The following is a 144,179-nucleotide window of genomic DNA, read 5'->3' on the forward strand; positions in this document are numbered from 1 at the left end:
GGCAAGGAGGTTCCGATTCTACTTGTTCACTGTCCCCGGCCGCTTCGCGGTGACTTTTTGCAAAAGTGTCCCCCCCCCCCCCCCCCTCCCCCGCCTTTCCTGCGTTTGTTTGGAACAGGTTTTTACTTCTCTCCTGCGGCTGGGTTGAGTGTCAAGCGATGAAGGTAGCTGGGAAAACACGCTGGCACTCGCTCGTTGGCGTTGAATTTGTGTTATACAATTTTTTGCGACTTTCTTCGTGTTGCCTTGATCAATCCATGATCAAAGATGACATCGCCTTTCATGCGTACGTCCAGTGCAAATATGGTGGAACCCTATCATCCTTGTCTCAGTGATGAATGACTTCGCTCCGAAAGACGTGAGTGGTGAACATTTGACCGGTGCAGGCCGGTGGTGAACATTTGACCGGTGGAAGGCGGATTTTATGACGGCGACGTCTTGCTGCTAGGACGTAAGTACGCATTTTAAATCACTCTGTTCTTTAAGTACTGCCTCCGTCTCGGTTATATGCTCGGCGTCGACAGAAACGTTCTAACTGTTCAGTGTCTTTTTAACTAAAACTTTGTAGACTGCACAGCGTAGAGGGACGAAATAGCGCAAAATTTTCTTTCAGTTACTTACCAAAATTGCTTGTCCTTCATGATAGCACGACTAAAATTAGTTTTATAGTTTGTATTATTTCTTTACAGAGGCACATGGTGTATACGTGCGAGAGCAATCATTGATAAGCGTCCTGAGGGGGAGCGGCTCAAGACCTTGAACAAACATCACGCATCGCATCAATGCTGCGGTATGTGCCGTAAATAATGGAGGATGACCACGCAAGCATCGCAATCGTCTGAGCAACCTGTTTACACACCAACAATGTTACGACGCAGATTTGCAATACATTATTGATTCAAATATGGAAGGCGGTAGGTGCATTCACGATACTGAGCATTGCCAATGCTCAGGGCCTGGCGTCTTGAGACGCCTGGCTTGTCTGTGGCTTGTCTGGGCCCACGGGGGCCCGCAATTCAGAGCCCCGTTTGTGCTACTGGGGTATGCATTTGTTATTGCATACAGGTCCACCTCGGGAATGGAATTTTTATTCCTTCGGCAACGTGCGCAGCAGTTATGGTGGCACCCAAGATTCGCGTTTCTGTAAAGACGCAGCCTTTGGACGACTCCACAACTCCTGGAAAGGGGCGTTACAGGGCAAGCTTGCCATCGGAACCTGAAGTCAGAAGCCTCCACAGTGGGCAGAAAGCCAATGACCCCTGAAAAGCTACAAGCCATTGGCCGTAAGTTGCATGTCACAGTGCTCAATGCATTATGTTGTGTGTCAGTGCGCAATTAAATGATAAGCTGGGGGCATTATGTACTACCAATCATATTTTCTTTTCTGCAGGTGCTTTTGACTACTTCATTGGCCAGCACCCTGTAGAGACCCCAGCGCCAGTAGATCGTCGCAAAGAGTTAAATTATTACCTTAGAGAGCTGGTTCAAGACATGCGGAAAAAATAAACATCTTTTGGAGTTTTTGATGCATTATAATACTCACCAAGCTACCAATACTTTGGTAAAAGGTGGGAGCAAATAACACAATGGCACATCGACTGCAATGCGAGTTGCTGATAATCGCAGATTACCAGTTTCTGAGGCTCTGTATATTTCAGCATTTGGCATGTACACTTATGGCCCCAGTTTTTGGGCAGATTTAGTCCAAGTGGGATATATTTGAAGCATTTTATTCTGCCTTTGTCCTGTGATACAGGGCCCTCCTGTATAATACGGGCCTAGCCTGTTTAATACAGGACTGTCCTGTATTCCGGTATGAATTTTAAACCGGAACCGCATACCGGGTTATTGTACAGGATTTGCGATACCGGAGTATCCTGTACAAAACAGGAGAGTCCTGTATTATACAGGACTGTCCTGTTTTATACAGGATATTCCAGTAATCCGGTATCGCAAATCCTGTACAATAACCCGGTATGCGGTTCCGGTTTAAAATTCATACCGGATTTTTCAGTAGGGTAGTACCGTCATCTGACCAAGACAGCTGCGTTTCCTTGGACATACCGGTTCTTCTCGACGGCCACAGAGTCAGTGCATTAGTGGACACCGGGGCCGACTATTCAATTATCAGTGATAAATTGGCGACTCTTCTAAAAAAAGTCCTTACGCCTTGTTCTGTAGTGCATCTCCGTACTGCCGGTGGTCATCTCGTTACTCCAAAGGGTATTTGCACGGCTCGCGTTCAGATTCAGGGATCTACGTTCGTCGTCAGTTGTGTAGTTCTATGCAATTGCTCCCGCGATCTCATTATCGGCATTGACTTTCTGCGGGAGTATGGTGCTGTCATCGACCTCCGCCGACGAATCATCACCTTTTCGACCGGTAAAGCGACCCACCTCGCCGAATCTTGCCATCGCAGTGCCGCCCTTCGTGTTTCTGCAGACAGTGTCACGTTGCCGCCACGGAGCAGTGTTCTGGTTGAAGTCACTTGCAACGACTTGCATGACGCAGAAGCAGTCGCCGAGGCTAACCGTTTACTCCTGCTTACTCAAGGCATCTGCGCCGCTCGCAGTCTACTGACGCTTCGTGGTGGCCGGTCTGCGGTCCTGGTCACTAATTTTTCTAATGAGTACCGGCATCTTTTTGCAGGAACGGCTATCGCTTCTGCCGAACCTGTTACCGATATTCCCGTTTGTTTTGCGTCCGCGGCAGCCGGCACAGACGAACCTTCCCTTGAAAACGTCGACATAAACTGCCACCTGTCTCGGGAGCAACGCCTGGCTTTGGAACAGCTGCTGAAGGAATACAAGTCGTGCTTCGCTTCCTCCTCGAAGGTTCGTCAAACACCCATCACGCAGCACCGCATCATCACTTATGACGACGCTCGCCCTATACGACAGCAGCCTTATCGTGTTTCTGCTAAAGAACGGGCGGTTATCCAAACTCAGGTTCAGGAAATGCTTGACGATGGCGTTGTTCAACCTTCCCAAAGCCCGTGCTCTTCACCTGTAGTCCTTGTTAAGAAGAAGGACGGCACTCTCCGGTTTTGTGTCGACTATCGCAAACTGAACAGTGTGACCAAAAAGGACGTCTACCCGTTGCCGCGCATTGACGACTCGCTGGATAGATTACGGCGCGCTAAGTACTTCTCATCCATTGACTTAAAGAGCGGCTATTGGCAAATTGAAGTAGACGAACGGGACCGCGAAAAAACCGCCTTTGTGACTCCAGATGGCCTCTATGAATTTAAAGTGCTTCCTTTCGGTTTGTGCTCCGCCCCGGCTACGTTCCAACGGATGATGGACACCGTCCTCACAGGCCTCAAGTGGCAAAGCTGTCTTGTTTACTTGGACGACGTCGTAGTTTTTTCGGAAACGTTTGACCAACATCTCCAGCGCCTGCGGGCGGTCCTCGAAGCCCTCCGCTCGGCAGACCTTACCCTGAAGCCCCAGAAGTGTCATTTCGGTTACGAAGAGCTGAAATTTCTGGGTCACGTTGTGAGCGCTGAGGGAGTGCGGCCGGACCCCGAAAAGACTGCCGCCGTCGCACGTTTTCCCGTTCCGACCGACAAGAAAGCTGTCCAGCGCTTCCTGGGTCTCTGTGCGTATTATCGGCGCTTTATTGCGGACTTTTCCACGATTGCTGAGCCGTTGACGCGCCTCACCAGGAATACCACCTCCTTTGTCTGGACCACTGAGCAACAGACCGCTTTCTCTACGCTCCGCCAGCGCCTTCAAACACCTCCCGTTCTTGCGCACTTCGACGAAGATGCCGATACCGAGGTCCACACCGACGCCAGTAACATCGGTCTTGGCGCGGTCCTTGTTCAACACCAAGACGGCCTTGAGAGGGTTATCGCCTATGCTAGCCGTACTCTCTCCCGCGCCGAGAGCAATTACTCCACGTCTGAAAAAGAATGTCTTGCGGTCGTGTGGGCCACCATGAAGTTTCGCCCTTATCTTTACGGCCGCCCATTCAAAGTGGTCACCGATCACCACTGCCTATGCTGGCTGGCAAATTTGCGAGACCCATCTGGACGCCTGGCACGCTGGAGCTTACGGCTCCAGGAATTTGACATTACTATTGTTTACAAGTCCGGCCGCAGACACGAAGACGCCGACACACTGTCGCGTGCACCAGTTGATCCTGCCGACGCAGCGCCCGATGACGACAGCGGCTTCCTTGGTACTCTCACCGCCTCCGACCTACTGACTCGGCAGAGGGCGGACTCGGACCTTCGCCCTCTCATTGACGCCCTTGAAGGTAGTGATACGGTTATACCTCGCCACTTCTCTCGACGTCTTGGCTCCTTCTGTTTGCGGCAAGGTCTCTTGTACAAGAAGAACTCGAGAGGCAACGATAGACCTTACCTTCTCGTCATTCCAGCCGACCTCCGATCTGACGTTCTTTTCGCCTGCCACGATGAGCCCACGTCTGGCCACTTGGGCTTTTCACGTACGCTCGCCAGAGTGCGGAACATGTATTACTGGCCTGGACTTTCTGCTGATGTCAAACGATACGTTAAAAGCTGCCGAGAATGCCAGCGCCGGAAAACGCCACCACTTAAGCCGGCGGGTTTTCTCAAGCCCGTTACTGCCCCTCGCGCTCCGTTCGGCCAGATCGGCATGGACCTCCTCGGCCCTTTCCCCTTGTCGCAGGGCGGAAATAAGTGGATCATAGTTGCTACCGACTATTTGACTCGCTACGCCGAGACCAAGGCGATCCCTCGTGGCACAGCTTCAGAAGTCGCAGAGTTTTTCATGCAAAAAATCGTCCTGCGACATGGCGCTCCTTCGCATGTGATTACAGACAGAGGGACGGCGTTTACAGCGCAACTAATCGACCACATCTTTCGGCTGAGCTGCACAACACACCGCAAGACCACGGCCTACCATCCTCAGAGCAATGGCTTGACCGAACGATTAAACAGGACCCTTGCGGACATGTTGTCCATGTACGTAGATGTTCAACACAAAACTTGGGATGAGGTCCTGCCGTATGTCACCTTTGCCTACAACACCGCCCTGCAGGAAACTACGCGCTTCTCCCCGTTTCGCCTTGTGTACGGACGCGAAGTCCAGAGCATGCTTGATGCCATGCTCCCGTGCCCAGAGGATGACCAACTCGCCCCAGACGCCCAACAGTTTGCCCAACGTGCTGAAGAAGCCCGTCAGCTGGCCCGCGTGCACATCGGGCAACAGCAGAGCTCGGATGCGCGCCGTTACAACCTTCGCCACCGACAGGTTGACTACAAACCCGGTGACCAAGTCTGGGTGTGGACTCCTGTTCGTCGCCAAGGCTTGTGTGAGAAACTGCTCTCCCGCTATTTTGGCCCTTACAGAGTGGTACGGCGTGTGAGTGAGGTTAACTATGAAGTGGTTCCGGACGGTGCTGCGCAACCGCGACGCCGACAGCCCGACTCTGACATTGTGCACGTTGTGCGGCTTAAGCCGTACTATACACGGTGACGCAAGCGTGCTGATGTTTTCGCGCGCTTCAGTTGCGGCAGTTTGCTTGTTTTTTTTTTGTTTTTTTTTGTTTCACCCTTACGTCGACAGCGACAGCGCTCTTTTTTTTTTTTTTCTTCATAAGGGAGGAATAATGCCACCTAGTATTGCCAGGTGGCGCATACGAAGTAGGGCGACGACGACGAAGTAGGGCTCGCGCCGTGTGGAGTCTGTCGCTGTTGTTGCCCCAGCTTTCCTGGCCTTCCCTTTCGTGCCTACTAATAAACCCCCCTTCGTCAGCAAGTACGTTACAATATGCTATGGGACTGCCCGGAGGATCCTCTTCCGGAAGCTCTTATAGAAGCTCCCTCACCAGACGCCTGGGAAGAAGTGCTGCGCAGCTCGGACCCCGCCGTCCAGACAGGAGCCATCGAGCGCGCCGAAGAGGTCGCCGCCAGCTATCAGCTAACGGCCACCTGGCCCTTCTGCTAAGCGCCCAGGAACCCTTCTTTTCCGACAATAAAGTTTTCTCTCTCTCTCTCTGTCTCCTCTATCTGCACGTGGCAGCGGTGGTGGCTCGGCTGGAGCCAGTTGGCAGGCCCGTGCACTTTCCTTTTCATTCTTCTTTCAGTCGCAACAACGACAACAGTCTGAAGTGGCGTTTCTCGGCCTGCTGTAGGCGTCATACGGCGGCTTGATGACGTCAATCTATTTTTCTTGCCATCGCTGGCATTTTATGCACCAACTGCGAGTCCACCGACGCACTAACACACGCCGCCGGGTTTGCTCGTAATGGGACGAGTAATGCCTTCGCATTAAAACGCCCGTGTGCTATGCGACGTGACTGCGTGTCCAAGATACAACTCCATCGATATCAATTCGATATCAATTTGATATCAGTTCACACGCTGGAACCCAATTGGTTCCAACTGGTACCAACTGTAAATTGTTCTATAAACCAGTTGGGCTGGGAAAGACTTTCGCCAGGAACCTCAAAAGGGGCTTTGGAACACCTTCCAGTGAGAGCGCATCAACTCGCCTAGTCACTACATGGCATTATCATGAAAACCTGAGCCAAATGTTACACTTACACACAGAGGACCCACAATCACACTTGAAAGTTGGCGAGCCCTTCCCGACGACTTTTTCATGATCACACCCTCCTCCGTCGCCCGCATCTGCGTATACAATTTGAGAGGTGGCTATTGGTTAGATTCTTTGTGTGGAGGAGCGCCGACCTTCCAGCGTGCAAAAATTGACGAGAGGAAAGGGAAAGGCGCGAAGATGCTGAAATTCAAATTTTGACTACAGATAACTCAGCTTCTACAAAGCGCATTAAAGAAGCTCTTGCTGGACAATACGTCCGTGAAGCGGCTTGCTTTAACAACCCAGGAATACGGCAACTTAATTAGAGCCCCTTTCAGCGCCTCTTCAGCGATTTATCTGGTGTCCTCATCTTTATGCTTACTACCGGCACGTGCATCGAAAACTTTGGAGTACAATACTGGCACCCTCTGCAGTGCGCAGCAAGGTGACCTTCTATGGCGTGCTTTTGAGATGGTGTGTTGCCTGACCGACGAACGGACATAATTGTGCGGACAGAGAGATGAAAATGTAGTTGTTAAATGAACTCCTGCATTAGACAGCCTCCTTCATAGCTTGGTTGGCACAGCAAAGCATATATGACGCACAAGCTTAGTAAAACACGTTGCGGGGCTAGTTGGTGATGCATTTTATTTTCTTCAAATTTAAACAGCGCTAACTTTTCAGACGAATACACAGATAGACATGACAGGACGGGCGCCCGTCCTGTCATGTCTATCTGTGTATTCGTCTGAAAAGTTAGCGCTGTTTAAATTTGAAGAAAAGAAGATGCACAATCCAACGTTCATTAAAACATCTTCCAGTTTGTCCGATATACTTTTTGCCGCAGGGTAAAGAAATACTGCACACAACCCCTACCTGACACGGTACGAAGGGTTCACGGTGTTTTAGGGGGCAGCGCTTAGGTGATGCCTCTTCGGAATTTACCTTCGCGCACGGTCTACCGAGCTTTACAGGTGCAGAGAACAGAACTTCCACTCCAATACTTGCTGGCAGTCTTCCTCAGTTTGTGGCTAACACCATCCATGTATGGAAGGACGATTGTCTTGTTGTTGTTGTCTCGTTGATCGGACTACAGGCCACGGCGCACAACTGTTGTTGGTATCCAGCAGCTACTAGGCGCGATACTTGATGTCAAAACTATGGGTTTGAAGGTGGTGCCATGGTTTCTGAATGGCATTCGTAAAGCACAGACTGATGATGCCCGTTTTTACCACTTCGGAATGAGCAGAATCATTGGGGAGGAGGAATTTTTTGGCTCTGGGCTCATAGCACCAGCAGACATGATGCGTTGAGAACCGAAGGGTAAGGTCTAGGAAGCGTATTCTATCATTTTCAGGAGCTTCAAATGTTAAAGCTAGAGGTTGGAGGCCCTCTTTAAACGCAGAAACAACAGCAGCAGTGGAAGCAGAACCATCATTGAGACCATCCAGCAAGACCAAGTAATCGTCAGCGTACAGGTTACTAGCGCTTTGTGCGGTAGGGGTTAATGTAGATCCTTAATGTCCAATGAGAAGCCATGAAAGCCTTTCTTAGAACTGTCATTCAAAAATGTGACCAATTGATTAGAGCTGCAAATGATGTAAGGGTCATCAGTTGATAAAAGCTGTAGCTTTGACTGTAGGACAGATGTTAACGACTTTTTCCAGCAACCATTCTCAGAAACGATGGCTATCAAGGGACACTCCGATTTGTGTTTTTGCGGAGAACATGTTCAAGCTGAGCTTTTTACAGTACTGGTGTGAGACTGCGACTGCATACCTCCGGACAGGTTGGAACGTGCAAATGCAGGTAGGAATGCATCGAAAGCAAACGATACATCGCTACGCGCGTGCTGCTTCTCATGCCTTTACAGACGACAGGCGCAACATAGCGTGATCGCTTTACGCACACGGGCAAGAGGTGAGTCACCCTTGCTTACATCATTAACTGAAAAATCAAGCCTTACTTACACATATTACATACATATTAGAAAAACTGCTACATGATACGAGGGCAGAGTTTTCCAAACTGCCGAAGTACCTTCGTCTGCGGGAACACTTGTGGAGGCGAACGCCGGGGCTCGTTTTATGGTCGCGCATTAAATGGGAACTTCTCGACAGCATTGTTAGATGGAATAGGGGCAACTCTAAAGTCATCGCCACCTGCGCTGTCTGGAAGCTGCTATGAAAGCGCTGCGTATTGACCGTGTACAACTCACCGTTCAATACTCATTTGCTAACCATGTATAACGGGTGCCTTCCGAAAACTGCTGCTTTGAAAAGATTTTTAGCACTCGTGATTCTACGAGAGCCACTTAACCTAGACACACAAGCAATCCATAAACTACGGTAGCGCGAAGTCGACGTGATGCTTCTAGCGCGTCATAAATTGTGTTGCTTGGAACGTGTCCTGGATTTATCTACAACGGTCGTGTGTGTGTGCGTGCGTGCGTGCGTGCGTGCGTGCGTGCGCTGGAACACAGGCTGCCCCCGCATCTTGACGGTTTCGCAGAAACTACTCGCAGCCTAGCTATATTAGTATAAGCAAATTTGCATGATATTTAACTGTGTCATCACCAAAGTGCTGCTTCATCATCAAGTGCTGTGTCAGTGCAAGCGTTGATGAAGGATTCAGGACGTTTTATGGAAATACGCAAGGAAACCTCAATCAGCAAATTTAATATCGCTTTCAAATATACGTATGTCCCATTTATTTCAAAACTATTGCAATATTCTTTCCACTATCGATAATCTTGCCAAATTCTTCTGCCATTTATCCTCCGGTTATTTCATAGATCTGTAAGTAGGAGTTCCTTCTCTTCCTTCGGGATGCGATGCCAGACCCTGGCCAAACCTGCGTGTCGGATATGTGTCATTTCAAAAGAAAACAAAGAAAGAGCAGTGGGGCAAAAAAGATTAGAAACCGACATTGATTCCACAGCTTCGTGGCTAGTGCGTGGACATTTTTCTTGTACACGCAAAGGTTTTTCCTCTCTAAAAAGAAAGGGGTAAAAAGGGAGTAAACTGTCCTCTATCGCACTCCCTTTTATAAAAGGCAGTGCATTGGAGGACAGGTTACTGCATTTTTACTCCCATATAGACGTATTCATGTCTAGAGTGTTGTGCACAGCCCTTGTTATTGGCTGTTTTCTGCACTTTTATCATCCCTCGCCTTGGTTCCGTACTCTGTTCACTTTTTAACATCATCGTTTTATTTCTTGAGCCTTTTCCTTATCAGCTGCTTATGCAGGTAGATGTTTTAAGCCTTCACGTAGCCGTCTTTCTTACCTCCTTAACTTCTCATTTGTTACGGCCACAAACCGTCACCTATATGCTAAGTGTTGGGCTGAAGGCAATTAACCAAGCGCGCGTGTCTAAAAATAGCTCCTTCAAGGCTTTTCTCGCTTTATCCTCCCGTTTCTTTGACATCTATTTGCGCTATCAAACGTACATGGCAAGTAGCAACAAATAACTGCTCTTATATGCTTGTTCCTCTACTGTGCTTTTCCTCCACATCTCAAAAACCGTTACTAAAAGCAAGTCGTGTTTACGGCAGACGTGATATAACAAGTGATAAATGACAGCAGAGCGACTGCATCTTTTGGAAGCGCTTGCGACAAAAAGTTGTGAAGATTGTGGACTTGACTTACACACGTTAAGCTGCACGTGGGGTATGATAGACGCCGTAGCGCGGGGTCCCGGTATAAGTTATACTATGCACATGGGGTTTGCATTGACGTCGGATTGCATGCGGGCATCCTTGTTTTTCACCATTATCGAAATGTAGCCGTCGCTGCCGGGATTCAATACAACAACCTCTTGCCCATCAGCAGAACGCCATAGCCACTGAACCATTGCGGCAGGACCGACATGATCCAGTGTTAATTCCGACAACATATCTTGCTGCAATAGAGAGCTTCAGCTTAGCAGAGACATGTTAGCTGCGACGTGCAGCGGATTACCGGATGCCTTCTGCGCATGAACAGTCCCAGATACGGTGCCAGGTGGGGCACCTGCGCGTGCGCAGCCGGCTTCCAGAATTCCGGTATAGACCAGTACCGATCTGTGACGTAAGCAAAATGTGGTGGTGCTGCTGCCCCGGGTGGGGGTAACAGCAGGAGGTGCGGCCCATAGGAATGCATGTAAACGAAAGTTTGTGGAGTAGTTTAGTTTACCAACGCACCTGAGAGGTCGCCCCTAACAAAATCCGAGTACATTCAGAAGATTGATATTGGTGTTCGGGGGTTTAACGTCCCAAAGCGACTTCGGCTACGGGGGACGCCGTATAGTGGAGGGTTCTGCATGGATACATTCGACCACCAGGGGTTCTTTAACGTGCACTGACATCGCACAGTACACGGACCTCTAGCATTTCGCCTCTCCATCGAAATGCGAGAATGTGCTATGATGGAACGTCATTTCAACGGCGACGTATTTTTAGAAGATCTTAGTGTGTACGTGTCGCAGAAAACCGAAAGAATAAAACAAAAGCTTCCAAATTATTTTCTCTTTTCACAGTCCACGTATGAAGGCGGCCATTCGTTAATAGCTGGTGAGTGCTTTTAAAAAGAGCATGCCAAAGTATGCCACACTATTTCGAAGGTTATATCTATTTAAGATAGATATACGTTGTGATTCCGGACATAGCTGACAACTTCGTGGCGCTCAATCAGCTGGGTGTTTATTTCTATCGGACAGGCTTCTCAGGTAGTCTGAGATGTGTTAGATTTGCTTGGAAATACAGTCGCTGAAACTAAGCAGCCTAAGCAGCTATACATCAGAGGCAGTTTTAAACAGCATGATAAGCAAGTCACTCAGCGCAGGAGATGACGGCGCGGACGATTCCTACAGCCGGTTCCGGCGTCCGCGAGAACCCTGTATGTTAGTATTTTCGCAGCCGACGTCCGGTAAACCGGCACACATCTCATATCTGCTATGTTAAAACTCCCAATTGTTGATAGCTGTTCCTGCTACAACGTATCATTCATATCCTTGAGTGTGTAAAACAGGGACTGCATTTTGTAACGGTTAACTCATTTCTTATTGGTCTCCTTAAACCGTGACGTAAATCGTGTCGAAAGTAAGTGCAGGTGTAGAAGGGAATGACCAGTCACACGCATGGCCCGTGTGGTTGCGGCGCCGTCGCCTTCAGCACATATACCTCACAATCAGTCCGACCGAGCCTGCTCCGCCAATTCTTCCCAGGAGTACTACAGTTCTCTCCCCGAGACGGAGGTACCGCATATAGGGCTTGCCAGGCATGCAGACCGCGTCATCATGCTTTGTCATTCGTTGACTGCGGCGCCCATCCGCCGGGTATACCTATATTGTGTGGCGCGAATACGAAAGTGACATTACGGGAGCGCTTCTCCCGCGACCAGCGTGATGTCATCCGCAGCGCCCTGTGCCACCGGAAACAGCGACCAGTGGCAGACGGCTAAATATATCGAAATCGGAATAAAACGTTACAAAATGCGGCCGCAGGCTTCCGGCACAGCAGCTATTGCGACACCTCAGCTTAAAGCTGAGACAAGGAGACACAATCTCGACAATGCTGTTCATCGCCTGTTTACAGGAGGTGTTCCGAGGCCTGGATTGGGAGCAGTTAGGGATAAAAGTTAGTGCGGAATATCTAAGTAATTCAAGATTCGCTGATGACGCTACCTTGCTAAGTCACTAGGAGATGAGCTGCAAAGCATGATCAGTGAGCACAGCAGAGCTGTTGGTGATAAAATTAACATGCAGAAGACCAAAATAATGCTGAACAGTCTCGTAGGGAACAGCAGTTCACAATTGGTAGCAAGGCGCTGGAAGTGGTAAGGGAATACGTCTACTGGGCAGGTAGTGACCGCTGATCCGAATAATGAGAGGGAAAAAACTAGAAGAATAAGAATGGAGGGGGGCGGGGGAGCGCAAGGACGGGTTCTCTCTGATCATGAATGGCAGTTTACCAATATCCCTCAGTAGAAAAGTATTCAACATTTGCATCTTATCGGTACTCACCTATGGGGCAAAAACGTGGAGGCTAACGAAGAGGGTTCAGCTTAAAGGTGCACTGAAGAGGAATGTGAACTCGTCTTTTCGCCGCAGGAACTCAATCTACACGTTCCGAGCATTCTTAGAAGCTTCGATTTATTGCCCTGTGTGGCCGATTTTCCTAATTAAATCAAATTAACGCCCGGCTCCCGCCTTTTTTTTTTTTTAATTCTCCCTCGTACGGGGGGCGGAGTCGACCAACGCGGGGAGTGCCTTTCACCCAGTCCCGTGGCGGCTTGCCGCTCTGCCATCGGCGGAGTAATACGTAGTAGTCCGTAGAAGCAAATAGTCCGCGCGTATTTTTATTTCTGCGGGCTTATTTTGCGGTTATATTATCAGCAAATGAAACTATTTATTCGCGGAAACCTAAAAAACAAAATGAAGCGAAAGCAAAGCCTCCACGGAGCTGGCTGAAAGGCACTCCCCGCGTTGGTCGACTCCGCCCACCGTACGAGGGAGACTTCAAAAAAAAAAAAAAGGCGGGAGTCGGGCGTTAATTCGATTAATTAGGGAAATCGGCCACACAGTCGCAGTTTCTAAGAATGCTATGAACGTGTAGATCGAGTTTCCGCGGCAAAAAGACGAGTTCAGATTCCTCTTCAGTGCACCTTTAAGTTAAGGACAACACAGCGAGCCATGGAAAGGAAAATGATAGGCGTAACGTTAAGATACCGGAAGCGGGCAGAGTGGGCGAAGGAACAAACGCAGGTTAATGACATCTACGAGGGGGTACCGAAAAGAAACCGGACTAAATTTTTTGGTCGGCAAAGCTTATGTGGTACCACGTTTTGCCACTAGGAGCGCATAGAACGAACATTCCAGAGTCAGTAAGCCGAGTGCCGTCGTTGAAGGAGGTCAGACTAGTTTAGGCAGAGTTTTAGAGTGACGACTGTTTTGTGTGAATGTTGTTTTTGCAATGGCTGATTTTCGGGAACAGCGTGCGCCGGTGAAATTCTGATTTTTGCTCGGAAAAAGTTGAATGGAAACTTTTGAAATATTAAGAAAGACGTACAAGGACGATGCTATGCGGACAACTCAAGTGTTCCTGAATCGAATCCTGAATCAAAGCAACAATCATTCCAATGGAAAACTTCAAATTCACCTCGCCTCTAGAAAGCTCGTCAGGTGAAACCAAACCTCAAAACAATGCTGATTTGTTTTTTCGATGTGAGAGGAGTCGTCCATTGAGAATTTGTTCCGCAGGGTCAGACAGTTAGCCAGGCTTTCTACTTGGATGTTTTGAAAAGATTAGGCAACAGTGTGCAGTGGAAGGGGCCAGATTTGTGGCGGTCGGGTGACTGGGTTTTCCATCATGGCAATGCCCCTGCTCACACAGCCCTGTCTCTACGACAATTGTGGACCAAAATGGCATGACCCCTATTCCTCAACCCTCATATTCTCCCGACCTTGCCCCGTGCTACTTTCTTTGTTTCCTAGAATGAAAAAATAGGTGAATGGAAAGCGTTTCGCTGATGTTGCTGAGGTGAAGAAAAAACCGACGGAGGCACTGTCAAGCATCACAAAAGATAAATTTAAACAATGTTTTGAAAAATGGAATGAAAGATTCGATAAGCGGATCATTGCAAGTGGGGAATACTTTGAAGGAGATTGAAGGTCTGTGCTTAAAATGTGAACAAATAAGTTCAAACAAAATTAAGTCCGGTTTCTTTTGGGTACCCCCTCGTATAGTCGAAATCAAGAGGAAGAAACATGCTAGAGCAGGGCATTTAATGCGAAGGCAGGATAACCGCTGGTCCTTAAGGGCAACGGAGTGGATTCCAAAGAAGGCAAGCATAGCAGGAGGCGGCAGAAAGTTAGGCGGGTGGAGGAGATTAAGAAGTTTGCGGGGACACGGTGGCCGCAGCTAGCAAATGACAGGGTTTGTTGGGGAGACATGGGAGACGCCTTTGCCCTGCAGTGGACGTAGTCAGGCTGATGATGAGGAAGCTTGAAGTTGGATAATGTCGACACAAAGCGTCACGGTAAAAAGACTCGAGAGACCGCTGCGCATGCCACTGTGTTGTATTTTGACCCTTGCGCTCCCGTCCATATCTGACTTCACAGAGCACCCTTAGCAAAAGGGTAGTGTCCCTGCTTGTTCACTGCGAGAGACACATCGCGTGTCCTCAGGGCGTCTGCGCAGTCTACTGTTCCTCCGTCGGCGGCGGCACCTCGGTGAGCACCATGAGCGTGTACTTCTTGCTTGGCGAGATGACGATCTCGTGGCGGCGGGTCTTCATCTTGAAGAAGGTCGGCTCGTCGGCTGGGCCGCCGTCGCTCGCAGCGCTGCGGGCCTGCTCGCAGAGGCCCGCGGCCAGCTGCGCGTAGTGCTCGGTCACCTTGTCGTCCTCGAGCGTCGACTTGATGAGCGCCCCGTCGGCCGTGGTGGCGATCACGCCCAGCACGCGGCCGTGGCCGCGCAGCGACCGGAACACCTCCTCGACCTCCTCGCTGGCGACGCCGCCGCCGCCGCTTCCGTCCCCGCTGCTGCGGGCGTTGCTCGCGGATGACGCCATCTCGGCTAAGATGAGTAACGTGCGTAACTTGCGCGCTGGACCCGGTGTGGAAATTCGGTGTTCCTACGGCCCCGCCGCGAAGAGCGCTTAGCTCGAGGCGGTAATGAAGGTAGTAATGATGATGATCACAATGGTGCACGCCGCTGGAAGAAGGCTGTTTCACAGTCTCATACCTAAGACTGCAAGAAAAACAAAAGAAAAAAAAACATCGAAACAGACTCGTGGGTGCATTGGAACACGGAGTGAACGTTGCCTGGAATTACTCGGAAGTGCTCTAAATATGGACATATTTAGTACATGCATTTATATAGCCGCGTCAGCACAGTGCTTCTGAAGCAACGGGAAGACGAAGAAAGTTAGGGATCTTGTAAGGAAAGAGGAGATCCATAAAGCTAGCAGCGTGAAAATTTGCCAGTTACAGATTTCAAAATTATTTCGTCTTCCACCTTCTTTTACATTTTTTAAACTTCATCCATAAATTCAGCTTTTCCTCTTCTTTTGTGATCGTTTCACATGCCAAAGCTACCCGTGCATTCGGTTATTTAAAACTTAGCCTTAGAGATGCGCCTACGCGGCAGCTCGTGTATCAAACATTTGTTCGCTCTCAACTTGAAACGCATCTTCAATTTGGTCACCTCATTAAGACTACTTAATTCATTTCCTAGAGCGCGTACAAAATTATGCCGCTCGCTTTATTGCTCGAAACTACAGCCGACATTCCAGCACAACTAACATCAAGGTATCACTGTCCCTCCTGTTCTTAGAATCTCGCAGAGCAATACCAGTGATTTGCCTCTTCCATAAAATTGTTTACACCCATCATTATTCCACCCTACCTATTGCATTACCGACCCGCACATCTCACCGATTGCATAATCATCTCAGTTTCAAACGCCTTTCGGGAAGAATCACAGCTTTGAACTCATCAGCCCTGCCCCGTGCAATCATTTATTGGAATAGATTTCCTGACAACTCTGCTCACATCTCGGATCCTGTAATCTTCAATGAAAAATATAAGCAGCATTTTGTTCTGAAATGTTTTCTGATTTCGTTCTATTTTCCCTTTTTGTGGGTGTGCTCTAAAAACAACAACAAAGGGCAACAGTAGCAACATACTGCAAGAGGAACAACAATAAGACAAAGAGCCTTGAGAGAAGATTGAAGATTTGCCCATACCCACTGTTCAGCATCATGTACTTGGACATCTTTCTCGTACACTAATGAGTATTACTGCGGAAATGCCTTGTTTTTCTTAATTTTTTGCTCATACTTCCCCTAAATTCCTTCCAATGTTCGCTTTTCATCTTCGCTGCTTTATATCTTGAACCTCTGCTCGATTATCTGCTTATACAGGTAAACGCCTCTAGCCTCTCCCTTATAAAAATGGTCTATAGGCAGTCTATAGACTTCTTATACACCATATTACTTTCCTATAGATATTTCTTTTTGTCTATTCATAGTCTATAGACTGTCTATAGACAAAAGTATACTAAAAGTGTGCGGCCATAAATCCATAGATTGTCTATAGACTGTCTATAGCATTTGTATTGCCTTTAAACTGTTCTCTATGATTTGTCTACAGAGAGACTGTAGTCTTTATTGACAGAAGTCTATAGACAGTCTATAGACTGTCTAAAACAATTTTGCAAGGGCGCTTTCTCGGCTTCTCTTACTCTCCCATTGGTTGTCACCCATGAAGGAAAAGGGCAGCATGGCGGGTGGTGAGCGAATACGAGCAATGAAACAAACGAGTCGAGAATAGTTTCAGGCTTGCTTCCGCCCTCTCTCTTTGTCTCTCTATGTAGGTGTAATAAAGGAGTAATTGCTCATTGGCGGATTTGCGTCTTGAAACCCAGATGAGAATGGGGTATGTACAGGCAGCAGTAACAAGCGTTGTACCAAAACACAATCGTATCTGTCTACTGTGGTTTTTTTTCCAAATCAGGAACCATCACAGGGCGGAAAACCTGCTTTCAGAAAACGTGATATGCCGTTTGCCCCGATAAGCAGGAGAGTGATGACACACATTAAGGCATATGCTAATAAAAACAATAAATAATACTCTATCAGCCAACCATATCCATACTTCATGTTTTTATACTAAATTTTGAGGCCGGGAAGGCTTGATAGATTGAGTATGCTTGCGTGTTAAAAGGAGGTACCTTGAAAGTTCAAAAGGGCATACTTCAAGGATGTACACACGAAAGCACAAGCAGATTTTACCAGGTGCAGCATAGTATAGCATAGAGCACTGGGAACTTCGGTTTGTTATTGTCCCAGAAACTATGCACGCAGTCTTGTAAACTGTCAGCCGAGAATTCGTTAAACATTAGCTCATGTATTATACGCCGGAGGCTTTGTTATCTCTTCACATTTCTTCCCTTTTAGTTCGAGCCTTCTCTTGTTTGCAACCGGAACGACAGCCGTCGCATCATACTTGGCTGTGCGCGTTTGTATTTCGTACATTCGTGTTTTTTTTTTCCAACTGGCCTTACCATCAGGTCGTCAGAGGCCAGCCGCTGTTCTGTTCTTTGCGACGAAGGCGTTCGATCGTTGAAGTACGAATTTTCTGACTGTCGCTAAAGATCATAATCAAAATGCCTACAGCAGCTGCGCTGAGCCGCTTCCTCATTTATTTCGTCACGAATACACCCCTTAAATAGCAGTCATGATAAGTTAGCATTCTTAATTAATATATTCAAATTAACTTTATTCTAATTAGCTGCCCATGGAAATTTTTAGCTCGGACACTCTTTATGACGAAGTAAACAAGCATTCGTTTTCGCTGTAGCATCACTCAAGGAACATCGATGTCCTGTTCTATTGGATCACTTTTACGAAAAGTGAGCTCATCGTCACCTGGCTATTACAGGTCTCCATCTACGCAGCTAGCAGAAAAGAGAAACGGAGACCGCTACTTACGGAGCCTGTCAGACGATGCGCTTTCAAATACCTCCATTCTCCGCATGATGAATGAAAGCGGAGTACTCTGTTCGCGGAATAGCGAACAACTTGGAGCCAGGCGACCGATGGAAGAGGGACGACTTTTTTGGTGAGGCGTCGCATTGGCGCCTTGAGGCGGGTTCCTGGCGATCGAACTTCCTATACCCTCACCTCTCGGCGGCCGCGCTCCTTTCCTACGGGGCGTGGTGTGTGTGTGTGTGTGTGTGTGTGCATTTCGGTTCTCTTCGTATTTTGACAAAGTTACATAAGCAAAAAAAGAAGAAGAGGGAGAGATGGTTGACATTGCAAGTGCGCTGCAATCATGTATGCATGACCGGGGGGAGAGGGAGAATGAGTGAGGAGGGGCTAGTCTTCAATCTACCGGTATCCGGCTGAACGCGACGACGCGTACGCCACGTACACACGTGCACGCACGTACGAGCTCACGTACACACACGTCTGGCGGTTAAAGAGAGACGCACACGCTCCTCCCACGTGCGCACAGGTACACACACAAACACACACACACACGCACACGCGGGGAGATTGAAGGTACGGGCGCGACACTTGGAGCGCTCCGAGGATGCGCGTGGGACGGTTATCCGCCGGGTATGCCAGGCGTGGGCGAGGTATGTATAGTACGGGGCTTCGTAGGCCACTCGGCTCTTGCCAGGGGAGGGGGAGGGGGGGGGGGGGGGGGGGCAGTTTTCCCGTGACAGAAGCAGCGCCGGCCTTCGTAGTGATCGAAGTGTGGCAGCTCTGGGCGCTGCTTTTGTGGGTAAAGAACACGCCTACAGTCGTACCAGGTGGCCCGCAGTTTGAGCGGGTAGACATATTGAATTTAATTTTGTTTTTGATATCTTCTTGATGAAGCTTCCAAAGACAAGGCGTTGAAGTGATGGAATATCAGCAGCTGAACTAGAGACAGTTCTGTGCGCTTGAGGTGGTCAGAAGCCTATGCATGTTTACGCGTGTTGTTTACAGCGTGTGCTCAACTGATGGTTATTTCCTTGGTGGTTATTTACTCTCCTAGAAAATCACTCCTGCTTTGAAAAAAAAAAAGAGAGGCGGTAGCTTAACACGGAATGATTGAGGTTTTCCCCCTAAACGAATAAATAACCGCATGCGTCTTTGTTGCGCTATAGTTATTTGAAACGGTTTATGCAGCGTAACTCGGCCCTAGTTGCGCGAGCTGTGACAGACGCCATAGTGAATGGCTTCAGATTAATTTCAACCATATAAGGATCCTTAAGCATGGACTTTTTGCCTTTTGCTTCCGTCGTAATAGGGAGTTGTAGAACAGGGGATCCTATCGATGAGGGGGAAGCGTGAATAGCGGTGCGCCAGTGATCATGCGCAGGACAATAACTAGAGCTGTGTTACTGTTCTGTGTGCGCGCACTGGCGCCCTGGTATTTCCCATACCCCTAATCGATAGGGTCCCCTTGTTTTAAAACTTCCTCATATGAGTGACGTGGTGGGTTTCGAACTCGCGCCCTTGGGCTCAGCTGTCGAGCGCTACTAGCCTACAGCAGCGGGTAGCTCGTTCCGGAGAGAAGCTAATGATTATTCCGGCTTTTGTAAGCAGGAAAGAGGAGTACGTGCGGCGAAAAATACTTTCACTTTTACGGGAGTAAAATAGCAAAAGGGAAGTTTCTTACTAAGGCAATGAGTTTAATTTTTCTAATGTAAATGGCTATGACGTGCAACGTGCCAAAGCTAACGTTTTCAAGTATATGCTGTTCGCATATAAACCAATTGAACTGAAGTAGACGCTTTCTTTCCTGGATAAAACGTCGCACACTTTATTCTTTTTTTTTTTCAGGCATTTACAGTTCATATTGGGTCAGGTGCCGCAAAGTCAGTCAATTTTATTGACCTACTTCAGATGTCTAAGCAACAAAATAGCTAACTTCCACTTCCTTGATTGCAATGCTTACGCCACAAATTGTCTTAGATGCAAAAAAAAAAAATAACTATATCGCGTCCTGAACTTCTCCCTGAGAGCCATCTCTGCTTTCGCCATGATCGCACGGTCATTATCAGCCATTCTAGAATTCCATATGCTGCGTTAGAATTTCCTGATTCTGAGGCCGAATCAATTTTTGCAAAATGTAGTTACCAAATTGGAGGAGATTAGTTTCTTGTCCGTTTTATCGACCTCCTTTCTCTGAAATTCAGGCACTTCTATAAATATATGAAGCTCTTGAAATTATAAGATTATACCCAGTGACCGCGTTTTACTAGAAGTTGGTTTTAATCTCCCTGATATTATTTATTTGCTCAACGACTCGAGAAGAGTACGAACAAGCATATACTCAACATATTTTAACATAATAGAGCAATTTACAGTTGAGCAGTACGTTCACGAAGCATCAGAAAATGATGTTAAAAGACCATGTACAATGCTTTATCAAACGTGGAAGTGTTACCAGTTGTCAGGGACCATAATATTTTGTAGCTGGTATCTTTAGAGAAAATTTTCTCCCCCCCCCTCCCCCCCCAAAAAAAAATATCCGACAGAATCATTATCTGTATGGTAAAGCGGATTATGAGGCAATGTACGCAGCATAAGAAGCCTACTTTATCACATATGTCACGCTGGCAGAAAAATCAAACGGTGCAAATTTTTGCACTCTGTTTAAAGAGAAACTAAGTGAACTACATGAAGCGCAAGTTTTGTCAACTAAACGTGCTCAAGGCTTACCCTAGTTTAATCCTAAGCTGTTCGCCATCGTCCACCGCCAGAAGCTAGTTCAGACCCGCCGCGGTGGCTCAGTGGTTACGGCGCTCGGCTGCTGACCAGAAAGACGCAGGTTCGATCCCAGCCGCGGCGGCCGAATTCCGATGAAGGCGAAATTCTAGAGGCCTGTGTACTGTGCGATGTCAGTGCACGTTAAAGAACCCCAGGTGGCCGAAATTTCCGGAGCCCTTCACTACGGTGTCTCTCATAGTCTGAGTCGCTTTGAGACGTTAAACCCCATAAACCAAACCAAACCAAACCAAACCAGAAGCGAGTTCATGCTAAATTCAAGAGTAATGTTTCGCCCGATAACTTTACGCTACCTATAAAGCTAAATCTATACTTTAAATTTAAGGCCGCCTTGGTAAGAATAGTTACTTTCCCAATCTCGTGGAAAAGTTGGTAGCAGATTCTGAAGAATTTTGCTGGTGCGTTCGCCGGAGTGGCAACGATGACAGCTCTGTATTTCCGCCTTGAAAAATCATACGACCATTATTCAGGATGACGAATCGAAAGCTGAGTGTTTCAGTCGTTGCTTGGCATCCGTATTCGTTGCTGCTCACTCACGAACTGTTAATGTTGTATATACATATATACAACTCAGATTGAATGGTTTGTCCAATTTCGCCGTTTCTGTAGCACGCGTCCAGTGTCTAACGAATAGCGTTAACTGATCACGGCGTATACGGCTCCCATGTTGTACCTGCACCAACAAACAAGAATTGTTCGGATACGCTCTGTTTGTATTCTGCGAGACTCTTCGAGGAGTCCCTGAACGATGCTGTTATACTTGCTCATTGGAAACTAGCGCGGGTGGCGCCGATGCATAAGAGTGAACCGTGTAACGTCGTACGGAACTAAGGTCGGCGCTTCTAAAAAGTATAGCGGGTAAAATAATAGAACACGTGCTTTACATACGCTATAATTACTCACCTAGAAAATCATAAGTTCAACATAGATTTCGTCCAGGATTTTCTTGCATCGCAAAGCTTGTAGTGTTATCCCGCGATTTAGTTTTGACCATTGGTAAACGCCTCCTCGTTGATTGTATTTTTCTAGATTTCAGCAAAGCATTTGATGTTTTTTTTTGCATGGTTCCCTTACTTCTAAACTTCCAGCATACAAACAAAATAATAATGCGATAATATGAATAACGGAACACCTTTCACTTCGGCAGAGATCGCTGGATGTAAACTATTTTCCTTCAAGTTACGCTTCTGTCGCTTCCGGAGTCTCCCAAGGCTCAGACCTTGAGTCGTTTTTGATTTTGTTTTGTATAAAGGACATTGCAGATGGCATTGCATAATGATTTCATATGTTCGCTGATGATTGTGTTTTGTTAAGGGTAATTAACAATGCCAGTGATTACATAGGCATGCAAAATGACTTACAGCTTAATACACACCGGAAAAATCTACACGCCGCCTTTACAAGAAATCGTCGCTGCCTTCTCTGTACATGTAACACTCACGATGCTGCCTTAAAGTCAGTCACGGATTTTCAGCATCTAGGTGGCTTTGTCTTCTTTATTTCCGACTTGCGTCGGACTAGGTACTTTAATTATGCCTTAAGTAAAGCAACTCCTGTTTTAGGTATTTTAGAGAAAATTTTAGTCACCTTCCAAATGACCTCTAGCAGCAATTATGTTTTAGCCATGTGTAGACACAACTTCAATATTCATGTCTCTGTAGAGGTCTATATATTGCCGAACTAATCAATAAGGTCGAAGAAATGCAAAACCGGGCATATTTTTTTCAAAAAAGAAAACCAGGAGAAGAAATTTTTTACAGAGCTTTCAAAATTTCTCGAACATTTACGTCTCTAATTACACCCCAAATTTTTTCGCTCAATTTCTGGCCCTGTTTGTAGCCATCAGAAAGCTAATGTACGCATAATGCCGTCTCATTATTTCATCTGACGCATTTTCAGTTCGTACTGCTCTGTAATCACCAAACCGGACAGATATGCATCTTCCTTTTTTTTTTTTTGGGTCTTGTGCCTTGTCATGACAGGTCAGGCTTGTGTTGGTTCCCGACCACAGCGGAAGTCACATGAACGAGATGGCGGGCTTTCTCGCATCAACTTCCTTGGGCGGGCCTGTTATGCACTTACTTCCTTGTTTTCCCTTGTGGGAATGTGCCCGTTCCAAAAACTTTTATTGCTATACCTTTCCAAGACATCATTACTTTCATCTGGCAACTTCCCGCATGTAAAGTTCAGGACGAATTCGGCTGAATGCCATTCTAGTAAATGTGAGGTGGCTCTGACCAGTTTGTGATGCTGGAATATTCCTCCCCTACATTCCTACTTCTATAGATCATAGTGTTATCCCTCAGCGTCGTGTTCTTTCTGCAATGGATCTGATGCTTTGGATCATTTACTCCTTTGTTGTCTTCGATTTGAATCCTCTCGTAAACTTTGACTTGAAGCTCCTATTGTGCGATGTCAGTGCACGTTAAATAACCCCAGGTGGTCGAAATTTCCGGAGCCCTTCACTACGGCGTCCCTCATAGCCTTACTTGCTTTGGGACGTTAAACCCCATAAACCAAACCAAACGAAACCTTTCCAAAATTTAAGGTTGTCTCTGACTCTTCCAAATTTACTTCCGTTTGGCGCTACACAGCTGTGTCATAGCCCCCGGAACAGTTCGCTCCGTTGTCCACAAGTTTATTTCTTTACCTTGAAGGAATCCGTACTAGGTGTGCCGATCACGCTGTGTTTTTTTTTTTGTAATATTCTCCCCTCATCCTTTCGCTCTGTAATTCTAAGCTCACGTTATGCTCGTTCTTTTAAAATTTATTTTGTAGTTAAATCTTTGCTCGTTTCGAACCAGTTTTTTTTTGTCTGCTTAAATTCTAAACTCCTCCCGGTAATATCATGCTTTCAATTTTTCCTTGCGTGGCCAATCCCCATCATGGGTTTTAGAGCGAAGAGCTCTACTCCTCCTATGCTAATCCTGCAGGTCATCTGGCTCTTAAATTTGACCTGAAGGCGCGCCGCATGTACAAAATCCCACGTGGCAGGTGCCTCGATCTTCTTCATCGACGCCATAGCTGCGCGCTTGGCAGTCACGTCCACAGCTGCGCTGGCTGCTGCTCGGCCGCTCCTCCTCGCCAGTTGTGGCATGTGATTTGTCACGTGATTCGATCTTGCACTTGACAGTCACGTCCGCCGCTGCGCCAACCGCTGCTCTGGACGCTCACTCTTGCACTTGTGGCACGTGATGCATCACGTGATTTGCTCTCGCTGTAGCCTTGAAACGATAAAGATGAACAAAAGCTAAACCATGCCTAACCATGCTTAACATAGCTTCGCTCTGTATATCCTGGCTCAGCTTAGTTGAGCCACAGCCACTTTTTTGTCGATCACCGACGGCGCAAAAGCAACAAATCAAGGCTTGACCGCGAAGCGCTCAGGCCTGCCGAGTGAAACGCTCTTCTTCATCTTTGTCTTTTACTTGTTGTGAAGCACTTTCTTCTGCTTGCCTATTTTTCACTGCCTCCTTGCTCTTGGCGCATCCTTCATAATGGGAAAGTGCCGTTATATATGTGAACAGCAAAAACAAAGACAGCTTGGAGTTCTGAATGCGAGTGCCGAATACTGCAAGAAAACGCTTCAAGATGAATTAGTACCAAACGGGAACAAAGCAAGACAAAGCTGTCAATCCTGAAGGGCAAATTAACTTAAAAATAAAACTAAGATAACATTTTCAAGTTTCTCAAAGTTTATTAAGAGCAAAGAGCAACCGACCACAACACAAACCCAATATGTTATGTGCTCCCTGTGGTTTCCGGATTCGTGAAATTAGCTCGTGCGATGAGGGCAGGATAGAAGCTAAGAAGAAGAGGCACGCAGTGATCATTGCAGGCATCGCTGGGCCGCCGTCCTGTCTAGCGTAGATTATGTTTTAAAAGGTGAGCGCATATTTCCTTCGGTGAGGTTGCATTGTTTTCACTCCTGTTAACTTTTCTTCTGTCGCATACAGGCCCAGGGCTTCGTAGATTTCTCTGGTTCGGCAGTGAGGGCTATGCGTTAATGCGACAGTTTGATCTTCTTGGCGCACAGGCTTCAGGGTTATGTAGAGGACAATGAGTTGATACCTGAAACAATGATTGGCTTCAGGGCTAATTTATCAACGCAGGACGTCATGTTAAAGCTGAAAAAAGACGTGGTTGATCCTGGGTACGGCACGGGCACCTAGGCTATCTTGGGGCTCAACCTCACTAAGGCCTTTGGCAATGTTACCCATGAGGCAATATTGAGGAACCTATCGGACATAGGACCGGGGGGTGGAACCTTCCGGTACATCAGATCGTTTCTGGAGGGTAGGACTGCGGAGATTGTAGTCAGAGAAATGAAATCGGATCCCTTTCCATTGGGGGGCAGGGGGACACCGCAAGGGTCGGTATTATCGCCCTTCCTATTTAATCTCGCCTTGATCAAGATACCACCCAGGCTGCAAGGGATATCGGGACTTAAACATTTTATGCGGATGACATTACTCTATGGGTAATAAGAGGCAGTGACGCACAATTGGAAGAAACTCTACAACAGGCGGTGGATATTGTGGAGGAGCTAGCAGGGGAAGCAGGAATCTCGTGCTCTCAGCCCAAGTCCGAGCTTTTTGTGCTGAGGGATAAACCAAGAGGGATACATGCGAGGCACTATATGCCGCCACTACCTTTAGAGGTGAAAGTGGGGGGAGTACCGGTCGCTGAGGCCCAAACGATCAGGATCCTGGGTATGTATCTGCAGACTAACAGGAAGACTAGCGAGTCCTTGCAAAGGCTTAAAAATACGGTCAATGCTACCGTGCGGCTAATCAGGAGAATCGCCAATCGTAAGAGAGGTGTTAAGGAAAAAGACTTGTGTAAGCTAGTGCAGGCGTTTGTGCTGTGTAACTTCAAATAAGGCGTGTATGCGACGCCTTATTTGAAGTTGGACGCGGCGGAAAAAGGAAAGGTGGAGGCTATGATTAGGCAGGCGTATAAAGCGGCCCTTGGGTTGCCTCACAATGCGTCTACCGAAAGGCTGCTGGGATTAGGGGTGCACAACACCCTAGAAGAACTACGGGAGGCGCACTTGGTGATGCAGCTCGGTAGGCTTTCAAAAACAAAAGCAGGAAGGGACATATTGGAAAGGATCGGCATTGGAGTTGACCTTCCAGCCGGTGACACGAAAATTCAGATGAGGCGGGAAATGCACAAGGGCTTGTACATAAAACCTTTGCCCAAGAAAATGTATCCAATACATCACGAGGACCGCAGGAAGGCAAGAGCCTAAGCTTTACATGCTAAGTACGGGAAGTACAACGGGGCAGTCTATGTAGATGTCGCCGAGTATAAGGACAAGGATGCATTTGCAATTGCGGTGGTGGACAGGCGGGGCCGCTTGATCGCCTCTGGATCAGTCAAAACCCGCTCCCCAGAAACTGCAGAGGAAGCGGCGATAGCACTAGCTATAACTAGTAGTATTGCTGACCTGATCTTCAGCGATTCAAAAACAGCCATCCGAAATTTGGCGAGGGGCAGAATATCTGTCACAGCGGCGCGATTGCTGAATCGGGCCACGGAGCGAAGGATTACGGAGGCGGAAATTGTCTGGGTACCTGCACACTCTGGGAACCCTGGGAACGAGACGGCTCACATGAATGCTCGAGGTTTCGTCAGCCGAGTGGGTGAGCCGGACGTCCCGGGAAGGTCCACGAGAGATGGGCTGGTATCCTTTCATGACATTACTAACCATTTCAGACTTTAGCGGAGGATTTACCCACCCCCGGACAAGCAATTGGTGAAGGCGCAGGAATGCGTCTGGCGACGATTGCAGACTAGATGTTTCTTCAACCCATACGTGTTGAGCAAAATCTACCCGGACATTCAGCCGGAGTGCAAATGGTGTCACGAATTGGCAACCTATGACCACATATTATGGAGCTGCAGCAGAGCACCGCCACCGGCGGACATTATGCGTGATCCTTCCCTCGAGCAGTGGGAGGCCGTGTTGGCCAGCTCAGACCCGGTCGTCCAGACCAGGGCCGTGGAGTGGGTCACCCAGGTCGCCGTCAGCCATGGGTTGATGGCCATCTAACACGGAATCGTCCACACATGCTCTCTGACGAAAATAAAGTTTTTCCATCCCATCCATTGGCGCAACGCATTACCGCCAGCTTGAGCTACCCTTCTTAGTTCCCTTAGAATCGTAACAAATGTAGCCACTGATCTCGACATCAAGATTCGTAGCAGCGCCAAGCAACAAAACAACACAAAGACGACACACGAAAAAAAGCGCTCAACTTCAACCTCACTTCTGAAATTGCCCAAACACTGCATGACTAAAGAAGTAAACTTACAGGTCAGAGCTTTTTTCGTGCTTCGCCCTTGTCTTGTGCTCGGGTTTCATCACGCTGCTACTAAAGTGATGTGAACTCAAATATCCTGATAGCTTGCTCTATTCGAAGTTAATGCTGAGAGATATTCTGAGCTTGTTTCGAACCAATAACAGAGAATGAAAATTTCACGATTTTTCGTCCTTTACTAGACGGAAATGTCACCAGTAATAGTGCCGCATTCTACCCCCGCCCCCGTGATTTCATCTGTTTTCCCATAAAAATTTCTTCGCTTTCGAAGTTAAGCCCCGAAGTTAGAAACTGAATGACCTTTCTTCTATAGGCTATTCCTTTTTGCGTTGCCATACGAATTGGGTTGAATTGTTTTAGACACAGAAGAAACTTTCCGGTTAAATTTTGAGGCGTACTTTTCCTCGCCCAGTGTCTAGACAACTAGGTGCGTAACATCTCCCGGCCTGCACTTACGGTTAAGCTATAAAGCTATATCCATTTATATAACGAATCATTCATTCCGTCAGACATCTCTAACTGCTTTAAGTTCGTCGACATGGCATTAACGTTGCGGCCTCTCTTGTAGTTGATACAAGTCCCTGATGTATATTGTTGTTACCCATGACTGTTTTCGGGTTTTGCGAGAGAGGGAATGCATCTGGGTTCGCTAGCCAGCTTGCTGCAAACGTAGCGGCTTCTCTTGAGAAAAGTATGCCGGGCTCTAGTTACATTCGGGCACATACCTTTGTGGATGAGAACGACATACAGACTTAAATGTGTCGTCTCCTGGCTTACTGTCGTCCTGAAGTAAACATGTCCTTGCAAGAGCTCTGCGGATGTTATTCGCTCCCTACAGGAATCTTCGCCGCCGTTGGTTGCCACAAAGGAGGACTGACTCATCCATTATGCCGCGTAGAAAGAAGAGAGACCACAGGAAGCGCAAATCCAAGACTCTGAGTTCCAGTCACTCATCGCGACCCCAGGCCGAGACCTACGAGCCACCGACGGTAGTCGAAGGGGTGCGCTTTGTAGGATCCCTGACTACTACGTCGCCCCAGGACAAGACCCAGGATCAACCGACCGGGGCATATTCCGCGACTACTCCGTCACCCCAGGACAAGACCCAGGATCAACAGACCGTGGTAGAAGAGGTGAACGTGGCATATTCCGCGACTACTCCGTCACCCCAGGACAAGACCCAGGATCAACAGACCGTGGTAGAAGAGGTGAACGTGGCATTATCCGCGACTACTCCGTCACCCCAGGACAAGACCCAGGATCAACAGACCGTGGCAGAAGAGGTGCCTGCGGCAGAGTCCGCGAGCACAGAGCAGCCGAAGGCGGTTGCCAAACCGAGGAAAGGAAGCAAGGTTTCCCGTGTGTCCTGGGGTGCCGCGACCAGCGGTACTGCTCCAGAAATCGGCTCTCCAGACCGCACCGCAGATGGGGTCTCGTCGTTACGTACGTCGGTGGGATGGGCGGCAGACGAAGAGCTCGAGATAGCGGTGCCCAGAGAGAATGTAAGCTCTTACGTGCTTTTATGATTTCATAATATTAGCAGGCATCAAACGGACCCTTTAAGTTTTTGTGAAAAAAAAAAAAAACTGCCTTTTGCGCTAACTTGTTTTGCAGCCCACTGGTATGAATCCAAAGTGGATGAGGTAGCCAACATGACATGTAACGCTTTGCGCAGATCCAGTTATTCCCGTTCCGGCCGGGTACCGACAGTTTCCGTCAAATGGGTACAAGGTTAACCCTCAGCCTTACGGTCGGCTTCCCAGGATGGTCAGCTTTGGAAAGGAACCTGCGCCTTCAAATCCCGTCGCTCTGAGCTTGAGCAGGAACTTCTGAAGAAAAAAGGGCCACAAGTGGGCTTTACCGCACGAAGGGGATTTCAGTTGTTTGACGTCCGAAGGAATCAGTGACCCGTAAACGCAACAGTTTCGTCCAAGACCCTTTTCCTAAGCATTTCGCCCCAGAAAAGCCAAGCACTAGGCCGGGGGAAATCATCTACTCACTATAAAACTGGTGGGTACCCAGTAGCACAAGGGATTGAACCTAGCATCTCCCGAATGCGATGCGGATGCTCACAAGACCACCGCAACGGTGAGACCAAGGAGCCTCCCTACCGGTGGCTGTGCTTAAAAGAGCCACCTGCTAAGGCAGTGGCACTCGTTTAACCACTTACCATTGCGCCAGTAGTGGTATTAGGACTTCCCGCTATCTATGAATCTTTGAAAGAGAAGGAATACTTGTGCTAGATGGATATTCAATCCATCTTTAATCCATTTACGGATATGTAATCTATTTATGGGTACAATGCTCTCGCATTGCACCCGTAAGGGTAGGTTGAGCGTCGTCCAATGTTATATGCGTTCCGTTCACTAGTTTTGCTTATTTAGTGGAGTAACTCGCGGAGCGTTCACCATTGCGGCGTGGGTAAGCATTATATATCCCACCTCACGTCCTGCCCTTTCTTATTTAGCCCTCCTGGTCGACTCTACTACACTCACTGGCTGCGTAGTGTTACTACTGCAGCATGTTCAGTCTCAAAGTTATGGGAAACTCAAGGAAGTTTTTAGCACCGCGACGACTTTTCGAAGAACTTCCTATCAATTAAATGCCGTTGCGATCGGCGTCCTAGTGTGTCGCAGCTGCCTGCCCCCTCCTCTACCTGTTGCTCTAAATGAATAGTGTCCCGATAGGTGTTGCAGTGAAGCCATCATTCTCGCAGCTCCCATCGGAGTGAAGCCTTGACGATGACAGCGTGGACAGACGTATAGCGACCCTTTCGTCCCCGCAGGACAAAAATGTGGAGCGGCGACTGGTGGCGATGTTCAAGCGGCAGCTGAAGTCGTTCCTGCTCCCGCCGAAGAAGCGGCGAGGCTTCGTTTTCCCCGACGAGGACGACGACATCCTCGACGGCTTGCCCTGCCGCGAGGACCAGCCCTTTTCCTGGATGATACACCCGAAGGAGGCCTTCAGGTTGCGTATGGGGAGCGCATGGCACAGGAGCATTTCCTTGACTAACGTCGTGTGACTGCGCATGATTGTGACGGTTGTCTGTAAGCTCTACCTAAGTACCTGAAAATTCAGGCAAGCCTTTTAAGGTACCAAACATGCCGCTCTCGTGATTTAGTTTCTCCGGTGCATGGCACTGGAATAGGTTATGCCGAAGTCAAGCGGCATAAATGAACCAGGCGAGCCAGAACGCGGCTCTGATTTGTTTCTCAAGTAACACATTCGCGGGATTATGCTGGGCTTGGTACAGATGCGAACAGGGCACGGAAAGATAGCCTCCAAGGCAAATACGAGCAAAGTGCATATCGCGATCGCTTTTATCCGCAGTCGCCGCGTACCCAGAATTTTTGCACCTTTAAATTTTTTTTTGTCAAAAGAAAGAAGTAGCTGTTTAGAAACATGATGCACACAACAGATTTCGGAATAAAAAGCTGTGGTGCTTTAAATAAGAATTTAAAAAATCCGAGTAGATTACAGCTTCCGTCATTACTGCGTCAGTGCTGCGGGATCACTATCCTGGATTCATATGGGAAAGCCTGCGAAGTGTCGGGAAAGATCCACGTCGCTCTGACTCGAGAGCGATGGGTGAGGCTCCAGCTCTTTGCAAATCCAGCCTGTTTTGAACAGTGCCAAGTGCGCTACGTTGAAATAAAATACTCAACGGTCAGGCATTCCCACCCTTCTTAATACTGTTATTCGTCTCACCCCCAATTCTAAGCGATGTTTTTCTCGCGGTTCTTCACTAAAACCCAATTAAAAAAATAAAAACTCTAAGGCGATCCTCGATGGAACGTTTGAATGCGTTGCCATTTTCTGTTGCTGCTGATTCTATCGATAGCACCGCCTTAATTGTATGAAGCGATGGCGTTAATGGGTTAATGGCCGTATATGCGGAATTGGTCATTCTCTACATTCATAGACAGCTGGGGTCCTCACCCTTCCTGAAGCAGTGGCGCAGCGGTTAAGGGATGCACCACTGCCCACGCAGGTGGTCGTTTCAAGCGCCTCCACCGGAGGGGCTTGCGAGACCAGGTTGCTCTCCCCGAGCACTTCGCGCAACTGGTCATTCATTTAACTGCCCCCTGCCGCAGTGGACACGCTGTGAGACGTCGCGAGGCTCGCACCGCGTCACGCGTGACCGCCCATGGTGCAGATGCCAGTTAAATTATTGATTGGTCCCGAGTTGTCTAAAGTTCGCTACATCCGGTATGGTCACGTGTGACGGCGGCCGCCATTTCCGCTTGCACAGACGTCATTAATGGCACTGTGGTGGCTCCCGCATGCAGCCTTGTGGTTCGCATCATTGTTATTACACAATAAACCGTCTTTATAGAGTATAAGAGTGCGCTCATCTGCGCCTCGTTCTTCTTTGGTCACTGTAAAGATACTGCGCGTTGTGTTAAACGCCTGACGCACTTACTCACCCCTCCCTATTCGCTTGTCGCCCGGGATTCTGGTTTCCCTAACGTGCTCTGGAATCGCATGCCCGTGTATCTCTGCCGTCAGCTCATGTAAAAGGTGGTGATGGTATGCGTCTTTGCTTTCTTGAAATTATTTATTCTAGCACACGCGAGCCATTCGTTTCCACTATAACCGGTCGTCCGGATGTTGTGCGCAGGAACGCCTGGGACGTCTGCATGGTGGTGATGAGCTTCGCCAACGTGATCCTGATGCCGCTGAACATGGCCTTCTTCGACAGCGTGCAGCATGAACACCTCGAGTGGACCATTTTTAACCTCGCCTCGGACGTGCTGTTTTTCATCGACGTCTTACTGAACTTCAGGACGGGTAACATTAACTGACCTGTCTGGCTATGCACTCGTGGCGCCTCGCAGTCCTCTGTGCATTCAGTGGGTGTTGACCAACATTGTGTTTGCAAACATAGAGGGCGCTCGCGGACGCCGGATGCGGCTATCGCATGCGCAGTCTTCTGCTACGATGCGCGGTTCGCTTTCGTTCGCTTTTCATGTCATTTCCGAACTTATCACGTGTCTAGTCTCAATGACTGCATCAGTGAGAAAATGTAGCGCACGTGGCAGCATGTCGGACTCAAGGACAAGCGGCTCTTAGAAATCGCTCAAGCTTGCTGTTCTTGGCAATAGAATTTTTTCGCATATCGTAAGATTGCACGATAGCAGCATAAATCCGTAGATCCCTCCTCGGGACGCTTGTAGTTTTATGCTAATTATTTCCAAGAACGCACCCCATTGGTTTTCCATGGCAGTCTTTTAACTGTACTCGCTGCGAGCGAAGGGTAAGCTTGAAAAGCAAGATTTTTCTACGCTTAGGAAGGTTAGCCAGTATCTTACAATATTCCATTGTTGCCTCACAGTTAAAAGTGATGTCAACGAAAACTGGACTTGCTGTCGAAGTGTTCAGGAAACGAGTACGAATGTTCGCTTCGAAACTTTTTGCCTGCTGCTGCTATCTAAGCGCTCGAGGTCAAAGACTAGCGTCTTAAAACGCGCTCAGCATAGCTCTCGCCTGTCTACGGTTTTAATACGACGCGCAGTCGCAGGCCTGCAGGCTTTACGTCCTCGTCGGGATCGCGCTGGAAAGAACAGTCAGACCCTAGATAAAGGGTCACTGACGAGGAGATTTTAGCCATTTATCGCTTTCATCTTTAGAGTTCCCAATTTAAAGTTGTTCATATACCACCCCATCAGGTTGCTGTGAGCTTATTGATGACTAAATATGGCTGACTTAAGCTAACCTTTCACGTCTAATGAAGCACCTCAACTGAAGCAAATTCTCTTGTCCGAAAGCACGAATGCAGCAGAAGCCGTACGAATTGCTCGAATGAGTTGTAAGGTGTCTTCGTTTTGGTAAAGCAGTTTCGGCGAGTTAAACTATGGCGGCGCGGGGCGACCACCAGACAGCATCTGCGATGGCGGATGTACTAAACACACCGAACTTCACCTCTCTTTTTCACCGCTTGCACAGTGGCGGTGGTCGGCACTGCTAGAAGAGTTCATGAATGATGCCTTCGGTAAAGAATCACTTAACTGACTCCTTGAATTATATCTCGAGGATGTTGGCATGTCTTGAATACGTGCTGACCACGGTTTCAAATTGAGCGTGTAGCAGACGATGACGCCAATAGGACATTAACCGGTACAGCGCGTACACTGCTTTGTGAACAGGCGTCCCCATGAAGGAGGACCACTGCCGCATCAACATGGATCCGGACTACGTGGCGGTGCAGTACCGGCGCGGCTGGTTCTACGTCGACTCGTTCTGCTGCGTGCCCCTGGACTACATCGCCCTGGTGGTGACGCACACCGGCGAGAAGCCCGTCGACCCGAGCGCCACCTCCGCGTACCCCAGCCTGCTGCGTGTCAACAAGCTGCTCGCGCTGCCCAAGATCGGTCGCCTGACCACAGTCATCAGAAACCTGGCCAACGTCGAGGAGAACTTCGTGAGTCCACTCTCTCCAACTCACCGACACTCACTGGGTCATAGTTCGCTGTGAAGCAGGAACGTGGCACTTTCATGTATCGGCGCGGTGGGCCTATAAAGATACGTGTACGAGTGTTGTGTTGAAGAAGCGCAGAAAGCCCCTGCCTCAAAAGACATGCTTTCTTTTAGTCAGCTTGCCGAATCCTTGTACAGGCATCCGGAACTACCAACTGACGAACTACCAGCACAACTTTATGTGAACGTCTGTCCGACCTAGCTTTCGCGTGTAGAAGAAAGAAAATTGGTTTATGAGGAAATGAAATGACGCAGTATCTGTCTCACATATCTCGATGGAAACCAGAACCCCGCCGTAAGTGAAGGGATAAAGGTGGGAGTGAAAGAAGAAAGCAAGAAAGAGTTGCCGTAGTGGAGGTTTCCGGATATAATTTCCACCACCTGGGGATCTTCACCGTGCACCGACATCGCACAGCACACTGGCGCCTTTTGCGTTTCGTCTCCATTGAAACGCGGCCGCCGCGGTTGGTTCCGAACCCGGGTACTCCGGCTAAGTACACGAGCGCCTTAACCGCGCTCAGCCACCGCGGCTGTAGCTTTTCCGCGCTACCACTTGCTATCGTCCCATGGAATGGCCTCCAGGGCCGTATTGATATATACTGAACCCGGCAACGTTCAGAACTGAGAGGAGCATTGTTAAAAAAATAAATTAGCATAATGACGTCCCACCTGCGTTATGCGTTTATACATGCATTTTGTTTCCTGTTTCTTCTCAGCTTTATTTCTTGGGTGCAGAAATTCAGTTCATTTTTTTTCTTGTGTTCTTTGTGCATTAATACTTGCAAACAGGGTGTATTGATTTCTCACCTGCTTTTCAACATTAGTTGTATTTTCCCGACACGCACACACGCATGCACACGAACACACACGCACGCACGCACACACACACACACACACACCCACACACACACACACCCGCAAGCACGCACGCACACATACACCCGCACGCACGCACGCACGCACACACGCACACGCACGCACGTACATGCGCACACACATACACGCACACAGACGCGCATACGCACACACTCACGCACACGCACTACGGCGTTGTTGGAGCCTGTGAAGTAATGTTAATAAATGAACTATGTTCTAAGTTCACCAGCGCGTCCAACCATGAGACCTTTAGTCTGTTTTAGGAGCCAACTTTAGGTGAGGTTCACGTGCGTTTGAGGGGCCGAATGTGACCATGTGCGATAAGGGTGTGATCTTCTTCCGCCACAACTACCGCAGACCTTCAGTTACTGATGAACAGCTTAACACGATTCCACCCTTATTTGTCTTTCGGCGAACGGATTTTACGCACGAAAACAGCCTTTGTCAAAAGTAAAGAGGCCAAGGGAATTCCTTATGCAGGTCATGCTGCGCTGCTCGTTATGCATCGCCAGCGCTCCAAATCTCGAACCTGAGAAGAACTCTCACCCCTCTGAAAGATAGGAGTTCAACGGATAGGATAAGAGCCCCGCTACATATCTGAGAAGCCAACCCTTTTCCCACTATACTTTTTGACAAAAGCTTTGCCTACGACCTGCTTTGCGGGTCGGCGGCCATGCTCACAAGCCATTCTATTAATTACCGCCCTGCTCCGCATGAATAGACGCCAGTTCTCTCAGAAAATGAATGGTAGTTTAACAATATCCCTCAAGAGAAAAGTATACAACAGCTGTATCTTACCGGTACTCACCTATGGGGCAGAAACGTGGAAGCTAACAAAGAGGGTTCAACTTAATTTAAGAACAACGCAGCGAGCAATGGAAAGGAAAATGATGGGTGTAACGTTAAGAGATCGGAAGAGGGCGGAGTTGGTGAGGGAACAAACGCAGGTTAATGAGATCCTAGTCGAAATCAAGAGGAAGAAGTGGGCTTGGGCAGGGCATGTAATGCGAAGGCAAGATAACCACTGTTCCTTAAGGGTAACGGAGTGGATTCCAAGAGAAAGCAAACGTAGCAGGGGACGGCAGAAAGTTAGGTGGGCGCATGAGATTAAGAAGTTTGCGGGGATACAGTGGCCGCAACTGGCAAAGGACGGGGTTAATTGGAGAGTCATGGGAGAGGCCTTTGCCCTGCAGTGGGTGTACTCAGGCTGATGACTATGATGATGATGATGATGACTCGTCATAGCCATGACTTTCGATCACTACGAAGATATACGAGGGGGTACCCAAAAGAAACCGGACTAAATTTTTTGGTCGGCAAAGCTTCTGTGGTAACGCGTTTTGCCACTAGGAGCGCATAGAACGAACATTCCAGAGTCAGTTAGCCGAGTGCCGTCATTGAAGGAGGTCAGACTAGTTTAGGCAGAGTTTTAGAGTGACGACTGTTTTGTGTGGATGTCGTTTTTGCAATGGCTGATTTTCGTGAACAGCGTGCGCCAGTGAAATTCTGATTTTTGCTCGAAAAAAGTTGAATGGAAACTCTTGAAATACTATGAAATACTATGAAATACCTACAAGGACGATGCTATGGGGACAACTCAAGTGTTCCTGAATCGAATCCTGAATCAAAGCAACAATGATGCCAATGGAAAACTTCAAATTCATCTCGCCTCAGGAAAGCTCGTCAGGTGAAACCAAACCTCAAAACAATGCTGATTTGTTTTTTCGACGTGAGAGGAGTCGTCCATTGAGAATTTGTTCCGCAGGGTCAGACAGTTAGCCAGGCTTTCTACTTGGTTGTTTTGAAAAGATTGGGCAACAGTGTGCGGTGGAAGCGGCCAGATTTGTGGCGGTCGGGTGACTGGTTTTTCCATCATGGCAATGCCCCTGCTCACACCGCCCTGTCTCTACGACAATTTTGGACCAAAAATGCCATGACCCCTATTCCTCAACCCTCATACTCTTCCGACCTTGCCCCGTGCTACTTTCTTTGCTTCCTAGAATGAAAAAATAGTTGAATGGAAAGCGTTTCGCTGATGTTGCTGAGGTGAAGAAAAAAACGACGGAGGCACTGTCAAGCATAACAAAAGATGAATTTAAACAATGATTTGAAAAATGAAATGAAATATTGGACAAGCGTATCATTGCAAGTGGGGAATACTTTGAATGAGATTGAAGGTCTGTGCTTAAAATGTGAACAAATAAGTTCAAACAAAAATAAGTCCGGTTTCTTTTGGGTACCTCCTCGTATGTTCCCCAACTCGGCATAGCTTCTGCCCAAGAAAAGAACTATCTCAGCGTCCGTTGTCGTGGCCGCGTCGTCTTTCCATCTTCCGGATTCTTGGCACTTCTCGCAGTTCGTGTACTCGACGGGAGTGTACGTGCGCCTGGTGTTCAACCTCGGGCTGCTGTTCCTGCTGATACACTGGCACGGCTGCCTGCAGTTCTACGTGGACCGTCTCGAGGGCTTCCCTGCCTCGTCGTGGGTGGCGAGGATGGAACTCCTGGTACGGGCGTTGCACATTGGCTGTCGGAAGGCCGAGCATCTTCGGGCACGCATTCCACGCCGCCGTTTTAGTCACAAGACTGATCAAGTTACTCTCTACAAACGGCGAAATTGTTAATCTTTGTAACTAAGGTTATTTGATGTCGTGCATGCACACCCGCAGGTTTGTCATTAGTCAAGTCCAGCTGAAGGTGTTTCAGCGAACAAATTCGAAGATTCCTGAAAATAGGGAAGTCAAAATAGTATGTATGTTTACAGGAACAAACTGTCAGTCGTGGTGACGGCAGTTGCCGTAAAAATCAACCTAATCAGGTAATTTATCAACTAAAATTCACTAATTAACTTTTGAATTAGCTCAGACTGGCGGATGTGCCAATGGTGAGTTCGAAGCCGCAGAAAAGGCCATGCTATATCAGCTTTTGAATCGAAGCCATTGTCTGAAGCCCTCCAGCGCAAGCAAACGCGTTGCTTTCTCGCGTACAATACCGAAAATGAGGCCCGCAGGAGGTTCAGTGCATATGCACCGTCCGCTGGTGACGTGTTGCTGTGCCTACGGCGCCAAATTCTAACTGCGTGGGCTATTGCACCGCGGCATGCACTTTCTTTTAGTTCGTCGATTAGTTCGTCGCTTAGTACATGGAAATCGGTAGTCATCGCCAACTAATTCGCCCATGGAGGAATCCATGAATCCGCCTTTTTCACCATGTGGCGCCCTCTGGGGAGCGGCGAAAATTCGTCTGCTACTTATTGAAAACAAACGCTGGTGGCAGACGGAAGCGCGATCTGGTTCCACGAGGACCGAGTTGCACTTGCGAAGTGCCAAGTGTGTGTGCTTGACAGCTGCCTAAATCTGTCACATGCGCCTGTCACTAACATGAACTGCGCATGTGCTGTAGTAGCAGGCGAATTCATTTTCAACCAGTGAAGCTGCATGGAGGGGAAGAGGCGCGCATGCGCGGAGCGGGCTAGCGAAAAAGGCGTATTGACCGTTATTTTCGAGAGCGACTAACAAAAGAAAGTGCGTGCCTTAGTACAATGGTGCAGACAGATCTAATTTGGAGCCGTAGTGATTGCAACACGTCACCAGAAGACGATGAATTCGCACTGCGCTTCTTGCGCACCTCATGCGCTCAATTTCTTTTTACGCGGAGAAATAACCGGATTTCCTCGCGCTGCAGGGCATTAGAGAAATATTTTTTTTTCTTCACTGCAGAAACTAGTATCGCATTGTTTTGCATGTGGCTACGAACCCACCACTGGCGCTACTCACCAAACTGTATCGGTTGAAAGGTCAGTCAGTAAATCTTTGTATTTGGTAAGCGAATTACTGACAATAAACCTACGATAGGGGCTAGTTGGTACAGCATTTTTACAATGGAAGCGTTAACTTTGGCAGAACGACACATTGGTTACTGCGATTTTTAATAAATGACCTCCGCAGCGGCTGACAGTATGTTCCGTGTTGAAGGAAACAGAACTCGCCTAGGTCACAGAGGACCTCCTCTGTGACCTCGGCGAGTTCTGTTTCCTTCAATATGCTGAATTTCCTTCGCCGGACGGGCTTCCGTCGAATGCTCAACTATATTATCCCCCTATTTTAACCGCCCTGTTTTCAGGCATTTTTTAAAGTGCTTGCTGAAACACTTGGTATACTTCTGTATTTCTTCAGAAGGGTACGCCACTTCATTATTGAAAAGCGTCCAGTTTCAAGCTGGCGCTTGAATTAAAATAATTGTCAGAATTCTGGCGAGGACCATTGTGTTGTACCGGGTCACGTCGCACTGTTACTGCTGGATATTTTCGGGAGCTCTTCTGAAATGTAATTTTTTTTGTTTTTTGGGGGGGGCAGGGGTGGTGGTTATAGGAAACACTAGCGAAAAAAAAAAAAAACACTTGCGCCGGACTTCGAAACTCGAAAGACGTTGTACATATCCTAGCCCAGGAGTTTGCTTTTCCCGCAGTGTCCATATATGTGGACAAGAATTTCGCAAACCAAGGAGCATTACTATAAGCCGCTGCTGCAAGTTTGCCACAACCCGAAGGACCGTCAACTTTTGTTCAAACACCGCAGCACCTGCGTCACCTCATGTTGTCCCTGGATAAACATCTCACTCGGGTCATTGTCACCTGTAATATAACTGTCTGAAGAATCTTGCTAAGTGTGCTTTATCACCTGTAATATAACTGTCTGAAGAAATTTGCTATGTGTGCTTAATTACTATAACACAAGCCCTCGCCGCTCGGCCTTAGTATCGTATGCTGCCAATTTGGAAGAGTAAATTAACAAGACCCGAGGTCGACTGCAAATCATTAAAAATAAGAAAAAAAATGGCTGTGGCTTAGCTTGGTTAAGCCCGGTAATTGCGAAAACAATATCCGTAGCTACGCCATGGTTCAGCTGGTAGTGTAGCTGGTGGTGGTGCTGATGCATCGGTTATACAATCCAATCCAATCCAAACCAAACCAAACCAAACCAATCCAATCCAATATGCTAATTTGGTAGCTACCGGCCTCGCTACGCGACGGGCTGAAAGTGCAACTAGTATTGCTTTCGCAATAAAAGAAAACAAGTGTACAGTACGCATTACCAGTGTTGACATGTTCGCGGGCAGAGCTCGAAAATAACTATTTTGGCTCACCTGAGAGTGAAATGTGAGGCCTACTGCCTGTCGACGAGAGGGAATGTACAGGGAAGTATGATCCACTGTCTCGAAGAGAAACACCGTTCAAAAAAGATTTTTCAGAAACACAACATTGTTCTGTTGCATCCCATCCGGAAATGCGTTTTGCTCCAAAAGCATGGAACAGTTTGTAAACACCGCTAACTGTGAAGAACCAGCGAGGCTCTCTCCATCTCTCGTCATCGCAGTAGTCGTAGTCTGTCGTAACGCAAAATTCACTGGTGCGTTTTTCCGGCATCACGTGTTCCCATTTTTACCATTGAGAATAATCATCATCATCAGCCTGACTACACCCACTGCAGGGCAAAGGTCTCTCCCATGTCTCTCCAATTAATCCTGTCCTTTGCCAGTTGCGGCCCCCGTATCCCCGTAAACTTGTTAATCTCATCCGCCCACCTAACTTTCTGCCGTCCCCTGCTGCTCTTGCCTCCTCTTGGAATACACTCCGTTACCCTTAAGGAACAGTGGTTATCTTGCCTTCGCATTACATGCCCTGCCCAAGCCCATTTCTTCCTCTTGATTTCAACTAGAATATCATTAACCATTGAGAATTAGGGGTGTGCGAATATTCGAAATTTTCGAATATAATTCGAATATTATATTTTTAGTATTCGTATTCGATTCGAAATCCAAGTATTCGTGTTGTCTCGGATATTCGACACGACGCGAATATTTGTATCTAGCCGAATATTCTATTGCGAGCACCGGCGTTCATTTCGGTCCGCAAGTCCTATCGACAGAGACATAACAACATGGGGGCGCCCAGAGCAATGCGTAACGTTGGGCCATGCAGTAGCTGATTGCGCTGGTGAGCTTCTTTGTGGCTATAGCTGCGAAGCTGGTATAGTCAGAGCTGTGCACGAAATACCTCTCAATACGTGCCAGTTCAGTGCCAATTGAGAGGGCATTTTCTGTGGATGGAGAAGTCGTTTCAGCTAGAAGGGAACTACTTCTGCCTCACCATGTGGAGCAGCCGGTTTTCCTTCACGACAACCTTTTATGTCCATCCCAGCGATGCGCTTTTGTGCTTATGGCAAGCTAGCCTTGATCAATGCTGTCTGTGTACTAGCCATCTTCTCTGATAATTCCACTCTTCTAAGAACAATGTTCGAGACTTTGATACTTTTTGTGCAGCCACACACACCTTTTGGGCTCATTTCATCACTGATAGTTGAACTGTGATGTTCTTGGGTGCTCAAATAAATGTTTTGTAGTAGTAAAATGCGTCTGTCCTTGATTATTCGATATTCGATTCGATATTCGGAACCAAGTATTCGTATTCGATTCGTATTCGAAAAATTTGATATTCGCACACCCCTATTGAGAATGGTTAATCGCTATGCTCACCTTGTATTTCCATATCCTGTACTTGTACATAGTGCATACTGCCGCCGTACCCCTATCCTTTCCTACTATCGCTCCCCCCCTTTCTTTCCCTCTACCCCTCCTCTCCCTGTCCTTTGCCTCCCGGCAGCCGCTGTTAAGGTGCATCAGGTTTAGATGGCAGATGCCGCGGCTAGCAACACCTTTGCCTACCACTGTTATTTTATTTTAATAACAGATAGCCACTAATAACATAACATGTTCACCTGGCTAGTGAGAATGTGCTGCAGCACCATGGGCGAGTGTGTGGGCCTATCGTGTTGAGGAGGGCTATAGGGTTAATCCCGGGAGTAGAAGGAAAAGTATGCGCATTATGTTGCTTCAGTACAGTGCTTTGAAGCCGCAACTTTTCGGCAGTGTTCGTTCAGCCACTGGTGAAAACTTTTATTCGGACTAGTCAATGGAGACGAACGTGAGCAAGCTTCAGCTGGTATTTCAGGGAAGCTGATCACTAATTTTTAAAAATAAGGCTTTTAATGTAAAGAGAAGCTTTTTGCGGCATAGTAATGTCAGTGTTGGCGGACCTTAAAAAACAGGCGAACCATGTTAACTAGAAGATTGATTAACTAAATTCTAATAGCTTTTTATCTATTACCGATATGCACCTGATTGGAATTAGAGACTTGTGGCCGGTCGTTAGTAATAGCCGTATCAGTTTATAGAATTCAGAAAACGCGATTACCTTCGGCAAAATTGGCTATTTCCACTAGTTACGTGCACTGTAGGGGTTGCTTCGCCTGTCCGCTTTTCGAAAGCGCATATATTTTGGCACGATGTAGTGTCACGAGCCACAGCGGCTACGATAATCACGTTTTCTAAATTTTAAAAATTGATATGGCTTATTATTCATGGCCGGCTACAAATCTCTAATTGTAATCAGGTGCCTCTCGGCCATAGTTAGAAAGCTAACTATTAGAATTTATTCGCCTGTTTTTGACGTCCGCCAACACAGTTATTACTATGCCACAAAAAGCTTCTCTTTACCTCAAAAACCATATTTAAAAAACATTAGTGATCACCTTCCCTGAAACACCTGGCCTTAGCTCGGTGTTCCGAAAGCTTGCCGCCTGCCGCTGCAGAACTCGTCGTGGGCGAGCCAGTACTCGTGGTCGGTGTACGCGTCCACGTCCATGATGATGGGCGTCGGCATGGGCGCCGTGGAGGCGGACAACGCGACGGACTCGTGGCTGCGCTGCGGCTGCATGGCCACGGGGCACATCCTGCAGGCGCTGCTGGTCGGATCCTGCATCGACATGATCACCTCCATGAACTTCACCCGGCTCAGGAACAGGCAGAAGGTGCGCCCACCTCACGTCGGCGCCTGTTTGAGCGCATGTATGGGGCGATTATAGCTCACTTTTGGGTCAAGTATATGTCGACGAAGCCGTCGCTGGGTAGATTTTTGAAAGAGGCGGAGAATGGGATGATCTTCGCACCCGCCCCCTTCGTAGAAGCGATATTGAATATGAGCGAGTGCTTCTGAGCAATGCTTTGGGAGGGAGCGGTGGTTTGTGTTGGGAAAAAATTTTCTATACTATAACGCTTTCTGAGTAATGCGTTTAACAAGCGCAGCGCCGTTTCATGTGTTGGGTCCTGGCCTCTGTTACGCCGCCCTACTCGCTTGACCTTTCCTCGTCATCCTCTTAAATATAAATCCGACGGAAACGCCGCCAAACCCACACCTGCCACGGTGGCTTAGTGGTTAGGACGCTCCTGAGCTACTGAGCCGGAATACCCGGATCCAACTCGGTCGGGGCCTGGTTCGAACCCAGACACTCCGGCTCAGTAGCCGGGCGCCCTAACCACTAAGCCACCGTGGCAGGTGTTCCTGATGCAGTCACGAGTTTTTCGCCCAGAGCGGTAGAGGTTTCGTACGAAGCTGTGACGTCTCGGTCGCGACTCATCGATTCTCTGTAGAGACTGAGGGCGACAACGCTAAGCACGGAACGCGTACATTTTCAGATACGCGACCTGGACGACTACATGAACTACAACATGCTGCCACCGAAGCTACAGCACCGGATACGTGACTACGCCGAGAACCGGTACAAAGGGCGAGTCTTCGACGAAAACCAGATCATCGACGCGCTTTCCGATCCGCTGCGGCAGGTGTGTGCATCCGTATAGACGCTTATGTGCTGGTCCTCTTGAACACAGAGTTGCCTTTTTCGAGCTCGCTAGGCGTGCGTAGCCTGAGCGAAAGTTCAGTTTTGTTTGCATAAATTAAGACGCTTATATAAAGTACGCGAGTGGATTTGCAGCTACATGTCCAATAACTTTCTTGAACATCCTTTTTTTTTTCCCCAAGCTTTACGCAATGAGCAGATGTGCCTTCAAAAAGTGGCAGCGAGATTCTATCGCGTATGAGGTTAAATGTATTTGACGCAGTGTATGTCGCACAATCAAAGGTACTGATCCTCTTGTATCAAAACGTAAAACAAAAAAAACATTGTGCTTATTTAGAAACCGTCAGTAGATCTCCTATCTTGAAAACAAAACTGCAATAAAGCGGGTGATCAGCGCGCCTGTTTTGCTGCGAAGTCCTTGAAGATGCAGTTATAGACGGCCTCAACTCTGCAATATTACGCCGAATTTAGACGGATCAATTGGCGCATTATTAAGAAATGGTGGAGAAAACGACCGTGCGTTACTTTGTGCCGAGTCTGATGAGGATATATAAGCCGTTTCATTTTATTCAAGACAATACATGGTATGCAGTTTAATTTAAAAGCTGATTACATATTATCTGATCAGTTGATGGTGACAGATATGCATCAGCAAGCCTTACGCCTGGCCAAATAACGACTTTGAAAGAAGCGCTCCGTGGCTAACATATCATTTTTATGAATTTATATATTACATTAACTAAAACACACGGTGCATAGCATACGGAAGTAGTCTCATTCTGGCGTATCCACCGTACGATATCATATGCTGATTGGTGGGAACAGAAATAACTGCTAGACTTTGTGCCGCTCTGGGAAGAGATGTGAGTGACACCGATAGCTGCAGCCCCTTACCGCACCTAAACATTTTGTCACTTGTTCAAAACATGGCATATTCCTGTTGACTAGAATCAGTGAACTGAGTCGAAAACCAGTATACAAAGGGTACGAATGCCTTGGGTTACATGCATTGACCACGGGTGGTGTCAGTGAGTTTTCGCTTATCGCATCGACTATCAACTGCGCCTTAGAGCTAGGGTAACCTGCCCGGTACACATTCTCCGCAAAAAAGGTACTGTTTCGGCTCATGATGAAGCTATAGTATCAGCTGCACGGTGTTGAAATGACAGCCCTCAGCGATTGTGCTGAACATATGCCACGGCTAAGTCTGCCTAAAACCACAGTGGCGAGTTGTATCGATTGCTGCTGCTTTAGCCGTGGTAATCGTCTGAGAAATTGAAAAGGAAACGAAAACTAAAGACGTTCTTTTTTTTTTTAATTGAAAAATCCTTTGCCGCGCACTCGCTCAACATAACCGGCGTCAATGCTTCCCACGGGTTATGGGTGTGAATGTGCTTGTGCACCGAGTGGCGGTTTTTGCACGGTATCAACCAGCGCAGTGGCATCCGGCGCAGTCACGCGACCGCCTCAGCAGCTGAGCTTCTCGCCACCGCTGCGCTCTGCCATCTTTTTTTATAAATTGATTGTTATATTATGGATCCTCGGCTGCGATTCTCTTAGGGATAAGAAGACAGCTAGGACACCGTATACGTCCTTAGCAATCACTGCGCCTCCTTGCAGTCCCCCTGGACCCTTCCTAAAGCATCTTCACCCATGTTTCCTGACCTGCTCCTCTCCGTCTGTGGAATAAAGCGGTTCCGGTCGGTCAATCAATCCTACATTTACTGCGTGCCCGTATCTGTGTCATCGTCTTTTTGAGTGCTTTTTCTTCCCTGGCGTACCCAACTAACCCTAACTTTTCTTACTCGAATTCAGCACGGAACAAGCTTCGCCCCCAAAACATAGATAGTATCTTCAGGAAGACCGACGGTCTACACGAACGTGCCCCGACCGAGACGAAAATTCTATCCCCACCACCGTGCAGAGAGAGGTTACCCTTGAGCACCTATACCATGAGAATTCAGGCCTTAATGATATTCACCAGTGAATTCTTCGTTACCTCCAGAAGGAATAGCGACCGCATCCTTTCCGTGGATGGACACGTCTCTCGGGAAGATCTCTCAGACTCCCTTTCGGACTTCGCTCTAGGAAGCGCAGCTCTACACTGCTTTATTTATACCCGTCGCTCTCATCACATCACAAGGCATCGCAAAGTATTATCAATATCAACAACAACCTACGTGTTTGATCGGGCACGGCCGGACTGGAGCGTCGGTGGCGCAGCGTGGCACCGCCTCTCTGGTCCGTAGATCGAGCTCCCCTAATGTAAATATATATACCTTGCAATAAAGAAGCAGCTGATAATTATTTCAAGATTGACACGCTATTGTAACTGAACAGCGAGTGGCCGAAACTTATCTGTGGCCGCATGCATGAAACGTAAGCGACCATGGCATGCAAGTCTGCTACGACGTCGACAATGCGCTGGGAGCTATGATGTCTTTTCTTCGGCCCTACGAAGAGCGGTAGAGGACACACTCAGTGTCATAACACTCTGTGCACAAACTCAAAAGCGTGATCTTCCACCCATGTAGTGCATTTATCAGTTATGCACTACGAGTCTTCTGCGCCCTTTAAAGGGCAACCGTACCTTGAGCTTACCTTCAACTGCGATGCAGAAGCGGAGCATAGTAGTATGAGTGTTGAGAGAACAACCCGTATCTTCACTTTTAAAGCGAAAGCTTTACTGGCCTAACCAAGCCAAGGTCACTGGCACCGCAATTTGACCTTCAAGTGGAGGTGTGGCAGCCACGTGGCAACCACGTGACTCGCCGTTTGCTGCAAAAAGGAGCCGGCGCCGCTCTCGCGACATTCGCATTCCACTTGTCGCTATGGGCGGAGTGAGTCGGCAGGAGCAGTCTACGTCGTCGGGACGATTTCGCCAAACCACGCTTAGCTCGGCTAAACTGCAAACAGTTTTTCCTGCAACTGAATTTTATTCACACGTAGGCAGTCAATTTACACATTTACACAGACATGCGCAAAGGCATCTTGTCAAACCCAGATACACTGTTGCCACTCACATGCGTAAAACTAGAGAAAGCAAGAAAACCGCAATCAGCCATTCAAGGCACGTGTGTCATTACCTCACCATCCCTACCCAGAATGAAGCAAGCTCATTTCCCTCCCTGAGCTAATCGAGGATTTGCTTACGCGTCCCTCGCCCTTCCTGATGATGTGGAATGCTTCGGCGATCTCCCTCGTGCGCTGATTGTGATGTACAAACAACACTTCCGTGTCAACAAAATACGGAACACAGTCACACGTGAGGCAGTGATGTGCTACATTTCTATTATCTTTGCTGCTGACTGAATTGGATGATTGCGTTTTTTTTTGTTTTCTCTAGTTTTACGCATGTGAGTGGCAACAGTTTATCTGGGTTTGACAAGATGCCTTTGCGCATGTCTGTGTAAATGTTATTCCTGCGTTGTACTGTTTTTAACGGCTGGGCCTACAAGGCAGCTTGTACCATATGCCTATTGTCTATTGCCTATATGCCTCTTGTCTTGTACTATATGCTGCACGTGGCGCGCAGCGCGTGATGTGGCACAACTGCCGGCGGGTGCTGCGCAACGTGCCCTTCTTCGCTCGCGCCGAGCCGGACTTTCTGCGCGACCTGGTGGTGCACATGCGGCCCGAGTTCTTCACGCCGGGGGACGTGGTGGCCGCCGCGGGAACCATGGGCGACCGCCTCTACCTGCTGCAGTCCGGCAGCGCCCGCGTCGTCAACAACGTCGGCACCACCGTGGCCACCGTCATGCCAGGGGACAGATTCGGCGGTGCGTCTACTACTTGTCTTTCCAGCGTTGGATCAGCCGCTTGTTTACACAACACCGCGTGCCTGTCACTTCCCATTTTTCTGCAAGGCGTGAAACGCCCAATCTCCTCCCTCTCTCATATGTCAGACGAAACCACGTTGCGTCGCCGTGTCAGCGATTTTTTTTCACCATCCAAACGCAACGCTGTCATTCGTTAAAGGGCTTCTGAAGCGGTTTTAGAATTCGATGGGTTTAAGGCTGCCGAATGTGCGAAACGTGCAGGTAAAGCCTGCGAAATCGTTTTGATCTAGCATTTGATACGGTGGCGTAATCGCCGTATAAAGTCGCCGTCGGCGTTCAGGCTTCTCTGAAGTGCACAGCGACGCGCAGAGGCCCTGATAATGACGTCATATATGACGGCACTACGTTTCCAGCGAAGAAACGGTTATTCCATAGAAGAAAACCGACGCCATCAAAGGTGAAGCTCACGATGCACTGTTTGGCGCCATCTGAGGAGACACAGCAGCATGCAGGCGTAAGCAGCGGACATCTGAAATTTCGGCAACAATGACGTCACTGCCGAGTTTACTCGCACTCCTCCAACGTAGTGAGGAGAAGCCTGAACATCGTCGCGGTTTTAATCGATGATTATGACACCATTTTAAATGCTAGAGCAAAAATACTTTTCATGCTTTATCTAGAACCTAGATAGATTCGAATTCTTGAATAACCTCGAATTCTCAAAAAACCGTTTCAGCTTCCCTTTAAATCCGGTAAATAAAATACGGCAAACCCATTAAAAAAAAAGGACAGAGCTCTGCCCAAAATACTACAGAACTTTTGTCGTTCTGTCGTAATGACAGATTTCTCTGTAGTACTGCAGTATTTTTCTGTACTGTATGACCGTAGTTCTGTCAATACGACAAGGGACAACACAACACTATAGAAAACTGTGTTATTAGTATAAAAATGTCTGTTGTTACCCTAAGTCCGTGGCAAAAAATACTACAAAACTCTGTCAATCAATCTTTATTCCCATCCCCAGCGAAAAAGCAGTCGCAGTCTGCGTGAGAGAGCCGGCGGCCCGCACATACGTCAGCAGATGACAATTGCGTAAGAACAATGCACAAGTATAAAACAGCAACTTACATTTCAAGGACCTTGTTTATAGGAAAAGCAGTTATGAAACAATATAAATGAAAGGTAGCACCAAAAGCAAGGAATAAAAAAAAACATTTTCAACGAATAATTATGTTTGCACACTTTCAAAGCAACCGCAAATATGTAAGAAGAACAGTATCAGTAGTTCACTAAGTACCCGCGAGTCGGCCTTCGAGTAAAAGTAGAGAAATCAATACGTAGTTTCAGTGCGAACGCACTACTTCACTAGCAGCCCTGAAAAAGGCGATGTCTCCCTCAAATGCATGCAGAAATAAATACTGCCGCGACTGGGTTTCGAACTCGCCGTGGCGCGACCAGATGAGCTTCGCTGGTCACTGCACGAGAGCACTATGCTATCGCCGCAGCCGTTCGCGCCTCGTGTTAAACTGCAACACACTCGCGCTGTGCATTTTACATGGTCGTCTTCATCAGCTTTCATCTGTGCGCAAAAGTCACAAAGCAAAGGAAACGCACATAACTGGCTCCCTGGGCCAGTGGACACGTCAGTCGTGCTTTAGATCTACGTGGCGGTATTGAGAGTGAGATGTGCGCTGCTTGCGTTGGCGTTCGTTTTGGCAGAAACGCAGCACTGGCGCAATAGGCCGCCGGCATTCTATGGGTTCATTGGCGTTAGCGTTGACAACGTTGTAGACTCCACTGATTCTGAGGAAAGAACAGAAAAGACGCATAACTGACTCCCTGGATCAGTGGGCACCTCAATCACGCTTTCAGGTACGTGGCGGTGGTATCGACCTGCGAAAAACTGCTTTCGCACAATATTTCGTGCTTAGCATCGATAGACCGCCACAATTTTTTCCCCCTATTTATTCAGCACGAAGGGAACATGATAGGCAAGTGATTGCAGTATGTACCTTAAACGGCATTGCTGCATCAACCATTGGTTTGGAGCACGGGTTCGATTATCATTTCATTGGATAGTTAGACCGGAACAAGTAGCTAAAACTGCTTTAAAATTCTCATCGGAGAAGAACAATGAGTGCAAGAAACGGAATTCAACAATGTTCGTTACATTAATTACGTCAAAGCCAGTAAATTATTTGCGACGGGTGTAGTCGTGGCAAATTGGCATTGTAGCGCAGTGCTTCTTCGTGCGTATACGTAGAATAATGTGCATATGGCTAACTTCAGCTGTAGCCCACAGAAGCGTGCAGTAAATTATGTGAGTTGCTACAAGAGCGTGATAAATTTGCAGTTTAGCTTTTACCGGCAGAAAGTGCTGGCATCGGGTTATTGCACCTGCTGCTGATGACAAATAATTTGATGATCCGATGTGAATAGTCCACATCATATCAGCTGAAAAGGTTAGGCCCAATATTTTATGCTTATCAAATATATCACTCGAGTCCCAAGAAAATGAGGCTTGTGTATGTCTTCTGCCTGTTTGTTCTTGGCTTTGAACAGTACGCCTTTAGTTTTATCTGCATTAATTTTTAAGATGTTAGACCATTTCCAAATTTTCAGGAGTTCAGATTAAGCTTTCATTACAACACCACATATGAAAATAGCTTGTATCTGGTGATTTAAGTCGTCAAAAGCCTTGCTGTAATCAATAAATACGCCAAGGTTAGGTTGTTGTTCTCAGAGTTGTTTATTATTAATTCTTTCATTGTCAATAACGCTGTTTCAGTAGATTAGCCTTTCCGGAAGCCATGCTGACAGTTTGTAATAAACTATGCTTCTGAAAGAAGCTGTTAGCACGTGCAAATATTATCTTCTCTAGACCTTTAGAAAAAATACGGAGCATATATCATTATCATCGTCAGCCTGACTACGCCCATTGCAGGACAATGGCCTGTCCCATATCTCTCTAGTTAACCCTGTCCTTTGCTAGCCGCGGCCACCCTATACCTGCAAACTTCTTAATTTAACAAAACTTCTGTTTGGGCTAGATGGTGCATAGCCTTTTTTGAAATGAATTTAAGCGCACAAGAACAAGCACACAAGAGGAGGAAACACACAGGACAGGCGCTAACTTCATCTGATTTATTCGCAGGTAAGAGAGTGAAAATATATACATAAAACGAGACATGCGCAATAAAGAAATTTGCGGGCGTTAAGGGGTGGAGGCACACATTTAGTAGAGCATTGTGCGAACTGCAGAGCGTGCGAGCCGCGGCTGAAGGAGATAAAGATACTTGCCAGAGGCGGTGATAGGACCGGATGTGAACTATTAGAAGCCTTTCATATCAAGAAGAGGAGGCATGACTGTGTGAGTGACACGTCTGTTAATCTTTTGCAGGCAGAGTACAGGTATCATGAGCACGTATTGTGAACTGACGATGTGTTTCTTTACTGCGCATATCTCCTTTTATGGATATATTTGCTCTCTTGCCTGCGAATAAATCAGATGAAGTTAGCCCCTGTCCTGTATGTTTCCTCCTCTTGTGTGCGGGTTCTTGTGCGCTTAAATTCATTTCGAAAAAAAATTCTTAATTTCATCCGTCCACCTAATTTTCTTCCACCCCTGCTCGCGTGCCTTCTCTTGGAATCCAGTTCGTTACACTTAAGGACCATTGGTTATCTTGCCTTCGGATTGCATGCCCAGCCCAAGCCCATTTCTTCCTCGTGATTTCGACTAGGATGTCATTAACCCGTGATCGCTCTGTGACCCGTTCCGCCTTCTTTCTGTCTCCTGGAGTACAGATATGGGCCCATAATTGTTAATGTCATTCTTTTCACTCCTCTTATGTACGACTGAAACGTTTGCCTTTTTCATAACACTCGAAAAGCGGCCTAATTTAAGTACTCAGTTGTATGATAAGCAAGGCGCGGTGATATTTATTACGTATTTTACTAGCTGTACCTGCAAATCGTCAACGCCTTTCGCGTTACTGTTCTTTAAATTTAGAAATGTGCAGCAGAGTTCCGCCTCATCAGTACGTTAGTTGCGGCGCGGTTCGGTTGTCTCCCGAGATGCGAGACAGTTACTGCGCCATTTCCTTTCCTCAAAAATCAATTTTATAATGTTTAAATCTGTTGTGACCACAGAAAATTTTCTGTTGTGTTTTTCGAGAGGGAACCTGCTTCGAGCGTCAGATACAACTCAAGAAGACAGCGGCAAATGCCCTCAAAATGGCATTGATACTCCAAATACTCCATTTATACTCCAATATTGGAATTTATATTCCGATACTACAACCAATGGCGCCGGCCTGTTGTCATGACGTTGCTGTCAACCATCTTGCACCAGTATGGCATCACAGGTGGCTGGCAGATGCAAGGCGGTCGACCACAACGTCATGACAATAGACCGACGCCTTTAGATGGAGGGTTCCCTTTGATGGGCCTTTGTCACTGCTTTCTTGAGTTACCCACCAGAGAGGACTGGGAGGCGGCCCTGCTAGGCTGTCAAGACCTCAATTCGTTAGTGACTGCGACATTGCAACTAGCGTGGAAAGCACAAGGACAGCGACAAAAAGGAACCGACGGGACAGCTTCCCGTCGGTTCCTTTTTGTCGCTGTCCTTGTGCTTTCCACGCTAGTTGAAATGTCTCAGTCACTAACGAATACACACCAACTAGCCCAACTGTCTTCCATGATCAAGACCTCAAGGCCCAGAAGGCATTGGCTCAACGGACGCGGGTGGCGTTGCTTGCCAATGGGGACCCGGAATAGGGGCTCCACCTGGTATTGTGAGGGGAAAGGGCCAATAGGGCCCTAACCCAATCATCTCTATGAATTTAATAGACAGTAAATGTTTTTCACCACCCCCACCGGTCTTACTAAAGGGCACAACCGACTCCCACTACTTGCGCTCGCTTTGCAAGATGGGAAACGACGTGCACAAATTACGCCTGGTCCGGGATTATCCCTTTATGCCCTCCGGTGTTTTATGTATAGCAACATCATCAGACATGTTCTTCGGACGTCTGCCAGCAGGATGTTGTTCTCAAGCATGACGGGCTGAATTCGCAAAGCCTGGGTCGCTTGCGCGACGCTCAGACCCCTCCATTTTTCTCCTGCGCAGAGGTGGCCCTGCTGCACGACGTGCTGCGGCTTCGCACGGTGATCGCTGAACGCTACTGCCGCTTCTTCTCGCTCACGCGCGACGACTTCAACGAGGTCCTGATGCGCCACCCAGACGTGCGCGCCATCGTCGACGAGATCGTGGAGGAGCATAAAGTTCGCTCCAGTCCGCAGGGGTCATCCGAGATGACCCAGCTGTCCTACTGACGACGCCAGCGGCACTATGGGAACACAAATAGAACACGAGGCTACCCGACGCGACTACTCTGATGCGTTTTACTTGCTCACATCGATTAGAGCAGTGACCACAGACAATATGCATCGTTTCGTGTTTCAACTAAACAGCTGAAGCCTCTTTTATCAAAGGAGTTAGTGCCTCCACTCTGTACAGTCTTTGAAACGGCAACTATATACTTCAATCGTTATCACGAAACTATGCTAACCTTGCATACAAGAAGCGCGTGCGCGTCCTGCCTACTTCTTCTCTGTCTCGTCGTCTGCAGGCGCAGTTTTATGTTTTCGACCAGCTTTGCTCTGTCTCACGTTGCTTAGCGTTGTCAGAAACAGAGTCGGTGCCAGCTGATCAGGCGCCAGATTAACATGCCCGTTCGCACATAATAAGCTGGCCAATCTGGTTGGTGTCTCTCGCGTAGTCAAAAATACTAGAGATGCTGGTTTGGTTTGGTTTGGTTTATTGTGGTTTAACGTCCCAAAGCGACTCAGGCTATGAGGGACGCCGTAGTGAAGGGCTCCGAAAATTTCGACCACCTGGGGTTCTTCAACGTGCACTGACATCGCACAGCACACGGGCCTCTAGAATTTCGCCTTCATCGAAATTCGTCCGCCGCCGGCGGGATCGAACCAGCGTGTTTCGGGTCAGCAGCCGAGCGCCGTAACCACTGAGCCACTGCGGCGGGGCACTAGAGATGCGATAATGTTGCACAAGGCTTGCAGGTCGACAAAAAATAGATTAATAGCGAAGTATATTGGTGGGGCTTCAGTAATATCGCGTATGATGTTTTATATCCATGTAACCAGAGTAAGCAGCGTGGAGATATGCTTAGTGTACGGAAAATAACTAGTGCTGTATAAAAGCCAAATCGCTATATATGGCTTTGCACTATGAAATTTGCAAGATTCATGTGTATATACAATCTTAACATAACAGTTGAGTAATGTGTAAGAAATTGCATTCATAAAGATGATCTCAATTTCTTTACTCAGATAGCTTTTGCATCGTGTTTCCTGTATGATAAGTTACGTACAAACCTTCTACCAGACGCGCACTTAATACAAAGTGCGATTTTTCGGCTGCCTCGATCATCAAGCTTGGTGAGAAGGCAGAATACTGTACCTTTCAGTATCTGCTTATAATTTTAGAGCGCAGCTCTTAGGCACCCGTTTCTGCGTTTCGCTGCGCCGCTGTTGTTCGTTGTAACCAGCAGTGGACACCCTTTAAAAAGAGAAAGTAGAAGAGCAACCTCCTCACCTCCTTAGCAACCGGCGCCCCAGTGGGGGGCGCAGCTGTGCCTAGCAACCATGACGTCACACAGTAGCGGTAGAACGAGCGCGCGCGTCGGCGGTGGCAGCTACACCGCCGCTCCTTCGCCAGACGTCTCGTTGCAGTCGAGTGAGTGAGACGCATGGCTCCGAAGCGGCCCAGTGATTCCGCGCCAAGCGGTTCGGGGAAGCGGCAGTGGGTTGACCACAAGGCTTTCGCCAAGCACACTTTAAAATTTCCGAAGTGTCTTCGGTATTTTAGAGCGCAGCTCTTTGACGCCGGTTCCTGCATTTCGCGGCGTCGCTGTTGACCCTCGCAACCTATCGTAACCAGCTCCGCAGACGGGGCAGCGCGCGCTCCTGGCGCCATCTCCCGCACGTCCAAGCCGAAACGCATAGCCACCGCCGTTCGCCACTGTGTGTACCCCCCTCCTCTCCACCTTCCTCCGCGGTGGCGACCGCGCGATAGCGCGCGGTGTCCTCCGGTTGCCGAAGCGCCGGCTCGGCATCAGCGGATCACGGTACGCGGATCCCAAGCCAAAACGCAGCGCCACGTTCACTTGACTCGCTAGAAGCGGCAGTGGCATCAGTCAGTCGCGGCTATCTCTTCGCCGCGCAACGCTCCTATGCGCCGCCTCCCGCGCACTCCGGATAACTTAATCGCTCTTTTCGCTCCTCCTCCAATGTCTCCCCTGTGCAGCGGAAATCAGAGCGCCGGATCGGTGGCGGAGGATCTCGTTATGTGCACCACCCTAGCCGAAACGCATAGCCGCCGCCGTTCGCCACTGCGAACCGCCTGCCTATGTAAATAGTTTTTCTGCCAGTTCTTTCTGAGCCATGAGCGAGGCAACCGGTAGAAGTCCTTCCTGACAACCTCGCGAAATACTTGCATAGACCTCGTATTTGAGAACCAGGCATTGGTGCAGCGAGTCGAGCATATATCCATCTATTTCTCTGTCCACAAAGCTTCCTTCATGACAACCAAGTTCTGTTAGTGGAGTGTTTCTTGAAGGAGGAATGTGTGTGAAAAATAAGTTGTTTCTAAGTGTTCATGTCTTGCTAGATTTTTTTGCCTCAATCTATCGAAAAGCTGAAACAGCTGATGAGCTGCGCTGAAATTTCGCATTAGTAAGTAACGTAATCGTCGGCAGTTTTTTGCACATAAACAAGAGGCACGTGCCAGCTATCTCCTGTTCATCTCATTTCCATGGTAAGGCACAGCAAGTTGGTTTTATTTTTAAGTGTGGTTTCTGTTACAGTATAAAGTGGTCGGCTGTTAGCGCCCTGTATTAGCCAGTTGTTCCTTCATCCTCTCTTGTGCTCTTGTGAATCTGCTCAGTACGAAATTTGGCGATACCCGTCTCTATAAATCCTGAAAACTTCCTTATGTATTAGGATAAAGAGATGTTGACGACAACGATTCTCATTTATTAAATTTGGAATCTAGTCGTCACAGCAGCTTACACCTCATTTAAAGGAGCGTAGCGCAGCAAGATGCCAACGGTGGTAATTATACATGTTCTCTGGATGACACTGCCGCTCTGGATGACACTGCCGCTCTGTACGAGCGCTAGCTTCGCTCGTGTACTGCGCACTTTCACGTTTCCCAGGGCAGGTGCGGTAACTGTAAGCTAGCCCGTTCTGTATCTGGCAAATTTTCGCGCCTGCTTCGTTTCATTTCAGTCTGTTTGTGCCGCTCCATTGAGCAGAGTTCGCAAGAGTGTGCTGCTAAGAATCAAATCGTTACACGTCTACGAAATCGAAAGGAGGTGCATGCCATTGTTTCGGTCGATCCTCATCATACCCAACTTTGCCGCCGCGTTATTTTCTCCCCCTCACCCCAATTTCAGCATTGCCATGCCCCTGACCCACACGTTTAGGTCATTGCAACACAATTTTTCCGAGCATATACTGCTCATTTAGCGCATGGTACTTGTCTGCAGATAGAAGTCACCGTGTAGCCTTTATGTCCACACCAGGGCCATCTGGCGTCAAGCTTGTCCGAAGTTAGCAGTGCTTTCCAGGAAGGGGCAAAGATGTATAAAAGTAGAAGGAGGCGTCGAGAGGAGGTCCTTAGCGTCGGGCTTAGATAAGGCAAGTTTCCCCTTTTTTCCTTCTCCATCTCGCCCCTGTTTTCTTCATTTAGATGTCGCCTCAACTTCCAGCACGATACAGTGTCCAAACGCGTACTTTGAAGGAAAAAGGATTTTTCAAGCGCAGCCGCTGCATGGGCAAAAAGTTCACCGGACATTTAATCTTCGCGGTTCATACGAACTTCAGCGACAGCTGGGGGTGGTCTGAAGTGCGGATGACAGTTGGGTTATTCTAACTCATGGTAGAGGTGTGGGACGTATGTTGCATTTGTGCTGCTACTCTGTTAATCGGGGAGGCGGGGGGGGGGGGGGGGGTATGTGGTAGGAGGGCACGTAGAGACCATAAGATGGTAAGGTCTCAAGTTAGCCTATAGATTTGAAGAGAGAAGTGAAGAAACTGGTAAAGAATAAGCCCATCAATGGGTTAGCGGTAAGAGGGAAAGCAGAGAAATTCAGGATCCCGCTGCGGCAGATATTCGGCCATAACCGAGGACTACGACCTAGCAGTGAACGGTAATCTCGCAGCTATCATTAAGGATGGCTCAGCAGAAGTAGGCGGTAGAATAGTTAGACAGGATACCGGCAAGCTCTCCCGGGAGACGAAATATCTAAGAGGCGCTAAAGCATGAAACCCTCTAACCCAACCGACAGAATAGAGCTAGCAGAACTATCAAACTTAATGAATAAGCGCACGGTCACCGACGTAATAAAGTATAATATGGAGCGAATCGAACGCGCTCTAAAGAATGTCGGTAACCTGAAAGCGGTCAAAAGGAAACACAGAGAGGGAAGTATGCGCAAGAGACAAGCAGGGCAATGCTATTACCAATATGGATAATATAGTTAATGTAGCCGAGGAGTTCTACACAGATCTACACAGTAGCCGTAGTAGTTAAGTCGGAAATGAGAGAAGCAGCAGTGTAGAGAAATTGAACATTCCGCCAGTAACGAAGTAGGAAGAAAGCCTTAGAAGCAGTGCAAAGGGGGAGATGCAAAGGGGAAGTACTGTGGGGAGATACCTCTAGAAAAACTGGCCGCCCTGTATACGAATGTCCGTACACACAAACGAGAGTATTGATGGTGGAATGAATACAAGCTATCGAAGTCCGGAGGGTTACCGACAGTATCGGTTCTGAGCAGCAAAATTGCTTGAGTAGTGCATATCGTTTGTAAAGCATGTTGTGAAACTAGTGCAATATTCTCAACGCACGTTTTTCTAAAGTATACTGAATGGCTTGTGTGTAAGCTTCCTTCTCATGACTGGTACAGTCAGCTTTCGACACCATACACCAGGATGGATCTCACAACTTCACTGGAATAACTGCTGGAAAATTTGTAACCATGCAGACGCGATCCTTGACGCGCCGTCGATTGCAGGCTGGGGAATGACCCTAATGTCCGGTGAGCAGAGAAGGAAACGAAAAACAGGTGCTTGTTTGTTGTTATGGCATACATGACGGAAGCCAACAGGCACCAAAACCAAGCTGCATTGGGGATGTCTTTTTAAAACATAATTTGGGGTTATGAACTAAAGATTAACACTATAATTATTTTACCTCTTTAAGATAATTGATAAGAAAGCAGAAGAAAAAACAACCACATGCTGCTGGTGGCTGAGCTACGGCGACGGCTGTCGACTCTGCTGCTTTCGGAGGTATTTAAGTGTAGTGCAAGCGAACCTTGAGAGTGTTCACTAGCGCCACCCTCGTCCATAGCGGCGGACGTAGTACGTACTGCGAGTGTCGCGTACATGGAGTTTTTTACTTCCTCCATGGTCGCGTAGGAGCGTGGTCGAACGGTGAGGGCGGAAGCTGTGCAAGAGCCCTCTTATGCTACCTAAGGTATCAAGGCTGCCAGATTCGAGGCCCTCGTTAAACTATTAAGCAGACAACTGAAGGGAGCAGAGGCATGGATCAGAGGTGTTCGTTACGACATAATGACGGAAGCCGACAGCCACCGAAACCAATTGATTGTAAAACATTTTATTCGTCGGAAAGAGCTTGGTAAGAGGCCGCGTTAAGTGGTCGAGAGTACATAGCCCTCGACGACTTTGTCCATGGAGGAGTTTTCCTTCCTCCATGACTTTGTCAGTCCACTCCACCGCCAGAACTTGTGTTCTGGGGTCAGAGCTAGCCAGCACGGTCTCCCACCGCTCGATAGAAGGAGCGGTAACTAGATCACCCGGAGGTGGCTCCATTTTGCAGTCCTATAGAACATGATCATAGTTTGCTTTTTCGCCGCAGTTCGGGTTGAATTGATCTGGATAGATGTGCGCGAGGAGTGATAGGGTGCGTATCGATTTCGTCTGTAGACCACCACGTAACCTCTTGTTCTTTAGTCAGGCTTTTGTGCGGAGGGGGAAAAGGACTCCTCTGTAGTTTAAAATGATTGGTTAGATCATGATATGTGATCATTAGTTTTTCGTGAAATTCAGGGAGCCAGACTCATCCCCTGCCAGGTCTACGAAACCTCAGGCTTTATTGTGGGCTGCCTCGTTCTCCGGATTCCCCAAATGGGCTGGGACCCATATCAGTTCGGAATAATTTGGTGGCGTTAAGGATTCTATGGGAGGTGTTTGTAATTCGCCCTTTTGCGAAATTATTGATAGCTAATTTGGAGTCGCTGATTGGTTTGGTTTATGGGGGTTTAACGTCGCAAAGTGACTATGAAGGTCGCCGTAGCGAAAGGCTCCGGAAATTTCGACCACCTGGGGTTATTTAACGTGCACTGACATCACACAGTACACGGGCCTCTAGGATTTCGCCTCCATCGAAATTCTAGCCGCCGCGGCCGGGATCGAACCTGCGTCTTTCGGGTCAGCAGCCGAGCGCCATAACCACTGAGCCACTGCGGCGGCTAGGCTGAGAATGATCCTCTCTTGGGTATGCGCTAGGGCGAGGGCTATAGCTGCCTCTTCTGCCGCTTCAGAGGATTTCGTTTTGACTGTTGCCGAGGCGAAGTGGTTACCGTTCTTGTTCTCAGCCGCAATTGCAAAGGCATTCCTGTTTTTGTATTCTGCCGCATCTACATAAATTGTTCTGGCCGAAACCAAGAAATATAAGGATGTTTTTTTTTAATTTGTGGTGATGAACAGTGTAATTATTTTCTTTTTAAGATAATTGATAAGAAAGCAGAAGATAAGCAGATGAGGAAACTATTTTTTTTCTGCTTATCAATTATCTTAAAGGGATAAAATATTACTTTTAATCTTCAATTAATCACAAATTAAATAAAAAATCTCTATGTTCCTTGTTTTCGGCGGCCATTGGCTTCCGTCATGTACATATGTCCGGTGGCCACTTCTCGAAAACATTTTTTTACAATTGCGTTGCTTCGAATGAGCCTTCCTTGCCTCACCATGGCTGTAGAGTGCAGAGAAACGTGCACAGATAATATACCACACCCCAGCAGACGGCAAATTTGAGACATGAAGCACCAGGTATATGTGAACATTTATGTGAACAAGAATTGATAAAGAAAGTCATTCCTTTGTTAAATTACCTTAGAATATGCAGATATAAATCATCTGCATAATCTTTTTACCAATATATTTTCAATGTTACCAATATTTCAGTTTTTTTTACCGCTTTTTACGGCAATGAAAATTTCTAGAAATTTTACATTTCTAAGAGGGGATGAGTTGCAATTTGAGTAGCGGTTAGGGTGGACGTGCTATTGCGATCAAAATATTGACACATGCCTTCCTCATCTTCTAAGGAAGGCATGTGACAGATGTGACGGGCTGACAGATAGTGGGCTAGGTTGGTACAGGAGGAGCACAACACAAAACGGGGCACTATCCGTCTCCAGATCGGTCAGCATGGCGGCCGTGGTAGGGTTTCATTCGGACGACGTGTACAACGTCAGTGAGCTTGCGTCGTCTGCGGCTTGAGGGGTCTCGGGTGGCAGATTCTACTTCGTAAGTAACGTCACTGATGCGGCGGAGGACACGGTATGGTCCGAAGTACCGGCGCAGTAATTTTTCAGACAGTCCGCGATGGCGATAGGGAACGAAGCGCCGTCCCTGGTTGTAGCGATCAGCGTCTAGTTGCTGTTGTAGGTATATGCGCTGCCGTGCCAGCCGCCGCGCTTCTTCTGCACGCTGAGCAAAACTAGCGACGTCCATATCAAGTTCACTTTCGCAGTCGGGGTAGACGGGCAACATCGTATCCAGGGGAGTGGTCACTCGGCGGCCGAAGACAAGTTCGAAGGGAGTAATCCGCGTCGTCTCTTGAAGTGCCGTATTGTATGCGAACGTGGCGTATGGGAGAATTTGATCCCAGGTCTTATGCTCTATATCCACGTACATGGACAGCATGTCGGCCAGAGTTCTGTTTAGCCGTTCCACCAGGCCGTTAGTCTGCGGGTGGTACGCCGTGGCCCGTCTATGGCTAGTGTGTGTAAGATTCAGCACTGCCTCAGTCAGGCGGGCCGTAAAAGCTGCCCCACGGTCGGTAATAATAATAGCCGGGGCGCCATGGCGCAATACGATGTCGTGAACAAAGAATGCTGCGACTTCGGTGGCAGTTCCATTTGTGAGCGACGCGGTCTCAGAATACCGGGTCAGGTAATCCGTCGCGACAACAATCCAACGCTTTCCATTAGTTGACTTTGGAAAAGGGCCAAGAAGATCAATTCCCACTTGTTGGAAAGGAGTTTTCGGTGGAGCAATAGGTTGAAGAAATCCGGCTGGTTTCATGGGGGGAGATTTTCGACGTTGACAGTCACGGCAGGTTTTAACATAAGATCGTACTGAAGGTAATAATTTCGGCCAATAATACTTCGCCCGAATTCTGGCAAACGTGCGACTAACTCCCAAGTGGCCGGCGGATGGTTCGTCGTGACAAGCGCTCAAGATGTCAGGCCGTAGGTTCATAGGTACTACGAGTAGGAATGTCTTGGGATCTTTCAAAATTGCGCTTGTAGAGAACCCCACTTCGTAAAGTGTATGACTGCAAGCCACGACGAAAAACAGGCGGTACCCAACTACAGCGGCCTTCTAGATACTCGATGAGCGGCGCCAGCTCCTGGTCTTTGTGTTGAAGGTCAGCCATATGGGATTGAGTAATGGCCCCAATGAAGGGAAAATCGTCGGCGTTTTCCACTGCAGCGGAGTCTAAGGGCGCGCGTGATAAGCAATCTGCGTCTTGGTGTTTAAGTCCCGACTTATAAACAACGGTAACATCATACTCTTGAAGACGAAGGCTCCATCGAGCCAAGCGTCCAGACGGGTCTTTGAGGCTGGCCAGCCAGCACAGCGAATGATGGTCGCTGACAATACGGAAGGGTCGTCCATACAGATATGGTCGAAACTTGCTTATGGCCCAGATTACCGCAAGACACTCCTTCTCCGTCGTTGAATAGTTCGCCTCCGATCGGGATAGTGTTCGACTCGCGTAAGCTATAACTCGTTCTGCGCCATCTTGCCACTGGATAAGTACAGCCCCAAGGCCAACGTTGCTGGCATCAGTGTGGACGTCAGTCGCTGCGTTTTCATCAAAATGGGCGAGTATGGGGGGCCTGTGGAGGCGGCTTCGGAGCTCCTGGAAAGCTTGTTCTTGATCGCCTCCCCACAGGAACGGTATGTCTTCTCTGGTTAGTGCTGTCAATGGTTCAGCTATCTTGGAGAAATCTTGGACGAAGCGTCGGTAGTAAGAGCAAAGGCCCAGAAATCGCCGAAGTGTCTTTTTATCGCTGGGACGTGGAAAACTTGACACTGCGGTAGTCTTGTCCGGATCAGGGAGAACGCCCTGTGCACTGACAACATGGCCGAGAAAGCGAAGTTCTTTGAAAGTGAAATGGCATTTCTCCGGCTTGATCGTTAAATGTGCGCCTTTGAGTGCTTGAAGCACAATGCGCAACCGGTCCAGGTGTTGCTCGAAAGTAGGCGAGAAAACGACATCATCTAAGTACACTAAGCACGACTGCCACTTCAGACCTGATAAAACCGTGTCCATCATACGTTGGAACGTGGCCGGCGCAGAGCAAAGACCAAACGGAAGCACCTTAAACTCGTATAGGCCGTCAGGCGTCACAAATGCAGTCTTCTCTCGGTCTCTCTGATCCACCTCGATTTGCCAGTATCCGCTTTTGAGGTCTAATGAGGAGAAGTACCTGGCATCGCGTAGACGGTCGAGGGCATCATCAATCCTGGGGAGCGGATAGACGTCCTTTTTGGTCACGTTGTTTAGTTTCCGGTAATCGACACAGAATCTCAGGGTGCCATCTTTCTTCTTGACGAGGACTACTGGCGACGCCCATGGGCTCGTCGAAGGCTCGATTACGTCGTCCGCAAGCATCTCATTCACTTGCGTTTGAATGGCTTCACGTTCCTTAGGAGAAACCCGGTACGGGCGTTGGCATACCGGTAACGTGGCCTCATCGGTTATGATGCGGTGCTTGGCGACAGGAGTACGACCGACCTTGGAGCCAGTGGCGAAGCAGTCTGCGAAATCAGTCAGAAGAGCCGAAAGAAGATTCCTTTGATCGGGCGTCAAGTCCGGGCTAATTTTAACTGTTTGAAGGAGACGGCAAGATGTAGCCTCCTCTTGAGGGTTGGCCCCGGCGGTGCATAAACGAGGCGAGGCAGTAACGTCGTGAAGGAAGGCAACAGCCGTTTCCTTGGCGAGGTGCCACTTCTCCTTAGCAAAATTCGTCAGGAGGACAGTAGCACAACCGTTACGGAGTTGAACGAGTCCTCGAGCAACGGCTATCTCCTTCTCGAGAAGTAGCGGGAGGTGCCCATCCGCGATGCCCTCGTAGTCGTGAAACAAGTCATGACGCACAAGAACAAGCACACTAGACCGTGCGGGCACCCTCACGTCATCGTCGACAATACGCAGAACGTTGAGTTCCGGATCCTCGATTTCAATGCGCTCCACGGCCCGTTTCATCGAGAACGTCACACGCGCTTCTTTCAGGTCAATGACAGCGCCGTTAGTCTGCAGGAAGTCTAGGCCAAGGATCAAGTCTTTCGAACACTCGCGAAGTACGACGAATTCTCCGACATATACAAAACCCCGGATGCCGACACGCGCTGTGCACTTGCCTACAGGGGTAATCAAGTGACTCCCCGCCGTGCGAATTTTCGGGCCGGACCAATGCGTCAAAACTTTCTTCAATTCGCGGGCGAGGCCGTGGCTCATTACCGAGTAATCAGCACCGGTGTCTAGTAACGCCGTTACATCGGCTCCATCAATCTTTACGCGCAAATCGGAGGTAGTGTGTCGGATGCTGTCGCCACCTGTCCCAACCGGAATGTCGTCGTATCGGTCGAAGGTAGCCCGTCGGATGCTGTTGCTACCTGACCCCAGCGAAATCTCGTCGAGTCGGCGTGACGAGGACGGAGGATCTTCACATTTCGCGACATCAGCGACCCTGCCTCCGAAGGCCGCTGACATTAGTTTTCCCGGCGAAGGCTGGAAGAGCGTCGGCGTGGGGGTAGCTCGGACTTGAGGAACGGTAGCTTGTCGGGGACGTAGACCGACGCTCTTGGTAGCCGGACGTAACAGGATGGTGTTGCGCAGCAAGGTGGCTTGCGATTTCAGTAGGCCGCTCGCCATTTTGAGGGCAGGGGTCGTCCGGTGCGAAACCCCGCAGGCCGACGCGGCGGTACGGGCACGCCCGGTAGAGGTGACCTGCTTCACCGCAATGGAAGCAGAGGGGCCGACGGTCGCGGGCCCGCCATACTTGACTCTTACGGGGTCGCTGATAGGTTGGCGGAGGGGTGTAGCGAGAAGGACCCTGCGGCTCCATTGCTGGAGCTGCGGTGTTGATACTGTGGTCCTGCGTGGGAGCCCTACGTAGGACGGACGCGTAGGTGGGTCTCGCGTCGAGCTGGTAGGAAACGTCAGGAACTCGCTCAGCTGCCATACGCACCTCGTCCCGGACGACTTCAGCCAGTGATGGAAAGGACGGCGTGTTGCAAGGCGTCCGGAGTGCTTGCAGTTCTTCTCTCATGACAGAACGGATGAGGTTGCGTAGTGCATCCATATCGCCACCGCCCTGCATAGGTAGTGCGTCGGACCCAATGATGTTCACGTCGCGATTGTATTGACGAGCCCGGTGTTGCAGCGTCGTCTCCATGGTGGTAGCCTCACTGAGGAACTCCGCAACAGTGCGCGGTGGGCTGCGAACTAGTCCTGCGAAAAGTTCTTGCTTCACGCCCCGCATCAGGTGGCGCAGCTTCTTGTCTTCGGGCATCTGTGGGTCTGCGCGCTTGAAAAGGCGCGTCATGTCCTCATAAAACATGCGCACGCTCTCGTTTTGGCGCTGGTTGCGCGAGTGCAGCGCAGCTTCTGCTCGCTCCCGGCGGTCGGCGCTTGGAAAAGTGGCCTTCAAGTCACGACAGAAGGCTTCCCAGGATGGAAATGAAGCCTCATGGTTTTCAAACCATGTCCGCGCCGACTCTTCAAGAGCAAAGTAGACGTTGTGGAGCTTACGCTCATCGGTCCATCCGTTATAACGTGCCACACGCTCGAAGGCCTCAAGCCAGTCCTCGGCGTCCTCGAACACGTCTCCATGAAAAGACGGTGGTGTTCGCGGCTGATGGCAGAGGATGTTTGCCGGAAGCCTACTCTCAGATGTCATTGCCGCAGGTGTTACAGGGGCCCGAGGCTGCGTCGTCCTGGTAGCGGCCGGAAGGGGTCCAAATTCCGGGGGCTCTCCACGTAGGCGGCGGCCGAGGCGCTGATGTACCGGAGTAAGCTCCGTAGTGTGAGGTAGATTATGCGCTGGAAGCGTACCCGGCACTGCCTCCACCAGATTTGTAACGTAACGTTACAAAGAAGTCTATAGCCGAGGAACACTGGCAGCCAGTCAGGTCCACACGAGACGGAGCAGAGTCACTTCGTCTTTCTCCAATGGCCCGTTGCGTTCTTCCTCATCTTCTAAGGAAGGCATGTGTCAATATTACTGGACACGTGTTCTCAGAGAAAAAAAATTATTACACCTCTACCTCGTGACCCAGTCGCGCGGCATTGTTACCGGCGGATAGAGAATTCACATCCCCTCATACCTTGACACATTACAGGCGACTTGATTACGTGACTGCGCCGCAAATTTTTTTTTCGAACACTCGCGCCTCGCAAACTTTTGATCACGATAGTACGTCACGCACGTTGGCGCGCACCGTATACGACCTTGGACCACGAACAGCCACGCACTTTAGCTCATCCATCCATATGAGACGTGTGTCCGGCGGCAGAGCTCGTGACGTCACGAGTAACGCCATAGCGTTCGGACCAATCAGCATGGTGCGTTGCCATGACACCGGATCACATCTCTACGACCTGACCAATCAGCGTGGCGCGTTGCACCTGTCGTGTTACGCCGACGACGCCACAGAAGTGGGGAAAAACGGTGTTAAAGGGTTCATGAGATGGTCTACCATCAAATCGTGCTTTTACGTTGAAGGTACTAGCCAAGACGTTATTATGCATACTTTAAATAGAAGTAGGGCTCTACGTGCGCATCTGAGCTAGAAATTTTAATTTGAAGTTATTGGCTTTAAGTTCCTCCCTCTGGCAGCTATACTGCCATTTTGAAGCAGCCTGAGTGACGTCATAGACTGGTATAGTGTCTGCTACAAAACTGAAGTGTAAGCGCCTACTCAAGCCAAGGCGTGGCACTAGTGGTTAGAGCCCCTCCATGACACTCACGCTCTTCGCTATACAGTGTCTAGGCATTGTAACGCTATGGAGGGGCTTTAATTGTGGTGAAGTCAGAAGCTGTACGGAAAAGGGAAGGACACAGGTCTCTGTTGCCTTTGTCCCCCTCCAACTTCGCCCCTTCGCCCCGCTGCACCCCAAGCTTGAACAAAGAATAACTGAGTCCAGTACGCTCATCACCCACAGTTCATACCCGTATTTCAGTTGCTCAGTCCCGAGCAAGCAAGTTACTTTCAGTCTATGTCGTCATCAAGGAGGAAACCGTCGTCATGAACCGCGAGCGTGCCAGTGTTGCCTGACTTCAACAAGGTTGGGGACACCTACTTAAAAATTAAATTAAAGGTTTCTTGCTGCACCAAACGAGCTCATATTTTGTCCGGTTGTTCCGAGGTGGATAGCGAACAACATGCAATAAGCAGCTTGAGTCTGAAAAATGGTGTCATGACCCCTTTAATAGCTGTCGCTGTAAAACAACAACAACAACAAAAAGTGAAAACTATCACGATGGCTGTGAAAATTAACGGGAACAGCGAAGGTGCACTACCATGAGTCTGTGGTGTATGAATAGCGGCAGCAACCGCCATCCGATGTCCTCTTCACACCTGCCATAAAGCATGCCCGGTGGTGCAGGTAAAGCATGCGTGACGAAAGCAGCGCACCAGGCATGTAAACATCAGACTGCTTGCTGAGCTTGCAAAGTGATCACTGATCACTACCGGCCTTTCTTTGTTAAGTTTGCTGTCGAAGTGACTACTTTTTCGCATTTGCTGTCTAAGCGAGCTGTGCTTTAGGTCATGTTTACTGGCGAAGTGAGCGAGTTTTTAGGGTCAGTGTAGGGCAGTTTTCGATTGCAACGTACTATGTCGACATCGTTACTCGGAGAAAGTCCCTTGCTCAGCTAAGGTTGCAAAGAAAGTGAAATTAATTTCTCCGCCTCGGTGGCTGCGATTATGTCGTTCTACTGCTTAACCACGCAGCGGTGGTCTCATTTCGATAGGGACGAAATGAAAACGCCCTTGTGCTATTCGATGTAGCGCACGTTAAAGCCGCGGGTGGTTGAAATTAGTGCGGAGTTATCCACTACTGCGCCCGTCATTGCCCAGAGGCAAGGTTGCGATTTAAACTTCGCGCCAAACGTTTAGGATACAGGGCGGTTGTTATACAAATTTAGCACAATATGAAATACATAATTATCAAAGTTTGTGTACTTTGGTGATCACAAAATATTCACTACAAAGCTACAAAGTTGAAGTTAAATTTTTTTTTAATCCAAATGCTTCCGTGAATCCTAGCCAACCCAAGGTTGGCCAACCTTGCAGTCTCGGCAACCATGGGCAAGATGGGCAACCTTCGTTTCGTTTGATAGCATTTTGCTTCTTACTGCTTTTTACGTAAGGACGGTTGCCTTTAACGTAGGCTTGTCGCATATTTTTTGGCGCTCGCCTTTTGCTCGGAAATAGTCCGTGTGTTAAACAGCACAGTGCCTTTCACGATGGGAAGATCTCGCAGCAGGAGCAGGAGTCGGTCCCCAAAGCTTGTGAGGCATAAAAACAAGCGCCCACGGAAGCGCTCCCACTCTAGGGGACGGAGCCGCGACAGCGTCAGCAGGGCAGGGGCTAAATTCAACGACCGCAGACCAAGGTAGACCCTTTTTTCATGCCTCTTACTTCATTTCGTGGTCTCCACCTAATGCTGGAGTTTCTAGTTGGTCATTCTTGAGGATTTGTACTCAGATGTGTGCCTCGTTGAGCATCACTCCTGTAACTCTCCATTTGAGGGTCCCTAAGCATGTTCGCTGTCGTAACATTTTTGTGCTTGCTGTAACGATTGTTCGCGGTCGAAATGTGAGTTTTCTCTTGTTTGACACGTGCAACTGCTAATAGCTACGTAAGCGCCCAGAGGTTGCGTATGCCATACGGACGTATGAAGCCAGCACGGTTTTCTGTGAGTAAGAGCTCGACAGTTCATTTTTTTACAGACGCGTTGTAGTGGCGCAACTGTTCTGACTGCGTGTATTCCGTCTGTTCATGCGGCGAAGGAAGCGGTCGTCGTCGGCGTCGAGCAGCAGCAGCGACGACATCGACGGCCTTTTGGACTCCGCCAGGCGGAAAGTGAAGAGGTCGTCGGAAGGCGACAGAGGATCCGATTTCGAGCGCCAGAGGTGAGTGTTATGTCTCCCGACGAGCACGTTCACGTCTTGATTCACACCACAGTCGTGCAGATAGTCTTACTGAAGGTCAAATTTGACAGGACCAAGCTGCTTCTTCAGGAATCTCGAATTCACTTTCCCGCTGTGAAATGGCAAGTGATCGCGATGTTAGGCCTTGCGCCGTGACCTCGGTCACTGCCTTGGCAGGTTTTGGTGCGGAGCCTTACTATGCGCGTCCTGATTGGAGTCAAGCACAGTACAGTATTCTGTAGTGGTGTATTTGAGTTAAGTACAGTACAGTATTCTGTAGTGGTGTATTCGAATTAAGTACAGTACAGTATTCTCTAAGTACAGTACAGTATTCTGTAGTGGTGTATTCGAATTAAGTACAGTACAGTATTCTGTAGTGGTGTATTTGAGTTAAGTACAGTACAGTATTCTGTAGTGGTGTATTTGAGTTAAGTACAGTACAGTATTCTGTAGTGGTGTATTTGAGGTAAGTACAGTACAGTATTCTGTAGTGGTGTATTCGAGTTAGGTACAGTACAGTTTTCTGTAGTGGGGTATTGAAGTGAAGTGCGGCACGAATTGTGTGCTATGTAAGCACATTTGGCACTATCAGGCATGATTGGCACAGGGTCTATCATTTGTATGCGTATAGTGATATTTCCTTAGGGTTGTCTGTCCGAGGCCTGAGAAAATGCACAAAGTTTAAAGTCGTTGCCTCAGAACCAGAGCACATAAAGAAGCAGGTGGGGGGGGGGGGGGGGGGGGCAAATCTGTTGAGAAATGAAAAGAAATGCATTTAAAACATTGATGCACGGATTAGCTGCCAGAGCTTCAAGGTGTGTGCAGAGAAACATTGTCAAGGGTCAACAGCTTATGGTAAAGGTTTTCACTGTACTGCTTATGCCTGGGCTACACGCGCATTTCAAATGTCATCAAACCAAATGTCATTTGGCGTAATTGCTATTCTTGTGCTGCTGCACAAGGTTTTTCAGTGGCAGTTAGTTGAAGACATTTGAGACATTTAAATATCTTCAAAGTATGAGTTTGTGTTTACCATCTTGTGAAGCTTCTTTATGCCTTCATGTGGAAAACGAAAATTTATGAGGAAATGTGTGCTCCACATCAACAAATTTGAACACATTATGAGCACCAGTTTTTTATTTATTTGTGGCCAATGCAGCTGGACAACTTGGTGGCTCCGGTGGTCATCTTCTAGCTTGTTGGCTGCAGCTTTTGCCTCTTTTTAGTTTCCGAGCCCATCTGCTTAATAGCACCAATCCTTGAAAGGAAACAGAAAGCTTTCGTTGGTGGTGCTCTTATGATTGTCATTTATTATCATAGAACAGCATGCACATAACAAATAACAAGGCATCCACATGGGATAGGAAACCAATGTTGTGAGACAGTGGAAAAAAGAATACATACATAGCTGAACATTTAAATAACTTTAGAAATAACTTTAGTCTCTCGCAAGAAAAAGATGCCAAATTATTTTTCTAACAACTGTTGTTATCAACACTTGTTAATATTCTTTTCAAAGATAACCTATATGTTTCAAAGGATCAGTAGAAGTTGCTCAGGTGTAACTTGGCGGCAGTAATGTTGAAATATGGGGATAGAATGTAGAAGCTTTCAACTGCCTTTTGAAATTGTAGAGCTCCATTGGACCTCTGTTGAGACTGAATGCCATTTGGAGCCTCGAATGCCATTTCAGCAGTAATTTTAGGCTTTGACCTAAGTATTTTCAGCATTTTGCTGTTCGCAAGTGCGAAAGGCATGTATCCAACTCTGTGTGCACGAGTGCAACTTGGCCAGTAGAGGTACAAATGTACAGACCAAATGCTTGAGCACTGTAAATGTTGAAGCGGCCAGCAAATAAAGAAGGTGGGGCTGTTGGTACTGAGCCTCTCTTCCCTTCAAAGGCGTGCTGCGAATTCCTTCAAGTGATTGCTCTCCGTAAAAATTAATTTTAGTGCTCTTTATGAGGGTGTTGATGTTTGTCCAGCTGCAAGAGACACATTTATGGCTGAAAAACTTGAATTTAAAAATCATCTCGCCACTCGATCTAAAATTGTTACATTTTTCCCAAAAAGGACTAGTTGTCATCGTTTTGGAATAAATGGCTGTGTAGCGTAACTTCCGATATCCGTGCCCAGAAGTCGTTGTCAACACATGCAGTTTACTTGTGAAATCGGGTGGTGATGGCGGCGCTTTTAGTTTGTTTTTTGGTATGGTTTGGTTTGGTTTGGTTTAGTTTGTAGGGTTTAACGTCCCAAAGCGACTAAGGCTACGAGGGACGCCGTAGTGGAGGGCTCCGGAAATTTCGACCACCTGGGGTTCTTTAACGTGCACTGACATCGCACAGTACACGGGCCTCTAGAATTTCTCCTCCAAAGAAATTCAACCGCCGCGGCCGGGATCGAACCCGCGTCCTTCGGGACAGCAGCCGAGCACCATAGCCACTGAGCCACCGCGGCGGCTTGTTTTTTGATGTTGTCTAGTTTATAAAAGCGCTCCGTTTTAAGTGAAATTGGTCTCTCAGTCATTAGGCCTTGGTATCCTACCTATATAGGTCAATTTTAATCTGTCCTCATGGGCCCAAAGTACCCCTTGTTAAGCAGGACCAGACAGTGCTTGCATGATCGCAGTCAGGTACTAAATACGAGCTTTCAATGATGTAGTAGAAAGAAAGAGAAATAGCTGAGCACTGAAAGCAGATGCAATACATTAGATCCAAAAAGACACACAAGTCAACTTAGCTAACCATTTCAGTTAACCTCCTTTTTCAGGTTTGTAGCTGTGGCATTGATTGTGCGTTCTTGCACGAATCAACAATGCATGCCGTTCTGAGTCTATTGCAGAATTGCGCTACAAATGGAAGTGTATTCAGTGTGGCACACTAGTGCAGTTGGATAAGGAGTTTGGCCTACTAAACTACTGAAGCATCATCCAGTACTTCTGTACAAGCTTTGGAATAGAAATTCTTAACTAGTTCTTGAAATCGCTTACCAAGTTACATCAGAGTGGCAGACTCTTACCGTTTGGTCACAAACGATGGTTAAGGTGGATTTGTTGCTTGAAGGCCGTTTTTTTTTTTTGCAATAATTAAGCATCCAACTATTGTGCTGCTTTGTCTTGTTGGAATTAGTGGACCACTGAGTGCTTTATGTGCCCAAAGCATTTCCTTGTGCACCTTTTGATAATTGCATTAAACGTGAAGTGTAAATGGTCATTGTGCATACATCAAGCTGCGAATGATGAACCCAAAGCAGTATCTGCAGCAGAATTTGAAACTGGCCTAGCCTCGGACATGCCAGAGCTGTTGTGGAAGTGTTCCTAAAGTACTGGGGTAGAATTGGTAATCAGTACTTACACTGTTGAGCCCAGGAGACATGCAAATGGACCTCTAGCAGGCTTATAGTATTGACATCTGGTGTAGTGCTATCAAGTTTTCTTCACGTACCATTTGGTATCACGAGGATATCTATTGGCAAGCATTTTATGCCTACATCCACACATGCGTAGTCTGGAAGTATTTTTTTTTTTTAAGTTGAAGACAGTGCAGTGAGCTGTGGAAGGGAAAACAAGGGGTGATTTTAAGAGACCGGATGAGAGCCGAGTGAGTTAGGGCACGAATTGAGGTTAGTGATAATCCTGGGACCAAGAAAAGTTGGAAGCCTAACACTGTTGGGGCGAGTTCTCGCTTACAGAGTGGATTCCATAAGGAGGCAAATGATCTAGGAGACTGCATAGAGTCAGGTGGGCAGATTAGATTAGGAAGTTTGCAGGGGCCGCAGCTGGTGCTGAACAGGAGTAATTGGGACCCCAGTGGGAAAGGCCTTTGTCCTGCAGTAGGCGCGTCTGAGCTGCTGCTGATGATTATGATGACAATTCTTTTTGTGCATGCATACGTAGGCGGCAGCGTGATGCAGACCATTCCAAGAGGTCGGAAGAAGAGATGCACCGCCGCATCGAAGAGGCGGTGGCCGCCCGGGTGGCTGAAGAAATGGAGCGGCGGCGCGAGGCAATGGAAACGGAGGTGCGGCGCCGCGTCGAGGAGGCCCGACACAACATGGAGAAGCAGCTGTTGCAAGAGATGGAACAGCGCCGAGCTGAGATGGTCGCCGACCAGCAGTTGCGGGAGGTAGGCCACCGGCCCCCCCTTCCCGCTGTTTCGCACGTGTGCTGCACCTCTGTGACTCTGCTGCTTCTGTTGTCGTCTTCACCTTCAGCGACCTATAGATGGTGGCTGATCAACTGTAGCGTTGCTCCGCAGCAAACTGTGACATAAAGTGGTGCTTTGCGGCATGTTGCTGCTGGCACTCCGGTTGCTGCTGCTGCGGCCTGTCATTCCTGCGGCATTTTGAACACGAGAGAGGCTGTTATCATTAACGTGGCTTTACAGTAAGACATGGCCAGCTGCTCAAGTGACAGGCCTAATGCTTTTGATGTTTCACTTATTGGCTGAGCAGGCTCATTTCTCTGTTTAGCTGGGAAAGATGGGGTGTTTGAGTTTGATTAAGCATGCTGCTTATTTGTAGAGAGGCCGGTGTAGCCACTTCGGCACATAGATTACAGCATATAAGTTTCATATCAATTTCTTATAGTAACATGCTAACTTAGTTTGTGTTTGGCCCACACTTGTACAGTCGCCGACCAATTTTTCGGACCCGGCGGGAGCCGGAAAATGGTCCGAATAATCGAACAGTCCGAAAAATGCATGAACTTAAAAAAATAAACTTTTCTGCGAATAACTGGCTTTCAAAATCGTTGAAATCGTCATTCCCCATGTTCCGTCTACTAGCGATCATATTAGACTCCGAGTCATACCCGTGCTTTCTTCATGTCCACACCCTATCACATCATGATAGCAGGTAGTGCGACGCGGCCGCGGTCATACCGCGAATGAATGCATTCGTCGCCCGAAGCAAGAACAGTCAGTTGGCATGGGGCAATGATGTTCGCGAAGACCGAGAGGTAACCCACGGGAAGACGCGAGCGGAAGCGAGCACCTCCGAATGCAGTCCCCCCATCCCCTCCGTCTACCGCGTTTGCTGCCCCGCACCGCCGAGTGCGTCGTCCAAGCCATGGTGGACGCTGCAGCTGTCCCGCTGTACCGTTTTCAATGCGATTGCGTGCCCTTTGAAGGCCATCTCGCTGGCAATGGAGAGCATCTCATTATCTCGAATGGCAGCGATGGAGAACAAATAGCCAAGCCTATCCAAGCCAGTCCGATTGCGCCTGCCGAACCGATTCCGTTTAAATCCAAGATGGCGCCTTTCACGGTGGCGGCACACTGGTTGGTAAGGACAGCGATGCCCGCTCGCGTTATATTAGGCCGAAATAACAAACTTTCGGTTGAAAAACGATCGCCACAATATTGTTGGCTTCTATTTTAGTCCGAAAATTCAAACTTTAGACTCTGCAAAGTCCGAAATATTGATCGTGAAAATGTACACGCTTCTATGAGGTACGCAACGGTTCCTCAGCGAACTCCGAAATATCGTGCTAGTCCGAATTATTGGAGTCCGAAATATCGGTCGGCTAATGTACTAGCTTGTTTGAGCAGATTCTTTGCAGAATGTCATTTGTCATGACACAAGACATGAAGACTCGAGCAGGGAGATTAATTGTTGCAGATTTCGCATCAACTCAAGTGAGCTTGGTTGGTCAGACATCTTCGTCAATTTGGGTCAGAATGTTGCTGTCCTCTTGGATAGGAGTTACAGGGTGCATGTCCTTCATGCCACTGTCTGGCTTCTTTAGGCTTAGCTTGTGGCTGACTGTGCCTTCAGGTTCATGGCTGTAAAAGAGAAGCTTGTAGAAAAGAGTTGGCGAGGCTTTCATTTTAGGCTGACTTCCACTGATTTTCTGTGTATCATTCACTTTGAAGAAACTGCTTTATCAATATTGCCTTTTTGGCTCACCAAACTGCTGTATTCATTAGATTAATTCACAGGAATGTGCCAACATTGTTTATGTGTACTTTTGTGTTGCTATTATATTGCCATTGTGATTTGATTTTATATTATGAACACCTAATTTATATCTTTTTTATGTGGCAAATTAATGTGCTAAAACTGGTATGGTATCTCTATTTGAAATCACTGCATACAATTTCGCACATTTTTTTTCAGCCAGAAATCATGCAGACAAGTTTGACGCAGGCAGTTTTACACTAACTGTGCTAAGGACTTATGCTAGCATTCCGAAAGTTTGCCAGTAAGAAAAAAAAAGGAGCTGATCTTGTAGTGAGGGATTTTTTTCGACAACAGATCAATGCAAAAAATTTATCGTCCTTATGGTCTTTAATTTTGCATGCCTAGGTCATTGATTTGCGCTGCAGTAATGCTTGCCGGGATAGTATATTCATAATTAAAGCACTGTTCTGTGGATAGTCAGGAGAAAGGGGTTTTGACGTGTTGGGTTTTGCGGCGTTGATGACTTCAAATGTAAGACATAAGAGCTAGTTGTGGATGCGGTGATCGCAAACACTGCATTGAAGTTTTCATTTGATATGGATGTGCTTTGTTTTGATACTGAAGAATCTTCTTCCAGTGTAGACATATGCAGATTTCGTTGGAGTCAAGGAAAAACATTGTAGGCGACGTGTTTGCAGTTTTATTATTGCTGTGGGGAAGTGGGGCAGTGTCGAGGCTAAGCTGTAACAAAAGAGGTTTGCATGAAATGTGGGCTAATGCAATTTAGTATGTTGTATTGTTTTCAGTCATGTTATGCTTAGCTTGCATTTCATATAATTTATCTCTGCAGTGGGTGTGATGGAAACTCTAGGGAATGTGACAAATCTATTGGCTTTGAAGGTTTCTACGGGAGTGCATGTGAAATTGTCTTGTGAAGTTCTCCACTGGGAGGAGACCAGTCCTGTGAGTTGCAGTCCTAGTACTGGACAGACATTATCATGCACTGTGTTGAGACTGTAAGAGCGTTAAAAATGAAACAATTTTGGGAATCAAACTGTTCGATGGCAGGTAGTGCCGTGCTAGCTTAAGGGGGGACCCTGGTCTTGAAAAAAAATTTTTATTAATCTAGATATAGTAATGAAATTTTCAGGCAACATGTATTTTTGTGTGCTGATTTTAGATATATCATTTAATTTTGTGTAAAACAATTCCTTGAGCACTTATGCAATTTTTACGCAAGTCTTTTGGAGAGAGCATATAAGAAAATTTGCTGCAGGAAACTCGCTGAAATGCATGCCATTGGGCTCTCTTGACACCAAGGAATGCAATAAGGGTAAAATTATCATCCTGGCTATCATAGAACTTGAGTTACAGGGTACTGAAGCTGCCACTTCACAAACAGGAATACACACTTTTCTTCTCATTTCTGAAGCGACAACTTCAAAACTCTATAACTCAAGTTCTATGATAGCCAGGATGATAATTTTACCCTTATTGCATTCCTTGGTGTCAAGAGAACCCAATGGCATGCATTTCAGCGAGTTTCCTGCAGCAAATTATCTGCAAAACTTTTTCCAAAATACTTCATACAAATTGCACAAGTGCTCAAGGAATTGTTTTACATGAAATTAAATGACATATCCAGAATCAGCACACAAAACTACATGTGGCCTGGAAATTTCATAACTGTGACTTCATAACTGTGGGTAGATTGGGCACACCTTTAGAGCGCTAAAGAAAAGAGTAAAGCGAGGGGAGTGCTCGGACTGTGTGCACATTGCCAGCGTTCCGCGGGAGGTCTTCACAGGCAGCGACGGAACACTCCTGTTTAACCCGAGACTTGTTTCCCCCCCTGCACGCCAACTGTGCCTCTTCCAAGCTCTCTCTCTCTAGGCACTGCGGTCTCGCCGGAAACCAAGCGTGAGTGTCTGGAATCAATTTGTCGTGCAGGGAAGCTGGCTGTCAACCACAGGCAAGAGAATGAATGCGTCTCTTTCACTTGGGCAAGTTTGCTGCAGTGGGCTCGAAAGGAAAGATTTTGGTGGGGCAAAAAAAGGGACGGTGGGGTCTTAGAAAGGTCTCCTTTTCCTCCGCAGTTAAAGAGTAACAGGAAGTAAGAGAGAAAAAAAAAGAAATGCTGCAGAAAAGCTGTGGTTGTTTGTTTGCCTCATTGCCGGTGGGGCATCCTAGCGTACAGTGTGAGAGGGCACCCGGCGATGATGTGTTGCGGGGAGAGCTCAATGCAGAGGCGCAAATACCTGGGCTGCTTTCCCTCAGGTATACCTTGGGTGAGTCTCTGGGTTATGCTCTTATAGATTTAAAAGATCTCTGTTCTGTGCTGTATAATGTAATGGTGCATGAGGGTCTTATCGCCAGCTGCATTTCCTCCTGTTTCGTTTCCGTGCATTGGAGGTCATTATTGCTTTAGTGGTTAACTTAAAAATGAAGTCTTTGTAGCAGTGTCCGCCTGTGTGGCAATCATGTGTTCCTCGTGCCTACGCCCTGTTTTCATCGCAGTGATGAGAAAAAGGTGCCTTAGAACAAATGTGTAATGTTTAGAATTGAGAGACTGAGAAGTCTTTGTCACGCGACATTTAGGGAAAACTTATTCCAGAGTGTAAACAGGCGCCGAGCTTTCTGTGAAGTTTATTGTAGTCAAAAGGAGGCAAATTTCGGTGGCACTTGTAGTTCGAATAATCTGATTTCGAGAGTTCTGATTGTCACTGCGAGAGCATAGTTGTGTGAATAACATCGAGAAAGAAGTTACTCGTGTAACTCGCATGCTTGCCGCACAAGGTTTCCTTTGATGCTGCTGCCCTTAACGTCGTAATGTAGGTTGCGTAAATTTACTTTTTGTTACATTATTTAAGTTCTGGATGTTCAAGCGTGCACTTTGCTTTGACGTGGGGTTGCCATTTCCTGTCTCAATGGCATATTGTCAGTCCCATTCTTGTTGTGAACAGTGCTTTTCTTGTGGTTTCCGTAGGAGGAGGAAAGAAAACGACTCCAAGAGCTTGAGCAAACGCTGGCCGAAAAAAGCAAGCAGTTGGAAGAAGCACAGCGAATCTTGGTAAGTGGCCATTGTTATCAGCCGGGTTCATTACCCTCACAGTTATCAGTGCAATGAACACTTATTGTTGCATCATCACATGAGACCTTCCTAATGGCTCATTTTTCTTGGTCTCTTGCATGGTTGAGCACAATTATGTTACTTTGTTCTAGGGTCTGTTGTAGGTACTTGTTCTAAGCGCGTAGCAGATATTTTGCTAATACTACCATATTTGCTCGCGTAATAAACGCACTTTTTAAAAAAATCTGGCGCAGAGTTAGGGGTGCGCTTGCCGTAAAAACCCGCGTATAATACGAACCCGAATATAATACGAGGTGAAGTTTTAGAGCCGCGAAATCGGAAAAAAAAAGTTTTACCCGCGTATAATGCGAGTAACGCAAGCTCATAGAAGACATTTATTCAAATCGCATCCCGCACTTCACTTCGATCACTTTCTTCTTCAGCAGCGCTTTCTTCGGACATTTCTTTGGCTGACAAATCATCGCAAATGTACTCATCTTCCGTGCCATCGAGGACGTTCGAGATGCCACACTTCTTAAGCTAGCTCGCTTCAGCCGCCCGGTTGGCGTCATTGCAGGCTCACCTGAGCGCATGCACTCTGCATAGCACCGCTTGACTGCGTCCTTGAATGGTTTGTTTACACAAACATCAAGGGGCCGCGAAAGCTTCGTTGCGTTCCGCTGCACGCGAAAAGGGCTTCTTTCTGTTGTCGCCATCCACGAATGCTTCTTCGATGACACCAAACTGCCTCCCGGCCGCACTGTTGCCGATGTTCTCCGCAGCTAAAATCACTCTTCGCTCGAAAGCAGCCGAGTACTGTTTTCGAGACCCTGACATCGTGGTCCCCAAAACAATATCCACTTCAAGAAGTGTGCTTTACATGCGAGCACGTGCGTTGTCAACAGGCACATTGCGACCCCCCGTCGCACCGAACGGATCAACAAAGGAACGACGTCGTGATGTCGTTTGTCGAGAGTAACGAAGCCAAGCCGTAGCCACGCTCCAATAGCAAAGCGTAGCCACGCCGCAATAACGAAACCAAAACTTCGAGCAATTTCGAAAATTTTTGTTCGGATCCGCAAATAGTTCCGAGGCTGAAATTTAGGACGCTAATTATGGCAAGAAAACCTTGTATTATACGCGGGTTTTTACGGTATTACCATAAAAACCCATGTATAATACAAGGTTTTTTTCGAATCTAAGCACCCCCTCTCACTTTGGGCATCGCGATCGTGGAAAAAAGGGGGTGCTTAGAATCGAGTAAATACGGTAGGCACACTTTAGCCAGTCGATAACCGGTGCGCCTTACTCTTTCCACCTATCAAGAAAACCGCGCGAGCCGCTGCCCCGCTGCTCACGGCAGCCTCAACGGCCATTTTATCTTGTTTGTTGAAGACTAGCCCTCTGCCGGCAAAAATGTGCTGCATTTGTGTTCCGCAAAAAAAAAAAAAGAAAGATGACGATGAAGTTCAGACGTTAAAAAATATCACGCTTGATTTTCGATTATACGACACCCGGATTATACGATGGTTTCGCGCGGTCCCCTGAACGTCGTATAATCGAGGTTCCACTGTATATTGAACTCTGTTAGATAGAATTATATTTTATAGCGAACAATTTCTGAGCACCGTAAAGCTACAATATGAATGTAGAGGAAAATGTATGGCTATGTTGTACAAAAATTAGCCGTCACATCCGATAGATCGGACTTCAGTCAACACCTGGTGACTAGAAGCTGGCTTTCCTTGAGAACATCTCCGGCGGTTAGCTTCCCCTCAGGTCCCTTTGAACTTTGGACAGCTGCGATCAGCTCAAGAAGCTGGCTTTCCCTCAGCACATCTCTGGAGGTTAGCTTTCCCGCATGTACAGTCAGGGACAAAAGTCTCCGGACCACGTGTTCCACAAACGAAGCTTATAGCTCTACTATCAGACAGCGGCTGGAGACCGCACTTGTGGAGATGAAAGAACAAAAAATTAACTCTTACCTCCACAAGTGTGGTCTCCAGCCGCCGACTAATAGCAGAGCTATGGGTTTCTTTAGAAGAACTCGTGGTCCGGAGACTTTTGTCCCCGACTGTACTTGCGGGTGCTATGGTGCCACACAGCACGTGTTGGTTGACCATTGGTGACGGGGATTTTCCTTGACGCAGGCCACCAGAATGTGTATTTTTAGCACGTGTCTGTGTTGTCACGCATTTCACATGTCATCATCATCATCATCATCATTTATTATTCCTTAAGGGCCCTGGTTTGGGCATTACATAAGGGGGGGGGGGGGGGACAAGAAAGTATGGCCATGGTCATATTATACAGACAAAAAAAAAACACAACAAGGCATGGTGATGTACGTGCATTTCTATGATCCGTGCATTTTGAAATATAGGGAAAACAAACGGACGAAAATTACACAGGCAGTCATGGTCCACATACTTTTAACAAACAACAAAACAGTATATTCACACACAAAAAGGAAAAGCAATCGGGTACTGAACAAAAAAAAAAATGCAGTGTATTAGAGAAAAGTAAAGCAAAAGAAAAATGAAATCCTATTGCTGCTCATCAGTTTATTTAGAAAAATGAGCGGATGTTAACTGCCTGAATTTTGAGTAGTCACGCTCATGGACAATAGTTTCGGGAAGTGAATTCCATTCATCAATAGCCAAGGGTAAGAATGATTTATTGAATGCATTTGTGGAACCAGTAATACGCTGCACGCTCAGGGAATTGAAGAGCCGACGGGACGTTCGTACAGGTGGTTCTAGAAGGTAGGTTCGCAGGTCAGGGCGGTTGTAATAGAGATTATGTGCGTTGTGCTGCCATCGGCAATTTCACATAGTTTTCATTGTCTCTGTGAGTGTGGGATGGCAGCCGCAAAACGGTAGAACCTTGTTGGTTAGTTGTAGGAAACGTCGGATTGAACTGCTCTTGCAGAACCTGTGGACTGGAAGGGACCTAAAAATCTACCTCTTAGGCGCCGTGCCTATGCTGAGTGGGGATCATGGAATGGTGTCAAAAACGAAACTGTACTGAACTGCTTCCGACATTCTGGTCTCTTCTTTCCGAGAGAAGACTGTGTAAATTCTTTGTTGGGTCAGCTTGACGAAGCCGTAGCGGGTCTTCATGATTTATGAAACCAGTCGTCCGAATATCCTGGTTCCATTTGTGATGGGGCACCCATAGGCTACATTGTCCCCACGGACGACGACATTGAAACTGCGGGAGAGCTTGCGGACAAAGACATCGTTGCCAATGTCACGGAAAATCAGGTCATCTCTGGTGCAAATTGTGACGACGACTTGAAAGAACCTGTGCCCATGTGCTTCGCCGTGCTCCATGTGCTTAGCATGGCTTGTTGCTCTTGCTTGTTGATAGAAGGCTGCGATTTTTGCAGTTCAAAGTCCATCAGCAGCATGAGATTCTTTCCGTGACAATTGACGCGAGCACAGGATGGCTACTGGAAGGCTACAATCGACGATACTGCTGATGAGGGGCATGTGAGGCGCAAATCAGTGCCGACCACCTGGGTACAAATTGTTCACTCCGCTATATTTTCGGTGGTGCTGTTGGCACAAGCGAGATAAAGAATAGAGTCGATCCCGGATATATCGAATTCGAAGGGGATCAAAAAACAGTTCGATGCATTGATAATTCAATATACAGAAATCGGCGTGAGATGCTGCACGCGATCATGACAAGTAACAGATTGCTGATCTGAGCATTCAACAAAAGGAGTCCATAGACACAATGTGAAGGTGCACTTTAGTTTACAGAAAAACAAAAAATCACTAATCTTTGCTTGCTTCTTGCTCTGGGCAATAAAGTTGAAAACGCTAGTTTCTATATTTTCGAGACTATCCAGGTGCGAGAGGCCGATGCCCTCATTTCGCCACAACAACGTCGATTCAGGCTGAACGGTGATGCCAGCTCAGCGGTTGTGCAAGGGTGTGTTTCATCCCAACCACAGTGATCTTCATCTTCGCTAGAATCGCCTTCGTTGTGGGTACTAGCGATTCCCGCCGCAATTTCCTCGTCAGCTATAGGACGACTTGTCAGCATTGACAAAATCGTAAACTGTCGATTTGGGCAGGATGGCACCTAGTAAATGGGACATGTCACGGAATGCCTCGTGTAAACATCCTTATTTTTCTGAGGGTTCTGGACTATGGCCACTGCAAGAGCTGCCTTGCGGAAACAGTTGACCACTGTGTCCTGTTTCACATCGTTCCAGGCACATGCAGTGATCATCTGAATGGCCCCCAGCAATACAACCTTCAGATCGATTTCCATTCGAAGGTTAGTTAGGAGCCGCTGAAAAAGTCTCTTTCCTGTAGACAACCTTTAATGCCTTAATAATGCTCTGGTCCAGTGGTTGTAACCTCGCTGTTGTGTTAGACGGGAGAAATTTCAGTTCTGTATGCTTCAGCTCGTAAGTGGTATGATGGGCCGTGCAGTTGTCGACGAGAAGGCAAACTCGGCGCCCTGACTTGCCCAGCTCAGCGTCCCGTGCCTGAAGCCATTCAGCAAAAAGTTAATGCATCATCCACGTTTTCCTGTTAAAGCCGCAGCATACTGGAAGCTGCTTGCAGTTCTCGAAACACCTTCGTGACATGGTTTTCTGAATCATGAATGGCTTTAGCTTGCAGGATCCATCCATATTTGCTGCAAGCAAAACCGTCACGTGCACTTTGCTCATCTTCCGACCGTGACATGTGCTCCCTTGGAGGTTGAGCATCTTGCTTGGCAACATTTGCTGGAGTAGGCCGGTCTTACCACATTAAAGATTTCTGCAGGAGAAAACTGCGTGGAAGTCATGTGCTCCATATGCGATGATTCTGTCGTCATAGTCTTTGTCCAGGTCATCCTCATCACTATAATCTTTTAGAGCGCAGCTCTTTGGCGGCCGTTCCTGCGTTTCGCGTCGTCGCCGTTGTCCGTTGTAACCATCTCTGCAGCCGGGGCAGCGCGCTGCTGTAGCTGCGCTCGCTCCTGGCTCTTATTTCTCCCGCACGCCCAAGCTGAAACGCATAGCCGCTGCCGCTCGCCAATCCATGTACCCCCCCCCCTCGTTCTCTTTCCTCCTTGGCGGCGACCGCACACAGTGTTCTCCAGTTGCTGAAGCGCCGGATTGGCATCAGCGGATTACGGTGCGTGCATCACAAGCCAAAACGCAGAGCTACGTTCACTTGACTCACTAGCAGCGTCAGCAGCATCACTCAGTCGGTGCTATGTCTTCACTGTGCAATGTAGAACCAGGCATTGGTGCAGCAAGTCAAGCATATATCCATCCATTTCTCCGACCAAAAATCTTCCTTCATGACTATCAAGAAACGTTAGTGGAGTGTTTCTTGAAGAAGGAATATGTGTGAAGAATAAGTTGTGTTTAATTGTAGATACATATCTTGCTCGAATTCTTTGCCTCAGTCTATCGAAAAGCGGAAACAGCTGATGAGCTGCGCTCAAATTTCGCATTAGGGAGTAACGTGATCGTCGGCAATTTTTTCATGCACTGTGGGGACGATGTCTTCTGCGGTGAGCTCAGCTGATGTTAAATGTTCGCCGTCGCACTCAGCGTAGTCTTGAAAATTTGCCGATGGGTCTAGTACGGAGAACTTATTGGTGGTCTTGTTCCAAAAGCCGCTGCTGTCATCTAGCATATCATCACTTTCAAGCGAGGCACCACATTCCTGTCCTCACAGTCTTCTGCATTCGCCAATTTGACAGGCCCTGCTTTCTGCCAGCAGTTTTGGATAGTCGACGCCTTCACATTCCACCATGCTCCAGTGATCATTTCTGCGGCTTGGCATACATTAACAGCAGTCAGAAGCTGGAGTCAGATGTTGTTAAGCAGTCGCTTGCTGATGTTGTTGAGCAGTCTTTTAATAATTCCTTTATCCAGGGCTACGAGCAGTGCTGTGTTGTGGGGGGGTAAGAACTCCGGGCAGACGTTTGTGAGGCTCATGTTGACAGTGTGTGCGGAGCAATTGTCCATGATCAGGAGTATCTTGCCATCCCTCCTCATTAGGTTGTCGACCTTGATGAGCCAATCGGAAGGCACAACTCTGCCGTTATCCAAGCGTGCTTGTTCGCCCTTGTTGTTGGCAAGAACATGGCGTTCTTTGGGCAATGAGGACTGGCGTACTTCCGTATGACTAGGGCCGTCAGTTTTTTTTGCCCAGTGCATTACAAGAAAACGAAGTGGATACCCAGACATGGGATTTCTTCCCGCCCTTGTTATTTTTTGCCTTTGAAATTCATTATTTGTCGGGCAGAAGCTGGTAAAAGTAGGCCATTTCGTCTGAGCTAAGTGTATTTTCTTCTGAGTAAGGTTCCGCTCTCTCTCGAAAGCATTCGTTGTGCCAAGGAGACTGCGCCCTCGTTGTTTGCAGCTGCTTCATCACCAGAAATCACTTGCCAGGCAATTCCAGGTCTTTGTCAAAAACGAAAAAGCCAGCCGGCACTCGCTTCAAATCCGGTGATATTGAAGGCAGCGATGAATAAACGTGCTTTCTTCTGGAGCACCGGGCCAGACACTTGAATGTTCTAAAGCCTAGCCTCCTTGAACCATGCAAGGACAACTTCTTCCACATTTTCATGATGGCCAAGTTGCAGTCGCCTTCTTGCAGGATTGAGCTGGGACTGCCGGTGAAGCTTATTTATCTTTCCTTAGTCCTTCAAAATGAGCACGACTGTTGACGGTGCAATGCCGCACTCCTAGCAAACATTGACTTGCTTTTTGCCGGCATACATTGCTCGGAAGAATTTTCACTTTCTCCTTTAGTGAAAACTGATGCCACGTGCGTTCCGTGCGGATGCCAGCAGAACTCATAGTGAAGCACTTCAACGTAACACCATGCAGAACTGACTTATTCGAGAAGCTCTGACAAAAATGAGGCACTGAGCGAGGTCTTGTCTGCACCACCACCCATGAAAACTACTGAATGAAAAATGGCTTAAGTCTAGTGTTTGGCATGTTTGACGTCCTGAAGTCAGTCCCGCACCAAACGTTACACGGATGACGATGATAGCTACGATTGAAGATGCATGGCGGTGAGAGCATTTTTATGTACTCTGAGTTTCGGTGCTGTTAATTTTGATGAAGTTTCTAATAAAATGGTGCATTTCTACGGCGGAGCAATCAAAATTACGCATATTATTCTCGAATGTTCAGTATCTTGAAATTTGTAGTAGAATATTTTCGTATTGAAGATATAGCCATTCTGGCAGGAATTTTCGCAAATTTGTAAATCTGAAAAAGTCATTATTGTGAGGTTCATTGTATCAAGGTCTCACTGTGCATGCCCTTGTTGGTTGACACCTCGTTTAGCACCTCACACAAGGCTTGCTATTCCTTCCTGTCGTCTTCAGAATGGCTGTCATAACCAACTGTACCGGCAGCATGAATTCATAAAGGCATGTGACATTCAGCTGAACTCAAATTTCGCAGCTTGGCCACTTTTCTTTGGAGGCAAAATGCGGAAACGTTTGTGTGCTCTGTGATGTCAACAGATGTTAAAGAACCCTAGGGGGTAGAGAATAATCTCGAGCCCTCCACTATGGCATTCCTCGTAGCCCTGAATCACTTTGGGACGTTAAATCCCACACATGATGATCAGCATAAAAATTTAATTTCTTCTAAGTAGTGATTATAGTTTGTGCACTGTACTACTGATGTGACTGTGGAAAAGGCTTTTCTTTTTGCTGTCAGCAGCTGCCAGACACACATCGTTAGCAGCCATGTGGCCTTTTTGTTTTCTGTTATTAGCCCACAAACCTGCTATATTAGCCTTGATATCCCCTTCAGCTGCCAATTAAATCGTCTGAAACAAAAAAAGTAATTAAATGCATATATTGTGACCAGAAGACCCGTTGGAAGCAAAGTGTTAAAAAAAGCTAGGGTGACATTTAAGGTCCGCCTTAAAGGTGTACTGAAGAGGAATCTGAACTCGTATATTTACCGCTGGTTGTCCTGTGCGGCCGATTTCCGTGATTTAAATCTGATTAACGTCAGGCTCCCGCCTTTTTTTTTTTTTAATTCCCCGCAAATGATGAGGAGTCGACCAACCTTTCACCCAGTCCCTTGGCGGCTTGCCGCTCTGCCATCGGTGGAGTGATACATAGTGATTGACGAAAGCAAGGAGTCCACGCGTATTTTCATTTCCATGGGCCTAATTTGCAGCTATGTAGTCTGTGACTGGACCTATTTATTCGCGGAAACCTAAAAGAAACAAAACAAAAGCGAAAGCAAAGTCGCCACGCAACTGCCTGAACACTCCATGCGTTGGTCGACTCCTCCCACTGTATGCGGGGAATTAAAAAAAAAACAAAAAGGCGGGAGCCGGATGTTAATTCGATTTAATTAGGGAAATCGGCCGCACAGGGCAATAAATTGGAAGTTTCTGAGAATGCTGGGACCGTGTAGATCGAGTTCCCGAGGGAAAAAGATGAGTTCAGATTCCTCTTCGGTGCACCTTTAAGGCCGTGATGCGTTAGCAGCCTCTGGTTCTCCCTAATTACACACATATTGATTAGCATACAGTTGGGTGATTCCACGAGAGGTCAAACTGCCTAAATATTTCAAATTTTTAATTTTCTCGGTTATTTTATATATTATGCACACATTATTCAGTAGGCCAACAGTGAATTTCGCTTTGTGAAAATGTTAATAGAGTTGAGACCACTTACGACATAACCGTTTGTATTTGTAGGCCACCGGTCTACCTTTCATGGAACTCAATGTAAAGTCATACTGCTTGTAATTCGGTCACGCGAATGGAAATACTGGTTATAGTGCGATTTTGAAATCCCCTCACTGACAATGCGGAACAGCAAGTGCGCTTCCCTGCGCGGCACAGCACATCACGGCACATGTTTGGGCGCAACACTAGTGCAAGCTCCGCGCGCGCCACTCGTTTCCTGCCTCAGCCTCCACGCGTTGGTTCTGTCCTGCACAAGATTACATAACAGCTGCTCTTTTTCCCTCCGTCAATCTTGTGCTTTCCTCCTTTCTGTGCGTCTGGGCCACACCACATTTTCTCGCCATGACCCCTCTAATGCTTTCCTTCACTTGCACTTTGCTTCTTTCATAAAAGAGACGCACGTTTCAGATGAGGCTTTCTCAAATATTTTTTCTCGAAAACAAAGCACCTCTTCTTCAGATATGCAGAACAGATAAGTATCTAGGTGCTAAAGGAGCGTACCTACTTTCATTGTTATTTGACCTAGGGAAGTGCAAGAAATATTGCCCTAAGTCTGGCGTTTTTGAATATAGTAATGTTATCCCCAATCATTCATAAAACTTTTTATGCAAATATCTAGAAGGAGCCGAAAATGAATACGGATGAACATGTCACATTGTTTCTGACGATGTTCATCTTCATCAGCCTGACTGTGCTTGCTGCAGAGCAAAGGCCTCTCCCTTGTCTCTTTAATTAACCCTGTCCTTTGCCAGCTTCGGCCAAAGTATCTCACAAACTTCTTAATCTCATCCACCCACCTAACTTTCTGCCACCCCCCTGCTACGCTTGTCTTCTCTTGGAATCCACTACGTTACCCTTAAGGGCCAGCAGTTATCTTGCCTTTGCACTATGGTTTATGGGGTTTTAACGTCCCAAAGCGCCTCAGGCTATGAGGGACGCCGTAGTAAAGGACTTCGGAGATTTTGACCACCTGGGGTTCTTTAACGTGCACTGGCATCGCACCGTACATGGGCCTCTAGAATTTCGCCTCCATCGAAATTGGACCATCGCGGCTGGGATCGAACCCGCGTCTTTCGAGTCAGCAGCCAAGCGCCATAACCATTGAGCCATCACGGCGTGGCCGTCTTTGCATTACATGCCCTGCCCAAGCCCATTTGTTCCACTTGATTTCCACTAGGATGTCATTAACTTGCGTTTGTTCCCTCACCCACTCAGCCCGCTTCCGGTCTCTTTAACGTTACACCTATCGTTTTTCTCCAATACGAGGTCAAACCTGTAGCTTCTTGAGCATCGGGCAGGAGCGCCTAAATGAAGGGGTAGAGGCAGCAAACACGTTCACCGCTGCTCTAAATTTTCCCCATATCCCGAGACTGAGACTCTTTCCATCAAGATAGAGCATAGTCAATTGCTCTTTATGGCAAACAACTATCTGTAACATAAAAAAGATTTGGTGGTGCTGCTATTGCCATATGCAGGTAACAACTGTGAGCAGCATGCAACATGGAGCAGAGAGGGTTGAAGGGGCAGTCATTAGGTCTTCCATTTCGCAGCAACAAAGACATGTGGTCTTGTATAATTTGGAAAGGATCTGCAGCGCTAGAATGACCTCTTGAAATGTCATGTAACGGGACCTTAAATACTAAGAAGCTTAAGTGAGGAGTCGGTGGGTGGCATTATCAGCGACTTCTAAGCGATCATTTGCAGGTGGTATTGCTTCAGGTTAGGCATTCGATTCCCTTCTGCTCTCTAGGATACCTTTCTCTTGTGTTTAGGGCACTATGACATTGTTTGCTGCAGCACCACTAACCCCCAACTACTCCTACTTCATCATCATCATCATCAGCCTGACTACACCCACTGCAGGGCAAAGGCCTCTCCCATGTCTCTCCACTTAACCATGCCCTTCGCCAGTTGCCGCCACTGTATCCCCGCAAACTTCTTAATCTCATCCGCCCACCTAACTTTCTGCCGCCCCCTGCTACATTTGCCTTCTCTTGGAAACCCCTCCATTCCCCTTAAGGACCACCGGTTATCGTGCCTTCGCATCACATGCCCTGCCCAAGCCCATTTCTTCCTCTTGATTTCAACTAAGATGTCATTAACCCGCGTTTGTTCCCTCACCCACTCCGCCCTCTTCCGATCTCTTAACGTTACACCTATCATTTTTCTTTCCACAGCTCGCTGCGTTGTCCTTAACTTAAGCTGAACCCTCTTTGTTAGCCTCCACGTTTCTGCCCCATAGGTGAGGAAGTGCTCAACTCCTACTTCTGGGGGGTCTAAATTGGTAAATTGGTTTTTGAGGAAAGGAAATTGCGCAGTATCTGTCTCGGGTATGTCGGTCCACACCTGAACTGTGCTGTATGGGAAGGGAGGAAGGTGGGAGTGAAAGAAGCCAACTCAGAAATGTGTAAAACAGTTAAATGGCAAGGCAGCAAATGGCTTCAGGAAAAGAGTAAAAGAAAGGTGGTAACTTTTTGCAGTACTGAGCCTCAGTCTATGAAATTCAGCCTCAGTGTTTTTGGTTGGGCCATTATATTTTTTTTTGATGAGCCTAGGGATGAGTGCATTTACTCCACCATTGTTGAAAGTACCCGATCAGCCTGCTACTCGCAGTAAGTCCTATTGCGTACAGCAGTTGAATATCATCAAAACAGCAGAACACAGCTGTCTCGGGAATTTGGTCATCTCTTTTTTCTGTGCCCACCAGAGGCAAGCCAAGATCATCGTGAGCGAGACATTGGCCTTAAGGCCGAGAAATACTGAGTAGCCAAGTAGCCTGGGAAACTTGCACTCATTGTTCAGTTGGTTTTGTTCGCTTTTTACAGTACCGTGGGGTGCCTTGTTTTAATGCGCTGCCACTAAGTCCTCCACTCACTGATTTTGCCACTGTTTGTCTGGCAGTGCGGGTTGGCGACATGGGTTGGTCGGGAAGGGCAACTTGGGTCTCACAAGCCCTACGGGGGGGCAACGGCTGCCATTGCAGGGCAGGGGCGCGTCGTTTTAACTGCTACGCCACTCTGCTCGGAGTGGTATGAGGATTACCAGCAATCTATTACCAGCAGTGACTACGCATGTATGGGCATTAACCTGTTAACACTATCGCAGGGTATGACGTGGAGCTTAAGTCCAGTTTCACCGATCTTGGTCTGAAACCTGCTTGACCTTGAAAACTGAGCCTCGAACTGAAACCTAAGTGAAAACCGGAATGCTAGCGCACCTGATTTGCATTTGGCCTAACCATTCTAAATCATCCTTCATTTTTTTTTGCGCATGCATGCAGGCAGAAGAGCGGTTGGCTATGGTTGAAGAGCGCCGGCTGATCGATGAGGCCCGAAGGCAGCTGGAGCAGGAGCAAGAAAAGAGGATGCGCCTGGACCAGCAGGTGATCCTGAACAAGGGGCGCGTGCGCCCAAAGCTGTCCTTCTCGCTCAAGCCCACCGTCTGAGGAGGAGTGGACGTAGCGCAGCCTTCCCACTCTCCAGTGTGTGCGTGCGCGTGCTACAGCTTGCCTGGTTCTGTGTGGTGGCCCTCCCCTGTAATGAACTTTCCTCATTCTACAACACATTGAGGCCTGTGTCTGAACATCCTGCTCTGAACTGAATGAGTTTCGTCTGCCTTCTGCATCTTGCCTTGTTGCGTAGTGGACGCTGTGTCGTGTGCGCATTCATCCGCTAAGCTCGGATAGCCAAATAGTGCGCAGTAACGACGGTTGATGCTGTGCTGTATGGAATCTGTATCGTGACATACTGCCTGGTGCAGTTTCGCCCTTGACAGCAGTGTCATGACAGCATGACATTGACTGCGTTCCACATGCCATCAGCCTGTGTAGAGCGAACAGTTTCCTTCATGGGCTTTATTGACTTGATATGTGCAGTGCCTCTGGCAGGCTCTGGCCCAGTGCTCCCGGTTATGTCGAACTAGCAGCATTATCTTGTTGCACCTATCCGACTGAGGCTTCTTCAAACGGCTGGTCGCAGCGTCTCTCGGTCTGTCTTACCCTGAAGTAGACCAGTAATCATGGTACTGCTCATTCTTTCTAGAAACTAGCTCCAGTTATATACAAAATTTGAGCAGGCAGCTGATAATGCATCACTTGTGCTGTGGTTACTGCCAGGAAGTATTTGTGGTAAACCTTTTTCTGTGTTTGCCTCAGTTATTTTTTTTGTGCACGTCAGTTTTTATTTTATGGGTTTACTTGTGCCAACAATACTTTCCTGCGATTTCCATCTTGCCACGGGCAGTGCCAAGTGAATGAACATGGAACAGGCTGTTGCTTATCGTGAAGCATAGCTCCAGTCAGCAGTATACATTATTGTCTTGCCATGTGATGCTTGCTCTATAGTTGTTTTAAGCAGCAGTGCTCAGGAATCTGAGAGCAAATTATTGTCTCTCTGTGGCAGCAGGCATTTCTTTGCCAATATGGAAATTGCTAGCATACAAATTGCTTTTTCTTTTGCACAGTTGGAACCTTGAAGCCTACATGTAGCAAGTGAAGCTTCTAAGAAGCAATGTGTACTATGTGTGGTCTGTTTTTGTAAATATTGCCTGCCTGTACATAGAATGTTTGAATGAACTTTTTAAAGTTTTCCTTCACTGGGGGGTGGGTGGGTTACCTTGCTTTGTCAGAGTGCACATATCTAGCAAGACTCGCTGTATTGAGATCCACATGCAATCTGCTTGTGTTTCCATTTCCTGTCAGCGCACCCAAGGGCTAAGTGCAGTCAGTTATGGCCATTTATCCTTGTTGGGCCACGGCTGTGAAGTGAAACTTGGTGTATATGTGCATGAGGGAAATGGCTCTGCGTTAGAGAAGATAGATTCTGGTGTGCACACCCACTTAAAGATTGTCTTGTGCTGTTGCGTCTCATCAGTCGCCTTTTCACGCACGACTCTGAGCTCCCAGTGAAAACTAACGTGCTGTGCTCCATCACTGCAGCCCAGTGCTCTTGGTAAGTATGTACTGTTGTGAATCTGTCCAGGACACTGTGAATGAACCAGCGTTTGCTCTTGGTCTGCGCTCGACTTCGTCAAGTGCAGTGGGAGGCCTAAACGCACAGTAGGCAAAGTGTATCTCACTGTGCCTTCTGCCTGCTTGGCTGGCTGTCTTAGTCACAACTTAACGAGGCATGTTTAGTAGAACAGTGGTGGCTTTAGATGTATTCATGGTGTCCTGGATAGCTTGACAAATTATTTAGCGAGATCTTTCACATTCTGTTTCATCAGCTTATGTTTTCCATTTTTGCATGCTGTCAACTACAGCAGTAATAAAATGCCTTTGCACCTCATGTTTGAGATTTGTGTTTGCGGCCAGTGCTTCGGGCAAGATTGAGTGACAGTTCAAGTGGATGAAGAATATTGTCTTGACTTGGAAAACACATCTGTACACAGCCCTGCCGCGGTGGCTCAGTGGTTACGGCGCTTGGCTGCTGACCCGAAAGACGCTGGTTCGATCCCAGCCGCGGCGGCCGAATTTCGATGAAGGCGAAATTCTAGAGGCCCGTGTACTGTGCGATGTCAGTGCACGTTAAAGAACCCCAGGTGGTCGAAATTTCCGGAGCCCTTCACTACGGCGTCCCTCATAACCTGAGTCGCTTTGGGACGTTGAACCCCAATAAAGCAATAAACATCTGCACACAGGATGAGAAGTGGTGCAGAGGACACGTGGTGCTGACTAGCGAGTGCTTGCGCAAACTGCACCATTCTGCGTCAAATGAGGTACGTTGCACAATCCTGTTGAAAATGACCAACTACTACACCAAAGCATGCCAAAATGAATATCTTAATCGGCATTGCTTATGCCAGGTCTTCTTATCCCTTTCCAACGCTTATTACAGTCTGTTACCGAGCAAAAAATGTGAAAATTTGTGTGTTTATGTTTGAATCGTCTAATTTGAAAAAAAACTTGAATGGTTCAAAACATCAGGAAACTGGAAATTGTGTACTCCACACACTTCTATGCTTGTGGAATTTGAGCATTATTCTTCTGTTGAACACATTTATGTGTAATTATTTTTCCCTCCGAAACTGTTTCTGCAACGAAAACTGCTGCAGTGTCCTTTAATAAAACAATCCACTGCATCTGAGAAAAAAATGATAGCACCAGGCACCACTTCCTTGGCATGTTGTTGAACTTCGTGATGTCCATCTCTATTTATTCTTTTGGAAAAGCTTTTTATGGGCACGAAATGACCCTGCCATTCTGGTCGAATTTTGAAATGCAGCTAGCATCACTGACTTCGTGAAAACAACGCGCACGCTTGGAAGAAAAAAATGGCTGAGGCTTAACTCTTTCGTTACCACGCCACTGTGCTTCGATCACCGGTGATCGAAAAATTCGAAGCGCGACCGCGGCCGCTACGGACTTGCTGAGTCATTCGGTTTGTTGTTCACACACTGAACTTTAACTTCCTGTTTAGTTTATATTTTTGCCAAAAAGCGGCAATTTTTGAGACACGCTTGAAGTTGGGGGTGCGGCGTCGGGCGCTCCGAACAAGCCGTCATCATCGGGAATGGCGCTCGCTCGAAAAAACCCCGTTCCACTCAATTCCGCTGCGTTTGCACCACATATTTTTGATGTATCGATTAGCACGGACCCTGACGACGATGCTGTATCGTCTGGTATTGTTTCAAAGCTCAAACTGGGCAACGAGAGCCCAGAACGCTCGCCTGTGCGTTCAGATTCCTCGTTCCGGTCTGTTTGTGCGAACCGAAGCTCATCATTACAGCCGTTACGGTGATGTGGCGCCATCTAAGTTGTTCTCCAGAGACTACAGTTTCGGTTTCTGCGTAGAGAGCAATTTTCCCACGACGCGCGAATTTTTGAAACGCCCTTGAAGCGGAGGGTACGGCGCGGACGCTCCGTGCATGGCGTCGGGCGCGCAGACGGCGCGCGCTAGGAAAAACCTTGCTGCGCGCAATTCTACTGCGTTGACTGCAATTATTATCTATGCTACGAGTAGTAGAGTCTCTGGTGACGATGTTGCATTGTCGGATTTTGGTTCAGACGCTGTAACTGCGCAAACCGATCCCGGAACGTTGGCCTGATAGTTTGGCTTTCTTTTTCCTGTCCGCTTGTGCGGGCGCATCTGGTTTGTTGTTCAGACGGTCAGTTCCATTTTCGGCCTCGTTCGTAATTTCCCCACCGGTCGTGCATTTTTGAAGTGCCCTTGGAGCATAGGCGTATTGCGACATAATACGCGGTTAGGATGGCGTCGCGTCGAGGTCGGGCGCTTCGAGCGCTCGGAAGAGTCCCGAAGCACGTGATTCTTCAGCCTTTCCAGCTGATTTTCAAGATTCTCCGAGCAGCAGTGACTCGGACGAAGATTTTGTAACGTCGGATTTCGATTCTGCAGCTACATCGCAGCTATACTTATCGCATACTATATATCGCAATATCGCACCTATACTTTGCTGTGTTTTATATTTTTTTTTCAATTTTGACGTAAATTAAATAAGCTTTGATTTGTATTTTTTAAACCACGCTTACCAAGCTTTCGTTTGGCGCATAACATTACACTTCCAATTTTTTCTTGTTGGACTGTAAAAATCATATAAAGGGCACTCTCAAACGAGCCTTTTCAAGAGGCATAAAGAAAAAAAATTCTAGCTCGAAAACTATTCAAGTTATAATTTTGAAACTTTAATGCCATGTTTTAGAAAGAATTTGAATTGTTTTGTAATTTCTAGAATTTTTTTAGTACAAGTGTTTGGAAAGTTGTCATATAAATACAAAACTTTAGTTCTTTTTTACTTTTTGTTGTGTTTACTGATTTTTTTCACAGCATTTCAAGCAGAATATGTGTTCAAATAAATTTCATTATAAAGCGCATTCTATCTGAATTATTTTTATGCTTTTTATATAATTTTATCTATCACACTTTTTCTAAAAAAATTTTGTCTGAGACATGTGAAAAATGGTCGTTTTCCCGTGGTAAGGAAAGAGTTTTAACTTGGTTAAGCCTGGAGAATGCGAAGCATCATCGTGTCGCGTAATTTGGAGGCGCACAACCACAGCGACGGCGCGAGGTGGGCCCCCGTTTCTCCACTGTCGTGACGTCATCGTGTCACGTGATTTGGAGGCGCACAACCACAGCGAGCGACGGCGCGAAGTGGGCCCCCGTTTCTCTACTGTCGTGACGTCATCGTGTCACGTGGTGTGACGTGATGTATCACGTGATTTGAAGGCGCATAACCACGGTGAAGGGCTGAAGTGGTAGCTAAAGTAGTATGCTTTGCATAAAATTTCTGAAAAGTCGAGTGTACAATCGTGCATGCTGTGCCGCAGAGGGCTAGACAGGCCTGGAGGCGGGTTACACGTAGCGTGACCTGTCTCAGTGCAGCCATTGCCTCAGAAATGTCAGCAGGTAAAGAAATTGGAATCTGTCGGACCTTTAGAAAAGTTTACATTTAGTGGCTCACTGCTTTGTATGCATCAAAAGGAATTAGTAGAACAGGAAAAGCAAACGGGGATTTTTGCGGCCGTTGATTGCCAGAATTTAGGCTCGTAAATGTCTGCGTGACATGTTCAAGCATATTCTTTGATATAACACACTGATAGGCAGACATCATCACTGCTCGCTGGCACAGATGGTCCAGAATTCAGCTCGCCGCTGTCTATTTCATGTCGCATGGAGCATCGACGAGTTAATGAAGAATGTGCTGCCCTTGCTGTACTTTGTTTTTTGGCCTGAATTTAGTTATAATTGCATACGGTGCCATTTTCTGCTCATTACCGTACTGCTACACGAATTCTGCAATAAAACGTGCATGGTTCATTTTGGGGCCACCTATATTAGGTATGTTTGGAGATGAGCATTGGCACCGAATATGCATTCTGACCCACATAGGGAGTCTTGGATGCCACATCCACAGTTGGTGATTTATCTGGCCAGCAACTCGTTAACTGATCTAATTAGCTGGTGAAATTTACATTGCAAATCTTGGGCCCTCAAAACTTTTAGAATGAACTGGATTTCTAATAGACTGGGATCTCCAGTGAGCTGATTTCTAAATTTTGAGGTTTTTTAGCGTGTGTGGCTGCCTCTGGCTTCATCTCTGGAACGAACCAGTGGCATCCCTTTGACGAGTAGTATTCCTTGCATTACGAGGCAATTACCTGTCACTTGTAGCAGTGATAGTGTTTTTTACAGTGCCACGGAGAAGGAAGAAATAAGTCTACCAGCCGGAAAACTTGGTAGGCGACGATAGCTGCAGATACCTGAACTGCAGCCAGCAGTCCGAATGTGACGGTTGATGGACCAACAGTTCAAAAGCAATTAACTGACGCAAACACACAGCCCAGTTAAAAAAAAACCATTGGAACCAATTGGACATTCCAGTTGGAACTAAATGGACAGTCCCATTGCCTCCAATTGGATTTACCAATTGGTTCCAGTTGTGTTTTAACCCCCGACCAATTGGATCCAACTGGACTAGCCAATTGGACCTATTAGGCCAGGCAGTTATTTGACCCAGAAAATATTCACAAAATATGGTACGTTCATTGAGAAAGGTAGAAATGTTTGAATAATATGCTCTAGGATCTTGGATGAATATTTCTACAACTTAACACATTGTAATGTGCAAAAGGAAAACTGATTTATGAGGACTTCGGGGAGACACTGCCTAGTGCCAATCAACATTTTTCAACGGAATTGAAATTAACATGCTTTTATGGAAATCAAAGCCAACAGACACACATGCATCACACACAAGCAACACTGCACATTCAGGCACTAGTAGCATACATTAGCTCAATACGTACATCCAGAGAACACACTTCTGCTCCAACTTATATACCCAATTTATTAGGCTCTCATGCTGGGGCCGGTGGCGCTTGCCCACTGAGCGCAGATATTTAATTTAATTTCAGCTCCAGTGGTGGTGTAGGTGATGAGTACAATTAATTAGTCTAAGCTGCTGATACCTCTTATTGTAAGTACCATATTAGTTCTACCTTTTTTATCAAACATGCAAATATTCATTGGATAAATTGGGTGCAGTTCGGCGGACCAATTGGATGCAATGGGTAAGACCAATTGGGCTCACCAATTGGAAACCCAAATGGTCCAATTGGATAGTCCATTTGGACCATGTAATTGGAACCAATCGGAAACTGAACTCGTCCAATTGGGACCAATTGGAACCCATACTATCTACCACAGCATACTATCTACCACAGCATACCATACTATCTACCACAGCAACACACCATTTTCAAGCTCTCATCTTCTCCCGGCACCGCACACATCGGCTCGTGTAGATCACATGCAGAAGATTAAACCTATTTTCGCTCGGACAGAACGATACAAATACTCACCATTGGTCTTGTCTATCGAAGAGTGGAATTCGCTTCCTTCTAGCATTGCGACTATCGCTGAAACATCCTCATTTCAAACAGCTCTTTGGTCCTATTTAGAAAATTCTAACATATGTTGATGTGCGTTCTTTTTTTTGTTTTTTTGTTTTGTTTTTTCTTGGTTGCTCTAGTGTGTGTGTGTGCTGGCCGTAACGTTCCGCAAAATGTTAGATGCTGTGTTTAGCAACTTTCGAAGCCGGAATTTTTCTTGTTTTTTTTTGTTTTTTTGCGCGGTTTGCTACATGTGAATTTTTTTCAAATACCTCATTTTTTGTTCCTCTTATTAACTTGTACCTGCCTTCTTAACTTGTTTACTTCTGTTTTCAGCCGTTTGTATTCCGTGTTTTATATCTGTTGTTTTCTTTCATGAATCCCCCCCTATGTAATGCCCGCATTGGGCCTTTAGGGTATTGAAATAAATAAATAATAATAAATAAAATTGGAAATCCAATTGGTTCCAATGTTTTTTTTTGACTGGGAGTGAAGTTCCAACATAAGCCGTGAGCAATGTGAAATCTAATGCTATCGTTTTCCGCTCATCGTGACTTAAGCATTGAAAGTATCTGCACCTGTGACTGCAAATCTCATGCGTACAAGACCTGCCAAGTGCATTTCCAGTCGCTGTCATACCACTGAGCTCCAGCTGTTCACGCGCACTGTGGTTGGGGTTCAGTGCGGGCAGGGCGACGTTATTTTATTGTGTTCTCCTTTCGTCCAGCCTGCAGTACGAGAGAGAGGGCTGTGAAGGATGACTTCGGCGATTGCTTGCGTTTCATCTTTTATGGGGTCAGTAACGCCGGTATGATGATGGCCTCATGCAGTCGTAGTGTTGGGATCGCGCCATATTTTTTATAACCCTTAACTGCAGCCTCGAGTGATTAGTGAAACTCCGCGAAGCTGGGTAAACAGCAAGCTCTAGGCAAAAAGGGGGCCTATTTTCTGAGGTCTTAATTTGATTGCGTCATCATCAGCTTGACTGCCCACTGCAGGACAAAGGCTTCTCCCATGTCTCTACAATTAACCTGTCCTATCCTGTGCCAGCTGTGGTCACTGTATCCCCATAATCTAAATCTCTTCTGCCCACCTAACTTTCTGCTGACCCCTACTTCGCTTGCCTTCTCTTGGAATCTTGAACATTATGGTTGTTGTCCTCAGTTAAAGCTGAATATCTCTGCTGAAGTGATACTCTGAATTCCTCTACTTTTCCTCTTGTCGCTAACTCTTTAATGGGCTCTTGCTTCACTAGTTTCTTCTGTCCTCCTCAAGTCTAGGCTGATTCGAGACCTTACCATCTTGTGGCTGCTACAACGCACCTTTTCCGAGGACCTCCACATCCTGCACGATGCTAGGGTGAGTGCATAGTATGTGGTCTGCTTCATCTGTAGTCTCACCATTAGGGCTGTTCCACAGCCAGTTCCTGTTCTCTCATTTGTGGAAGAAGGTATTCATGGTCCGGGAATTATTTCTCTCTGTGAACTCTGCTAACTACCCCCTGCTATTCCTAGAGCCTAGGCCATATATAGTTGCCTACTGCCTGCTTCTTTCCTGCCTTGGCATTGAAGTCTCCTACTGCCTGGTCTCCAGCCTGCTTCATTCCTACCTCGGCATTAAAGTCTTTTACTTCTCTAATTGCCGATTTGATGTCTTCATAGAAGGTTTTGACGATTTGGCCAGCATGGCAGGATGTAGGCGTGTAAGCCTATACACCTTCAGTTTGTACCCCTTATTAAGTCTAGTTACGATGACTGCCATCATTTCGTTGACAATATAAAAATCCTGTGTGTTGCCAGCGATTCTCCGATTGATGAGGAATCCCACATCTAGTTCTCTTCGGTCCGCTAATCCACGGTAGTATAGCACGTCCCCACCCATTCACACTGTGTACGCCTCACCTGTCCTCTTAATGCCACTAAGCCTGATGATATCGCATTTAATTCCCGCCAGTCCCTCGAACACTGCTAGAATAGCGTCGCTACATAGCGTTAAATGTTGCCAGGTTCAGTTTCCAATGGCAGCCTGTCCGGAACCAGAGATTCTTAATTAGCACCCTCCGGTGCGTCACAGGTCTCACAGCCGCCTTGATCAATTGGTTTGCAGCCGCTGAGGACTGAGGGCCGAGGGTTAATGAAATTTGTTTAGTCTAGAACATTCTACTTTAATCGTCCTGTTCTGTTGAGGGAGTGCGTTGTCGGTTCTGGTCACCGAAATCAGGCCGCACCGCAGGCATGGTTGTGCAATTCCATCCACATTCGGAGTTTTGTTTTCGTTTTAAATCCGGTGGAGAACTGCGAGGCATCGGGATTCGAACCCTGACTCTCTTGCACGCGAGGCGGATGCTCTACTTTTACGCCACCGCTGCACCCGCTTTTGACTGCAAAATAAAGTTACTCTGGTGGTGGTGGTCGTGGTGGTGAAAGTTTACTTCCAGCGGATATGGAGGAGCGACCCGAAGCCGCCCCCCGCTTAAACGACGGCCGTTATCCCTTGAGCAGCGGCGGCGTCTTCAGCCAGCTGGAGGAACATGATCTGTGTCCCCGGGTCGGGCCTGAACACCAGAGCCTCCCAATGATCAGAGTCGGTAATGAAGTGACTCGCGGGAAGGGACTGCGGGCAGTTCCAGATCATATGGTTTAGATCGGCTTTGCTATCACAATGCTTGCATTTGTGAGTAGAGTCCTTCCGAATAGAAGCTATACACAATTGGGGACTTGGGTAGGTGTTAGTTTGAACCTTAATTACGCCAGGCTTTTGGCCTGTTGTTTGGAGAGCGTTTTATCTGCTGGGGGAATCTGAGCCTTGCAAGCCTGTAGTGCTGCAGGATTTTTCTGTAAGAAAACGGAAACATGTCCTTGCCGGAATATATGGCGGGCGGGCTGCACGACCCAGCTCGGCGGGACAGTTCTTGAGCTATAGTTATGAGCCGCCTCATTATCAGCAAGGGAGGCACGAGCAGGCGTCCAGATTAGGCGAATGCGCCATGTGGGCTGATAATTTGGCAGAATCCGTGCTGCTTGTGGGGAGATTCTCCCCAACGTGTAGTTATGTATCGCCAATTTTGAGTGGCTGACAATGGTTTCTGCCGAGGATCCCGCAATGGCTAGAGCAGTGTCTGTTTCTTCTCCAACATGTGTGTGTCGAGTGCGTATAGTGCCCCCAGTTATGAGTGTACCATGTTCCGAGCTGACCACAGCTACAGTGCTCTAGAATATTCTAGAGCACTGTACCACAGCTACCATCTTGTCAGCCGAAGAATCTGCTGCATCTACATAGAAGTATCATTAAGAATGTGTTTGCCTAACGATTTGGCGATTTGCTCTCTCTGCACGACGTTCAGCGTGGAAATCTGGGTGCATGTTCCGAGGTATTGGAGAAATGACCAGAAGCTGACGCATTTGGGCTACCCATGCACACGGTGACTGAGAAAGTGTTAGGTCTCGGCTTTCATAACACCCTAAGTGAGATTATTGAAGCGGTCACCGTCTTGTAATACGAACGACTATCGGCCACACCAACTGCCAGACACATTGCGTCCACACTAGGCATAAAATACGAACGACAAGGCGGAACAACAACTGACCTTCCCAAGTTACTCTGGCTGACTAAGTCGGAGCAGGTTCCATATCTTCGGTGTCCTGGGGTGGGCCCAGTTTTTAACAAGACATCACATATGATGTAGTTTGGCTAGCCTGTGTCTGTCTATGTTCATGAACTTCCTCCTGGTATAACCAAGAAAAAAAAAAGGTCCACGGGGTCTGTTCAAAAATCAGGAGTACGTATACATATCTGAAAATAAATGATGAATGACCAAAAGAGAAGGAAGCGATGACGTTTTGTGAGGGAATTGAAAGCAGGAGGGCGACAGCCCCGTTCCTTCCGACGAGTGATAAAGGGTGCTGGGGGTGGGGGGTGGATACATCTTGGTGCTACATTATTTTATTTCTAGCGCTCGAGGTGCTTGCTCTTTTGCCAGGCGGTTTTATCAGGCTCTGGTTTTATTTGGCTTTATTTACTCTGGAAGATTCCATTAGTCAGTCATGGCGCGACTTCGCGCGATCACTCAGACCGCGTCACGGCGCCACAGCGAACGACGCAACCACTATAGCCATATTAACTATATGCACTATAGTTTGCACCACTGCTCATAAAGGGCAGCGCAGAGAGATGGCATTAGGTTCGAAGTTTAGGATTAAAATGTATTTAAAGAAAAGCGAATTTATAGACCGATTTATTACATCGTTAAAGAAATAGAAAGAAAAAGCCGAGCTGGTGGCAGCTGCCACCATGAAGCACAATCTCCCTCACCCCAACTCTCCAACGTAGCAACCACATCCGTCCGTCCGTCCGTCGTCCTTCTGTCTTTCCTTCTAGCACTGATTCAGTTTACGCCGACGCCGCAGAACCGGGAATGGTGCCTTTATCGCATTAAAAAAGCTTGAAGGTGAATCCGCCCAACTCCTGGAATGCTGTAGCTTATTCCTTTATGTGATAAGCACCTTATCGTTCGTATTTTCTCAATATAGCTCCAACAGACGTGCTCTTTGGGGATATCATTGTAACACATGGATGATCCTCTGCTACACAGGTGAGTTCAGACCTGTGTTGGTGCGACGCTCATGAGGGTGTGAGCATCATCGTAATCCGTAAGAAAAGGGACATCGAGGACTCGAAAAAATTATAGACCGATCAGCTTGCTGTCCGTTGCTTACAAGGTATTTACTAAGGTAATCTCTAATAGAATCAGGAGAACCTTAGGCTTTAATCGACCAAATGACCAGCCAGGTTTAAAGGATACTAGAAAATAGACCATGTCTCACACTATCAATCATGTGATGAGAAATGCGCAGAATACAGCCAACCCCTATATAGCCTTCATTTCGCTCAGTGGAAACCTCAGCAGTCATGCAGGCATTACTGGAATCGGGACAGAAGAGCCATATTTAAAAATACTAGAACATATCTCTAACGGCCGCACAGCCACCGCAGTTCGTAAAGACAGCAATAAAATTCCATTATGGAACGGTGTCTGACAGCAGGGAGACATGTTCTTTTCAGGGCTATTCACAGGCTGTCTACAGGAGGTATACTCAGAATGGATTGGGAACAGCTGGGGATAAGAATTAATGGAGAATTATTTAGTAATCTGCAACTCGGTGATGACACTGCGTTGCTAAGTCACTCAGGAGATGAACTGCAAAGCATGATCAATAACTTAACTAGACGGGCAAAACACAACACAAGGTCAAAAAATAATTAATGGAAAATTATTTAGTAATCTGCAACTCGGTGATGACACCGCGTTGCTAAGTCACTCAGGAGATGAACTGCAAAGCATGATCAATAACTTAACTAGACAGGCAAAACACAGCACAAGGTCTAAAAATAATACGCAGAGAGCTATGTAATGTTCAACAGTCTCGGACAGGAACAGAACTTTACGATTAATAGCGTGGCGCTGGAAGTGCATGGTAAGGGAGTTCATCTAATTACAGGTCATATAGTTATGTGACCGCAGATCCGAACCACGACAGTGAAATAACTGGAAGAATAAGAATGCGGTGGAGCGCATTTGGCCAGGGCTCTGAGTTCATAAATGGCAGTTTGCCAGTATTCCTCAAGAGAAAAGTATACAGTAGAGCTCTTACTGGTGGTGTTCACATATGGACATAAACGTGGAGGCTGACGAAAAGGGTTCAGCAACGTAGCGAGCTATGGGAAGAAAAATGATAGGTGTAAAGTTAAGAGATCGGAAGCTGGCAGAGTAGGTGAGGGAACAAACGCTGGTTAATGACGTCCTAGTCGAAATCAAGAGGAAGAAATGCGCTTGGGCAGGGCATGTAAGGTGAAGACGAGATAAACGATGGTCCCTAAGGGTAACGGACTTGGTTCCAAGGGATGGAAAGCATAGCAGGGTGCGGCAGAATGTTCGGTGGGCGGATGAGATTTAGAAGTTTACGATGATATGATGGCCGCAACTGGCAAGGACAGGGTTAGTTACTGAGAGAAATGGGAGAGGCATTTGTCCTGTAGTGGGTGCAGTTAGGCTGGTGATGATACGCACCTGTGTGCCTGAGTGAACAAACGGACGAAAGTGAGTGGACACGTCAGTCTAGACCCGAGAAAGCTAAATGAAAACAAGCGTTTCGTTTTTCCACCTTCTTTGGTTATCGCAGCTGGCACGTTACCTTTTAATCACTTTGTGTTTGCTTCGCGAGGCGCGAACAGAGCGCTCTGGAACTGTTATCGTAACATAGGATTTTTTCAAAAGTGTTCAGTATTGTTGTCAATATGTTTTTTGGTTCCTTATCATGCGGTTTTGATGTCACATTTAAATTGAGCATGACTGAGATTGACGGCCATTCTGAACCCGACGTTCGTCCGGCGCAATTGCTGCTGTAGTTTCATCCGTGTTTTGTTCTGTTTGTGGGTGCAAGCTCTCCCGAATAAACGGCTTTCTTCGGAAGCCTGCCTTATTCCCCCGACTTCCCTACTGTCCTCACCATCACTGGACTCAAAATAACCGCATTACACCCAGAATATTCATAGAACGTGCCTCCAAATACATTTGTGTCCATTCATGTCCACGATCTGTCCAGTGGACGTCTAATGAATGTTCTTTTTGCCTCAGAATCGATGACCACAGAATGTCACCAAATCCTCTCTTGGGCAGTTCTACAGAGCTTTTCGCAGACGAATTGGAATGTCGTTTGTGCAAAGCGCACACATTTGGAATACGGATATTCGCGCAGCCGGCCGCATTTACATGTTCTATGTGAGCGTGAAGCGAAAAGAAATGAACGACGGTGACGTGCAGAGACAACAGCTGGTTACAAAGAAAAGGCTTGCCGCAGTGCTGGTGTTTTGACAAGCTGACTGATGAGTGGTATCGAACACTCCATGGCATGCAAGTCAAACAACAAACACTCGGTAGCAACACACGAAGTCGCATTAAACCATGAGCCTTTACATGCATCAATTCTGAGACCCTGCAGTTGGAGCCAGTGGCGCTTGTCCTTTTAAGCGAAGTTATTTCATTTAATTATGAGCATGTGTCGACACGAAGTAGAAATATGAATGAGGGCTTAATGCTGGTAATATATTTAATTGAAAAAAACACATTAGTCCGCTCTGCTGTGTTTGTTGCGAGCATCATGCAAATCTATTTGATAGCCCATACTCCTCAAGAAGGTGTCGGTCCGAGGTTCATTTACGGGGCTTCTACGAATCTATAGCAGCACACATCGTTTACATAGACCCACGCGAGCTGCATATATTTGAGTTCTACCTCTGTGATAGTACAAGAAACATCTGTCTAATGTGTGTCCATTTATGAACGTGCATACAAAGTCACCTGTTAACATCTCAGCAAATGAGATAGATCGGCGAATTACAGACGAAAAATTTTGATCATATGCCACAAAAATTATGTAACTAAGCCAGTGTAGAAGCTAGGGTGAGATGGTGGCAAACAGTACAAGGACGCAGGGACGGACGTACACACACGGACGGTGTACACAGCTCACGGGTTTGTACCTCTGTTCCTGTGTCCTTCCTGACTGCGCTGTTTTAGGAATGACATGTCAAGAGGATATGAATCCGCAGCAGATGATCTGTTGAAAGCGGTAGAAACGATGTTGGGCATTCTGACGATTTGTGGACATTTTCTGATTATCTTTGGGAAGGTATAATGCATCGCGCATATAAAGCTAAGCCCTATTGGTAGCCTTTCAGCAACGGTGAAAGTTGGTGCAATTGCTCCTTGTGTGTGTGTTTGTCCTCTTCTTGCTCGTGTCAGGTCCTGCTGACTACCCTTTCCCAGTGTTGGCACCACGCGACAGTTGCAAACAAAAAAAATATGGTTACAAGGAAAGGAAAGGCACAGTAATTGTCCCGCAACCGCGCCGTGAGGGAAAGGATGAAAGAGCGGGGGTGAAAGAAAGAAGAAAGAGGCACCCTAGTGGAGGGCTTTGGAATAATTACGATACGCAGTGTTCAACGTTTCAACGTTGAGTACTGCACCGAGATCTAGCCGGGCAATAATCGCATTTAATTTTCACTATACAAAGAAGGGGTCTCATCTAAGCCAACGGCCTCTTGACGGCGAAGGCGATGGAAGCAGAGGCGAAAATTTGACTGAAAATAGAAGGGTCACTGAGGTTAGTATCCCTCGGCGCTCGATGCCCCAGAAGACTGCCTGAATGTAGCCTTTTTGTAACAAGTTGCAAATACGAACCGAAGGCCACACCGGAAGTTGGCATAGCTACGACGCCGCAAACGCTTCAATCACTGCGGCATTCTCGGAGGGCTACATCTCTCAAGGCTGGAGAGAAGACAATGGCCCGGGCCAGCCCGTCGGCTCGAAAGGAGCAAGAGGGATGGGCCTAAGAGGACCTGCGAGTCATTAAATGGCCCCGGGCGTCTTTGCGGTTAGAGGAGGAGTTACTTGCCGGAAAGAGGTGGGAGTGACGTGACGGGTGCGCCAAGAGAAACAACTTGATTGAACGGTCGCCTTTGTTGAGCGCTCGCACCAGCACCCGCGTTCAAAGGTGGAATGGGCGTTGATTGATGGATCGCACACAGCGAGGGGAAGAAAAACAGGGACCCGCGAAATGCTGTCCATTGGAGGCTGTGACAGCGCTCTTGGGGAAGACAGGAAGCGGGGCGACCTGAGAGCGAGGAATAGAAGCTCGGGCCAACCAGGGAGGCTAAACGGGAAGGTGCGCAGAATGCAGGGTGACGGAAAAGTGGAAAAAATAATAATAAATAAACGAAACCTGAAAGCTCGCAGCCGGAGATTAAAAGGGCGACAGTTTCGTTGGTTTCCACTTAAAGCGCTTGCGACTAGAAATTGTAGGCTATTTAAGGGCTCTTTCTATTTTTTTTTCGAAGGCGAACGCGCTTCTGAAAAGTGAGGGCACTCCAGGCAGGAGCAAACCAGGGCTCCCATACACTCAGCCCAACACGTTTTTTGCGTACACAGTGGGTCAGGCACGCACACAGCTGCACTATGTAATGCATGCACATAGAGCGCTGAACTCAGGGACACCTAATTCCATTGTTGTTGTTTTGACGTCGCTTCCCTCCGGCCAATGGGAATGATCCGGTCTGGTGACATCACTTGCGTACAGCCAGTGGGCAAATTTTATGACCGACGACAGATTTTGGCTCCATGCTATATATCGCATTAAATTCTAGTGCATATAATGCTTTCGCATTAAAGATGGGTTGCTGTATCGCTCCATTTTTCTAGTAGGTGCTATTAACTGCTTCTATATCGACCAACAGCTAGATGGGGCTTTCTGCGGGAAAAACATGCGTGCAGCGTAGCGGTATGTGGCAGCCGAAAACTTGCTTCTACCTTATGACCGATGAGAGTGCTACTCAGCTGGTCCAGGCACTAGCTGCTCTAGAGAAGGCAACGTGTGTGTTCGCGTCTCTGCATGGACCTGGCATGTGCGGACCTTGGAAGGAGTCTCAGCCACAGGGTGCATATGTGCCAGCCGTAAACTGCCGTTGGACTTCGGATTTCTTTGAGATTCTGGCTACTACGTAGGCTTGCATTCCACTTAAGTCACGAAATTGTTTCATCCTCATAATGAAATCTGTGAGTGCTCATAGCACGCGCAGAATTAATCAGTGTCTGTTGTCACGGTGAACACAACTCAATAAGCCTGAGGAGGGCAAAATAAAATGACTTAAAATGCTGTAAAATGAATAGCATTCATGTTTAAAGAAGTTCTGGGCACCTGTGAAGGAACAACTCAGCCTAAATCAACTTCTTCTTATCTTAGGCTGTTACCTGATGCCTGTATTCTGTGCATGGCGCTTGTCTGGTACAGATTATCATAATGCTGTGCACTGCTCGGAACATGCAAATATAAATTGTACGCAATATGGGACACATAATTATTACCGCAAAGAATCTAATGCAAGGAATTGACGTCATGACAGTGCGTGTGTCTACTATCACTGCTCATAGGACACTGATAAGAAACAACTATCACAACGGTGGCATGCATGGTTTCAGCATCCACTTTGTATGTGGGAGGTAAGATGGATCTCCAGTGCCACTGGATATCCACCGCTTTCCCAGCAGCTGCAAAAATTCCCCTTTCCTGGTGGTAGGCTTCTTTACAGGGAGATGTGGCCGCACCTTGGACCGGCTGGTAACACCTTAACCGATGTGCTCTTAGGCACAGCTAACCTTGGGCCTTTAAAATGAAATCACCACAAGGGACAGGTAACCGAAGTATATTTTTTTTTGAAGAAAGAAAGTATTTATTTAGCATAAAACATGAAATACAAACAGACAATTTCAGGGACCCAACAAAATTTGTTTAAGGGTCCCGACCACTATAAGCTATTACATATGACGTAGACGACATCAACAAATAACGCAACTATATGACAATAAGCATGTTACAGCAGTAGGCACTGGATACTAGTGACAATATCAAATAAACATGTTATAATTAGAAAAGAAAAACACAAACCACAGCACTAAAGAATGTAGACTAGGTTGAATTTAGTAGAAAATGTTTTAATTGTTTCTGAAAGGCATGAAGTGTAGGTGAAATTTGAACGTTATATTCAAGACTATTCCACAGATAAGGACCCGTAAATTGCAACGTTTGTCGACCATAATTTGTATGTATTGTAGGAAGCAAGAGCCGATGTCTTGTAGTAGACGTGTTCGTGCCTAGTGAGTGACGAAGACATACTGTAGTTAAATTGAGTGTGTTGTGAATTATCTGATAAATTAAGGAAGCGGTATTATAAGTTACTAGGTCATATGCATTTAGGATACCAAGAACAGCAAATAATTCATCCGGATGAGTATGCTGAATGTTTTGCGCGACAATTCGAAGAGCTCTTTTTTGAAAAGCATATAAGGGGGCGATGTGAGATGAATATGTGCATCCCCAAACAGACACACAGTAATTAATATGTGAATGGACAAAGGCGTAATAAAGGTTAACAAGCACATCAACGGGGAAAAAATTTCGGCATTTGGAAAGTGCATGCAGGCCGTATGAGGCTTTTTTAATTACTGAACGGATGTGTAAATCAAACTTGAGATAACTATCTATCACAATACCCAATTGGTAGCATGCTGAATAGGCCGGTTATTGTAAATTACATCTGTATGCTGAGACACAATTCTTCTGCCAGAGTGAAAAAGGATAAAAACGGTTTTATTAGGATTAAGGTTGACTGCATTCGCCATGCACCATTTATGTACATTTTGTAATTCTTTATTTACTTTTCTAATCAGGGCACTTTCATCGCGATCTGATAATACTAGAGTCGTATCATCGGCATATAATACAGTTTGGGCATAAGTTAATTGGGAAGGCAAGTCATTGATATAAAGCAAAAAAAAACAAAGGTCCCAACACGGAGCCTTGGGGAACCCCGATATTAATCACCTTTGCAGTCGACTGTGAATTTCCGAAGAAAACAACTTGATGGCGGTCCTTTAGGTAACTTTCAATGAGTGTTAGGGGTGTGCCGTTGACGCCGTAACCAATTAACTTTTCTTTAAGAATGCTGTGGTTTAGAGAATCAAAGGCTTTGGCGAAGTCGATAAATATGCCTGCTGCTAGGGAACCCGAATCAATAAACTTCCTAACTATGACAACAAAGGTCGAAACGGCAGTTGTTGTGGAATATCCTTTTCTGAACCCAAATTGGTAGGGTGACAGAATACTGTGTTTTTCTAGGTAGCTGTTAATTCTTGCTGCTAACAGTTTTTCAGCGACCTTGCTGAAAAACGGTAATATTGATATCGGCCTGTAATTCTGGATGTTATCTTTTTCTTTTGACTTGTATAATGGAAGAACTTTTGCTACTTTCATTTTTGCCGGAAAAACGCCTGTCGAGAAAATTAAATTGACAATATGGGCTAGCACTGGAGATATTATTTCTATCACCAGTTTAGCACTTTGGGCTGAAATGTTGTCAATGCCACAAGAAGCATTACGCATGCCGGTTATTGCTGACTTTACCTCATCACCATCTGTAGGAAAAAGATAAAATGAGCCAGTTGGTCGGACGAGGCATGTGGCACAGGGTTCGGTTGGATTTATATTTTCTATTGACGAAAAGTAATCGCTAAAAGCTGCACAGATATCCTCTGGTGACGTATGTGTTGTGCCATTATATGCTACTTTATCAGGCAGTTGTTGCTTTCTTTCTCTGCCAAGGTATTTGTTCACGATACTCCAGTTTTTCTTTGAATCCTTTCCATTAAAACGGACCTTATCACTGAAGTAGGCTTTTTTTGCAGCAAAGAGCACATTGTTTAAAATTCTTGAGTACTCTGAATACCGGCGTCTTAATGATGCATTAAAGGGTTGTTTTTTTAGTTTTCTATACATATTGTATTTCTTTTTAATGCAAAGTAAGACCGAGTTCGATACCCAAGGATTTCGTGGGGTTTTGTGCTTAGCAGTAACAGAGTAAGAGGTGGTCGCAGACGTCATTGCTTCTGTGTAAAGTTGAACAAATTGGTTATAGCTGTCATTAGCGCAGCTAGATGAATATACAGACGACCAGTCAATAGCACATACATTATTTACAAACCACGAGTGATTAAAAAATCTCCGATTATAATGCTTATTAGAAATTTTCAAATAATTTGACATTGTAAACAGCACAGGATAATGATCAGTAATGTCGGCCTCTATAACGAAAGAACTACAGACACGGACATTAGTTAACAAATGGTCAATAATTGTAGCACTGTGTTCTGTTACTCTCGTGGGTAAGTCAACAAGACACGTATACCCGTAACTAGTATAACAAGAAACATATTCATAACATGACGGGCAATTGTTATTTGATACATCAATATTAAAATCACCCATAATGATTACAGCAGCATTATCATTTAAAAAAGAACAAAGTATGCGGTCAAAATCAGAACAAAACTCTTGGTATAGTGCTGAAGGCGATCGGTAGACCACTCCAATGATAAGATTCTTAGCCATCTGTAAATGCGATTTTTCTATGCATACCCAAACACTTTCACAATTTTCTGTTAAGAAATCAACATGATTCAGCCGTTTATAGCTTATATTTTCATCGATATACAACGCAACACCACCATGGGGAAAATTTGAATTAAGTTTGTTTTTGCGACATTGTGCTTCTAGGTTGTAACCGGTTTTGTTAAAAAGTTGCAATTCCTCTGGACTTAGCCAACTTTCAGATATGCCCAAAAAGGCAAAATGAGTATCGAATAAGTTTGTGAAGTTGAATATAGAATCTACATTTTTTCTCAGGCTTCTGGCATTGAAATGCGCAACCAACAGCACATCTTGCGATGCTATTCTCTGATTGATAACGTCAACAGTCGGATAAGTCGCCTGGATGCCCATTGAGATTATCTAGTTGATACTAGCCAGATCATCATCGCAAGTCACACGAACAATGGGGCTGTCTGTTGTCTTGCGCGCCTTTACTTGTCCTTGATCTGTCCATACGAATTTCCACCCTTTTTCCTTTTTCCTTCTGACCGCTTCTGCCAAGAGCCTTTTGTTTTCTGGAGTAAGGTGCTCATTCACAAACACCAGTTTGTTATCGCCTGAGAAGCCCAAGCTCTCAGTGTCAAGTCGCGCTTTCTTCCCTTTTTGATAAAATTCGTTACGTAGCTTCCGAGACACAAAGCGTACAATCAGGTTCTTTTCGTCTGAGCTGTGTCTGAGGGAAACTCGGTGGCAGACGTCGATATCCTCGGAAGTGACAGAGCATCCAACTTTTTTTCCAATTTCTTGTATAATCAGCTCGCAGTTCTCGTTTGTAGTCACAGGTATGCCTTTCAATTCAACATTATTAGCTCTTGAATACTGTTCCAGTGAATTGACGCGGTTTGTCAACTCTCGGTTTTGTTTCTGAAGAAGTTCATTGCTAGCTCTGAGGGATGCGTTCTCGCAAATTACTTCTTCACATTTAGACAAGAGGGATTCAAACTTAGAGTTCATAAAGTTCATGCTTTCTTCTACAGCGTCTACCTTTTCCGGCAACCGCCGGAGTGCCTCTAGTTGAAGAACAATGTGGTTTAATTTTGAGTCTACTGAGGGCATATTTTGAAGCCTAGAAGGTGATTCCACTGCAGTATCTTCTTTCTGTAGCAGCTCGTCTACCACCTTGCACGTACTACCTGAACCGCTTCTCAGCCTGGCAGAATAACAAGTAGGGCATTTCCACTTATTCAACTCTTCTTCACTTTTAGTCTTGAAAGCAGCTTCAGAAATGCCGGAACATTTTCCTAAATGATATAAGTATTCACACTCACAGCACTTCATCTTGTTACCAACATCAGGCACAGCCTTCTTGCAAGCAATGCACGTTTCACGGGTCATGGTCCCCTCCCTTTTAATCACAATGCACAAAAGCTGGCAGCAGCTGCGGCGAAAAATGATAAGTAGAACACAATAGCAAGAACCAACCTGCAAAGATGCGTTGACACAGTTAGGCCTGCGTCCGGTCCCCACCGCTGCTGCCGCCAAAATGGCTCAAACGAAGTGGGCGAGGCAAGGCTTGTAGCTTCCGAAATTGCAGACGGGTGACGCTGCAGTCAGCTCAGCAGGTAATCCAACAAGAGCCATCAGCAGAAGCCTCTCCGAAGAATCCTCAGCGAAGTACTAGGCTGGTAGCCATCCAGGTGTTCTGTGGTTGACAGGTGCGTTGACAGTAAACCTTCTGTCGACAACGATGAGGCATTAAAGGCTTTCGCCTTAAAAACCGTACTTTTTTGTCCCGCATAGAGCGATTGGGTAGTGTTCCAGTTTTTCATGAGACTATCGCCGTTGTTGGTGCTGTCAGCGGAGTTTTATTATTGCTCCTTTCAATCGAAATAAACGAGCAAGAAACCCCAAATTTCTCTCTCGCCCTGCGGGTGGAAAGGTGAAAACCACAGGTGCACTTCACCCCGCCGCCCCTTTTAAAGATGCACACCCACATACAGGCTCACTTGCATTACATGACTGCAGGTGGACATGGGAAAGATCCCACCAGTCACTGAAACCAAGAAAAGCATAAGGAATGTGTGTGTCTTTTTTTGGTACGGTAGGTCAGAGTGGGGAATTAGTTGTGTAGGCATTTTAGACAGAGATAAATTCTACAGAAATTTGAAGAAGAGTCAACCACATGCCGCTGGTGGGATCCGGGCCCACGACCTCCGCATGTCACGTACGGTTGTGCCGAGCCGTTAGAATAGTATGAGCTGTTGCCCCACGCAATGCTCTGGATGAGACTACTTGTTTATAACCAGATATTGAGGCCAAAATTATCCTCTGTTTGCAAAACCTATCAAAATACGATCACTCATTTACACACTGTCAAGCTACGTTGACACCTTTATCAACAAAATTCCTGCAACATTTCAGTCCTTCATAAAGGACACAACACACTTCCTAGCCGAGATAGCCGACATCAGCATCCCCCATGGTGCTTTGCTTGTAACCCTTGATGTTGCGTCGCTTTATACTAACATTCCCCATTTCGACGGCATCCGGTCAGCTGTGCAGGCTTTTGAGAAGCAAGACTTTGGTTCCAACGTTGATGGTCCCACGCTAGCCATACTTTTGAAATTAATACTCCAACTTAACAACTTCGAATTTGATAATAGACATTATGTCCAGATAAACGGGACATCGATGGGCACACGGATTGGTCCCAACTACGCCAACATATTTATGGGTGTATTGGAAGACCAGTTTCTTGCTACGCACCCATTAAAACTCTTCTACTACAAAAGATTCATTGACGACATTTTTCTTATCTGGGAGCATGGTGAAGCTGAACTTCTATCATTCATCTCTAGTTTTAATAACGCGCATGATGCCATTACTTTCTCTCATTCTTACTCGGCAACCACAGTTAGTTTTCTAGATGTAACAGTTTCAATAAAGAATGGCAAACTTAGCACAGATTTATACCGGAAACCCAGTGACAGACCACGATACTTACATTTCGAAAGCAGCCACCTTAAACACTGGAAGACTAGCATCCCATATGGACAAGCTGTCCGCTTTAGACGGATATGTTCTGACGAGCGCGACTTCGAAAGAAACTACTACTAACCTCCGACTACTAACCTCCTCTAACCTCCGAAACGCCCTGACTAAACGGAAATATCCTGCGCGATTAATAAACGACGCTGTAGAACGCGCAGGCCTTCATGACCGTGAGGCACTCCTCAGAGCAAAACACCAACCATCCCATCAATCGCATATCAACCTGGTACTAACTCACTCAGCATCGGTTCCAAACGTCGCGGGCATTTTGAAAAAACACCATGTCATTCTCATGCAAAGGGATCGACTCAAACACATTTTTCAACAAGCTCCCCGTGTCGTCTATCGCCGTGGCAAAAACCTCAGTGACATTCTCACTTCTTCTAAAACCAGCACAAGTGTGTCGATCGGCTGTCATCCATGTAATAAATCACGTTGCAAAGTCTGCGCGCAGATGATGACATCAGTAACGGCTTCCAGCACTGCATCGAACTTTAAAGTAAAAATTCGGAGAAACTACTCATGTGATACCAGCAACGTAATCTACATGCTTGAATGCTCAGTCTGCAAAATTCAGTATATTGGCCAAGCAGAGACACCATTCAGATATCGTTTTAATAATCACAAAGCTCATTGCAAGACAGTGCCTAGCCTTCCTATCTCTAAACATGTGAACAGCACTAAGCACCCTTTCGATAAAATCCAAGTAACGTTACTGGAATCAGGCTTCAAGACCCATCATGAACGCGAAGTTCGTGAATCATTTTTTATACACAAATTTAATACTGTTTCTTGTGGTCTCAATGAAAATGTTGGGAAGCTGACTTGCCTATCGTCATAACCGCAACACTTCATAGTATCATGCCGTGTTTCATCTACACTGATCATTTTCGTCCTCTTTTTACTGTTAGCGCCGCTTTTTTCTGTCTTAGTAAATTCTTTATCTCTGAAACAACACCGCATCTTAGTACCATACCCTTTCACAAGAGGCGTTGTTTAATCAAAAGCAGTATTCACCTGTGTTCTCGTGTGTGATGATTTTATTTTCTATTTATTTGTTTTTTTTTGTTGTTGTTGTTGTTGTTCGCCTTTTCTTGTGCATTTGAGCTAGGACCAAAACATTTTTTATTATTTGCATTTTTTTTCACAATGTGATTGCAGTTATCCTCCACGATTATTTAGTAATTTTTGACGGTGCTTCGTTGACTACATTTATCATTCACTGGCGATTCATACTGAGGTGTTTGCCGCTGCGATGCGCCAATCAGAATGTTCCCTCCCCGCGTACGTTCCCTTATAAACTGTGTCTTTTGCCTGTACCCCATCACTCTGACGAAGGCCAGACCCTGGTCGAAACGTTAGAATAAAGTTGTTGTTTTTCTACCGTGTGTCAACCAAATTACGTTTATATATATATATATATATATATATATATATATATATATATAAGCAAACAAGGGAAGGGGAATGAGGGGCTCGTTATATATTCAGTAATATTCTAAATTAATCAACAGCACAAAATAAATAAATAAATAAATAAAAAAATCCCCCTGTGCCCCTTGGTTTCTGTGGCTGTTGGCTTCTGTCATATATATATATATATGGGCAGCATTCAGTTAAAATTTGATGAAACCCGGACAGTATTGGTGTTTTCTTTCCCAGCAAGCGTACATTAATGTTTCATCATGAACGCCGATCACCTAACCACCAGATGAACTTTAAAATCGAGCGCGTTCTCATGTGGGAAGCAGATTCAATGCACCGTGCCCTATACACGACGATGCCGCGGTCGTGCGACGTCTTCCACGCGAGCGACCGTGCGTGTGTGTTTCTTTGCACACTCTAAACGGCGCATGCCACCGACACAAACACAGCGGAAGGGGAAAAGCAAGGGACCGAGCGTGCCTGTAGGGAGTGAGGCGAGCTCCCTAATTAGGGGCGATCAAGTATGATGGCCCGCTCGAGCATATGCGGGGTGCTAGCGGGGACGATGTTTACGACTAACCAACCGGGCGGCCGGCCCCACGGATCCAGACGCTCTTGCCGAGGCTCCCCAGACCTTTGCCGAAATTACCAACCTCTACAGAGAGATGAGACGCCAGTTCCCGCCTCCACACCCCGACTTGAATCGAGCGCAAGCCAGCTTGCTCCGCAGGTTGCAGACGCACTCCATCCTTAGCCATTCTAGACTTTCACTCATCACAGACGGGGAATATGACCCCGTCTGCCAAAATTGTTACCAGGGAGAAATCGCCACCCAGGCACACATCCTCTGGGGTTGCGCGGGAAATCCGCCCCCTCGAACCTTACTGCCAGCTCCCTCCGAAGAAGGATGGAACCAACTCCTCAAAAGGTCAGACAAGAGCATCCAACTGGCACTCATTTCGTGGGCCCAGGAAGTCGCCCCCACCTGGGGGCCACACCAAGCCCACCTGCCCTAAATCCCTCCAATCTATGGCAATAAAGTTGTTTCTCTCTCTCTCTCTTTACGCGCGCCGGCGATGGCGTCGTGGCAGCATCGACAGCCTAAATCTCGCGGCGCGAAGGGGCCTGATGATTCGACGCCCGGGCGGCGTAATGAAATGCTCGCAGCGAGCTCCGCCGGGAGCACTCCGCCACGCTCCCCGTCTTTCTCCCCGCCAGCATGTAGGGTCGCTATGTTTATTCTGTGCATCACTGTCAAAGCTGCAGCCCTTGCTGATACAATGACCGCGTGTGCCGGTCTTTGCAAGCAAGCGGTCTTTGCAAGGATTAAGGAACACTAACTGTCGCACTCATGTAATGTATACATCCGAACGAACCGGTTAGGTCGCTGTATTGCTCCGCGGACGATGCATCTGCTAGCTTTTACCTGAAAGTGGCCCTTTTTATTGGGATTTCACGGGCAAGTGCGCTAACGTATACACTCCAGCTCACGTGTTCCTGCAGTAGAATGGAAGCTGGCGAGCTCTAGGTGACGGATTCCAGAAGTGTGTTAATCGGCTCGTGGTCGTGAGCCAATCACACACTTGTGAGAGAGGCCGTCGCCGCGCGCTCGTAGCGTCTATTCCACTACAGGAAAATGTGAGATGGATTATAGGCAGAGAGTGCGAAGCCCGATAAGACGCACTTGAATTTTCCGAACAAAATAAGGAACTAGAACAAAAAAAAAATGGCTGGTGTTCCACCCGGCTGAACAGAGCGGAAGCTCGATTACGAATGGTCAGACACGGTTTGCTGGGGTTCAACGTTTCCTCGCTCTATACTTCGCCAACGCGCCCTGTCGATGTTCTTGATCATAAGAATCATCAGATTCAACCAGCCGTCTGCGATACACAGCCGAAGCACTGGCTCTATAGTCGGGTTCAACTTAAGTGTGCGGTGAAGCTCCGCCCTCATTCAGCCTCCGCGCGCAGAATTCCTCCGCCACGCTGCTTAGTCCGCTGCTTAAACGTTTTTTTGTTACTTAAACAAAAAGCTTATGACAAGAAAAAAATTATGAGCTCTAGAATTTTGATATGCAGATTGTTTGATATAGTCAAACGTTGAAAAGCTGATTTCGTTTGCTGCTGCGATTGGGCAGCGGAGTAATACAAGACGCCGCGGACTGCGGCCCAGTGTTAGCAGCTGCTGTTTTTTCAAGTTGCATCCTGCTATAGTGCGCGACTCCTCCATGACTACCTGCTAACGTCAAGCAACGCTTCGCGCTTTTTATTATCTTATCGGATGAACGGCGAATCACGTGGTTCAGCGCAACTGGGAGGTGAGCGTTGAAATCACGTTGTTCAACGCAGTCGCGAAGGCAAGCAAACGCCGCCAGCTCAGCCTGCCGCAGCCGCGCCAAAGCGCGGCGAATCACGTGGTATGACGTCACAGCCACACCCTTGCTTCGCCGCTTGAAGGCCATTCTTTGGAGCCACATGACCTTGAGGTTTTGCATAAGAGGAGTAGAGGTTTAGCCTTGCTAAGAACGAAATATTGTGCGAAAGTACAGTTTCTACAGGTTGGCACCACAGCCACGTACCTGAAAGTATGATTGAGGCGTCCACTGATCCAGGGAGCCAGTTATGCGCGTCTTCAACTTTTTAATCATCGGTTCCAATTTGCCCAAAGTACTCCGGCGCCTTATGCTCCAGTGCCGCGTATCTGCAGCAATATTGTCAACGCGTACGCGTATTGCTCTAATACGGTGTTTCTGCTACAGCGTTGTCCGCATCTCTCTTTTACGACCGCTACATAGCTAAAAGTGAGATATTAGTTTGACAGTAGTATTAAATGATGAAGACGACGTGTAATGCACAGTGCGAGAGAGTGTTTCAGTTTAACACGAGGCGTGATCGATGGCGTCGATAGCCTAGTGCTCTCGTCAAGATTTGTTGAGTGTCCCTGCAGTTGTTGTACTGATTCGTGGAAGTATGGCAATAAAGAAAAATATAGTGCTCTCGTGCAGTGGCCAGCGAAGCTGATCTGTCCGTTCCGCCATGGGTTGGAATCCCAGTCTCGGCTATATTTGTTGTTTTTTTTTTACATATGGTTTGCCCAAGGTCGCACTCGAGGTCAGACAACACAAACAGATGAGCCGCTTTGAACTCGTGGAGCAGTGCTTTCGCACGAACAGCCCCTGAACGCAAAATACGCTGGGCGTATGACGGACGAGAAGAGTTGTAATCATGCATACTGTACAGACGGGTGTACATTTGAACGCAGCACGGTTGTACGTTATTTACATCGACATGTTTGGTTCACTGCAGCATTCTCACTGCATGGAGTTTTTGCTTAGTCAGAGCTTTGATGTCATAAACATTCTCGCATCAGACATAAAAAAAAGTCACGTAATTTGTATGTACTACGATGGTAGAAGCTGGGCTGCCAAAAACAGGCATTATTGAGGGAGCGGAAGTCCGGTTTTGCTTGCTCGCAAAGGCATTCGTGCGCTAATTAATAAAACTAACTCTAACCAGAGCTGGTCGGCGCGCGGTTTCAGGATTGACTTGATAGAAAAGACGCGGGCAAAGAAACGCATAGGTAAAAGATAAGCTCTGTCAAAGTTGGTGCGATATGCTGCAGAACAGGACAGCGTGCATTTGTTTCTTTGACCCTGTTTTTCCCGCTGGCCAGTACTGTACTACATGGGAAACCTGGACTCGGAAGAAGCAGCAAAAGGGGGCGAACAGGCGTGTGGAGGAGGCAGGCAGACAGACGGCGAAAGAAAGGGAAAAACATGTCATCGCACTGTGCGCCAGCATTAACACTAATCGTTGGGGGAGTTCTCGCGTGCTGGCTTTTTCGGTGGACAAAAGCAATTTTGAACGGAAAAGAGTTTCTGAATGCATTTTTTTCAGCTATTGAAAGACTTCACTATAACAATCAATATTATCTGCAGAACTGCTGTCGGCAGCCTTGTATTTTTTTGCTATTAACGGTTTTGGCACCGTCAAAAGCGTTCCCCATTGGTTTATTTGGCAGTCTTAACTGCTGGATGCGAACGAGGGAAACATTATAAAAGAAATATTTTGCTACATTTCCCATACCAGTACCTTACTGTTTTCCAATAGTGAAAATTTTTGCCCTGGATTGTTGGGCATGGCAATGCTGAAAAGGAAGATTGGTTTTGAGGAGAGGAAATGGCGCATCAACCGTCCCCCTTCTCGGTGGAGACCTCGGCAGCGCTGTGACGGAAGGGTTGGAGGAGGGAGTGAAAGAAGAAGGACAGATAGAGGCGCCCTAGTGGAGAGCTCTGAAATATTTTCGATGATCTGGGGATCTTTAACGTGCACTGACATCGCATAGCACAAGGGGGCGAGTGTCTGTCCTAGCTTCGCCGAGCGCGGCTTCGGCCGCTTATCTGTTTGTTCAGCAGCGTCCGCTCCGGCGGACGCAGTTGTTGCTGCGACGCGCGTCTTTTCTTTCCTTTTTCTCTTTCCTCTGTCTTTTTAACTCTCCTCTATCTGCACGTGGCAGCGGTGGTGGCTTGCATCGAGCCAGTAGGCAGGCCCGTGCAATTTCCTTTTCATCCTTCTCTCAGTCACAACAACAACAACACAACAACAACAAGAGTGCCTTTTGCATTTCACCTCCATCGAAACGCGGCCAGGGGTAGGAAAGTTCCATATACCTGTTCACCACGGTCCGGCAAATACAGACGCCAGCGCCAATTTCTCCCACCGCGTCCGGAAGGAAGGTAACTAGAGCGCCGTATCGTCGTCATGACAATATGGCAGAAAAAAGCCTTCCCCGAGCAGGATTCGAACGCCGTTGACAAAATAGCAGTTTCGTATCCCAGTCACTCCGACAATCAGGCCACGGCCGCCGCCTTATCGCAGACATGCGTCAGCAGATAACGCAGTTTTAAGCATCAGTTCACCTCCAGTCCCCAGGTGCACTGAAGTACTTGAAACCGAAACTAACCCGAGTGTCCTTCCCCGGATGCGGCCGCCGCGGCCATTACAACCTACTATCAAAATAGTCATCGCCTTTACCCTCGCCCATGTAAAGGTCTGAAGAAGGTGGATGAGCGGCTCCTTCTTCGCCTTCTCAACTAATGCATTGCTGTGCCCGACAGCACTAAAACATTTTGACCCCTCCTTTAACGGCAGCTGCCCGCACTGTAGTGCGGTGTCTCCGGACACCTATCACATGGTGTGGGCCTGCCCCTCCAACCCGGCTATTCCGCCCATCCCCAACCCAACCCGGGAGGACTGGGAGGCGACCCTGCCCGGTTGCCACGACTTGCAGGCCCAACAAGCCTTAGTCGGGCGCGCCCGGGCGGCGGCCACTGCCACTGGGGTCCCATACTAGGGACCTTCTCCTAGTGCTTGTAAGGATCGGCCCCTTAAAGGGCAACTGCAGCACTTTTTTGAGAATTCCGCGATATTCAAGGATTCAAATCTATATAGGCTGGAGGTAAAGCATGCCAGGTGTTTTTGCACTAGCATTTAAAATAGTGACGTAATCGACGATTACATTTTGCGCTTCTCCTCAATGCATCGGAGGAGTGCAGGCAAACTCAGCGTGACGTCACGGAAGGTATGATTTCAAATTACCGTTGTCGTCAGCCGCACCCTGCCCTGACGCTTAAGATGCCGCCAAACGACTCTCGGCATTGTTTGTCTTCGGTGGCGTTGATTTTTTCCTTCAAAGCAGGCGTTTGTGCGTTGGAAATGTACCGATACCTTCGATGACGTCAACATACGCCCTTCACTTGGCGTTGTGCGCTGCGGAGAAGCCTGAAGAGCGTCCGGATATTAATCGGCGATTACTTCAATATTTCAAGTGCTAGCCCAAAAAGACTTCGCATGCTTTACCTACAAGTTTAACACATCCGACCCTCTTAAGCTCGTTGATTTCTAAAACCTATGCAGTTTCCCTTTAAGGGCTGGTCCAAACATACCTCCTGCCCCTTCTTAATAAATGTTTTCACCACCACCACCACCGGCCATTCGCAACTGACGGAGAAAATGGCGAGGGTGGTGGGAAGTGCCGGCATAATCCTGGCTGTGGCCAGATGAAGTCACGTGTGACAGTGACGTGTTGACACTGCCGTAAAGAGGGCAGTGTTGCCTGTCGGCACAATAGCTGCCGTTGTTTTTTACGGACAGAGGCGAGTGACGACGCGGAGCGGCAACGCCTGGAACGTGAAGGAGTAGCCGAAATGTGGTAGCAGGGTGGGTGAAGGGCTTGAGGAACTTTAAATATGAGAGCGGGAGACCCTAAAGGAGGTATGGCAGCAGTTGCGACTAGCTCTGGAGTTGGCGGAGTGCCAAGAGCGTGCAGTTCTGAAAACACTTGCAACAGAATAGCGAGCAGCTAGTCAAGGCGTAAGCGCTGCAGCGGCAAGAAGAGCAGGGAGAGACGAAGTGCTTAAAGCGTGAAGCTCTAGAAAAATCTAGCTTAAGTGACGGAAGCGTAAGACTGGGAGAGATGAAAGACTTAACGCTAACTGAAGTGTACGAGTTTAATGCGTAAGAGCTTGCTGGAGCTGTTCATTTGGTTTTCGCTTGGATCCGTAGGTCATTCATGCGTTTGTTATGCAAACCGAGAAAGCGCCAACCAAAGGACATTACGAAACTGTACGTTACACAAGTAGTTGGATGCGTGCTATCAAAGCGAGTTGAATTCTTGTTATTGAGAACCGTAAACGTTCGGATGGAATGATGAGACATGCTTCAATGAAGGCTGCTGCTGCTGAAAAAGACCGGGGCATGATTACATCTTTGTCTGCAACTCACAGTCACTTACAGAGAAAAAGATCTCCGCTTTCTCTCTCAAGTGTGATTATTTCATAGTCGTCTTGAAAGGCACAGCGCTCCTAATTGCATTCTTGATATATCTACCCATGCAAGGAAATCACATCGAAAACGACTTGTGGTTGAGAGTAACGACAACGTAACCCTTCGGGTGGTTGTGTATTACTGGTTATTGTGTAGTGAGAACAGTTTACAAGCGTTTCGTTGCGTTACGCTGACGCGGGGTTGGTTTATAAGGAATTATGCTTTATGATGTTTTCGTGAGAATACAAAAGATGCGAAATTAAAGCCTAGTGCGCCATATCTGCTCACTTTACAAGAGAACGGCGCTCGGAACAAAACACGTTGTGCAAGAATATATACCGTGGAAGTAACCAATGTAAGCGAACCGACTGAAATGTTTACTGGAGGAACGCAGAGTAATGCTCTTGAGCCATCTTTATGGCCATTTTACACCCATGCTTCTGGTTTCGTCGAACACATTCGAGATTTCCGAGGAAGATATATACGCCCGAGAATGCGACGAAAACAACGTTCTGTTTTTGCCTCATGCGTGCTTTCGACAGCCCCAAGACTAAAACCTACGGTACAGATGCCCTGGTTACGGGGTAGCACAGCGTCTATATTTTTCAACAAATTTTCTTTAGTTTTCCTCTTCTTCTTGCACAAAGTAAAAATATTACGAGCTACGCACCAAGTGTACGGCCTTTCGGCTGCCAGCATTCTGGTTGTCCATGTTCCTGTTGCTTTGTGCATGGTTTGATGGTTTGCTTTCTATGCCAGTAAACTCCAGTGCCAATGAGGTCCACATTGCGACTCTCAGGTAGTCATGTTAGTGAGCCGCTTTTTTAGTTGAAATATCTATAAAAATTTGCAATGCCTACCACGCAGTGTTCACTTTTCGTCTCTGATCTTTCGTTGCCACTTTTCAAGAAATTTAACATTCTTGTGCACGTTGTATGAACATTCTTTCACCAGGATCGTAGGGCTTGTTGTTGAGAAGTTGTTCACAAAAGGCAGCCGAGGAGGAAAATCGCACATGGGGCGCGTGTAAGTTTTTTCTTCACGAATAAGAGTATTAAGGCCAACTAGCAGTCAACCAGCAATGCGTTATGTGTATAAAACAAAATGAACTGCAACAGTGATACGTTTCCATCGATGACAAGCAGGTAATACAGGGCGAAGAATTTAGCGTGATTACGGAATAAAACGTCGTTCTGTGAGATTCAGGGCATACATAAAGTGAGGGTTAACTAATTATGCTTTTGCATTAGCAGTAACGGGCAGGAAGAGAGAGAACATTGCACTTGACGCAAGAAAAAAAAAACATTAGTCTGATTTAAGAGAACATTTCTACTCCATTCAGTCTTTAATGAAAGGGCAAATAATGATGGATAAAGTGATTGTTTGATAGAAACGACCAATTAATTCTGAAAACGCGCAAAAAAAGAAAAACTCCACTTTTCGTCATTGCCAGAAACTAAGAGCATATGGAAGCAGATTAGGCTTCGCCGCAATGGCATGTTTTTGATCAAACGGTTTGCTTCTAGTTTCCATGTAATGACACTGTTTTTTTTTCTACGAGCACGGAGGATAAGTACAGCTAACCTAACCCATAATGCAAAATGAAAAGGATGTGGAGATTAACGTGCATGAATAACTTCTACTAGTGTTGTCTGTATTCAGCGAACTTAATTAGCAGAACTTGGTCTTGAAGAGCACAAGCTTTCGAAGAGCTCGAAAAATTTCTTCTATCCTGCGCTTACACAAGCCTGAATTACTTTTTACAGCTTAAGATTTGGCAGCGCATAAAGAAGACCTTGTCAGCACTCAGCATGTACAGGTGGGAACGCACTTAGCTGGAACACTTGTACGCGAGGTTCTGCGGCTCACGCAGCTGGCGCACTGTGAAAGGGTCTGGGCCCTTTTATGCTGCAAAACCTTGTGTATTCGAGGCGCCCATCGATGGCGCTGCGCGATCAGCAGAAGTGTAATGTGTTTTACGCAGAACCACGTGCTCAAGCGTTCCCGCTATTTGTGGTGCACACTGTATGCTCGTCTCGAAAGTTTTCGCTCGAAAGAATAATTCTCCATTCTGCGCTACGTAGGTGAGAGCCTCATGTTATTTTCGACCATTCAACCACGAGCTACATTTATTAGTATTCAGCCTCCTCATTACCTGCTCGCTTACAGGGTGGCTGTGTGCGTACCTGTGTAGATAGTAACGCCCATGGGTTTGAGTTTTCGCCCCTTTGATGTGCGATCATCAACTACTTCAGAAAAATAGGAGAAAACCGGAGAGGTCGATGATGGGTGCTCACTCCATCTTTTCGCGGGTACTGCAGCGCCTCTGAAATCATGTTATGTGAAGCCCGAGATGAATTATTAAGGGCGGTTACTCATCGTTAAGGTCTAACCATTACGCACTGTAGAGCAAAAAAAAAAAAAAGAATAACGGCGCTTGCAGGAAAAAAACAAAAAAAAAGGTCTACGCCAAAGTAGCGCTCTAGTATGCTGTTATTCTACTTACTACTCATCGCTGCCATAATTTCTTATCTTCTGCCGCGACCTCAGTGTGGGCGCCTCTCGATCTCATTCGAAAAAAGCATTAGTTCTAATTGCTTCTCGCTTTATTTAATAGATTGCGCTTTCGCAGAAACGCTTTCAACTTCTTTCTTAGGGTCAACGCTAAGGTGGCCTTCCGATTTGCTCAATACATTAAGAAAGAATCGAATTTCATTACATTCACTCCCTCGGTGCGGTTAATTGAAACATAAGCTTGGAAGCCCGTGGGAGCAACTGACTGAACCAGCTCATCGCTCAAGAAAAAAATATAGGGCTACTGTCATTCTGTTACAGCAGCGCCATTACTGCCATCTAGGGGCGGTCGAATGTAACGCAGCAGTGTGACCTGCACTCCGGAAGGGCGCTTAAGTGGCGTCGCGACGATCCTTAGGGATTCCAAGACAGCTCAGTCTTTCAGACAGCTCAGCTGCTCCCGCGTGCTCTTATTTTTTTGCTCTGTTTTCTTCTGCCAGATTTGGCAACCGACGCCGTTCATGATTAAGCCAGGCGTTTTAGGGCACCAATTACCCGCGCCAAGCGGCCATTAGGCTAAGTACGACGAGAGCCGTTATCTATCCTCCAGCGTAATCGAAGGTCATAGGGCCGGCGCTACACGCCCACGCACGCTCCGTGTCGTTGGACGTCTTGATGGGGATCAGGGCTACTTACTATACTGTTATAGCTGTCATGGAAAGCTGTGGCGATCAAGGACATTACACGAAGGCTATGAACATTCTCAGTGGGGCTAAAATGGGACGATGGAGGCACTGAAGTTGGACAGATGCCAACAAAAGGTGATTAAATAATAACATGCATCCAAACAGGCTGAATATCTAAAGCCGCATTTTAGGCACACTTTATCATTTCTGTTGCAAAAAACGTGCAAAAGAAATCTTTCAAATTAAAGTTTTATGACCTTGCCTATAGACACACCGTATTTAAGACAAGGGTCAAAGGTCGAGGCTTAGAGACCCATCTGTTTTTTTCAGGATTGGTAGTGAAGTAGCGTTTTCGCACTAAAATATTCACAACGTTCTCGCCGTGCCGCGCAATGCGCTAAACTGGGGGATAGCTGGCAAGTTCGAGCATGTGGCGCTTGTTTAGTCTTCTACGTTACGCCGCATGTAACAACGGAAGACCTCTCCTCCGCGTCCCTGTATTTTACTCAGTGCTCTCCCTTGAAGTCTCTTCGAGGGCTGGCGCGCAGAACGTGGCGCGCCGCTTCCCCGTCCCCCTCTAGCCTTCGTAGTGCTCCTCCTCGCCCCCGCCACTCAGCCGCGTGAAGAGGAGAATGCGGCATTGCCCTGCCTACTAGCCTTAGCAGTGATTGTCCTCACCTCATTCGTCCCCTTTATTCGCTTCATTTCCCATCAAAACTTCACAGCGCTTGCCCTTGCCTGCGACGGCAAGAGCAGTTGCGCACAGCGGCTGTGCGGACGCAGACTACGACGTTATTCCCGGGGGTCTTCGCATTAACAGCCACCGCTGTAAAACGGAAGATGCACATGTTATTAATAAGATAACATTAGAAGCCTCATCGGAGAAAAAAACCCGGCGGCGTCCGGCGCCACCTTTCGTAAAATGCGCTGATTGGACGACGAGGTCTGTGTCGTCATGAGGCCACGTGACATGGCCGAGTTGGCAAGTGTGCTTGGTTGAGTGTAGATGTGTATAGGCTGCAACGCGTATCAGGTTGGAATGGAGTGAGCATAACGCCGCGTGCTTCCCCTGCAAGCGGAGGAGACCACCACGGAAGTATGTCGCTGAACTATATATCTGAGGCTCCCAGGCTCAGCTGATGTGGCGAACAACAGTGACGGAGGAGGGGAAACAGGCCGAGTGGGTTTCACACCTTAATGAACACGTAAGGTAATTAAGTGTTCCCTGATTGCTTAGCTCATCTTTACGTCTGACTCTTGTGAAGGCTTCGGTCCCTTCGAGCAGCGTGTGCCCATGTACACTTGACAGAAAATTAAAAGGGAACATGCTGGCTTCGTGCAGCAGTAGGCAGGGGGCGCGCCTGTGGCTGAACATTTGTGGCAAAGCCCATCGCTCTTGTATATCGTCTACTTTGGGAAGCAGAACGCCAGTACTCACTGAATAGTGCTGCCTTTTTTGAAATTGGAGGCACTGTTATTAGGATCACCGCTGCTTTGACAAATTCGAAGCCTACGACATCGCAAGCGGGGCGTGCTCAGCATACTTCAGATTATTATGAAAGCCTCTGGCCGACCCGCAGTGGGACGCGCTCGCCTGCTCTTTTATCTTGCTTGTAGTTGTACATGACAAGAAAGCAAATGAGCGGTGTGTGGGTTGGTGCGACTTGAAAGCTGAGTTGTGAAGGAAACATTAAGCTGAAAATAGGACGCGTAGCAGTGATTTTATCCCCCTAGTTGTTTTTTGTGGGCTTACATTATTACCTGGAAGCATTAAGCAATGAGTTTATTCCTTTCGTGCCCGTGTGCTAGGGTAATCAGCACAGTGTCTAGGCTTCTGTTCTGATGGGCATTTTGTCTCGTGTAATACACGTGTTTCCTTTTATTTCTATGTAGCCGTACGTGCGCGGAGTTATTACGCAAATTTCCGTCCTTGAGTGAGATAATCTCGAGCTATGGCTTGTTTTTTCGCCGCGATGTTTGAGGTAGCTTCTGGAACTGTTACGATAACAGGCGAGTTTACTAGAACGCGCGATGACACCCTTTGAGAGTTGGCTAGCACTCACGGAAATGGATCGGCGGGCGCCGACCGTGAATGTCGTTATCGCCACCGTTGAGCCCCATTTTTTTTTATACCCTCTTATCTTTTTGTGCCACCACACGTCCGGGCAACACGTTCTGTCCACCGGCATTTCGCATTCGCTTCGTCTGCGCTCCTGCCTGTCGTGAAAACCACGTGGCTGCGTTCTACTGGAAAGGGGAAGTGTGCGAAATTGGCAGTGTTTGGTTATATGCATCGAAAGCCGTGCTTTGGACACCGAAGAAAGAGTGCAAAATGAAAAAAAAAAAAAATTCTAAGGACGATTACGATTCTCCCTAATGTGAAATTTGAGCGCAGCTCTGTCGGTGTCTTAGGCTTCTTAAGCTCATTATTTTGCTTTGCTGAATCGTCGGCACGTCTGAAGACGATATTAGTTTGGTAGTAGTATTAGTTGAAGACGACGACAATGTTCAGAGAGAGAGAGAAAACTTCATTGCCGGAAAAGAAGGGTTCTTGGATACTTAGCAGAAGGGCCAGGTGGCCGTTAGCTGATAACTGGCGGCGACCTCTTCGGCGCGCTCGATGGCTCCCGCCTGGACGGCGGGGTCCGAGATGCGCAGCACTTCTTCCCAGCCGTCTGGTGAGGGACCTTCTATAAGAGCTTCCGGAGGAGGATCCTCCAGCTATTCCCATAGCATATGATCGAAGGTTGCAGTGCTACCGCGGTGGATGCAGGTGGGGTCTATGAGGCCGGAGTATAGATGTGGGCGTAAATGTACGGGTTCGGGTAAGAATGGGTTTGGAGTCTTCTCCAAGCCACCTCTTGGTGTTTGGAGAGTGACTTGTGCGGGGGAAGATTCTTCTAGAGAGTTTGTAGAATTGGGTAATGTCGTGGTACGAAATCACTGCAATGCACAGCGCGAGAGTGTGTTGCAGTTTAATGCCGTGCGTGATCGGCTGCAGCGATAGCCCACAGTGCTCTCATGCAGTAGTCAGCGAAGCTTATCTGTCCGCGCGCGTAACGACTTCGAATGGAATGTTTATTTGTATTTATTTGTTTAATTATTTACTTATTTATTTATGATTTGGCTCGGTTACACCGGCGGTGGCGACGCGGTTCAACCCACGATCAGGCGCTTAAGAGAAGTGTTGTAAAAAAAAAGAAAAAAACAAAGCGCATTTTATATGGCGCTGGCATCCTGCACGTTGTAAGCGAGCAGTCATCCATGAATAGGGCACTTTATATTTCTTACTCTTCTCTTATCTCAGCAGATTTATACAGATTTAATAGAGTTATTAACTGAACAAAATATGACGTAATACTCCTTCTGGAGCCCGATTTAGTATTGAAAAATTATTCCTGTGTCTTAACTCGTCTGACTTCGCTGCTGCCATTAGGCAGCACAGCGCAAGATGAGCTGCTGCGAAACTTCAACCGCGCCACCAAGGATAGTATTTTAAGCAAGTGTTTCCGAACAAGAGAAGGAAGGGAATAAGGTTTATTGAATTTGCTGGCCTGCCGCAGCGCCCAGAGGAGCTGCGAAGCAAGGAAAGACGGCGTTAATGAAGACCGCTTTCAACAGCGTAAACGTCTGCGAGTCAAGCTTCTCGGGAAGATAGTTGCGTCATAGATAATTTTTTCTTATAGCAGAGCTAAATTGCGCATTATAAGATTTGCTATGATTACGTAACATTGCCGGGAGGAAGGGCATTGTAAGTCGAGCGCATTCCCTCTTACAGTAAACCTCCCGTATACTGACAGGCAGAATTGACGCAATCACTGAAAGCACCGGTTCTCGAGAAACCTTACTGACGCATCAGGCCAAGGCGTGAGAAGTTTAGCACACGGACGGGAACCCAGTGTCTCAACCTTGGCGGAAAATTGATTAAAAAGCTCCCTGCTAGCCCTTAAGGTCTCCGTAATGGGCTTTAAACAAAGGCTCTAAGTGCTCCCGCAGGCCAGCCAGCAAAGTTCATAAAGACGCTGCGAAGCAACTAGTGCGGCACGAGTAAGGTTAGCCGTAGCTGTCAAGCGCACGCTCTGCCGCGCATTGTCAGGAAGAGCGCCCCGCGAAAACACATACGTAAATCACATTGTCTAAACGCAGCAGTATATAGCGTCAGGAGGACACGCTCTTTCCAGTGGTGTATAGTTACTTGGTGTCAGGGTTAGCACGCTAACAATTGCCGTCATCGCCGCTTGCGCCACTCGCGATAAAAGCTTTCCGGTACGCGCTCCGTCCTTTTGTTTCGGCGGGAAAGTGCGAGGCCGAGCCTTATGAAGAGGCAGCTGTCGCCCTCTTTTGTTCGTTGGCGACGGACTAAAAGGCATCGTCGCTTCTCGCGTTTCTTCGATGAGGACGGGGAGGGGGGGGGGGGGGGGGCGCTATAGGTCGTCGCTTAAGGCCGATTCACACGACGGACCGTTCGCCCGCGGCCCGCGCACTACGTGTGCATACGTCAGCACTTTGAGAGGCGCGCTGGATGCATGGATGGATAGCGGCCGACAGCGCGCCCCTCAAAGTGCTGACGTATGCACACGTAGTGCGCGGGCCGCGGGCGAACGGTCCGTCGTGTGAATCGGCCTTTAAAGGGCGCGCATTGCTGGACCCCCAGTGTCACGTTCCGCCGCGCCCTAGGACGACTGTGACGCGTTAATTTTTGTCCAGTTGTTGTTGGACTACAAGCACCAGTGTGTGACTTTTGTTCGGGCGCCAGAAAATGCACGAAGCGCAGCGGATTTGCTCAGACATGGAGGCGCACTGCGTCTGCACCGCTGCGCACCGTAAAATAGTCCCTTTGGATGGCACTTTCACGTCCTTTACGCGGTCTGAATACGTCATCCGTTCTTCCTTGCGCTTTAAAAAAAAAAGCCTTTTGGCGAAGCCTGTCTTCAGCGAGGCTATACCGGAGGAGGCTGAGTAGCGCAGTGATACAAAGGTTGAGCAACGCTGCTTTCTGGGCTGAAAGAATGTCGAGCCAACAACCGGATTTGACGACGAACAAGAAGTTCGCACAAAACAATTTTCGGAAAAAGAAAGAAAAAATTGCAGTAAAAACGCATTACCCCAAAGCACCCTGGGTGCACGCTTTGTAGAAGCAACTTGACTGTTGCATCAGCTGTAGCATTTTTTTTTTGCTGTTTCCAGTTTTCGGTTTGAAATAGGAGATGCGCTGTACAGCGCTGAGCATAATCAGCAAATAGAAAGGTAGCTGTGCGGAAACAGGAGGCACTAAAAAAACAGGATTGAAACCTAGCGTTGAAGAGAAAATTGCGCAAGAGGCTGTGTTCAGACAGTTGCTTTTAACTGGGAACTTTGTCGCCTGCTGGCTTCAGTAGTACGAGCTACATGGGCTTCTGAGTGCGGTGTTCGCAGAACACTACTCTTGTACGTGAGAGATATCGATACTTTGCTGCAGACACTGTCGCCGTTGCTCTTTTACTCTGCCTCTTGCACTTGCTTTGCTGTCTCGTCTACCGAAACCCAAGAGTTCAGATGCGAAAAACCGTAAGGACAGCAGCACACAACGTCACCGTTTTCCCTTCGTAACGTGTGCCTTAAAAGTTATTTTCCAAACACTTCGAGCACAACCAGCCGCCTTAGAATCCGCCGTTTGGGTATACCGACATCGAGATGCGTCTGCCACGGCTGGGATTCGATCGAGCCACCTTGGACTCAGCAGCAGAACCACAGCCACTGAGCCATCGGGGAAATTTTCATTGTTTTTTTCCCCTTAATATTTGAACTTAAGAAACGCACACTAAGCGGAAGATAAAGGAGCAACAGGCCAAGTTTTTTTTAGCCCGAAAGCACTATTAGCCTCATACTCCGCAAAATCCATTCCCTTCGTGACTCCCTCAGAGGCTTCACGCAAAGAGGCGGATTTACAACACCCTCCTTCAGATGCAGCATACAATGACTTCCATCATGGAAGAATTATGTAGACACCGATGGGAATTAGCAGGAAGCAGAGAGCAGGCGTCTTCCCCTGAAAATTCGCAAATGCGCTTCGTCTGAAGCGGCATCACACTAGCATCAATTTGGCTCCACTATCAAATTAGACCACCTGGCATAGGAACTGCCCAGGGTTTGGCCCCAGACGAGCTGCACTCCAACAGCTACAAGAGACGCAAACCAATAACAAGCAAGCTGGATGTCAATCCATTTTCTTGGGGGGGGGGGGTGAAACCTTTGGAGTCACGACTCTAGTCAAAGGAAACATTACGGTTGTCCAGCACGATACCCGAATCACAAATGTCACGCACGGGCTAGTCGAATTAATTCCACCTAAGGAACCCGACCACAGTCTGCGCTGAATGAAAGCCCAAAGTTAGGATAGCAACCTTTGGCCCACTCTTTCTAGCGACCCTTGAACTTTCAGGCAATCACCCCGTAAATTTCACTGGAGACTTATGGAGACTTATGGAGCAGTCGGCTTATGGGTGCGCACATTAGGACATTAAAGACCACAAATTGTGGCTCACCGCGCAACAGTGTGGATCACCTGATCTGCTTTGGGACGTTAAAACCGCATAAACCAAACCAAACCAAACATTCTTACAGACCCAGTAGTTCCCACCCGCTGCGGTAACAGCGCTTCCCGGAGACACGTCTCCTGATCTGACTTTTGCCAAAAATGCGGGCACTCAAACATGAATAAACATTGAACAAAATTTCATCAGCGACTACTACATGTTGGAAATAGTGGCCTCAACCGGCCCCAAACGCCGTAGCGCTCGAGCCCCCACCCTTGTAGTTTGGGACTCATTTTGCACTAAAATAATCGCCAGAAAAGCTGAAGCTGATACCCCCGACATGCTAGACATAGATGTTTGGGCACAGCATCTTTGTAAAGATGCCAAGACAGCCACTCGTATGTTAGAGCAGGCTAACCACCTGGAAATTGCGGACAACCGCCTTCTTCACCTGTGGGAGGCAAAGAGATGATTCGAGAAACGACTCAAACGACAGCGGTGGAACCGCAATCTGCGAAGAAGAATAGCTAGGCTAAACAAGGAGATCGAGGATCATGCAGCTAAACTTACACAGAAAAACTTGGAGGACATATGCAGCCACATGGATCACAATACGGGAGGCCTAAGACTTGGAACTTGTTTCTTCATCTACTTGACCCTACAGGTAGCAGGACCACTCAGAGGCAGAACCTGCAAAAGCTTGTACATGCATATGCAGGCACATCAGATGACATTTTAACTGAACTTAAAGACAGATATATCGGCAATGATCCTAGCCAAGTTTCCCAGATTATGCCGGTCCGGAAAGCACGTAACGCGACTCCCCCATTACTGTAGATGAGGTTAGGGCTGGAATTGCCAGACTAAACTGCAAATCCACCTCTGGCCCAGGTTCGATAACCAACAAGATCCCCTGTGACCTGAAATGAATAGTCTCTACACTGCCTAACTTGGTACATGCAGAAATGATGGTCGGAAGGCTCAGTCCTACAGACATGAAAAATGACAGAGATCATTCTCATTCCAAAACCAGGCAAGGCCCTCAGCCTTGAGAACCTCAGGCCAATTTCGCTCACGTCTTGTGTAGGTAAGCTCATGGAGCACGTAGTTCAACTCGCCTCAACCAGTTTATGGAGGAGAACGAGCTGTACCCTCACATTATGATTGGATTCCGACCAAAACTTTCTACACAGGATGCAATGCTTTAGCTCAAACATCAGATTGTTGAGGCGAAAACGCGGGACACTAGAATAATTCCCGGACTTGACCCGAAGAAGGCCTTTGACAATGTCAGGCATAATGCGGTCTTAGAGAACCTTCACGAACTCGGATAGAAATGCCTCTTTTGAAGTAGGAGGTCTCCACTCGGATGACTTCCCCCTTGACAACAAGGGTACCCCGCAGGGATCAGTCCTCTCAGCCTTTCTCTTCAATGTTGCAATGCTGAAATCGCCACACCGATTAACGCAGATCCCGCAACTCCACCACAGCCTCTATGCGGACGATATTATCTTGTGGACCGCCGAAGGCAATGATGGCCAAATCGAGGGGAGACTCTATCGTGCCACCGATATCATGGGGAACTATGTAGACCCCAGGGATCTGCGGTGCTCTCCAGCCAAATCTGAATTTCTCATATTCAGCAAAATCAGATTCCTTGAGCAACCCCCCCCCTCCCCCCGGCAATCGAACTCACTATTCGCGGAGTGCCCATAACTCGAGTTCCCAAAATTAAAATCTTGGGCCTAATGCTACAAGAACACTGCTTCAATGGTGACGCAATCCAGGAGCTTCAGGGAACCTCGCAGCAAATAATGCGACTCATTCGCCGCATTAATAACCGCCATTTTGGCCTCCGTTTAGTACAACCCTTTGTGATCAGCCGCATAGCTTACATTTGTCCTTACCTACATCTCAAGTCAGCTGAAAAAGAGAGTGGAGGCCATATTTAGAAAATGCGTCAAACAAGCAGTTCGGATGCCCATCTACTTAGCGACTGAGAGCGTTAGGCCTCTGTCTTCATAACACCCTGAGTAGGATTATTGGAGCGGTTACCATCTCGCAGAAGGAACGGCTATCGGCCACACCAACTGGCAGACACATTCTGCCCACACTAGGCGTAACATACGAACGACAAGGCGGACCAACAACTGACCTTCCCTAACATATACGACAGCTTCTTGTCATCCCAACGATACCTCGGAACATACAACCAGATTTCCACTCTGAACGCCGTGCAGAGAAAGCCAGATCGTTGGGCAAATGTTTTCTTAATGATACCTCTGTAGTATACTATATAGATGCAGCAGATTCCTCGGCTGACAAGATGGTAACTGTGGTCACCACAGTACATGGTACACTCACAACTGGGGGCACTATACGCACTAAAGACGCACATATTGGAGAAGAAACAGCCATAGCTCTAGCCATTGCGGGATCCTCGGCAGATACCATTGTCAACTACTGAAAATTGCCGATACGTAACTACACGTTGGGAAGAATCTCCCCACAAGCAGCACGGATTCTGTAAAATTATCAGCCCACACGGCGCATTCGCCTAATCTGGACGCCTGCTCATGCCTAAAGTACATATAAACAGCGCTAAACGACAGGACTAGAAGAGGAGTAGACAAACACGGCGCTCTACTCCTCTTCTAGTCCTGTCGTTTAGCGCTGTTTATATGTACTTTCGCCATGGAACACCAACTCGCCCAATCTACTGTTCTTCTACTGCTCATGCCTCCCTTGCTGGTAACGAGGCGGCTCATAACCTAGCTCGAGAACTGTCCCGCCGAGGTGGGTCGTGCAGCCCGCCCGCCCTATACACAGGCAAGGACAGGTTGTTTTCGTAGAGAGAAATCTTGCAACACTCAGATTCCACCCAGCAAATAAAACGCTCTCCAAACAACAGGCCAAAGCCTGGCATAAGCTTCAAACTAGCACCTATCCAAATCCCTAATTGTATAGCTTCAATTCGGACAAACTGTACTCAGAAAAATGCAAAATTTGTGATAGGAAAGCCTATCTATATCATATGATCTCGAACTTCCCGCAGTCCCTACCCGCGATTCATTTCATTATCGACTCTGATCATTGGGAGGCCCTAAAGCTCAGCCCCGACCAGGGGACACAGATCAAGATCCTCCAGCTGGCTGAAGCCGCCGCCGCTTCCCATGCGATATCGGCCGTCGTTTAAGCGGGTGCGACTTCGTGCCGCTCATTTGTATCCGCTTATAATAAAGTTTCACCACCACCAGCACCCCCACCTGCCGCGGCCGCTCAGTGGTTAGTGCGCTCGGCTACTCAGCCGGAGTTCCCGGGATTCCACCCGGCCACGGCGATCGCGTTTCGATGGAGGTGAAATTCTAGAGGCTCATGTGCTCTGCGATGTCAGGGCACGTTAAAGATCCCCAGGTGGTCCAAAAGTATTTCGGAGACAAAGAAAAAGAAAATGACTAGGAGACGCAAAGAGAGGCGACGAGCCCCGATGAGGCGTCAAATGCATTCGCATTCTCCCGATGCGGTTCGCCGCAGTGATCTCTAATTTTAAGAATACTGCAGGCCAGAATTAGCCCAAATAGAAGAGGAAAATAAACACAAAAACAAAATACCATATTAAAAACAGATATAACATTCTGTGCGCGCACAGTAAAATAAAGTATACAAAATGGCATGACAAAAAAGGAAAGAAGCAGACAAATAAGACAGGACTTCGGAAGTACAAAAAAAAAACTAATGAAATGTGTCTGTGATGAAAAAAATAAGTATTCAAGCGTTTGTTCCACGTTAGGAGTGTGAAAAATAGATTCGGCAGCCTCGCTCGTGCCAGAAGTTGAGTTAAAAAGATGGGCTTATGCGCGTTCGCTTTGGTAGCCAAAGCTCTGATCAATGATTTCTAAGTTTCTCTGCAACTGAATGCAAGGAACGAGTGCAAGGCGACGGTTTCCAGAGCTGCTTGTTTCGATGGTGGGTGCGGTAGAACAGCACTGCAGAAGCCGTCGCCTCGCGCTAGCTTGACCGCTTCTATTGCCAGCAAGCAGTGAGACGAGTATAAGCTTTGTGTTATTCGAATCTGAAATTTTCTGTAATGAATGTCTGCTAACTAGCCTGTTGGCAATAGTTGAGCTAGGAGCTCCGTACGCGCTGTGACGCGTCACGCAGCCAGCAGTCGAGAGAGGGCGCAACGCCTCTGAGGATCGCACAGCTTTTTTCTTGGCATGCCGGGAATGAAGGGCAGTGCTCAGTTATAAACCTTTTAATCGTTTACAGCTAGACTGAGTGCGCGTGCGTGTTAGATTGCGCTGCGCATGGACAGTAGATGACTGTATAAAACACGCCTGCATAGATCAAAACGCTGCAGGCCCTGTGGAAATATGGCTGCACTCAAAGGGCAAATGTGAAAAGGTCTATATGGTTGAAGTGGATAGAAGGTGGGCTGTAATCATTTCGCATGCACTCTCCATGAGGAATTCTGGGAAAACTAATTTAAAGTTGCTTGCTCTTAAGTTTTTGATTGGTTCGCATAGACTTGTAATCTGTTAGCCGCCCTTACTAGCTTTTTTTAACATTCCATTCTGAAGGTTAGTGCGACAGCTAATATATTTTCTCATCAGTTAGGTGGGGGTACAGATCGTATGGCAACACTCAAGAGTTTGATAGTCCGGCCACAGCCAGTTATTCTTAGTACATTACAGGTCGAGAGGACACCACCTTCTCTTGGCACCCAGATGGTTGTACTCCTGTAGATGTTATTTGCAATCACCCAATTTTTAAAGAACTATTAGACTTTGAGACATTCTCCATCACCTAGTGCGCTTTGGAGCATGTCGTGCACGCGTTAGCTTCGTGCTCATCATCACAGATTCAAAGACTCAGTTTGCTCGCTGATGATTATTGCTTAAAGCGAACACTAGCAGTTACGAGTCCCATGGAATGACTATTCACGAACCCAGTCGTCACCCGCCGTGGTGTCTCAGTGCCTTTGGAATTCGGCTGCTAAGCCCAATGGCGCGGGATCGAATTCCGGCAGCGGCTCCCGCATTTCAGTGGAGGTGAAATGCAAGGAGCCAGAAACGCCCATTTGCAGTGCGACTAACCTGCACGTTAAGAAACTCCCAGGTGGTCGAAATTAATACAATAGAATGCCATACTGTACTGTACCATATCATGCCATAAAGTACCATACATTACCACATCATACTATTCCATACCACACCATACCGTACCTCACCATATCACATCGTGCGATACCATAAAATACCACACCGTACCATACCTCACCATACCACATCATACGATACCATACAGTACCATACTATATCATACTACACCTCACCATATCACTTTGTACTATACCATACCTCACCATACCACGTCATTACGAAGCAATACCACGCCGTACCGTACCATACCATACATGGCTATATCACTTCATGCGATTCCTCACCATATCACTTCATACCATACCGTACCTCACCGTACCATATCATACCATACCATACAATATTGCCCCATACCACACCACACCACACCACACCGCACCATACCATACCATACCATACCATACCATACCATACCATACCATACCATACCATACCACACCATACCATACCATACCATACCATACCATACCATACCATACCACACCACACCTTACCATACCATACCATACCATGCTATACCATACCATACCATACCACACCACACCTTACCATACCATACCATACCATACCATACCATACCATACCATACTGTACCATACCACAACCTAACCGACGTTACGAACTTCGAAGAAAACAGGGCCCTATTACTTGTGAAACTTGAGGCAGCGGTTTTGCATAGGATATAAGTATGCAGAGTTAAGGCCTCTGGATTGACTGCGGCCACTTGGGGCTCTTCATGGTGCATTTAAATTTGAGCTAAGTGTTTTTGCTTTGAGTCTCTATCAAAACGTGCGTGTTGTAGACGGGTCCGAATCGGCGACCGCATGCTCAGCAGCATAGCACTGCAGCCAGTGAGCCACCGCGGAGGGTAAATAATGATGTGGACCTGTACGCCAACGGTCTTCAGACGAACGGACTGTTCCGTCCCCTGTAAAAGACACGACAGCGCTTGTGCTGCCCGATTTTCTCACTTGTGCGACTTCTTTTGCCCCGAAAAGCATGTTTGTTGTCTTCTTGCGTTAGGATCAACGAAAAACAGGTCCTTCCATTATGCGTTGTGTCTAACTGCCTGCTGTCGATACCGACGCTATCATCATCAATTGCGTGCGCGTTAGCATTTCCAATGTCAAAGGAACCTGCGTTGACGAATCGTCGTCTTTGCTAGGAAGTAACGAAACATTATGCAGAGTTTCTGCACGAACGACAGTGTACATACCCATGCTTTGGCGAACTCCGATGCAGTTCGAGATAACGACGAGCTTCGTGTTGCTACTCCGCAAGCATAGCACACAGAGTGGTAAATGGAGCTGTACGCTAAGAGCGAGATCCCTTGCTTATCTCTTTCAGCGAAGACCGCGTAACAGCCAAAGTAAGGTCTGTAAGAGTAAAGCAATAGCAAGATAACCCGATCAGGATGTTTGGAGCACCTGTACCCGCGGCAGATACGGAACACGTTAAGCTTTATGAGACACCAACCACGCATCAGCGCCTTCGTCAATGATTCAGGACGGCAGCGGAAATAGCTCGACCTGGAGCCATCGTCGAAACTCAGAATGTTGTCTCATCAGAGCAGGCCACACGGCGGATTACTCGTCCCATCGAGTACATATACGTCCAAGTAACGCAAGGCCTGTCTGGACTGCCGGCTCCCGTGAGGCCACTCCGTACCGTGGGACACTGAAAATGCATTCTGTCGAGTGTGTACGCCCCTTCCCATGTGCCGAACCCTTGATATCAAGAGCGTTGCAGTTGCAGCGAGCAGTCGTCTTACCAGCCGTCTGTCATTCCCTCATAAGATGGACCCTGAGTGAGGATTACGGTATGCCGATTGCTCTTTAACGTCTCGTAACACCGGAACCTCTACTGCGCGAAGAATCCTGAGTACAAGCGCCCCTGTCACTATACAGTGACCGTTTCTTTTTGTTGTGACACCGGTGCCGCTTTTCATATGATGAATATACTGTACGTACATTTAAATGCAGCTGTTAAGAGACTGCGATCTACTTTCGTGATTCTACCTCCAGGAGAGCTAAGCGACGCGTCAACTTTCAATATGCTGCTTAAAGCTGAGAGTTTCTATGGTTTTGGAAACGCAAGATAAACAAGGACTTGAAGAGAGAGAGAGAGAGAGAGAGAGAGAGTGTCTCTTTTATTATGAGCAGTGGTAAGGATGGAGGCCCCTTGAGAGTCAGACCCTTAGTCCAGGGCCCCATTGGCCCTAGCTATGTGGGTAGCCCGGCCGATCAGGTCCATCTGGTCGTCAAGGGCTGCAAGATATAGGGAAGCGTCAGTTCACTGACCACTAGTCGAAACTTCAGCCAGCGGACTAAGACCGTTGTTCATCCTGCGTTTTCTAAGAGGTCGCTGTTGCCTCGACTTTCTCTGCCGTTCATGGTTTAGAGGTATTTTGTTACTGGCCGTGAACCTACGCTGCTTATTTCTCTTTCTGGTCGGCAAAGTGCAGATATATTTAGAATAGCTAGGCCGCAACCTTGCACGCTCAAGATTTGAGTGGAATGGTTGAACTATTCGGCTAAGTTCCCATTAGGCGCTGCAGAAGATTATGATCTCTACTGGTTTCTTTCAGGGATATTCTTTTGCAGTCAACGCCTCAGTGGATTAGTTTGGGGAAAAGAGTACTCGCATTATGACGTCTGTTTTCTAGGATCCTTGAAGGCCAAAGAAACATAGCGAGCGCACGACACCCGTTCGCAAAACTGCACTGGGTGATTTTGTACAGAAACTAGAATAAGAATGCGAAGTTGACATTTAAATTCTTTTCCATCGAAGAAACAAATTTGTTTTTTTTTTTACATTTCACTCTTGGGTGCAAAATTTATCTCAATCTGTTTGAGGGATGCACCTTTTTCCAGCACGGTCGAATTCTCTCCTTTTTTTCCCGTAAGCTTATTGTTGTATTGTCAGCAAGAGCAGAGACACTATACGGCAAATAGTTTGAATGTAGAAATGCGTCCTAGAGCTTGTACGCCTAATTTTCACGGATACTTCGCGGCAGAATCTTTGCATCCGCACTGCCAGAGTTCACCTGAGCAAACGTCAAAGCCCAAAGGTCAAGTGGGTATATGTCACCCATGTCTTTGCAAAAAGTAGACTGCACATGTGGCAGCGTCGGTAGGAGGACAGGTTATCGGTGCTATCCAGGCGAAAAAAAAAAGATGGAGAGCAATAAGTAGTACACAAAGAAAAGAGGGCGTTGAGAGCCAACCGTAAACTATAGCCATATTAGTTTTCATAATTTCGAAAACACAGTTACGCTCAGCGCTGTGGCCCAAGAAATTTTGCCTACATCACGCCAAGAAGATGCGCTTCCCGAAAAGCTTGTAGGCAAAGCAGCCCCTCTAGAGCACGTAACTCGCTGCAGTAGTTAAAACTTAGTGGTCCACAGCGCGTAGGTTGACTGCGAAAACTGATACGGGGATTACTTACGGTGGGATGCACGCCTCTCAATGAATAAGGATACTAATCGTAATAGTTAAAAAGTTAACTACTCAATATTAGTTAACCAGCCTGCTAGTTAGCGCTCTTAGCTGTATTCTGATGTGCTACACCGCCGACAATGCTATGACGAAAAAATGCTCTTATAACTGGAAAAGCCTATATTTAGAAATTGCGGAACATCTGAGGTGAAACACCTGGCACACACACGTATATTTTTGCATTCATCAGTTGCAAATACGTGTTATCGCCCGTTTTTTTTTCTCTTTTGTTGTACGTTAGTGCTCTAAAACAAGCATATAATTTATTAAACCCACTATCACAGCGTCGTTCATGCATACAGAGTACATGAACGACACCACTCTCGTGCAGGTTTTTGTGCCAGAATGCGCCCATTAGAGAACCAGAATGCAGGTCTGAGGCAGAAAAAGAGTTTCAATTTCTTTAAAGCATAGATTTCACTCCTGTGTTCTAAGTTTATTCGCTGATTCACAAAAAAGAAACTAAAACAGTACTCTCACTTGTTTGCAGCTCAAGTTTGGTTCGTGTGCATTAAAAATTACCTCGCCACCGCGCTCTCGCTTAGAGAGCGTGCAAAAGGGCCGGATGACATTCAATTCTCTCGCACCTATGTCTGGGTGGAGATGAAGCGCGTTTTAGACTCTGTGCACGCGCTGTTTTGCATGCTAAGCGACACACGTCACGGCTGGATGGCTGGGCCACGGGACAGATAATTCTTTTATTGGCCTCCCTTTTCGCGAAGGAACCCCTCGAAGTGATTTTCAGTTGGGTGGATTAGTGTCACACTGTTCGGGGTTGGCTGACATTCACGGAACGAGTACAAGCAGCAACTAAGTGACGTCGGTAGTTCCAAATTCGGAGCGGGAGTTGGACGCTTTGTGCTCTAGCGCGCCGTCAGAAGCGTTCTTCCTGGTCCAGTGGCAGAAAAGCGCCAACTCAATTACGCCTATACTTAGAGCGTAAATGGCCGCATACGGAGTTAAGACTAGTTCTTAAAAACGGCTCAACGCATGCCATCGAGTGAGCAGGTAATGTTCCCCACAGGCATCGTCTCTTGTTCTGGGTGTTTGTGAACAGTTGCCGGTGGGAAGTCAGCGTTACGTATCGTCGGCTTTGACATATCTTGATTGTATATGGCGACTAGTGCACTGCACGGGCTCGGGCCAGCCCGAAAGACCGGGCCCGGCCCGGCCCGCGGGCCGGCCCGGGTCGGGATATGACTTGTTTTGCCGGGCCTGGGCCAGGCCCGGGCCTGAAGTTGCGGGCCTGGGCTGGGCCTGGGCCGGGCCCGGGCCGGGCTCGGGCTTATAGCCGCGGACCGAGCCGGCCTTGGGTCCGTACAGAAACGGCTTGTGTCCGACTATTCATTCACTATTGCAGAGTGAAGTACAAAGCAGCGGCATTGGAGCAGCGACACGGATGAGCTATGAGTTATAGTACGCGCTGAGAAAAAAAAACAAAGCTTTATTCATTGACTCATTGATTTCCCTATTTACACGCCGCGGTGGCTTAGTGGTTAAGTTTCTTGACTACTGAGCAAGGGACACAGGGTTTGCTCCTAGCCTCGGCGGCCGCATTTCTATTCCGGCGGCAAGCATGACAGCCGTGCACTTTTTAGTATCATTGCTCGTTGAAGAAACCCAGACGGTCGAAATGATCCGGAGCCCTTTGCTTCGGTTTCACTCACAGCCTGACTCCCCTTGGGCCCTTTAGCCCCAAAAACATAGCTTTTATTTTATGGCTATATTTTTTCGTGAGAGAAAATTTAAAAACTAAAGCGCGTTTGGTTTTCTTTTCGATCGGCTGACCGGAACATCTCGTAAATGAAATAGCCACAAAAACTCGCGAGAGTTTCTAAATCTCATCTCATGACCACATCTGTCCCTCCTCGCTTCTTCAGTCTGGTTGTCATGACAAGTGTTTTGCCCTGTAAGTTATCACGTGGTTCGCGCGTTATCTTCTGCTCCATCTGTAAGAGTAAAATTCAACCAGCCTTAATCGGCCATTGATCGTTCGTCATCCCAAAACATACCTATAGACTATTATAAATGCATTCGGGAAGAAGATATAAGTTTAGGGCGCTTATAGTCTTCGAACACACACCGTGAAATACTCAAGCCTTTAAGCTTTTCGTTTCTACTGAAAGGCGACCAGTTCGGCTATGAGTTCAACCTGAGAGATCGCGTTCACTAAAAAAATCTCATCCCACTGCTTGCTAGGCAGCTTTAATGTTTATACTTCGCGGGCGGCAAAATATAACTGATTAAAAGCGTGGGGGAATTAAAAGTAGTCTATTACGCGCGTATGCAGCCCTTTTTATTTGGCGCTCGGAACTTCCGAGTTTATCTTTGCGCACCTACACGAGATCACTGTCCAAAAGAGGGCCTGACGAGCATTACTTTTAATAACTTCCTTCTGGGTTAAAAAGAGCCAACTTTCTGCAAGCCAAACTGTGGTTTCAGAACCTTTCTCGGCCAGTTTCTTATCGGTCTAGTAGCAGTCTACTTGCTCAGAGAGAGCTGTATACCTCAAGCGTTACTGTGAAACGGGCCGGGCCGGGCCCGGGCTGGGCCTCACTCCTGGATTCACGGGCCGGGCCGGGCTCGCTAGAGCGATAATTTAGCGGGCCTGGGCCGGGCCCGGGCCTGAAGCCGCGGGCCTGGGCCGGGCTCGGACTTCAGGTCTCGGGCCCGGGCCGGGCCGTTGCCGGGCTTGGGCCTCAAATTGAGGCCCGTGCAGTGCTCTAATGGCGACAGCATAGCTATCGATTATCCGTTTCAGTTGAGGTAAGTGTAAAGAATATTAAGGCGAAAGCCTTTAGTGGCTCATGCTCGTGGTGTCCGTCCGTGCTCGCGGCGTCCGTCCTTGCGCTGGAATCGTGCCAACTGTGGCCTCTCCTCCGCCCAGCGGCGCAACGTCCTCTGCAAATTCCTTTCCTCAAATTCATTTTCTTCATTACGGGCCCTCTTTCTGTTCCTTCTTTCAAAAGCCCATTTTCCCTAAAGTAAAGGTACCACAACACAAAAAAATGTTATAAAATTCTGCTGGGTTCCCAGTCACGTTGGCATTAGGGACAATGAGAGAGCCGACTTGTGTGCTGCACAGACCAGGACCATGGAAATAAAACATGTAAATTTGCCTCCTAGGGATTACATGAAGTTCGTACATAGCAAACTAAGAGCCAAGTGGCAAGCTTCTTGGGAAAATGAAGGAAACAACAAGCTGCATACCATAAAGACCATTTTAAAAGAATGGAAATCATGCCGCCATAAAGAGCGTTTTATGGAAGTAATTTTATGTCGTTTACGCATAGGTCACACACACATCACCCATAACTTCTTATTAACAGAAAAAGACAAAGCTGTGTGTGAAATGTGTGGTGAGGAGCTCACAGTAAATCATATTTTAATTTCTTGCTCGCCTCTCGAAGAACTTAGAAAAAAAATTTTACGGTATTTTACAATGATTGATTGATTGATTTATGGGGTTTAATGTCCCAAAGCGACTAAGGCTATGAGAGACGCCGTAGTGGAGGGCTCCAGAAATTTCGACCACCTGGGGTTCTTTAACGTGCACTGACAATGACCACATTCCATTTCATCCCGCATGGCTTTTAAAAGGCGAGCAAACACTTGTCGAGTTTTCACTTGTTTGTAAGTTTCTAAAGAAATCCAATGTTTTAAATCTATTATAATGTAACCTCTATACACTAAACATAACATCATCTAAGCTTGTGTTTGGCGCATGATAGCCGTAGTTGCTTATGCGCCATAAAACCCCATATAACTAACTAACTAACTAACCTTTTTCCTCCCTTCCTCTGCAAACGGATGACGGGTGTCCACCGAGAGCTGCGAGACAGTTACTGCTTATTTTCCTTTCCTGAAATAGAATTTTCATTTTCTCACTACGGTTCCTCTTTGTCTTTCTTCTTTCACTCCCACTGCCTCCCTTCCTGTACGGTGTGGTTCGGGAGTCCACCACGACGGTTGCTAGGCAACTGCTCTTGCAGCCGCAACAACACAAAAGCGCAATTCAGGCGTCCACTGATCCAGGGAGCCAGGTATGAGCGCTTCCTTTCCTTAAAATGATCGGACTGTAAAACGTCAACGCCGACGCCAATGAACACAATGAACGCCGAAAGACAACGGCAACGGCGACGCCGCGAAACGGGCGTCAAAGAGCTCGCTCTAAAACACTGCAATCAAAATAGACCGCCAAGCAGTTCGAAAAAGCGGCGGTGGGTTGACTACAAGGCTTTCGCCAAGCACACTTTAGAATTTACAAAGTGTCTTGGGTAATTTTTGGCATCTGTTCACTCTTTTGCCGGTAACGTGCCGGTAAATGTATTAAGGCGGAAGCCTTTAATGTCTCATCGTTGTAAGCAGCAGTTGTCGACAGAAAATGTCATGCTTTTCAATTGGTGGAAACGGTCGTGACGTCACAGTGCGCGAATTTCAAACGGGGCCAATTGTACTTTGGCTATTAACCATGCAACCAATTGAAGGGATCGTATAGTGATGCTCCAAGTAAGTGGGACTGAGCTTAGTTAATTTGCTTAATTACCCAATTAGCCTAATTAGCTTTACTAGTCAGGCCATATAAATAAATAAAACCGATTAAGAAATTGGTCGAGCTCAGGAATCGAACCCCGGTCTTCGGCGTGAGAGACGAGCATGCTATCCACTCCGCCATGCCAGCTCGATGGTTTGGAATGAACAAAGGCGCGTCTAGTGAATACGGTGTTTTCACTCACTCTCATCCTCCTCCATTCCCTTCCGGCGAGGTTTAGGTGTCCACCGAGGTATGAGAGACAGATACATTTCCTTTCCTCAAAAACCAATTTACCGACGAGCGAGGCGTAGAACCGAATGGGCGATGGCGTTCTATGGACTCCTTGGCAGCGTTGCAAGACGCTGTCGCGTTCCACTCTTAGGGGCGAAGCTTAACATCTTAACCACACACCAGTGACCACACTTTAGGTCAAAAAAGTGCCCCCCCCCCCTGAATTTTGTGACACAGTTACTGCGCAATTTCCTTTCCTCAAATACAATTTTAATTTTCTTCATTACGGCTCCTCTTTATCTATCTTCTTTCACCCCCACTTCCTCCCTTCCTCTACGGTGCGGTTCAGGTGTCCACCGAGATGACAGAGAATTACTGCGCCATTTCCTTTCCTCAAAAAGCGTTGCGTTCAAAGGGCAAGGCATCGCGCCGAACGGGTGGTGGCGTTCCGTGGTCTCCCTGGCAGCGCTACAACGCGCTGTCGCGTTCCACTCCTAAAGGCGAAGCTTAAGCGTCATTAATTAGCAGTTAATTAGTATTCAGACATTAATCAGTAATTACCCATTAATTAGTGATTTGTCATCACTTAGTAATTAGTACTCAATTGCATGTGACGCCATCAGTGCCACAGAAACAGCGAAGGTGGTGCGGAAAACGTTTCCGCCTCTACCCACTTTAGACAGTCAAAGTGCCCCCTGAATTTTTTTACGTCTCCTCCTCCGCCTCCGTACAGGCAGCGTGTGGACGGCCGTCAGACCAAGCATAACTGAAGCTTTTCGCTTGTATATCCAGGCTTAACCAGAGCTAAGCCACTGCCTCATTTTTTAACCTTAACCCCAGAATAAGAGATGTGCGGGTTATGAGGCATCACACGCGATTGTGGATGCTAGCCTTCGGTAGCAAGGATGCAGATGAGCAGTGGGAGTAGAAATTAAGATATGTTTGGGGCACTCACGCGTGTTTTACATCATGGCGCAGGGGCGCGAGTGTGTGATAGCAATTGGTTGAAGCAGCAGTGCGATGTACCGATGTGCCTTGTGCGATGTAGAGATGTACAGCGATATTTCAAGCACTCTGTTCATCGATGGCCGGGAAAGTACCGCGTTTGATGTTCGCCGTGGCGTCCGTCAAGGTTGTCCGCTCTCCCCCCTTTTGTTCGTCTTAGCATTAGAGCCTTTCCTCTTGGCAGTGAATCGCCACTCCCTTATTAGAGGTCTGGCTTTGCCAGGG

At 47.3% G+C, this 144,179-nt stretch overlaps 2 protein-coding genes and 1 pseudogene across 3 annotated transcripts; 2 read left to right on the top strand and 1 right to left on the bottom strand.

The window, feature by feature from the left end:
- Positions 1-14,572: 14,572 nt before the first annotated feature.
- Positions 14,573-18,167, bottom strand: LOC149343716 (dynein light chain roadblock-type 2 pseudogene; annotated as a pseudogene). The gene is made up of 2 exons (XR_016282721.1): positions 18,007-18,167; positions 14,573-15,263 (listed from the first exon to the last, which is right to left on the bottom strand). The product of XR_016282721.1 is annotated as a dynein light chain roadblock-type 2 pseudogene (transcript).
- A 9,845-nt stretch (positions 18,168-28,012) lies between these two features.
- Positions 28,013-52,379, top strand: LOC149343717 (potassium/sodium hyperpolarization-activated cyclic nucleotide-gated channel 1-like). Its single transcript, XM_089547058.1, has 10 exons — positions 28,013-28,627; positions 28,740-28,768; positions 29,859-30,092; positions 31,747-31,916; positions 33,272-33,546; positions 36,835-36,984; positions 42,127-42,345; positions 43,010-43,156; positions 46,709-46,952; positions 52,081-52,379. Exons 1-10 carry the CDS (start codon positions 28,013-28,015, stop codon positions 52,284-52,286), a joined length of 2,289 nt encoding a protein of 762 aa, XP_089403184.1. The 3' UTR covers positions 52,287-52,379.
- A 14,292-nt stretch (positions 52,380-66,671) lies between these two features.
- Positions 66,672-90,470, top strand: LOC149343718 (uncharacterized). The gene is made up of 5 exons (XM_089546035.1): positions 66,672-66,981; positions 67,379-67,501; positions 71,414-71,642; positions 76,406-76,489; positions 88,466-90,470. Exons 1-5 carry the CDS (start codon positions 66,833-66,835, stop codon positions 88,628-88,630), a joined length of 750 nt encoding a protein of 249 aa, XP_089402161.1. The 5' UTR covers positions 66,672-66,832; the 3' UTR covers positions 88,631-90,470.
- The last annotated feature ends 53,709 nt before the right edge of the window (positions 90,471-144,179 follow it).

The sequence above is a fragment of the Amblyomma mixtum genome, chromosome 5 (assembly GCF_055824585.1).
Source record: "Amblyomma mixtum isolate Tamu chromosome 5, ASM5582458v1, whole genome shotgun sequence".
NCBI lineage: Eukaryota > Metazoa > Arthropoda > Arachnida > Ixodida > Ixodidae > Amblyomma > Amblyomma mixtum.

Coding starts and splice junctions, on each gene's coding strand:
- LOC149343718 (XM_089546035.1), top strand. CDS start 66,833: ATGGGAAGATCTCGCAGCAGGAGCAGGAGTCGGTCCCCAAAGCTTGTG. Junction 66,982..67,378: donor TTCAACGACCGCAGACCAAG/GTAGACCCTTTT, acceptor CATGCGGCGAAG/GAAGCGGTCGTCGTCGGCGT. Junction 71,643..76,405: donor CCGACCAGCAGTTGCGGGAG/GTAGGCCACCGG, acceptor TGGTTTCCGTAG/GAGGAGGAAAGAAAACGACT.
- LOC149343717 (XM_089547058.1), top strand. CDS start 28,013: ATGCCGCGTAGAAAGAAGAGAGACCACAGGAAGCGCAAATCCAAGACT. Junction 31,917..33,271: donor CTTACTGAACTTCAGGACGG/GTAACATTAACT, acceptor CTTTGTGAACAG/GCGTCCCCATGAAGGAGGAC. Junction 43,157..46,708: donor TTTCCGATCCGCTGCGGCAG/GTGTGTGCATCC, acceptor CGTGGCGCGCAG/CGCGTGATGTGGCACAACTG.